General features: G+C 42.8%; 2 protein-coding genes across 8 annotated transcripts in view; both read right to left on the reverse strand.

The window, feature by feature from the left end:
* SRPK1 (SRSF protein kinase 1) overlaps positions 1–18,085 on the reverse strand; it is a 92,571-nt gene extending 74,486 nt beyond the window's left edge. Inside the window, 2 exon segments of the mRNA XM_009204992.4 lie at positions 17,465–17,769; positions 17,771–18,085. Coding sequence (XP_009203256.1) covers positions 17,465–17,769; positions 17,771–18,070 — 605 coding nt within the window. The 5' untranslated portion in view covers positions 18,071–18,085.
* A 21,653-nt stretch (positions 18,086–39,738) lies between these two features.
* Positions 39,739–120,752, reverse strand: SLC26A8 (solute carrier family 26 member 8). 7 transcript variants are annotated; one of them, XM_003897510.4, is made up of 20 exons: positions 120,405–120,752; positions 114,624–114,813; positions 107,097–107,236; positions 94,530–94,646; positions 91,959–92,140; positions 88,756–88,920; positions 87,912–88,061; positions 78,284–78,366; positions 73,533–73,680; positions 72,149–72,262; positions 65,336–65,413; positions 59,087–59,182; positions 57,563–57,669; positions 57,413–57,482; positions 55,982–56,074; positions 55,719–55,850; positions 50,708–51,076; positions 47,860–47,914; positions 47,575–47,759; positions 39,739–40,574 (listed from the first exon to the last, which is right to left on the reverse strand). In XM_003897510.4, exons 2-20 carry the CDS (start codon positions 114,809–114,811, stop codon positions 40,122–40,124), a joined length of 2,925 nt encoding a protein of 974 aa, XP_003897559.3. In that variant the 5' UTR covers positions 114,812–114,813; positions 120,405–120,752; the 3' UTR covers positions 39,739–40,121. The 7 variants fall into 7 exon arrangements, with proteins under 7 accessions (XP_003897559.3, XP_003897560.3, XP_009203261.3 ...); XM_003897511.4 differs by having other exon boundaries at positions 120,296–120,533; XM_009204997.3 differs by lacking the exon at positions 120,405–120,752 and adding an exon at positions 120,206–120,389.
* Positions 120,753–121,896: the final 1,144 nt, after the last annotated feature.

The following is a 121,896-nucleotide window of genomic DNA, read 5'->3' on the forward strand; positions in this document are numbered from 1 at the left end:
CAATTAGCCAGGTGTGGTGGCACGTGCCTGTAATCCCAGCTACTTGGGAGGCTGAGGCACAAGAATCACTTGAACCCGGGAGACAGAGTTTGCAGTGAGCCAAGATTGTGCCACTGCACTCTAGCCTGGGAGACAAGTGAGACTCTGTCTCCAAAAAAAAAAATCACAAGACTACCCACAAAAGGACTGTTAGCCTTGTTCAAAATGCATAGGCCTCTATGACACTCAGATCACAAATTTTAGAATTTGAGTACATTAAAAAAGGTTATCAACATGATTGACTACAAGTACCAAACTTCATACTATTGATGTTTGTTCACCAAACAAGAATTGGTGACAATTCTTACGTGGTAGTTAAAATATATATTAAAATTTCTGAAACTTCTTGATATGCCATCCTAATATACTCATCAATATTATTTAAGGCATTTAAGCCACAGATAAAGTACCCAATAGCAATGAATTACACACCTGAACTTTAAGAACACAAATAAAGGCACTCCATGGTACAAATAAACATGATTTTTATATTATTTTATTATATATTTTTTTGAGTTAGCGTCTCACTCTGTTGCCCAGGTTGGAGTACAGTGGCACAATCATGGCACATTGCAGCTTTGACCTTCCAGGCTCAAGCAATCCCACTTCAGCTTTCCAAATGGCTAGAACTGTAAGCGTGCATCACAACACCCAGCTAATTTTTTTTTTTTTTTTTTCTTAAGACAGGGTCCCACTGAATTGCCCAGGCTGGTCTTGAACTCCTGAGCTCAAGTGATCCTCCCACCTTGGCCTCCCAAAATGGTGAGATTATAGGCACAAGCCACCATGCCAAGCCATGATTTTTATTTATCTAGCTCCTGCCAACTGATTTTTGTGTTTAGTGGAAACATTTTACTACAGTTATCTGAAAATCAAGTGTATTCAAATTATTTTGTGGGCTTCTGGTAACTTTCTGAAGTTATACCTTGTTAAATTAGTTGAAAAACTGGATACTATGGTCTTCACAGTTGATCTTTGTTGGTCTTTTTCAAATTTCCAAAGCTAATCCTCCAAAGAGGCCCTTGGAACCATGGGGCTCTTCCATAACTGTGCTTAATACTATCACTCAGAGAGGGAACTTGCAACAGTAGGCCTATTAATGCCTACCTTTTACCATAAAGACTCTGAGGCAAAGATTACATACTACAGGCTGCAAGCCGAATCCTGCCTATAAACAAAAGTATACAATGGTTTTTAAATAAAGTCATGGGCTGGGTGCCGTGGCTCATGCCTGTAATGCCAGCACTTTGGGAGGCCGAGGCGGGCGGATCACGAGGTCAGCAGTTCGAGACCAGCCTGGCCAACATGGTGAAACCCTGTCTCTACCAAAAATACGAAAATTAGCTGGGCATGGTGGTGGGTGCCTGTAATCCCAGCTATTCAGGAGACTGAGGCAGGAGAACTGCTCGAACCAGGACCCGGGAGGCAGAGATTGCGGTGAACCGAGATCACGCCATTGCACTCCAGCCTAGGCAACAAGAGTGAAGCTCTGTCTCAAAAAAAAAAAAAAAAAAAAAGTAAGTAAAATTAAAAAATAAAAAATAAACAAAGTCATGGGCTGGGTACTGTGGCTCACACCTGTGATTCTAGTAATCTGGGAGGCCAAGGTGGTGAGAGGATCCCTTGAGGCCAGGAGTTCAAGACCAGCGTGGTTAACATAGCAAGACCCCATCTCTCCAAAAAAAAAAAAAGAAAAGAAAAAAAAATTAAAAATTAAGGGGGCCTGGTGGTGTAGTCCTAGCTACTCCGAAGGCTAAGGCAGAAGGAATGCTTGAGCCCAGGAGTTTGAGGTTGCAGTGACCTATGATCACACCACTGTACTCCAGCCTAGGTGACTGAGACCTTATCCCAAATAAAGAATAAAAAACAGACAAAAGCTGTGAACACTAAACAATCTGAAGAATCACATAAAAACAAAGTTCTAGCTTCTCTTGAAAAAGCTGAAGACGTGGTAATAGTGGACTCATCTTCTCACAGGGTAACAGGAGCTGAGAAACCTTTTCTTCTTTAGATATAAAGAAGGAGGCATACTTCACACACTCTAATAAGCACAGAACCATTCTCTTTTGTCTTACTCATAGTATGCTTCATAAGCCATATTCTAAAAAAGCCAACATAATCACAAATTACATACAGTATTTATTTTACGCAATAAGCCTAGATGACCCAAATAATTCTGCAAGACTTGGACTTTTTAAAAAAGTCAAAGATGATGTAAAATGAAAGCAAAATGAAACACATGAATCTGAGAAACTAGGTGGCAGCATAATCCTACAGCAAGGAACTAGTCAATGCAACTACAAAATTTAGTCACTTGATTCTACATCCTCAGTGAACAAAAATTGTTATCTTCCTTAGTAATCATATTGTTGGGGTAGTGCTGGAATTGTAATTCTAAGACTGTTGTGTATACATTGCAGGAAAAAAAAATGAGCAACCATGGTGCTGTTGAGAACTGGGATTTTCAGCGTGGGAGAAAAGAAGAGTGAAATATAAAATCAAAGAAAAATCCTTGGGTCCTATGATTCCATGTTTAAGTATAGCATGAACTCATGATTTTTTTAAAAGAAAAAACACAACTTATTTCCTAGCTCTAGTCACAGAAAAGGCCTAGAAACAATGACTAACTAACTCACTAGTAATAAGCTCCTTAAGCACTCAGATTATGTTCTCCAAATACCATTTCCCACTAAAAGGCTTCTCGGAGAGAGAGCTATTTCCTAGCCAGGGGCAGAAAATGTACAAGATAAGCCTCTAGACATACTGTCATACCAGATTTTAAAAAGTTATCAGACATCTCAGGTTGAGTAAAATGAACTCAGGAGCTATCATGAAAAAAAAACTCCAATTAGCCAAACAGTGGACAAGCAATAAAAATAACCACACGATACAACACATATGAACTTTATTATTTTTTTTTGAGACAGAGTCTCACTCTGTCACCTGGGCTGGAGTTCAGTGACATGATCTTGGTTTACTGCAACCTCCACCTCTCAGGTTCAAGTGATTCTCATGCCTCAGCCCCCTGAGTAGCTGGGATTACAGGTGTGCACCATCATGCCCAGCTGATTTTTGTATTTTTAGTAGAGACGGGGTTAGGCCATGTTGGCCAGGCTGTTGTCAAACTCCTGGCCTCAAACGATCCACTGGTCTCGGCCTCCTAAAGTGCCGAGATTACAAATGTGAGCCATGCATGAATATTAAAAACATTATGCTAAGTAAAAGAAGCCAGTCACTAAAGATCACATATGTTATGACTCAATTTAATGAAATGTCCAGAACAGGAAAATCCATAGGCACAGAAAGTAGATTAGTGGCTGCCTAAGGTTGAAGGTGAGGCAGTGTCAGGAGTCACGGGGGATGACTGCTAATCGGTCCAGGTTTCTTTTGGAGTTGATGAAAACAACCTAAATTTACATTGTAGTGATGTTTGCACAACTCTATGAACATACTAAAAACCACTGAATTGCACAGTTAAAATGAATTTTAATTATACCTCCATAAAACTGTAGGGAAAAAAAATACCCCACTCTAATGGACTGAACCACAAATATGTTCAAATTTCTGAGTTTATTTTCAAATGTTTATTTGTCATTTTGGAGCATGCTAGGGATCTGTCAACTCTCTCTCTGGGTAACCAAAGTTATGAGATAAAGTTTCTCTTTATAGAAGTATTACAATAAATTAAGGAATAGAATATTTTTGAAACCCTAAATAAATTAATGGATCTAAGCAAGGATCAATAGCCACTAACACCAGAAAAGAAGAGACAAGCAGAATTGATGCTTCCTGATGAAAGTTTACACTACCACCAATAGGTAGTTTGCCAAAAAAATTTGCAAGGAAAAGAACCACAGAGAACTCACAGAGTAAAAGACTAGAGACTTTTCAAACAAAGGCAATGGAAAGACTTTGTGGATCCTGATCCAAAGAAAATTAGGAAAATTTGAACACAGATTGAATACTTGACATTAACGACTTGTTTAAAAAAATTTAGGGCGATTATACTACTGTAGCTATGCTTTGAAAAAAATTAAGAGTCTATAATTTATAAAATAATATGATGCCCAGGATTTGCTTTAAGACAAGCTGGAGTGAGGCCAGGTGCAATGGCTCACATCTGTAATCCCAGCACTTTGGGAGGCTGAGGTGGGTGGATCACCTGAGGTGAGGAGTTCGAGACCAGCCTGACCAACATAGTGAAACTCCATATCTACTAAAAACACAAAATTAGCTGAGCGTGGTGGCACATGTCTGTATTCCCAGCTACTTGGGAAGCTGAGGCAGGAGAATCGCTTGAACCTGGGGGGTGGGGGTTGCAGTGAGCCAAGATTGCACCATTGCACTCCAGCCTGCGCAGTAAGAGCAAAACTCTGTCTCAAATAAATAAATAAATAAATAAATAAATAAATAAGTAAGATGGAGTGAACACATGAATAACAAGAAAGAGAAACAGCCTTGATATAGTTTGGCTCTGTGTCCCTATGCAAATCTCAAGTCAAATTGTAATCCTCACATGTCAGCAGAGGGATGAAGTGGGAGGTCAATGGATCATGGAGATGGTTCCCTCATGCTGTTCTCCTGATAGTTAGCGAGTTCTCACAAGAGCTGATGGTTTTAAAGTATGGTACTTCCTCATTCTCGCAGACATTCCCTCCTGCTACCTTGTGAAGAAGGTGCCTGCTTCCCCTTGCCTTCCACCATAATTGTAAGTTTCCTAAGCCCTCCTCACTATGCTTCCTGTTAAGCCTGTGGAACTGTGAGTCAATTAAACCACTTTCCTTTATATACCTTGTCTCAGGTAGTATTCTTTACAGCAGTGTGAAATGGACTAATATATATAGTAAATTGGTATCACAGAGAGTGGGGTACTTCTATAAAGATACTTGAAAATGTGGAAGCGACTTTGGAACTGGGTAGCAGGCAGAGGTTGGAACAGTTTGGAGGGCTCAGAAGAAAACAGAAAGACGTAGGAAAGTTTGGAGCTTCCTAGAGACTTGTTGAATTGTTTTGACCAAAATGCTGATAGTGAGGTGAACAAAGAAGTCCAGGCTGAAGTGGTCTCAGATGGAGAAGAAGAACTTATTGGGAACTGAAGTAAAGGTCACTCATGCTATGCTTTAGCAAAGAGACTGGCAACACTCTGCCCCTGCCCTAGAGATCTGTGGAACTTTGAACTTGACAGAGATGATTTAGGGTATCTGGCAGAAGAAATTTCTAAGCAGCAAAGCATTCAAGACGTGACCTGGGTTATTCTGAAAGCATTCAGCATTCAGTTTTATGTATTCAGAAACAGATCATTTGAAATTGGGACTTAATGTTTAAAAGCTAAGTAGAGAATAAAAGTTTGGGAAATGTGTAGCCTGACAATGGGATGGAAAAGAAAAAACCATTTTCTGGGAAGAAATTCAAGCTGGCTGCTAATTACCAAGAAAATAGAGAAAATGTCGTCAGAGCATGTCAGAAATCTTGGTGACAGCCCCTCTCATCACAGACTCAGAGGCTTAGGAGGAAAAAGCTAAAAGGGGCTAAGGTACAGCTTGGGCCACTGCTTCAGAGGGTTCCAGCCCCAAGCCTTGGCAGCTTCCACAAGGTGTTGGGCCTGAAGGTGCACAGAAGTCAAGAATTGAATCTCTGTCTAGATTGCAGAGAACATATGGAAAGGCCTGGATGCCCAGGCAGAAGTCTGCTGCAGGGTTGAAGCCCTCACGGAGAACCTGTGCTAGGGTCACGCAAAGGGGAAATGTGGAGTTGGGGCCCCCACACAGAGTCCGCACCAGGGCGCTGCCTAGTGGAGCTGTGAGGAGCGGGCCACTGTTCTCCAGACCCCAGAAGGGTAGATCCACCAATAGCTTGCACCATGTACCGGGAAAAGCCACAGGCACTCAATGCCAGTCCATGAAGGAGCTGCCCAAGGCTATGGGATCCCACCCTTGCATCAGCATGCCCTGGATGTGAGACACAGAGTCAAAGGAGATTATTTTGGAGCTTTAAAATTTAATGACTGCCTGGCTGAATTTCAGACTTTAATGGGGTCTGTAGCCCCTTTGTTTTGGACAATTTCTCCCATTTGGAATGGGAACATTTGCCCAGTGCCTGTATCCCCATTGTATCTTGGAAGTAACTAACTTGCTTTTGATTTTATAGGCTTATAGGTGGAAGGGACTTGTCTCAGATGAGACTTTGGACTTGGGACTTTTGAGTTAATGTTGGAATGGGTTAAGACTTTGGGGGATGGTTGGGAAGGCATGATTGTTTTGAAATGTGAGGACAAGAGATCTGGGAGGGGCCAAGAGCGAAATAATATGGTTTGGCTCTGTGTCCCCACCCCAAATCTCTTCTCAAATTGTAATACCCATATGTCAGGGGAGAGACCACGTGGGAGGTGATCAGATCATGGGAGTGGTTCCCCCCATGCTGTTCTCATGACAGTTCTCATGAGACCTGATGGTTTTAAAGTGTGGTACTTCCTTGCACACACTTGTGGTTTTAAAGTGTGGTATTTCCTTGTACTTCTGGTTCTTGTACACACTCCCACCTGCCGACTTGTGAAGAAGATGCCTGCTCACCCTTTGCCTTTCACCATGATTCTAAGTTTCCTGAGGCCTCCCAGCCATGCTTCCTGTTAAGCCTGCAGAACTGTGAGTCAATTAAACCTCTTTCCTTTACCCAGTCTCTGGTAATATTCTTTATAGCAGTGTGAGAACAGACTAATACAAGCCTCACTTTTTTTTTTTTTAGATGGAGTTTCGCTTTTGTTGCTCAGGCTGGAGTGCAATGGCGCAATCTCGGCTCACCGCAACTTCCATCTCCTGGGTTCAAGTGATTCTCCTGCCTCAGCCTCCTGAGTAGCTGGGATTACAGGCATGCATCACCACACCCGGTAATTTTGTATTTTTAGTAGAGACGGGGTTTCACCATGTTGGTCAGGCTGGTCTCAAACTCCTGACCTCAGGTGATCCACCTGCCTCAGCCTCCCAAAATGCTGGGATTACAGAAGTGAGCTGCCACGCCCAGCTTACAAGCCTCATTTCTGAGATGGAGAAAGTTTTAGTGGCCTGAATAGAAGATCAAACCAACCACAACATTCTCTTTAGCCAAAACTCAATCCAGAGCAAGACCCTAACTGTTCAATTTTATGAAGTTTGTGAGAGGTAAGGAAGCTGCAGAAGAAAAATTTGAAGGCAGCAGAGGTTGGTTCATGAAGTTTACAGAAAGAAGCCATCTCCATAACATAAAAGTGCAAGGTAAAGCAGTGAGTGCTGATGAAAAAGCTGCAGCAAGCTACCCAGATGCTAAGATAATTGATGAAGGTGGCTATACTAAACAGAAGATTTTCAGTGTAGACAAAAGAGCCTTTTATTGGAAGATGATGCCATCTAGGACTTTCATAGCTGGAGACAAGTCAATGACTGGCTTCAAAGCTTCAAAGGACAGGCTGACTCTCTTGTTAGCAGCTAATGCACCTAGTGACTTTAAGTTGAGGCCAATACTAATTTACCATTCCAAAAATCTTAGGGCTCTTAAGAATTATGCTAAATCTATGCTAGCTAAAATCTATGCTAAATCTGCCTGTGCTCTATAAATGGAACAAGAGCTAGATGACAGAACATCTGTTTACTGCATGGTTTACTGAATATTTTAAGGCCACTATTGAGACCTTCTGCTTAGAAAAATTGATTCCTTTGAAAATATTACTGCTCTTTCACAATGTACCTAGTCATCCAAGAGCTCTGATGGGGATGTACTAAGAGATTAATATTGTTTCCATGCTTACTGACATAACATCTATTCTGTAGCCCATGGATCAAGGAGTCATTTCATCTTTCAAGACTTATTATTTAAGAAATACATTTGATAAGACAATAGCTACCATAGTGATTCTTCTGATGGGTCTGGGAAAAATCTATTGAAAACCTTCTGGAAAGGATTCATGATTCTACATGCCATTAAGAACAGTCATGGGGAGAGGCAAAAATATCAACATTAACAGGAGTTTGGAAGAAGTTGATTCCAACTCTCATGCATGACTGAAATGTTCAAGACTTCTGTGGAACTACAGATGTGGTAGAAATAGCAAGAGAACTAGAATTAGACACGGATCCTGAAGATATGACTGAATTGCTCCAATCTCATGATAAAACTCGAACAGATGAGGAGCTGCTGCTTATGATGAGAAAGTGGTTACTTAGCCGGGCGTGGTGGCTCACGCCTGTAATCCCAGCACTTTGGGAGGCCAAGGTGGGAGGATGGCTTGAGCCCAGGAGTTCAAGACCAGCATGGGCAACATAGTGAGACCCTGTCTCAAAATAAATAAATAAATAAATAAATTTTTTAAAAAAGAAAAGTAGTTTCTTCTTTTCTTGTTGTTAAGAGATAGGGTCTCGCTATGTTGCCCAGGCTGGCCTTGAACTCCTGGGCTCAAGTGATCCTCCCACCTCGGCCTCCGAAGTAGCTAGGACCACAGGTGCATACCATCACACCCAGCAGAAAGTGGTTTCTTGAGATGGAATCTACTATTGGTAAAGATGCTGTGAACATTGTTGAAATGACAACAAAGGACTTACAATATAACAAACTTAATTGATAAAGCAGTAGCAGAGTTTGAGAGGACTGACTCCAATTTTGGAACAAGTTCCTCTGTGGGTTAAATACTATCAAACATCATCACATACTACAGAAAAAGCTTTGTGAAAGAAAGGGTCAATAGATGCAGCAAACTTCATTGTTTAAGAAGTTGCCACAGCCACTGCAACCTTGAGCAGCCACCAGATCAGTCAGCAGCCATCAATACTGCGGCAAGACCATAGCTGGGTGCAGTGGTTCACACCCTTAATCCCAGCTACTCAGGAGGCTAAGGCAGGAGGATGCTTGAGGCCAAGAGTTCAAGGCCAGTTTGAGGGCAACATAATGAGATTCCATCCCTGGAGGAAAAAAAAAAAAATTAGCTGGGCATGGTGGCATGTGCCTGTAATCCCAGCTACTTGGGAGACTGATGCAGGAGGAACGCATGCACCCAGGAGTTTGAGGCTGCAGTGAGCTATGAGAACACCACTGCACTCCAGCCTGGGCAAGAGTACCAGACCCCATCTCTCTTAAACAAAAATTATTATTGAGGCAAGACTTTATACCAGCAAAAAGATTACGACTCACTGAGGGCTCAAATGATCCTTAACATTTTTTAGCAATAACGTATTTTTAAATTAAGGTCTGTACATTTTTAAAAGACATGACACTACTGCAAAATTAACAGACTACAGTACAGTGCAAACATAACTTTTATATGCATTGGGAAACAAAAAATTTGTGTGACTCGCTTTGAGGTGCTCTGAACTGAACGTGAACCCACAGTATCTCCGAGGTATGCCTGTAATACTTTAGCCAATTTAAAAATATCCCCAAACTAGTAACAGTGATAGAGAGGACTTGGAGAGCATGAGCAAAAGAGTTTACCTAAAGTGGGCCCACAAAAATGTGCCAGTTATTCCACAAGGTCTAAATTGATTTTAGTTGATCATCTTTCTTTCTTTTTTTTTGGAGACGGGGTCTTGTTCTGTCACCTAGGCTGGAGTGCAGTGACATAATCACAGCTCACTGCAGCCTCTACCTCTTGGGTTCAAGAGATCCTCTCACCTCAGTCTCCTGAGTAGCTGGGACTAAAGGCACGTGCCACCACACCCAGCTAACTTTTGTGTTTTTAGAAGACAGGATCTTGCCATGTTGCCCAGGCTAGTATCAAGTTTCTGAGCTCAAGGTCTTGGCCTCCCAAAGTGCTGGGATTACAGGCATGCGCCACCGTACCCAGCCTTCTTCACTTTTAATAAGGGAATTCCTAAGCACCCACAGCCTTATTCACTTTGGCACTTCCACAAGTTGCTGGTTTCAAGTAATGTAAAGGAAAATGGTAATTTGTCAAGCCTGGGACTCACTGTAGTAGACATACTAATGTAAACAAAACTTACTAACCAATGAAACTACAGAGGAAGAAGAGAACAAAATATTTTCTGACAAGAGGAGTTCTAGAAATTCAATTTTGCAAGTACATATTTATATTTAAGGGAATCACACACAATTAAAAATGCAAATTTTAAAAAATACATAACAGTTGACCTTGAGGTGGGAGAATCACTTGAACCTGGGAGGTGGAGGTTGCAGTGAGCCGAGATCACGCCACTCCACTCCAGCCTGGGCGATAGAACAAGACTCCGTCTCAAAAAAAAAAAAAAAAAAAAAGGTAAAAAGCAAAGGAGGCCAGGTGCAGTGGCTCATGCCTGTAATTCCAACACTTTGGGAGGCCAAGGGAGGTGATCACCTGAAATTAGGAGTTTGAGACCAGCCTGGACAACATGGTGAAACTCCGTCTCTACTAAAAGTACAAAAATTAGCCGGGTGTGGTGGCACGCACCTGTAATCCCAGCTACTCAGGAACCTGAGGCAGCAGAATTGCTTGAACCCAGGAGGTGGAGGTTGCAGTGAGCCAAGATCATGCCACTGTACTCTAGTCTGGGTGACAGAGCAAGACTCCGTCCCCAAAAAAAAAAAAAAAAAAGAAAAAGCAGAGGAGAAGACAGATTTGCCACAGTTTTAAAAATCAATTTATGTAAAAAGCACACTATAAGTGACATTTGAAGGACCAATAATAAGCTGAGAAATAAAAGTCTGCCACACAACAAAGGATACTTTTTTTTTTTTTGAGATGGAGTTTCGCTCTTGTCACCCAGGCTGGAGTGCTATGGCATGATCTTGGCTCACTGCAACCTCCGCCTCCCAGGTTCAAGCAATTCTCCTGCCTCAGTCTCCCAAGTAGCTGGAATTACAGGCATGCGCCATCACACCCAGCTAATTTTTTGTATTTTTAGTAGAGACGGGGGTTTCTCCATGTTGGTCAGGCTGGTCTCGAACTCCCGACCTCAGGTGATCCACTTGCCTCAGCCTCCCAAAGTGCTAGGATTACAGGTGTGTGCCACCGCGCCCGGCTAGGATACATTCTTAATAAAGAGCTCTTAAGATCAAGAAAAAGATCAACAATCTAATATTAAAAATGGGCAAAAAAATTCAAAATTATAACAAGGTACTTTATAGATTACCGGATTTGGCAAGATTTTTCAAGTAATATTACCTAGTTCTGGTGGCTTCACAGGAGATACAAGAACACTTCCACTTCTACTGCTTTGCCTAGAGCCGTCCTCTTCCAAGTCTTTGTTCAAATGTCACCTTTTCAACGTGGCCTCCATCACCCTATTTGAAACTGTAACCTTATCTCCACTTCTCAACCCCCACTTATCTTTCTCTTTTCTCTCCACCTATCACCTAATATACTATATAATTTACTTATTTATGTCTATTGTTTATTCTGTCTCCCCTCCCACTATAATAATATAGTAGCCAAGGGGACAGGAATGTTTTTCTTTCACTGCTGAATCCCGAATATGGAAAACAGTGCTTGGGACAGGGTGGGAGTTCAGAAACTATTTGTTTAATGAACAAGAGTTAAACTAGTTAAATTTTTTTTTCTTTTTGAAACGGAATCTTGCTCTGTTGCCCAGGCTAGAGTGCAGTGGTGCGATCTTGGCTCACTACAACCTCCACCTCCCGGGTTCAAGCGATTCTCCTGCCTCAGCCTCATGTGTGGTTGGGATTACAGGCACCTGACAACACACCTGGCTAATTTTTGTATTTTCAGTAGAAGCAGGGTTTCACTATATTGGCCAGGCTGGTCTTGAACTCCTGAACTCATGTGATCCTCCCGCTTCGGCCTCCCAAAGTGCTGGGATTACAGGCTTGAGCCACTGTGCCTGGCCAAATCTGTTAAATCTTGCTGGAGGAAGGCCGGGCAAGGTGGCTCACGCCTGTAATCCCAGCACTTTGGGAGTCCAAGGCGGGCAGATCACGACATCAGGAGATTGAGACCATCTTGGCTAACACGGTGAAACCCCGTCTCTACTAAAAATACAAAAACAAAATTAGCCGGGCATGGTGGCGGGTGCCTGTAGTCCTGGCTACTTAGGAGGCTGAGGCAGGAGAATGGCGTGAACCCAGGAGGGGGAGCTTGCAGTGAGCTGAGATCACGCCACTGCACTCCAGCCTGGGCGACAGAGTGAGACTCCGTCTCAAAAAAAAAAAAAAAAAAAAAATCTTGCTGGAGAAAATTTTGACAATATGAAGTAAAAATATTTTAAATGTATATACCATTCTAAGTATTTATCTTAAGGAAATAATCACTGATGTGAGCAATGATTTGTCCAAAAGATTATTCACTATAGCTGTGAATTGTGAAAAACTGGAAACAGCCCATAGTGGAATATTTAATACATGAAAAATACTCATTATAATGATAACTAGGGAAAAGTATGTCCAGTGATTCCATTTTTTTGAGTATATACAGGCCGGGCACGGTGGCTCATGCCTGTAATCCCAGCACTTTGGGAGATGGAGGTGGGCGGATCATGAGGTCAAGAGATGGAGACCATTCTGGCTAACACGGTGAAATCCTGTCTCTACTAAAAATACAAAAAATTAGTGGGGTGTGGTGGCACACGCCTGTAGTCCCAGTTACTCTGGAAGCTGAGGCAGGAGAATCACTTGAACTCAGGAGGCAGAGATTGCAGTGAGCCGAGATTGTGCCACTGAACTCCAGCCTGGGTGATAGAGCGAGACTCTGTCTCAAAAAAAAAAAAAAAATTATATACATATGTTTAATAAAAATTAAATTATGGTTGGCTGGGCACGGTGGTATACACCTGTAATCCCAGCTACTCGGGAAACTGAGGCAGGAGAATCGCTTGAACCCAGGAGGCAGAGGTTGTAGTGAGCTGAGATCACACCACTGCACTCCAGCCTGGGTGACAAGAGCGAAGACTGCCTCAAATAAATAAATAAATAAATTTAATTATGGCGTATCAACTTAACGGAATACTAGATGAGGTTCTCTTTCTCTCCTGATATGGAACTATTTCTAAGACTCAGTGAAAAAGGTAGACCTAAAAAAAAATAGTAAGGCTGCACTATAAGGAATATAGAACCAATTTCTAAGGTGCACTGCTAAGTGTAAAAAGCATCAAATACCATTTCATTTTTTAAAATTGTTTCAAATTTACTGGCACTACTTCCTACTGAATAAAAATGTTAGATATTTAAGTATTTTCTGTTGCAAATGTTTTTTTTTTTTTTTAATTTGTGGCCAAATTCAAGTAAATTTTCAATATATCTCCCAACTGACTCCACAAATCAGTGTTAGAGCTGAATTAATTTTACTACCAAATGTATACCAAATCCATAATTATTTAACTGCAAATAAAGTGAAAATTACCGTCCAAACTAACTTCCTAATAAAGTAATAAAATCAGTAAGTATGAAATCCATTCTGGAATTACATTCCATAGAAATAACTTCAAAAGCAGACATATAGGTCAGCCACGGTGGCTCACATCTCTAATATCAGCACTATGAGAGGCCAAGGTGGGTCACTCGAGGTCGAGTTTGAGATCAGCCTGGCCAACATGGTGAAACCCTGTCTCTACCCCAAAAAATACAAAAATTAGCTGGGCGTGGTGGCAGGTGCCTGTAATCTCAGCTACTTGGGAGGCTGAGGCAGGATAATCGCTTGAGCCCGGGAGGCAGAGGTTGCAGTGAGCTGAGAATACGCCACTGCACTCCAGCCTGGGTGACAAGAGACCCTGTCTCAAAAAACAAAACAAAACAAAAACAGACATAGACTGTTAAATTATAAAAGCTTATGACAGACAAACAAAGGCTCACAGCTACTGGTATAAACACTGAAAACAAATGTTCAGAGGGAGATAGATGATTGTGCTGTTTCATAGACACAGGACAGTAGGTCATGAAAGGGCACCCAAACCCCCAAGCATCCGGAGGTCTCTCATTCAGAAGCCTCTTTCAACTCAGCTTCTACCTTACCTGTTGTAAGACACACCAAAAGGTCTGTCACTTAGAAACACATGATTGGTAACCAGGGCTTTGGGTATGTCAGACCTGGGTTCAAATCCTAGCTTTGCAATTTTCTAGGAGAGTAATCTGACAAACCTCAATTCTCTTATCTGTAAAGTAAAACGGAGATCATCACCAACTAGTTAATGCTAGTAAATAAAAGCATAGTGTCCGAAAAAGTAAAACTAAGAAGGAATTGTCTAAATAAGAAAATTAAAAATCCCAAAAGTCAAATACTCCAGCACAGTAAAAAGAACCCAAAGGAAATCCACTCCAACAAACACTGAGCTGGAAAGGGACCCTGAATTCCAAGTTTTGGTTCTTCTGTCACCAGCTTCAAGACCCTGGGTTAAAGATCTACAGTACCAGGGGACTGAAAATCCCTTCTGCCTGTGACACAACACGACTATTTAGTCAGACTATTTAGACTACTAAGGATGCTATTTACTGTAAATAAGCCAAAGTATTACTTCCAAAAGTATTACTTCCAAAACTTTCTAAAATTTTCATTTAAATGCTTAGTTTTTATACCTTTAGGTCCTGATCAGTTTTCATTATGACTAAACTGCCAGTCAGTTTTATACATAAGACTGTTTCCTTCTGTAATCCCAGCACTTTGGGAGGCCGAGACGGGCGGATCACGAGGTCAGGAGATCAAGACCATCCTGGCTAACCTGGTGAAACCCCATCTCTACTAAAAAATACAAAAAAAAACTAGCCGGGTGAGGTGGCGGGCGCCTGTAGTCCCAGCTACTTGGGAGGCTGAGGCAGGAGAATGGTGTAAACCCAGGAGGCGGAGCTTGCAGTGAGCTGAGATCCGGCCACTGCACTCCAGCCTGGGCGACAGAGCAAGACTCCGTCTCAAAAAAAAGAGACTGCTTCCTTAACCAACTTGTCTTAAGGTCAGATTGCTAAACAGTAGCAAAATCAGAATTCAACACCACATCTATCTCCAAAGACCAAACTCTATGGCATGCTTCTTCCTCAAATCTTCCTGACTCACCTTCTGCAACTAGCAGCTTGCCTTTGCAAAGTAAATGGAAGTCATCAGGAGTGCAATCAGAAGTCATGGAACAGAGTCAAGTTATCTGAGTTAGTTGAGGCTTGAACTTCTGACACAGTACTCTAACCAACTTAATTAGACATTTCAGCTACTTAAAAGGAGGCTGGGATACCAAAGAAAGAAAGAAAGAAAAACAAAAAGGAAGGAAGAAAGAAAAAGGAAAAAAAAGGGCAGGGTGCAGTGGCTCACGCCTATAATCCCAGCACATTGGGAGGCTAAGGCAGGCAGATTACCTGAGCTCAGGAGTTTGAGACCAGCCTGGGCAACATGGCAAAACCCTATCTCTACAAAAAATACAAAAATTAACCAGGCGTAGTGGCATACGCCTATAGTCTCAGCTACTTGGGGGGCTGAGGCAAGAGAATTGCTTGAATCTAGGAGGTGGAGGTTGCAGTGAGCCGAGATCGCACCACTAAACTGCAGCCTGGGCAACAGAGCGAGAACTTGCCTCAAAAGGAAAAAGAAAAAAAAGACAGGTAAATTTAAAACAAAAAAACGCAAAAACGTATTAATTGGAAACAAAACCAAAAATAAAACACCTCTGAAATTACAAGTAAATGGGGCAGTTCATTCACGCATATTTTCAGGAGTCAAAGTTGTTCAAGATAAAATATTCAGTAAAATGACTGCTACGTTATCTATAATCCACACTTGCAAACAATTAACAACACAAATAACTCTAAGTTATCCATAGTAGTGAATGGGGTAACAGATATACATATATTTGACTTTAGAAATAAAGCATATAGTCTACATAGATAATAGGAAGTAATAGATATCTGGTGCTTAAAGTATATGATCACCTATATACATTTGCCCCTCAAATTATAGCTTGATTTGGGCTAATCTCAAATTAATTTCCAAGTGGTAAGAGAGATCTGGACAAATGGTCTGAGAGACCAGGATTTCTAAAAAATACAGTAATAAAAACCGCAACTTCCTCGTATCAATAGAAAAGAACGTTTTAACACATTCTTATCAATTCCACAAAGAATAACTCAACTAGGCACAGAAAAGTAACATTTCAATTCCTACTGCACACTAGAACCAAGTTAGCACCTTGCTGTTTCTATTAAACAATCTAGGATTAAAAAATGGTTTTGAATAATCCCATATACGGATAATCCAAAGGCAAATAGACACACACAAACTCACCATTTACAAACCTTCGTCACCAAGCACTTACAAAATACATTTCATAAGACAGAATAGAAAATGGAGCAAGAGGTGAGGTCACCTACCACTTTAGTTCTATTGAAAGAGAGAAGTCATTATGTGCTCTCCCCAAACAGTAGGTAGCCTACAAAAACAACACACACCCCTACGCCCCCCTAAATCTGGTATTGTCATTCAGTGGGGTGACCTAGAAAGGCCTTTGAAATGTGTTGTATCAACTCAGAGGGAATTAGACCGCATACAACGCCAAAAAACATCAAATAAATTTAAAAGTATAAAGATAATACATCTAAAATTAAGAACTAGGCATAGAATCTCTCTCTGAGAGATGATTTCCAAGAGCTGATTTCCAAGACCCTTTGCAGTTAAACGTTAGTACATGATGAAAGTTCTTTAGGCTTAGCCTCACTTGCTGAATGAAGCCTGCTACCTGAGTTTCTATTAGGCTGTGACCAACTTTTGAACTTGCCACGATAGCACTAAACTACTGTTATGCATCCCACTGATAAAACTGGACATGTGGCGCTTAATACACCAAACCAGAACCATCAATGTGTGTTAAAGAACTCTCCCGTTACTATTGTGATGCCCACTCCGGAAGATTATCTGCATTTGACTGAGGTTTAGACAGAAGAGAAGCAGTTAACAGATACTGACTGTATACACAGCGGTCTGCCGGCACAGTGCAAAAAAGCCGATGTGCCTTGCAGGTTCAGGAAGTTGACTAACCCAAAGAAAAGCCCCATGCCCTCCTCTACGAAAGGGAGTGTGTGGTTGGTAGAACCCAAAGTAAACACGGAAAAACTCATTCAAGAATTTCCTTAAGGCCTACCGTGCAGACGTTGGAGGCAAGTTAAGACGTTGGGGAGCAGGTAACAGAGAGAGACCAGAGTTCAGAAACAGAACGATAATGATCTACCAGCTCCGGTGGGGGGGTCCAAGCTAGGGGAGTTTGTGCCTCCTCTGTGGAGTTGGGGAGGAAAGGTACCGGGCGGGCTCTGGTCCTCCTCCGACAGCCCTTTCCAGCAGGCCTGGGGCTGCTAAGACCCAGGCCTGGCGTTCAGCAACAGCAGCTCTCTTCCACATGGTTGCTGGAGAGCGACCCTCTGAGCTGCCCCGAGGCCATGTGGCTGCGGCCACAGGGTGCCCAAACCCTGTGCACATTCAAGACGCGAAACCAGAGCAGAGAAGGTGCCGGAGGAAAATCCAAAGAATGGGATGTCGGGGTACAAGACTCACTTCCTTTGGGCTTTGTCCTTCTTGGCCTTGGTCCTTTTCTTTCGGGCCTGGAGCGCAAGCACTGCAGGAGAGAGGGATGGATGAAGGGCGAATGTGGAGGAAAGGAGGTGACCAAGGTGAGGGTGGAGACCCAGCAGGGGCGCCAGGCCCGGCTGCGGGGCCTGTCTCAGGGGCGGCTGCGGTACGAGCGCGGAGGCTCCGGCAAGGCGGCCGGCCGGGGGGCTGGCGGCCCACGGGGCACAGAGCAGCGCCCGGGCGGGATGCGCCGGAGGGGTCTCAGGCCGGGTCAGGGGGCGGGCGGGCGGGCGGAGGTCTGCCTCGCCCGCCAAGGTCCGGGCCCTGGAGTGGCCCCAAGGCGCAAGCCGGCCTGGCAGGGAACAAGGGGCGGCGACGGCCGGCGCCGGAGGACGCCCGGGCTGAGGGGCGCGGACCCGCAGCCCAGAGGCGGGGGGTGTGGGGCGGCGCCACCTCAGTGGAGGGGCGCCGCAAGCCCGGGGACCGAACCGCGGCAGTTAGGCGAAGCTCCGGGCGCTGACCCGGGCCTCGCCCCTGCGGCCGTTGCCCCTCGTGGCGGAGGCCGCTCCACCGCTCACCTTTCCGCTCCATGGTGAGACCGGTAACCGCCAAGCGCCTGCGCACTCGAGTGGCGGTGACTCCAGCTCCCGCCGCGGCCCAAAACCGAGCCCGCGCACACTCCACCCCCAGTCCCGCCCCGCCCCCGCCCCACCGTGCCGCGCGCATGCGCGTCGGGAGAGGAGCCTACCACCTGCTCCCGAGGAGGGGGCGGCAAGGAGAGGGAGGGGACGCTGAGAGGAGGAACGTCGGGGGTGAACGTTGAAGGAGTGTTAGAGATCCAAGCTTGGAAACCTGGCAAGGTTAGTTTTGTTCTATTTGCTTAGAAAAGGCGCAGAGAGCGGCAGGGCTCCCTGCATGCTGCTGAGTCAGAGCTTCAGAGGCAATTGGGATCTGCCTCAGTTTCCTGGCCTGTAAAATGGATTAATCAGGCATGTCCCAGTTTCTCCTTCCCTGAGCTATTGTGAGCCCAGTTGAGATACTATTTAAAGAAAATGGAAAAAAATTACATGTGAGAAAGAAAAGGGAGTGGGAGCAACACAGAAAGACTGGAAGGAAAGAACCTGTGACCCTATTATCACTTGAAAAGTAAAAACTTCAAAAGTGAATTTTCTGTTGAAATTTCAAGTTTAAATGAAAGCTGTAAAGGAAAGAAAGGGAAATGAGAATAAAAACGTTTAATGTTTTCTTATTCTACCACCTTCAATACATGATAAAGTTGTCTTGTTTATAAGATTTTTTTTTTTTTTTTTTTTTTTTTTTACTTTTCTAAGTGCATTATCTCATTTGATGTTTATGGCAACTTAAAGGCAAAATAGTTATTACTTCCATTACACAAAGACACTAAACTTAAGAGGACCTGCCTATATGTTCAGAATCTTGGTGTACGACCCAGTTATTTAATCATCAAGCCCTTATTGTATAGCAGGCTCAGCAAAGTTTTTCTTTGGGCCAGATAGTAAATATTTAGGCTTTGTGGACCATAAGATCTCTTTCTCAGCTACTCAACTCTGCCACTGGAGCTCAAAAGCAGTCATAGAAAATATGGACTTTGTTCCTATAAAGATTTATTTATGGACACTGAAATTTTAGTTTCATATAATTTTCGCATGTCATAAAATGTTCTTCTATTGATTTAAACATGGCCTTTGTTAGGTTTTGAAGGGAAGGTGAGGGTTAAAGAAAGAGGAGTAGTCTTGCTCTGCTACTCAGGTGGAGTACAGTGGCATGATCTCGGCTCACTGCAGCCTGGATATCCAGGGCTCAAGTGATCCTCCCACCTCAGCCTCCCAAGGTGCTGGAATTACAGGTGTGAGCCACTGAGCCAGGCCCTTTTGATCTTTTTTCAACCGTTTTAACTATTCTTATTTCAGATCTTAATTTACCAGCCCCTATTGTAAAGTACCACAGCTGGTCAGAGTGGAAGCTCTGAAGACCTTTGCTCTAAACAAGTAATTGAGAAGGGAAGATGAGAGGGCAATAGTACAGCACAAGTCAAGCATGGGGGCTTTGGCAGGACTTATTGAGCAAAGTAAGTAATTCAGCCCATCCACAGAGGAGGCCGTTTTTGAGCTGGGTCTTAGGAAATACGTAAGATTTCTGTAGGTGGAGAAGGAGATGTCAGGCATTCCTGAATGAGAAAATACATTGAGCAAAAAGGCACAGACATGGACACCTGTAGGTGGGGGCTAGGATTGGGGCTGGTAACAACTGAAGGGATGAAATGGAAGGTGAGGCTGGAAAGGCAGGTTAGCCAAATTTGAAATTTAGATAATTGATATATGTTGCATGGAACCTGAATGATAGCATGTCTGGGTATATTGCAAAAGAAGACAGTACCTGTTGGCCAAGGAAGGATGCAGCCCAGTCTATTCCCTGCTGTAAAGTTGAAAACAAAGGAAGATTAGGACAGACAGGGAAGCCCTGGACTCTGAGGATTGTGTGAGTTCAGGATAACCACATGTGGTTTAGAAAAGACAGGGAGAGAGCAGATGGCTAGGAAAAATCCCAGAATTGGGAAAGTACTGCCCACCCCAAAGTAAACTGTTTGAGTGTAGAGACCCTGCTTAGATTTTCCTTGATGTATACTCAGTGCCTACACAGTGTCAGGCACTTAGTAGGTGCTCAAATATTTGTCTAATAAAAGAATAAATGGGCTGGGTACCGTGGCTCATGCCTGTAATCCCAGCACTTTGGGAGGCTGAAGCGGGCAGATCAAAGGTCAAGAGATTGAGACCATCCTGGCCAACATGGTGAAACCCCATCTCTACTAAAAATACAAAATTAGCTGGCCGTGGTGGCACATGCCTGTAATCCCAGCTACTTGAGAGGCTGAGGCAGGAGAACCGCTTGAACCTGGGAGGCGGAGGTTGCAGTGAACAGAGATTGCACCATTGCACTCCAGCCTGGGCAACAAGAGCGAAACTCCGTCTCAAAAGAGAAAAAAAGAATAAATGATCTGCAGTTTATGAGAAATGTCAGGATGAAAGAGAAAACACTGAGAGGGACAATATTAGAGCTGTATTAAATCTGAATTGGTTATTGCAGACCCATCAAAAAGGAAATATGTTCAGCTTAGCATGAGACAGTCGTACCTATTCTGACTGAGTGACTGTTGCTTCTCTAAGAGCTTACTAACCATCTGTTTGATAACTCATTTTCAGAATTTTTCCAGAGTCAATGTGAAGTTCACTGGACTGAGTTCCCAGAATTGACCATTTATCTTTTTTGTCCATCTGTTTTTCTCTATTCCTCCATCATGTTTTGGCTCTCCACTTTGTCTAAGATCTCTATAATTGTTCATATAAGTAAGTTTGTTCATTTCCCCTATTCTACAACCATCCCCTTTTTGTGCATTTTGCTTTAAATCTAACTTTAAAATCAGTTTTTTCTCCCAAGTTTGCAGAACTTGGCCTATTCTGGACTTTTACCCTTCCAGAATTTATTTATTTATTTTTCTTTGACAGGGTCTCACTCTGTCACCCAGGCAGGAGTGCAGTGGCGAAATCTCAGCTCACTGCAACCCAGGCTCAAGCAATTTTTTCACCTCAGCCTTCCCAGTAGCTGGAACTACTAGAGGCACATGCCACCATATCCACTTGATTTTTGTATTTTTTGTAGAGATGGGGTTTTGCCACGTTACCCAGGCTGGCTTGGAACTCCTGGTCTAAAACAATCTGCTCGCCTTAGGCTCCCCAGAAACTGTTCTTAAAAGTGGTAGCAAAAATAATTCAAAAAAAAACCCAAAAAACAAAAAAACAGTATAGGCCAGGGACGGTGGCTCACGCCTGTAATCCCAACACTTAGGGAGGCAGAGGCGGGAGGATACCTTGAATCCAGGAGTTAGAGACCTGTCTGGGCAATCCAGCAAGACCCCTTTCTGCACAAAAAGGGGGAAAAAAAAAAAGACAAAAAAAGTGGTAGCTATTCATTCTTACATGCATACCCTTCTCCATTGCTGTTTTTTTTCCTGCAAGTCACTTTAAAAGTAGAGGTATTCAGAAACCATAACCCATCATATTTTTGGCTGCTCATGGGTCGTCTCAGAATTTAATTTCTGAAAAGATCCTATCCCTTTTGAGCTAACTTACTTGTTAGGACTGCCCTGGAATCTTCTCTAATGCTTCTTTGACATTTTTGAAGTCTGAACGTCTAAAGTTGAGTTCACATGTTTCTTCATACCCAACATTCTCTGCCTTGATTATCACAAATTATTATGCTTTCTCTAAAGTTTTAATACGACTTAAATCCAAAGCAGCACATCCCGTTATGACGTTCCCGATGTCCTGTGAGATAAAATGGACAACAGGAGAAAGTGAAAATACATGAGATGATTTATTCTTTTTTTTTTTTTGAGACGGAGTCTCGCTCTGCCGCCCAGGCTGGAGTGCAGTGGCCGGATCTCAGCTCACTGCAAGCTCCGCCTCCCAGGTTCACGCCATTCTCCTGCCTCAGCCTCCCAAGTAGTTGGGACTACAGGCGCCCGCCACCGCGCCCGGCTAGCTTTTTGTATTTTTTAGTAGAGACGGGGTTTCACCGTGTTAGCCAGGATGGTCTTGATGTCCTGACCTCGTGATCCGCCCGTCTCGGCCTCCCAAAGTGCTGGGATTACAGGCTTGAGCCACCGCGCCCGGCCGAGATAATTTATTCTGAATGAGTTAAGATTTCCAATAGCTGTCTGCATAATTGGAGAACCCCAACAAAACTTTCTCTCGCCTTTTGGATACGTGGTTTTGTGAATTGTATTGAGAAAATCTATAATTATGTTATAGGCCTGGGTATCAGGAAACAAATGGCACATTTAAAGGCTAATTAAAAAGAATGTAATGAAGGAATAAAGGTGTTAAGGAAGACAAACAAGGGATAGTCAGACATCCAGGGACTAGCAGCAGCTGGAGTTTTTACCATCTCTAGGCCTAAAGGGAGAAAACGAGGGAGATGTTATCATAACCCAGGGAGAGGTTTATTATTACTAGTTTGCCAGGGGCCGGGCACGGTGGCTCACGCCTGTAATCCCAGCACTTTGGAAGGCCAAGGCAGGTGAATCACCTGAGGTCAGGAGTTCCAGACCAGCCTGTCCAACATGATGAAACCCCGTCTCTACTAAAAATACAAAAAAAAATTAACCGGGCGTGGTGGCAGACGCCTGTAATCCCAGCTACTTGGGAGGCTGAGGCAGGAGAATCGCTTGGACCTGGGAGGCAGAGGTTGCAGTGAGCTGAGATTGCTCCACTGCACTCCAGCCTGGGCGACAAAAGCAGAACTCCGTCTGAAAAAAAAAAAAAAGTTTTCCAAGGCTGCCATAACAAAGTACCACAAACTGGGTAGCTTAAACAACAGAAATTTCTTGTCTCACAGGCTTAGAAGTCTGAAATCAAGGTGTTGGCAGGGTTGGTTCGTTCTGAGGGCTGTGAGGGAGAATGTGTTTCAGGCCCTTCTACTTGCCTTTTAGATAACCGTCATCTCCCTCGCCACATGCTCTTCCCTGTGCACCTGTCTCTCATTGTGTTGGGATTTCCCCTTCTTATAAGGACACCAGTCATACTGCATTGGGCCCCATTCTAAAACCTCATTTTAACTTGATTACCTCTGGAAAGACCCTGTCTCCAAGTAAGGACACATTCTGAGGTACTGGAGATTAGGACTCCAACATATCTTTTGTCGGGTGGGGGGCAAAATTCAACCCGTAACAGAGCTGTAGTAAGACAGGCCCGCCTGGCAGCAGCTGTGCCCTTTAATGTACCCTGCAGGGAGAGGGCAGGGAAATAAAGACCCACATCTTCTCAAACAAGTGCCTCACCACTGACAAAACCCAGCTGGAAGTTAAATGGCAAGGAAGCCTGGGTGATGCAGTCCATACAAGCCACCCTCCCCGGGCATAAAGCAGGGTGGAGAAAGGTGGAGAGTGGATCCAGCACGGCCTGTCTGGGCAGTCAGACACCCAAAGCAGCTGGCATTTTCCAAGCAGGTAAGTTTGCCTCTCGGGCACCGTGATCCCTGGAGAACCAATGCCACCTGGAGATGACCCCATTTCTGGCTTCATTCTATAAAAGCTAAAGTTTCACAAAGAAATTGTGCTGGGGTGAAAGATTCGGGGGCATAGGTGGAGAAGATGAAAGAATAAAGACCTTGGCTTGGTGGGGTGGGAATAAAGGCAGTAGTGAGGAGGGGAAGGGGATTCTCTAAGAATGAGGAGGTTAGAGATTGGTGATTCCTGAGCAGATAGGGCCCTTGCTCTGCTCCCTGAAAGTGTTCTGGGTGGGACCAATGTGTTGCAAACTGACCTTAGTTGATCATGTCCAACTCGTAGCTTTTTTTGGTTGGGAGTGATGCCTGCCAGAGAAGCTTGACATGGTGAGGGTTTGCCTCCCTGACAGGCCGATTCCCAGGACATAAAGAAAAATTTCAGACTAGAATCTGCCACATACATGTTTGTTGCACACTCATTAGCAGGCAGGCACAAAACAGGTCCTATAACCTCTCCTGTAAGTTCTTTGAGGTCCCAGCTTTCTGTCCTTTTAGGTGCTCTGGCCACAGCATGTATGAAAGATTTACTCATGGCAGGGACAACAATATCCCAGAGTCAGGACTCTCACCCTCACAGTCGGGATCAGGCAACTAGAGATGGAGTCTCCCTTATGTTTGTGATGCTGTTCCAAACCCGATTCACATCACAGGTGTTATCAGAAATGGGTTTTCACTGGTGAAAAGAGTTGCTTGTTAATTTGTGTAATGGGTTTTAGAAAAGGGCTGTCACTGTAAAAATTTATGGCAGTCAATGACTCTGAATTACTTTGTTACAGTCACTTTCTGACTAGAATATTTACTAACCACTCTTGGAATGGAAATTGCTGATTAAAACACAAGATGCACCTAGGTATGTAAGTAACTGGTGCCTACAAATGCCATCTGTCTTTCCCAAAAGGTTTAATATGCCCAAGTATTTTTTTTAAGAAGTAGATTTATTTCTTTAAATGCCAATTTAAAAAAAAAGCAATCTGAGAGTCTAAGACGAGGGGAATGTAAGAAAGTCTTACCGCACAACCCCTCTATGTGAGTTGCCAAAACAGAAACATGCTAAATCCTATCTAAGGTTCTGGAAGTCTCGGAAGAGCTTTCTTAAATATCCTTACCTAGAATACGCTTTCCTTGCCTTGATTCCAAGGATGATGCCAAAGTATTTTAAGGTAAATTATAACTATGATAAGATTGGGGGCCCCTAGGAGGCTTCCAAGCCAGACAAAGATGCTCTGCTATACTTAGCATGTTCCAGGGGTCATGCAGACTTGGACAATAAAAACAATGAACTTAAGATAAAAAATCTGGCTAGGTATGGTGGCTCATGCCTGTAATCCCAGCACTTTGGAAGGCCGAGGCAGGCAGATCACCTGAGGTCAGGAGTTTGAGACCAGCCTGGCCAACATGGCAAAACCCTGTATCTACTAAAAATACAAAAATTAGCCGGGCATGGTGGCTCATGTCTGTAATCCCAGCTACTTGGGAGGCTAAGGCAGGATAATGGCTTGAACCTGGGAGGCTGAGGTTTCAGGCAGTGGAGATCACGCCACTGCACTCTAGCCTGGGTGACAGAGTGAGACTCCGTCAAGATCAAAAGTCTTTACTGTTTTCTGAGCAGCGTGTAAACCTCCCAGACTCTTATGTGACCCTTGAGAGACAAGCTCTATAAGGACTGTGATTTAACGTCTCCATCGTGGCAGGCTCAGGGTCACACTGAAATCAATTTAGGAAATACATAGAAATGGACAACATGGCTTACACATTTGAGATCTGATTTCTACTGGCTATGCAATGTTAAATCCATTTTTTTGTTTCCTTCTTTCAAATACTTTCCACCATACTTACCCTCATGACAGATATTTACACTTCAGCCCTTAGGCTGTGAGAAGCAAAGAAGAAAAAAAATAGGCCTTGCTCTGTAGGACTTAATGGCTAACTCTTATATAACAATTACTGGCCAGGTGCGATGGCTCATGCCTGTAATCCCAACACGTTGGGAGGCCGAGGTGAGCGAATCACGAGGTCAGGAGTTGGAGACCAGCCTGACCAACATGGTGAAACCCTGTCTCTACTAAAAAGTTAGCCAGGCATGGTGGCGCCCACCTGTAATCCCAGCTATACAGGAGGCTGAGGCAGGAGAATCGCTAGAACCCAGGAGGTGGAGGTTGCAGTGAGCTGAGGTCGTGCCACTGCACTCGAGCCTGGGTGACAGTGAGACTCTGTCTCAAACAACAACGAAAAAATTACTGTTTACTAGACACTGTTGTCCCACAACCCTGAAACCCTACAAGATAGGTACTGTTTTAATCTCTGACAGGAGAAAACTGAGATACAACCAAGATCGTGCAAGGTAATAAGAAGCAAGGTTTTGAATCTGGGAAGTCGGACTCTGGAATTCATACTCTCAGCCACACACTATATTACCTACCCAGTGTAGTGGGGATGGATAGATAGGTAAGTAATTAAATACAGTGTACAATGGTACATGCAGAAACTACCCTGGAAGCACAAGAAAAACCCACTCAGCTCAGGATTTGTGGAGAGGCAAGGAAAGAGGCATTTCTTGGATGAGTGACACCTGGACAGAGTTGGCAAGCAAGAGTAGGTATCAGCTGCACACAAAAGGGAGGAAAAAAAACTCCAGTCAGAGAAAACAGCATGGTATCACAGGTATAAAACGTAAGGGGCCAAGGCACAGTGGCTCACGCCTGTAATCCCAGCATTTTGGGAGGCTGAGGCGGGAGGATTGCTTGAGGTCAGGAGTTCAGGACCAGACTGTGCAACAAACTGAGACCTTGTCTCTACAAAAAAAAAAAAAAAAAATTAAATAGCTGGGCATACTGGCATGCACCTGTGGTCCCAACTACTCGGGAGGCTGAGGTAGGAGGATTGCTTGAGCCCAGGAGGTTGTTGCAGTGAGCTGTAATTGTGCCACTGTACTTCAGCTTGGGCGATAGTGAGACCCTCAAACAAACAAAACAAACAAACAAACAAACAAATATATATAATGCAAGTGGGGAGTGGTGAGAGATAGCTTGCCCACAAATATTTAAATAAAAAAAAGAAGGCCCCTCTTTTTTTGGGCAGGCACTGTGTTTGGTGCTGGGGTAACAAATAGCAGGGACAGCACATCTAAGGAACTTGAACTTTCAAGCATTATGCTCCCTTACCCACTAAAATAATCTTAAAAACTAGCCCTAGGCAAAACACGCAACAAACTAGGAATAGAAAGGAACTTTCTCAACCTGATCAAGGTCATCTATGAAACACCCACAGCTAACATCATATTTAATGATGAAAGGCTGAATGCCCTCCCACTAAGATCAGGAACCAGAGGAGGATGTCCATTCTCACCACTCCTGTTCAGTACTGTGCTGGAGGTTCTAGCCAGAAACAATAGGCAAGAAAATTAAATAAAAGGCATACAGATTGGAAAGGAATTTGAAATTTTAAAATAAAGCTGTTATATCACAGTTTTGAATGCCATCCAATGGAATTTAAATATATATAGCAATTTGTTATGTACCATCATCCATTTATATAGAGATATATATAAAGCAAAAGCACTCTTGGAACTATAAGAAATTGTACATTACTCCTTTTTCTCCTTGAACTTGCCTTTCTATTCCATTTTGTTCTCACAGAAGTTTATTCTCTGGTAATTTTATGCTTGAAAGTCTTTTATCGATCATCCTTTCATACTTCTCTACCACACAAATGTGCATTTAGATAGAAATTTAATTTGTAAGAATATTTCCTCGGACCATAATCCATTAAAAAGTTCCTTACGTATTATTACAAGTATTATTATTGCATGATTAATCAAAGTAACACATAGCATCATTTTTCAATAAATGAAATTTTATTGCAAATGCATTTCAGTGTGATGGTATGTGATTTTTCTCAATGAGTCTTGCATCATTCCTTTTTTTTTTTTTTAAATTAAGAAAACTTACATAAAACAAGTAGATGGAAATGAAAAGGGTTTTGCTATAGCAATAGCATTCAGTTCTTTTGGAACTCTTTCCAAATAATGTGCCAAAAATCACACAACAATCATAGTCCAAACTCATTTTAATGACCCATCAGCTGACAATTCCAGGAGGTCCTTATTCAATTTTGTTGAAAACAAATAATTGGAAGCTACCTAACTTACAAAAAGATGTGTTACTTGGTCATTAAAGTTACTTACTTTTTTAATCCAGACACCAGTATTTCAGTATATTCCTTCGAGTGGACCCCTGGGAGATTTACACACCTGCTGGCAATGCACCTGAGATTCACTGGGGAGGGGGAGAGGCGTTTTTGTTTGTTTGCTTGCTTGCTACTTTTGTCTGCTCCACCACTCCTTGGAATGAAAGCTCCGTAAAGGCTGAGATGTTTGACTTTTGTTCACTACTGTATCTCCAGGACATAGAAAGCTGTTGGATACCCTACCCGTGTGATGCTTGGTGCTTGATGAACGTATGTGGGATGTTATGAAAGAATGTAAAAACTACCTGTTTCTGGCTGTATGCTTTGAGGGGGCGAGGAAAAGAGGCAAAGAGACAGAAGCACCTGGTGCTGCACTGATTTGGGTTTCTCAGTCCAAAGGCACCAAAATGTCACCTTTCTGCAAATCGAAGATGCAGCGTGGAGCAGAGAAAAGGCCTAATCTTTGGAATCCAACCTGGGTTTGAATTCTGACAGTGACATTGAATAACTGTAATTTTGGGGCAAACTCCTGGTCTTAGATTCTTCCCCTGTGTAAAAAGAATAATTGGCCCTCCTTCCAGGAGAGGCAGAGGAGGAAGTGACCATGAAATATGATAATGCCTGTCAGGAATCTGCACATCTCATGCACTCATTAATGTGAGTTGTCCTTCATTCCATCTCTGCCTCTTTCCTCCTTGATGGCACCACCCTTGCCTCTAACCAGCCCAGAAATTTATACCACTGGGCTCATCCTGAACCCTTGCTGCTGCAGATGCTAAGCAGCAGACAAAATGTTAGACTTAGGGGCTTTGGTGGAATCTAGGGCAGTGGGAAAATGTACCCTCATCTCCTCATTTAGAAAATGGGGGTAATAGGCTGGGTGCAGTGGCTCACGCCTGTAATCCAAGCACCTTGGGAGGCGGAGGCACGTGGATCACCTGAGGTTAGGAGTTCGAGACCAGCCTGGCCAACATGGTGAAACCCCATTTCTGCTAAAAATACAAAACTTAGGCCCGGTGCTGTGGCTCACTCCTATAATCCTAGCACTTTGGGAGGTTGAGGTGGATGGATCACCTGAGGTCAGGAGTTCGAGACTAGCCTGGCCAACATAGTGAAACCCCGTCTCCACTAAAAATACAAAAATTAGCCGGGCATGGTGGAGCACGCCTATAATCCCAGCTACTCGGGAGGCTAAGGCAGAAGAATCGCTTGAACCCGGGAGACAGAGGTGGCAGTGAGCCGAGATCGTATCATTGTACTCCTGCCTGGGTGACACAGCAAGACTCCATCTCAAAAAAAAAAAAAGGGGGGGGTAATAACAGCCCTACCTAAGGATTTTCGTGCAGGTTAATGTGTTGACTTTCATGAAGTGCTTTGAACAGAGCTTAACATACAGCCAAGGGTTGATAAATGGGTGGTGTTATTCTATTTTGGCCTGCCTGTAGGCCACTGATAAAAACACACCTGGTTTTTGGAAGAGAAGGGGCAGCCCAGCATAATTGTGGAGTGAGAGAGTAGGAATTTTCTCAGATGCTCTGTCTCCTATGCATCCTTTATAACATGCGTTGAGATCTCACAGAGTCAGATACTACAGGCAGAATGAAAACCAGTGGTCAGGTTTCAGGGGATGTAGCAGGTTAAGGGCACCATGGGTAGCTGTGACCAGAAGAGCCACATGCTTTCCTCAAGCCCCCTATCCACAGGACTTCCCCAATGCCCCCAGCAGAGGGTGAGGTAAAGTCCTGTCCTGCCTCCTCCACATCCTCACAGCCCTCTTCTCTGAAACAACTTGGTCAGTGCACCCAGCATTATAGTCCCTGAGTTACATGCACTCTCCCCCTCAGCCTATGACTTCTTCCAGAGAAGGAACTCATCCTGTAAAACCACAGACAGGCATAAGACTCAGTACAAAGCAAGCGCTCAAATATTCCTTAAGTGAAGAAATCTGGAGATAAATTGCTGATGTCACAGGTTGACCAAGGACAGCCTCCCCTGGGACTGGAGAGGCAGCGTCCTAAAACAATTGGAGAGGGTAAGGGAATGGCCATAGTTTCGGTTGACTCCCCTGGCAGTTTCTCAAGTTTATTAAACCTAAGGAAAGGATGCCAGAAACAAACATGTAGTTCTGGAGCTGCCTAGAGGGCTGTGTCCAGGTATGGGGAGCTGGCCCCACTTCCCAAGTTGTTTATCTTAATTTCCTTGAGAACAAGAAATGCATGTTAGGATGGGTTATTTTTCTTTTAGATTTAACCAAGGCACTCCATGATTTGCTGGATTTTTTCTAAAGTTCTATAACACTGGGAAGGGGGAAAGGGGAATTCCTCCACTATTATGACAAAGTCTATGCTTTACAGTAAAGCAAAAACCCCACAGAGTTTATCTGTAGGCAGCAAAAGTACAGGAGATTCACTTTTCCCCTACTTTTCTGTATCGCAGAAAAATATTTGCTCTTCAGAGAAGTGTATGAGATACAGAAAAGTAGGGGAATAATACTTGCTCTTCAGGGAAATTATAGATGAGAACCACCGTGGCTGGTCACTGTAGTTTTTCTTAATTAATTTTTGAGTTGTACGTATCACATGGTATTGTAATATATTCTGTCCCTCTAGCTTGTTCAAATTATGGAGATCTTGAGGGCAAGGACTATCTTGAATATTTGATCTGAACATGCATGGATGAATAAGAGAATAAATGCATGGGAAGGTACATGAATGAATGAAAAGATTCAGATATATAAAAAGCTGTTTGCTTTTTAGGCCATATTCAGATAGGAGTGAGTGGTAAGCCAAAATTAATTTGTTAAGGCTTTTTTTTTTCTTTGATGATACACACAAACCACTGTTTGGAGCTATCAGTCTGAAGCTGAGAGACCTCAGAACTCAGCAATATGTGTTTCATCCTCAAGCTCATTCATCTCTCAGCAATTTTAGGTCGCCATCTTTTCTCTTTTCTCTTTTCTCTTCTCTTTTCTTTTTTCTTTTCTTTTCTTGATGAAGTCTCGCTCTTCACCCAGGCTGGAGTGCAGTAGTGTGAACTCGGCTCACTGCAACCTCTGCCTCTGGGATTCAAGCGATTCTCCTACTTTAGCCTCCCTAGTAGCTGGGATTACAGGTGTGTACCACCATGCCTGAGTAATTTTTAAAAATTTTTAGTAGAGATGGAGTTTCGCCAAGATGGCCAGGCTGATATCAAACTCCTGGCTTCAAGTGATCCATCCCCTGACGTTGGTCTTCCAAAGTGCTGGGATTATAGGCATGAGCCACTACACCCAGCCCATATATTTTTTCTTTCAGAACTTAAAAGATGTCGTCCTAAGAGTCTTTTGGCTATCATGGGAAAGTTTAGCAATCAGCGTTCTCGCTGTTCTCCCGTAAGTATGGGTCTTCTTTCTCTGGCTTTGTGTGAGATTTACTGTTTGTCTTTGATTTTCAGCAACTTGGCTATTATATGCCTACACTTGGTTTCTATTTATCGTGCTTGTCAGTCTTCTTGAATCTTTGAGCGATCTTTCCTGTTTTGGCAAATTGCCAGTCACTATAGTTTCAGATATTGCTTTCCCTATTCTCTTCTCTGTTTCTGGAACTCCTATAAAATATATATTAGGGGGCTAGGTATGGTGGCTCACACCTGTAATCCCAGCATTTTGGGAGGCTGAGGTGGGCGGATCACAAGGTCAGGTTTGAGACCAGCCTGGCCAACATGGTGAAACTCTGTCTCTACTAAAAATACAAAAATTAGCCAGGCGTGATGGTGCGCACCTGTAGTCCCAGCTGCTTAGGAGGCTGAAGCAGGAGAATCGCTTGAACCTGGGAGGCAGAGGTTGTAGTGAGCTGAGATGGCGCCACTACACTCCAGCCTGGGTGACAGGCTGAGACTTTGTCTCAAAAAAAAAAAAAAAGATATATATAAGGTCATTTGACTTTGTCCTACATGTCTTTTTTCTCTATGTGCTTCATGTAGAATATTTTCTGTTTCCTGTCTGAGTTATCTAATCCTATCTTTTGCTGTGTCCAGTCTGTTAAATTCATCTGATAAGTTTTTATTTTCTAATACTTCACATTTCAGTTCTAGAATGCCTATTTGATTCTTTTTCTATAGGTTACAATTCTCTTTTGAAATTATCTATCTTTTCATTTTGCCCATCTTTTACTCTACTTTAACATACTTATGATCATTATTTTTGAAGTCCTTGATTGCTAATTCTAACACCTGGATCATCTGTGGGACTGCTTCTATTATGTAATTTTTCTTAATTATCATACTTTTCCTGCCTCTTCATGTGTCTTGTGATTGTTTCTAACTATATGCTGGATGTTGTTTAAAAACAAAACTGGGCCAGGCATGGTGGCTCACGCCTGTAATCCCAGCACTCTGGGAGGCTGAGGCGGGCAGATCACAAGGTCAGGAGATCGAGACCATCCTGGCTAACACGGTGAAACCCCATCTCTACTAAAAAATACAAAAAATTAGCCAGGCATGGTGGCAGGTGCCTGTAGTCCCAGCTAATCGGGAGACTTAGGTGGGAGAATGGCGTGAACCTGGGAGGCAGAGCTTGCAGTGAGCCAATATAGCGCCACTGTGCTCCAGCCTGGGCGACAGAGCAAGACTCCGTCTCAAACAAAAAACCAAAACAAAACAAAACCATAAACTGAAGTCAATGTTACTGCCCCCAAGATAGGATATACACTTCTTTTCTATTTGCCTAATAAGGCAAATAAGGTGAGGCAGTTATAATCTTAATTCAATCAGGAATTGAGCTATGCTCTGGCATTAGTTAGACTCAACCTGCTGCTGGTTTTAAATGTTTCAAGGGGAAGACTCTGTGTGTGCTTATGGCCTCTTTCCATAGTGGTACTTTGTCTCCTAAGCATTTTCGGACTGTAGGAAACTTCATTTTGCCTTTGCAGGCCAATCTCTAGTCTCCTGAGTGGCCCTGGCACTCAGCAGATGTCTTGAGTAGAACAGCAGTCAGTGACAGCCATGTGGCTATCAGAAGCTTCACTGTGCTGAAGGAAAGCCTGATCTTTAGCACTTACCCAAACTCAGCAAATAACCCTGATATGGTTTGGCTCTGTGTCCCCACCCAAATCTTATCTTGTAGCTCCCATAATTCCCACGTGTTGTGGGAGGGACCTGGTGGAAGATGATTGAATTAGGGGGATGGGTCTTTCCCGTACTTTTCTTGTGACAGTGAATGGGTCTCATGAGATCTGATGGTTTCAGAAAACGGGAGTTGCCCTGCACAAGCTCTCTCTTTACCTGCTGCCATCCATGTAAGATGTGGCTTGCTCCTCTTTGCCTTCTGTCATAATCTTGAGGCTTCTCTAGCCATGTGGAACTGTGAGTTCTCCATTAAACCTCTTTCCTTTGTAAATTGCCCAGTCTCAGGTATGTCTTTATCAGCAGCGTAAAAGCAGACTAATACAAACCCCTAAGAAAGAAAATGGCCAATAATCTCAACTTCCCTGGGAAGGAATCTTTTCTCTCTTAACTTTTAGTTCTTTTAATCTTCTTTGCTTCTACAGTTCTCCAATATCTTTCAAAATATGATTGTTATAATTCATTCTTTTTTTCACTTTTTTTTTTTTTTTTTTTTTTTAAAGAGACAGGGTCTCACCATGTTGCCCAGGCTGGTCTCGAGTTCCTGAGCTCAAGTGATCCTCCTGCCTAAACCTACCAAAGTGTTGGGATTACATGCATGAGTCATGATGCCCAGCCCATGTTTTTCCTCTTGATATAAAGTGATAAACTGTCACTTCCTACTACATTTTACTCAAAAGTAGAAGTTTTCTTATGTTCTTTCCCAGTTAATTAGTTCACATAGGATTCAAACAAGGTCCATGCATTGCACATAGTTGATGTAACTATTAAGTCTCCTGGTTTATAGGTTCCTCCTCCCTCTTTGTTTTTGTTGTTGTTATGTTTGTTTGTCTTTCCTTTTTTTTTTTTTTTTAATATATGGTCTTTCTATGTTGCCCAGGCTGGTCTCTAACTCCTGGGCTCAAGCGATCCTCCTGTGTCAGCCTCCCAAGTTGCTGGGACTATAGGCACATACCTTCATGCCCAGCTGTTTTTCATCTTAGTTGTTAAAGAAACTGGTTCATTTGTTCTGTTGAATTTTTTGGATTCTACTAATTGGATTCTCCTAGTGTTATTTAACATGTTCCTCTGCTCCTTGTATTTACTTCAATCTACCAGATCTAGAGGATTGATAATATTCAGGTTCATTTTTTTGGCATAATTACTTTATAGGTGGTACTATGTGGAGTCAGCCCTCCATATTCATGAGTTCTACATCTGCAGACTCAACCAAGCAGGTATAAAAAATATCTGGGGGCAGAGTGTGGTAGCTCATGCCTGTAATCCCAGCAGTTTGGGAGGCTGACGTGGGAAGATCACTTGAGGCCAGGAGTTTGAGACTGGCCTGGGCAACATAGCAAGACCCTGTCTTTACAAAAATAATAAAAGAACAGGCCCAGCTGCAAAACTAAAAAATTATTTAAAAAATGGGCCCAGCTAAACCCAACCTAAATTGCAGAATTATTAGCAAAGGCATGATTATTGTTTTAAGCTACTAAATTTTGGGGTGGTTTATTATGCAGCAATAGATTACTAAAACCCATAGTATCTAGGATATGGTGAGCATTCCAATAAATGTTTAATTAAATTGTAAGAGATTAGATGGGTAATTTGACTAGTCAGCCCTCGTGGTCCTTCCAAGCACTGAGATTCTATGGCCCTGAGATCATTAATAACCTTGGATTATGCCGTTACTTTCTCTACCTCTGCTAATGAGTCACATCTGGATGCAATGTAGTTGAGTCCTTGGACTTTGTGACATTTAACACATACAGAGACAGCTACCCGGGGTCACTTTATTTTTTGACAGTCTCTTTCAAACCTACTTTTTCGCAGTACTATGGAATCCACTTAGATATTCACATATGAAAATCATACCTCAACTGCCATTTACTGTAGAACACAAACTGTTTTGAGGGAAAGTAATGGAAGTATTTGTGCTTCCAAGACATTTATACTTTCCAACTTATTCTTTACCCATTTTGCAGCCTTTAGAATTTTTCTCCAGTTTCTTATTAGAGAGAGGAAACCATGATGACCGTGCTGCGAGAAGTGAGCTAACTAATCCAAACTATACCATTTGGTAAAGTTTGAAATGGCTTAGAATTTCAGGTGATCTCCGTGTTGGAAGACTTAGCCTTTGAATTGTTAATCACTTTACCCTTTCTTTAGTGCTGTACTATTTATAATGGGTTAATCAATTTTCCTTATTTGATTACTTTGGGAGGGGCTCGATGCTATGGGTTTATACCAGAGTATTTTTAAAAGACAGAGTATAGTCCAAGCATCTGGTTGGTCTTTCTGAGGTCATGCATCAAAGCCAATATTTAACCATTAATATGGTTTGGCTCTGTGTCCCCATCCAAATCTCATCTTGAACTGTAATCCAAATTGCAGTCGCCACATGGGAGGGACCTGGTGGGAGGTGATTGGATCGTGGAGGCAGTTTCCCCCATGCTGTTCTCGTGATAGTGAGTTTTCACGAGAGCTGATGGTTTTAAAAGTGTTTGGCAGCTCCCCTTTTGCTCTCTCCTGCCACCTTGTGAAGAAGGTGCCTGTTTCCCCTTTGCCTTCCACCATGATTGTAAGTTTCCTGAGGCCTCCCCAGCCATGTGGAACTGTGAGTCAATTAAACCTCCTGATATGGTTTGGCTGTGTTCCCACCAAATCTCAACTTTAATTGTATATCCCAGAATTCCCACGTGTTGTGGGAGGGACCCAGGGGGAGGTAGTTGAATCGTGGGGGCCGGTCTTTCCTGTGCTATTCTTGTGATAGTGAATAAGTCTTACAAGATCTGATGGTTTTATCAGGGGTTACTGCTTTTGCATCCTCCTCATTTTCTATTGCCACCACCATGTAAGAAGTCCCTTTTGCCTCCTCCCATGATTCTGAAGTCTCCCAAGTCGTGTGGAACTGTAAGTTCAGTTAAACCTCTTTTTCTTCCCAGTCTCAGATATGTCTTTACCAGCAGCATGAAAACAGACTAATACAGTAAATTGGTACTAGTAGAGTGGGGTGCTGCTGAAAAGATACCTGAAAATGTTGAAGCGACTTTGGAACTGGGTAACAGGCAGAGGTTGGAACAGTTTGGAGGGCTCAGAAAAAGACAAGAAAATGTGGGAAAATTTGGAACTCCCCAGAGACTTGTTGAATGCTGCCCAACAAATGCTGATAGTGACATGAACAATAAGGTCCAGGCTGAGGTGGTCTCAGATGGCGATGAGGAACTTGTTGGGAACTGGAACAAAGGTGACTCTTGTTACGTTTTAACAAAGAGACTGGTGGCATTTTGCCCCTGCCCTAGAGATTTGTGGAACTTTGTACTTGATAGAGATGATTTAGGGTATCTGGCAGAAGAAATTTCTGAGCAGCAAAGCATTCAAGAGGTGACTTGGATACTGTTTAAGGCATTCAGTTTTATAAAAGAAGCAGAGCATAAAAGTTCAGAAAATTTGCAGCCTGACAGTGTGATAGAAAAGAAAAACCAATTTTCTGGAAAGAAATTCAAGCTGGCAGCAGAAATTTGCATAAGTAGCAAGGAGCCTAATGTTAATCCCCAAGACCATGGGGAAAATGTCTCCAGGCCATGTCAGAGATCTTCACAGCAGCCCCTCCAATCACAAGCCTGGAGACCCAGGGAGAAAATGTGGCTTCATGGGTTGGGCCCAGGTCCCTGTGCTATGCGCAGCCTAGAGACTTGGTGCCCTGTGTCCCAGCTGCCCTGGTCATGGCTGAAAGGGGCCAACATAGAGCTTGGGCTGTGGCTTCAGAGGGTGGAAGCCCCAAGCCTTGGCAGCTTCCACATGGTGTTGAGCCTGTGGGTGCACGGAAGTCAAGAATTGAGGTTTGGGAACCTCTGCCTGGATTTCAGAAGATGTATGGAAATGCCTGGATGCCCAGGCAAAAGATTGCTATAGGGGTGGGGCCCTCATGGAAAATCTCTGCTAGGGCAACGCAGAAGGGAAATGTGGGATTGGAGCCCTCACACAGAGTCCCTACTGGGGCACTGTCTAGTGGAGCTGTGAGAAGAGGGCCACCATCCCCCAGACCCCGGAATGATAGATCCACTGACAGCTTGCACTATGCACCTGGAAAAGCTGCAGACACTCAACACTAGCCCATGAATGCAGCCAGGAGGGAGGCTGTACCCGCCATAGCCACAGGGGTGGGGTTGCCCAAGACCATGGGAACCCACCTCTTGCATAACCTGGATGTGAGACCTGGAGTCAAAGGAAATAATTTTGGAGCTTTGAAATTTGACTGCCCCACTGGATTTTGGGCTTGCATAGGCCCTGTACACCCTTCGTTTTGGCCAATTTCTCCCATTTGGAATGGCTGTATTTACCCAATACCTGTATTCCCATTGTATCTAGGAAGTAACTAACTTGCTTTTGATTTTACAGGCTCATAGCAGGAAGGGACTTGCCTTGTCTCAGATGAGACTTTGGACTGTGGACTTTTGTGTTAATGCTGCAATGAGTTAAGACTTTGGGGGACTGTTGGTAAGCCATGATTTGTTTTGAAACTTGAGGACATGAGATTTAGAGGGGTCAGGGGTGGAATGGTTTGTTGGAGGCTGTGTCCCCATCAAATCTCAACTTTAATTATATCTCCCAGAATTCCCACGTGCTGTGGGAGGGACCCAGGGGGAGGTAATTGAATCGTGGGGGCAGGTCTTTCCCATGCTATTCTCATGATAGTGAATAGTCTCACGAGATCTGATGGTTTTATCAGGGATTTCCGCTTTTGCTTCTTCCTATTTTCTCTTGCCACCACCATGTAAGAAGTGCCTTTCACCTCCTGCCATGATTCTGAGGCCTCCCAAGCCATGTGGAACTGTAAGTTCAATTAAACCTTTTTCTTCCCAGTCTCAGATATGTCTTTATCAGTAGCACGAAAATGGTCTAATATACCTCCTTTCTTTATAAATTACCTAGTCTCAGGTAGTGTCTTTATAACAGTGTGAAAACAGACTAATACAGCCTTGTTGCAGTTGTAGCAGAAAGGACCCAAGTCTAGACTCTACGACTTAATGGCACAAGTGTCAGAAGCCATTGATTCTCTGTTTACAGACTTTACTCTAATGGACACATGGGACTAGAAGGGAACTGGAGTGAGAAGGCAGCAACCTGCAGAAAATGGGCTCTCTGTGCACTTCTTAGTCTCCTGTTATAAATATGAAATGTTTCCTTGGCTTTGGCAGATTTCTGTGCCTGTCCCTGCCATCCTGACAACTTATTCCTAGTTTGACATTTCTAGTTGAGCCCTTGGTATCATAGGCTCCATCTAGTTGTGCCCCAGATGTTCTCATCCATGGCCACCGCTCTTGGGTTCCCATTTGTTCCTGCCCTTCTAGCAATCATTGGAATTTACTTTAAGCCTAACTCCTACTCATCCTTCAGATCTCAAGTCATATGTCATTGCCTTAGGAAGAACTTCCTTGAGACTCAAGACTAGATCAGGTCCTCTTGATACATGCCCCAAGAGTTTCTTGTGTTTCATCTTCACAATTTGTAATTTATTACTTTTCACAACTTGTAATTATTTTTGTCATCTGTTCTATACCCATCCTGTATCTTCAGCACCTGGGACAGTGCTTAGCACAGAGTAGGCCTTCAATAACTGTGTTCAGTAAACATGAAACAATGAAGCTTGTGACTTTGGCCCCTACCTCTTTTTGTATTTACAAGGTCATGTTGCACATTATATCTCAGTTTTATGCGTGTATAAATTAGGATAATATTATTTTACCTACCTCACAGTTCAAGATGCAACGCATGGCCGGGCGCGGTGGCTCAAGCCTGTAATCCCAGCACTTTGGGAGGCCGAGACGGGTGGATCACGAGGTCAGGAGATCGAGACCATCCTGGCTAACACGGTGAAACCCCATCTCTACTAAAAATACAAAAAATTAGCCGGGCGCAGTGGTGGGCGCCTGTAGTCCCAGCTACTCAGGAGGCTGAGGCAGGAGAATGGCGTGAACCCGGGAGGCGGAGCTTGCAGTGAGCTGAGATCTGGCCACTGTACTCCAGCCTGGGCGGCACAGCGAGACTCCGTCTCCCGTCAAAAAAAAAAAAAAAAAAAGATGCAACGCATGTAGCAGATGCTTAACAAAATGCTTCTACAATGGGTGAATGCATATGCTATCTTTATGATAAAAGAAATCTATATTTTAACTAAGATTTATTTCACTTAACAAGATAAATGGAGTACCGAAGCAGGAGGAGTCATGTCTTTTGAGCTGGAAATAAAATTCAGGATTTCATATACCTTTGCCCAGGGGTCTCTATTTTTCTTCTGGTCATACTTTAATACTAGACATATTTTAAATGGGGAAGGGGGAAATTTTTTGAATGGATTTGGACAAAACTAGTAATGATTGACTTTTCCAACTTCTAGGCTGGTTGTGGCTGTCACAGATTTTAACTCCTTGGTGCACCAAGAGTACAGATTCCAAATTGCCTGTATCTTAAAAACTTGTAAGAAAGAAGCAATGGTGAATCTGAATGGTGAATGTGAATCTGAACCCCAGGGAGAGTTCCACAAAGGGAACTCATAAAGGGAATTCCCATCAGTTGGTACAGCTCATTGGCCTTATGAAACCAGTGGCAGGATAAGATCTTGACCTCTGAGAATGACAGCAAAAGTGCTCTCAGTTTAGCAGGACGTTGTACTACAAGTCTCACAGGCTGGCTTGCTTTTGACCCAGATTAACCTACCTGTTTTCCCCATTTCCCCTATCAGCACAGGGAAGATACCTTGCATATAAAATCAAATGCTACTTAATTTTTTTTTCTCTTGTTCATCTCTTCTCCACCATGTCCACTCCCTTCTGGGATCCCTCCCATTTGACATTTCCTTCAGGATACAGAATACAGAGAAGGGAGAAGGTGCAGGAAGGATCCAAATGTTACTAGAGTTATACATTTTATTTGAGCTTCATCTCTTTGGAGAAAGGGGAACAGGGATGAGAGGATTAAGTTAGAGATGGTCTGGCACAAAGCCCGGAGATGTGGGGTGTGTGAAGAAGGAAATTCATGACTAGAATATATGCTGAAGGTGAAATGAGGGGAGCCTGGATAGGGAATTAAGAGATAATTGTTGGCATTTAGTAATGTGATCTGGGAGTGTGATCCCAGTGCAGAACAAGGAAGAAGGCCGGCAGGTGGTAGGAGTCACAGTCAGGAAGGAAGTACTGCTAGTTCATATCCAATCTAGGTCTCTGGACAATTGACCCCTTTTGGATAGAGAGATTTGCCAGGATTATCCGACCCCTTATTTCCAGTTCATCTCCTAGACATCTTCATTGCTGTTGCCCTCCGGTGAGTATGAATCCATAGGATGGCGTCTTCTCTCCACTGACCATGTCCGAGGCTGAGTCTGAGACTGGGTGGAAGCTGTACGCGGATGATACGTAGGCCAGTAATGCCGCTGAGGGAAAGTGTGAGCTCTTGACCTAGATTTGGGGTCAGGCTCCATCTCGGGCTCAGTCTCAGGCTGGGGCTCCATCTCGGTCTCAGTCTCAGTCTCAGCCTTGGACTCCATTTCAGGCTCCAGCTCTGACTCAGGCTCCAGTTCCCGATCCAGGTCTAGGTCCAGACCCAGCCCAGCCTCTTGTTCTGACTCCAGCTCCAAATCCAACTCCGACTCCTCTTCTACAGGCTGTTGGATCTTGGTGAAGCCTGGACTTACATTTTTTTGGCTTCCTAGAAAACTGCTGCTCATTTTATATATTGAGTTGTCATTCTGAAATACAATTAGGTAGGTTAAAATTTCTAATTAAATTTAACTTTCTGCTGAACGCAGTGGCTCATACCTTTAATCCCAGCGCTTTGGGAGGCTGGGGCAGGAGAATCACTTTAGCCCAGGAGTTCAAGGTCAGCCTGGGCAACATAGTGAAACTTCTATCTCTACAAATAATAATAATAATTTTAAAAACTAGCTGGGCATGATGGCACATGCCTGTAGTCCTGGCTACCCAGGAGGCTGAGGCAGGAGGATCGCTTGAGGCCGAGACTGCAGTGAGCTGTGTTTGCATCACTGCACTCCAGCCTGAGCAACAGAGTGAGACTTTGTCACAAAAAACAAACAAACAAAACCCAGACTTTTAATCTTTGAGCAGTCAAGGAATTTCAGAATACAATAGGACTTAAGGTACCAGAACCATGGGTTCCTTGCAGAGTAGAAAATATTTCTTACCTAAGTCTACTTTTCTTTTTATTATTGTTATTAATTTTGACACAGAGTCTTGCTCTGTTGCCCAGACTGGAGTGCAGTGGCATGATCTTGACTCACTGCAAACCTCTACTTCCCGAATTCAAGTGATTCTCTTGCCTCAGCCTCCCAAGTAGTTGGGACTACAGATGTGCACCACCACGACTGGCTAATTTTTGTATTTTTAGTAGAGACAGGGTTTCACCATGTTGGCCAGGCTGGTCTTGAACTCCTGAACTCAAGTGATCTGCCCGCCTCAGCCTCCCAAAATGCTGGGATTACGAGCATGAGCCACTGCACCCAACCTTTATTTATTTTTTATTAAAAATTTTTTAAAAATTTTTCTTTAAAATGCCAATGATATCATCCATAAATCTGCTTTTCATCTTCCTTCTAACCTCTGGTTTCTCAGTTACTCACTATTCTTCAGACTCAATCAATTTCCAACTTAGAATTTCTCTGGCTTTTCTAGCTAGACCGGATTTCACGAGCAACCATTTAAAACAGCAATGGACTTAACAACATTCTGAAACATCTTGTCTTCTTGATCTTACTTGTCTTGCCAACCCCCAGTGCAATCCTTGACAGGGCATATAAGGCTGTGTGTGACCTGGCCTCTTGCCATTCTTCTTTAGCTTTATTCCAGCTGTGGTCCCCGCCCTTTGCTCTCACCATAAAGTTACCCAGAGTTGCCTGACTACTGCTCAGTTTTGTGCATGCCACTCCTTTTGCCTGACTTGTCCTCCTCCATCTTGTCCACATCCACTTAGTCATCACCCCAGATTCAGAGCTAAGATGACCAGGCAAGACCACAGCTTCTTTTGTGTTCCAGCTACACCTCATTCACACTTTCATCATAGTACCAGTAATGTATTGCTTTATTTATTTACAAACCTACTCCTTACTAGACTCTAAGCTTGTGGAATATGACAGGGCCTGGTTCTTGATATCCCCAGTAGCAGACACTGAGCTTGTCACATAGCAGGCACCCACAGGCCTTGCATAAGCCTTGAATCAGCCTGTAGCACCATTCCTCCAAATTAATCACTTCACCTTTCCTGAAACATTTTCTTCTCAACCACCATATGACACCCTTCTGCTTTTCCTCATTCCTTCCTGCTTGCTGCTTCTTGGTCTCTTTACTATCTCCTCTGCTTCTATTGGACTTCTAGGTGTTGGTATGCCCCAGCGCTTGATCATGGGACCTTTCTCTTCTCTATCTATGCTCTCTCCATAGGGACTTTTATTCTGGGCCTATAATTTTTGTTACCATCTGTAGGCTGATGCTGATGATTCTTTGATTATAACCCTTCCCCGATCTGCAGGTTCTTATATTCACTTCCATTCTTGACATCTCCATTTGAATGTTTAATAGGCAACTTTTTTTTTTTTTTGAGTATTGTTCTGTTGCCTAGGCTAGAGTACAGTGGCATGATCTTGGCTCACTGCAACCTCCGCCTCCCAGGTTCAAGTGATTCTCTTGCCTCAGGCTCCCAAGTAGCTGAAATGACAGGTGTGCGCCACCACACCTAACTAATTTTTGTATTTTTAGTCGAGAAGAGGATTCACCATGTTGGCCAGGCTAATCTCGAACTCCTGGCCTCAAGGGATCCACCTGCCTCGCCTCCCAAAGTGCTGGGATTACAGGCATGAGGCCACACCCGGCCCAGGCATTTTGAATTCAATACACATGAAATAGAACTTGCTACTCTCCTAGTCTTCCCTATCTTAAATAGCAGAAAACAATTGACATATTCAATACCAAGTCTTAATATAAGAATGTTAGTACATTAGGAAAATACTTTTTTAAAACATGGTAGATAATGTCCATCTTTTTTTTTTTTTTGACCAGGTCTTACTCTGTCATCCAGGCTGGGGTGCAGTGGCAAAATCAAAGCTCACTGTGACCTTAAACTATTGGGCTCAAGCAATCCTCCTGCCTCAAGCTCCCAAGTAGCTAGGATTACAGGTATGCACCATCATACCTGGCTGATTTTTAATTAAATAATTTTTTTTTCAAGATAGCATCTCACTATGTTGTCCAGGTTGCTCTGAAATTCCTGGCCTCAAGTGATTCTTCTGCCTCAGTCTCCCAAAGTGCTGGCATTACAGGCAAGAGTCACTACGCCTAGCTGATATGTCCATCTTAAACCAGCTATCACCACTAGTCTTTTATTTTTTAACTTTTTTTGAGACAGGGTCTCACTCTGTCATCCAGGCGGAGTGCAGTGGCACGATCTCAGCCCACTGCAACCTCCGCTTCCTGGGTTAAAGTGATTCTCATGCCTTGGCCTCCTGAGTAGCTGGGGTTATAGGCGCGTACCACCACGCCCAGTTAATTTTTTTGTATTTTTAGTAGAGACGGGGTTTTGCCATGTTGGCCAGGCTGGTCTCAAACTCCTGGCCTCAAGTGATCCCGCCTGCTTTGGCCTCTCAAAGTGCTAGGATTGCAGGTGTGAGCCACCACACCTGGCCACCACTAATCTTAATAGACACACAAGAATCCTCATTAAATTCAGGAGTAAGACAAGATTCATCATTATGACTTAAATTGTTCTGAGAGGTTTAGTTAATGCAATAATGTATGATATTGAAATAAGAATTCTAACAACTGGAACATAAGAGATTAGTATTATTTTTAGAAAATATTTTCCTATTTGGAAAACCCAAAGGAATTAACAGTGAAACCTCTTAGGAATAGTAAAATGATTCACAAAGGTAGCCAAATAATTTAATAAAAACCAGTGAGTTTTCTATATGTTAGCAATTGCCAGTTAGAAAATATAATGGAAATGGCCAGGTGTGGTGGCTCACGCCTGTAATCCCAGCACTTTGGGAGGTGGAGGTGGGTGGATTGCTTGAGCCCAAGAGTTCAAGACCAGCCTGGGCAACATGGCAAAATCCCATCTCTGTGAAAAATACAAATATTAGCTGGGCATAGTGGTGTGTCTATACTCCCAAATACTCAGGAGGTTGAGGTTGGAGGATTGCTTGAGCCTGAGAGGCTGAGGCTGTGGTGCACTGTGATCATGCCACTGCACTTCAGCCTGGGTGACAGAGTGACACCCTGTCTCAAAAAAACCAAAAAGTAAAACATATAAAGTATCTAGGATTTTCCTATGTGAAGAAAGTCACAAAACCTTACTATGCGTGAAACATTTAAGAAGACAGTAAATGCAGAGACAGTTTATATTTCTGAATAAGAAGAATGAATACTATAAAGATATAAATTCTCAAGTGATTTTATATTTTTAATACAACTCTAATAATTATTTCAATAAGATTTGTTTTTGTGGGGTGGAGACCTGACAAAAGATTCAAACGTTGGTTTGGAAGAATAAATTGGTGAGAATGACTTAGCAAATTTTGAAATAGAACACTGATGACATAGGACTTCTTAACCAATGTTAAAGTGTATTATACAGCAATAGCAACAAAAACAGTGTGATAGCCAGGCGTGGTGGCTCACACCTGTAATCCCAGGATTTTGGGAGGCTGAGGTGGGCAGATCACCTGAGGTCAGGAGTTTGAGACCAGCCTGGGCAACATGGTGAAACCTTGTCTCTACTAAAAATACAAAAATTAGCCAGGTGTGGTGGTGCACGCCTGTAATCCCAGCTACTCAGGAGGCTGAGGCAGGAGAATCACTTGAACCTGGGAGGTGGAGGTTGCAGTGAGCCGTGATCCATTCTGCATTCCAGTCTGCATTCCAGACTGGGCAACACAGTGAGACTGTCTCAAAAAAAAAAAAAAACAAACCAAAAACAAAACAAAAAACAAAACCAAAAAACACTGTGATACTGAAGCTATACAGAACAATGAAATCCACAACTAAGCTAGAAATACAGTTTAGTTTTCATAAGAATATAATATTTTATGAAAATAACATATCAGTAGGGGAAAGAAGGCTTATTCAATAGATGGTTGGATGGTGCTATGATTTGCATGTGTGACTTCCAAAATCTATGTTGAAACTTAATCCACATTGTGATGGTATTAAGAGGTGAGGCCTTTTGGGAGTGATTAAGTCATAAGGGCTCTGCCCTTATGAATGGATTAGTGCCTTATAAAAGAGTTGGAGGGAGCTAGCATAGGCACTTTTGTCCTTCCATCTTCTGATACATGAGGATGCTGCTGAGAGAAGATGGAACAAGCCCTCAGCAAACACTGAAACTGCCAGGGCCTTGATCTTGGACTTCTCACATTCAGAACTGTGAGAAATAAATATCTATTATGTACAAATTACCCAGTCTCAGATATTTTGTTATAGTAGCACTAATGAACTAAGATAGATGGTACATAGCCCAAAATAATTAGCTATATAGATAAAAAATAAAGATTAAGGCCGGGTGCAGTGGCTTACATCTATAATCCCAGCACTTTGGGAGGCTGAGGCGGGTGGATCACGAGGTCAAGAGTTTGAGACCAGCCTGGCCAACATAGTGAAACCCCGTCTCTACTAAAAATACAAAAATTAGCGGGGTGTGGTGGCAGGCGCCTGTAGTCCCAGCTACCTGGGAGGCTGAGGAGGGAGAATCGCTTGAACCCGGGAGGCAGAGGTTGCAGTGAGCCAAGACCACGCCATTGCACTCCAGCCTGGGTGACAGAGTGAGGCTCTGTCTCAAAAATAAAAAAAAAATGAAGATTACCCTCTAATACCTGTACACTGAAATACAGTCTATTTACATTAAAGAGTATAACATATAAAAAATAAAAACATAAAAATCTAGAAAATATGTCTTATTTACCTTCTAAGTGGGAATGACTTTCTAAATAAAAAGTAAATATAAATAAGAAAAGGAAATATTAATAGATATGACTAAATATGTGAAAACAAATGTTGAATATCATAATTATAAATAAAAAATAGAGAAACTTCCATTTATAATAGAAGCAGATGGCATAATTCAAACCAATTGATTAGTTAATTATTACTAATTATTAGTTACAATACTAATAATTAGTTATTACTAATTAACTACTAACTAGCTGTTTTTTATTAACTACCAGTTAACTAGTTGTGTGTGTTTGTTGTTGTTGTTGTTTTGTTTTGTTCTGTTTTTAGACAGAGTCTCGCTCTGTCACCCAGGCTGGAGTGCAGTGGTGCGATCTCGGCTCACTGCAACCTCTGCCTCCTGGGTTCAAGCGATTCTCCTGACTCAGTCTCCCAAGTAGCTGGGACTACAGGTGCGTGCCACCTCGCCCGGCTAATTTTTTTGTATTTTTAGTAGAGACAGGGTTTCACCATGTTGGCCAGGCTGGTTTTGAACTCCTGACCTCAAGTGATCCGCCTGTCTTGGCCTCCCAAAGTGCTGGGATTACAGGTGCATGCCACCACGCCTGGCTAATTTTTTTGTATTTTTAGTAGAGATGGGGTTCACCATGTTAGCCAGGATGGTCTTGATCTCCTGACCTAGTGATTCGCCCATGTTGGCCTACCAAAGTGCTGGGATTACAGGCGTGAGCCACCATGCCTGGCTCTTGTTTCAGATGTGGTATCTCATTTCATCAACTAGGCTTTGTTTAGTAATTTCTAGTCATTAGATGATATTAGATAATATTTTAGTGCCCATCTGTTTTAATTTCTTTTCTTTTTTTTTTTTGGAAACCTTTAACCTACACAGGTACTGATTTGAAAATGCTGAAGTGGGCCCAGGTCTCAGTATGTTTTTATTTTTTCAGACAGTCTCACTCTGTCGCCCAGGCTGGAGTGCAATGGCACAATCTTGGCTCACTGCAACCTCCGCCTCCCGGGTTCAAGCAATTCTCCTGCCTTAACCTCCCAAACAGCTGGGACTATAGGCGCCTGCTACCGTGCCTGGCTAATTTTTGTAGTTCTAGCAGAGATGGGGTTTCACCTTGTTGGCTAAGATGGTCTTGAACTCCTGACTTCGTGATCCACCCACCTTGGCCTCCCATAGTGCTAGGATTACAGACGTGAGCCGCTGCACCCAGCCAGGTCTCAGTATTAATAAAAGACTGACAATTCAGACTTATATATTATTCTCCTTTGCATTTGATCAGGTTGAGTAAATCTCATATTACAATGTAAAGGTAATAAAGCTGAGGTGTTAGACAAGATTAGAGATCTGAATCTCTGCTAGTTCATTAGTTTAATTATTCATCTCAAGAGTGGGTGGGGTGGGGAGGAATTCTAAAGGTATAGCTAAGGGAGATATTTAAAATATTTAGCAACTGGTAATAGACACTAACCAAGAATGCTGTAGAAGGATCCTTGAGGTCTATGCTGGGTTGGGCAAACCATCTCTTCAGTTAGGGAAATTTCTTGAATGGAACCCCGATGCCATGACAGTGGGGGCACTTGGCTGCTCAGATCCACTGCTATTTACCAAGTGGTAAGGGAGCATTTCCACATCTCAGATTCTGGTACAGCCATACTAAATAGCTTTCCTGGACATTATTCATCTATCTGATCAGGTATCCTGACTCCCAGCCCCCACCCACCCCCACCCATCCCCCCTGCCGACCTCAATCCCTTCCCCCAACCCCATGCTTTGTCTGTTTGTCCGACCTTCTCTGTTTCTGAGTAGGTTTCCCGTATCACTGTCTCAGATTCATCGATGCTTAATTCGGAGGAGTCTATAACCTTCCTTGACAAGGCAAACAGCACGGCGTCGTGAACGCTGAGGAACAGCTGGGTCTTGGTGATGCCAGTGTCAAAGAAATCATTCCTCTCAAATGCCCTGACTATGGAAGCTACAAACCAAACCCAGAACACACACAATGTCAGATACGTGGGGAGCAGAGGGCCCAGGGTGAAAAACAGCCCTCTCATAGGGTGAAGAAGGATACTCACAGTGACACCCTGCAATGAGTATCAAAATGTTGGCATTTCGAAAGGCATTGCATATCTGCAGGAAGAGAGAAAATCAGTATAAGAAGGCTTTGTCTGAGCCGAGATCGTGCCACTGCACTCCATTTTTGAAGTTCACTTCAAAGCAAATCAATATCGACCTTAGTACTTAACACTGAGTAGACACTAACCCTGAGCACTAAGTTAAAGTGTCAAAAGAAAGAAACTCTGCTTCTTTCACTACCAAGAGGAAACGAAGTCGTTCTTGATCATATGGCAAATCACAAAGTCATTTGCCAAAGGGCCACAACAGACTCTAAATGACAAACGCTGGAAAAGGAAAGTCCCTTGAATTAGGAAGAAGTTTAATCTGAGTGGTTGTCTCCAATAAGAATGGATTGATGGGTAAGCCAGGCACGGTGGCTCATGCCTATAATCCCAACACTTTGGGAGGCCAAGACAAGTGGATCATGAGGTTAGGAGTTTGAGACCAGCCTGGCCAATATGGTGAAACCCTGTCTCTACTAAAAATACAAAAATTATCCGAGTGTGGTGGTGCGTGCCTGTAGTCCCAGCTACTCGGGAGACTGAGACAGAAGAATCACTTGAACCCAGGAAGTGGAAATTGCAGTGAGCCGAGATCATGCCACTGCACTCCAGCCTAGGCGACAGAGTGAGATGCCGTCTCAAAAAAAAAAAAAAAAGGAATGGACTGATGGATTTTTCTTAGGTTTCAGTTTTCAATTATAAAGTAAATAGAATGATTTCTTCCAATCTGGTAGTATACACAATTACAAAGGAAATGAAGAAACCTGCATTTTTAGAGTGCAAAAATACACCATGAATCTCTAAAGGCTGAAAGCTAAAGGTGTCTAACATTGTCTCCATGTTGGGGATGAACAGAAAGTCATCAACATGGGCCAGGTGTGGGTGGGTGCTGCCAAGGACCAGAACAGATGGTGCCTCTACAAAAGGAGGAGGAGCAAGGGAGACAATGGCACAACTATACCATGGAACAGAAAGAAAGTGTGACATAAAGTCAGATGCTTAAAGTTTCAATGCTGGACAGGCCACGTATGAGCTGTGAGCCTCAGGCTCTTAGGGGAAAGTATGGCCTGTCTCTCAAGGCAGTTGTGAAAATTACATGAGATCGTGTATATACATGTGCCCAACTCGGTCTGGCACATAGTAGACAGCAACGTGGGTTGAATAAAATCTAAAGTAACAACTACAGCCTAAGACCAGAAGGGGAGAACATAGCCCAGTAGAATAATCTAAGATGGAAAAGCCCAAATAACAAGAGATTATCAAAGTATAATTGAATCAGAAAACGGAGTTGAAAAATAAAAGGATCTCATGCATGGAAAAGCTCTTAATCTCTTCCAAGCCTCTCATTTTGTAGATAAGGAAACCAAGACCCAGTTCAATCTAGTAACTTGCCTCGGGTCAGATGGACAGTGAGTCAAGACAGAGCAAACATACCAGACTGCAATCCAGAGTTCTTTCTGCTATGAAAAGCTTCCTTTTGTCCCAGACCAAAGAGAAGCTGGACTTACTTAAGAGGCAGTCGTATTCCCTTAGGAGTAAGAAAATATGACAAAATAGGATCTGAGGATAAAAGAAGGAAAACCATCCAAAGGCACAAATCTCAAAAGAAGCACTCAAACACCCTTAGTATTCAGGATGTTCAAACCTGTGCCATCACCAAGAGGGAGAGAGAGTGCTGTAAACTGAGATAAGCTGGCTAAAAAAGGAATATTATACTTACGAGGCATTAAACAATGACATCAGTATTGTTAGCTGTGCACCTAAACTGTCTACCATATAGAAGGGAGAGAAAAGAGAACTGTCAGAGAAACCCAAGAGTAGAAAAGAAGTCAGGACCAAGGGCACAGCTTTTGAAGGCAAAATCATCCCTGTCCTTTTCACCTGAAGATGGGTCGGTGTGGAAGGAAGTGGGGAAGACCCTGCAGGTACTGGACAGGCAGCCCCAAGTTTGAGGTGTCATTTCATCCCACCCTCTTCAAACTGGAGTACAACACAGCCCAGTGCCTTTTACAGTGCTGGCTCAGAGCAGCTGAACCGTGGAGAATTCCTGGTGAGCTGCTTTTTTTCTGAAGCATTCAGACCTACACCTTGAAGAGATTTGCAGCTGACTCCCAGGATGTTCTGGGAGTTACTAGGCGTGGCACAGATTGCTGTTTCAATGAAGTTCAGAGCGTCCTGTTTTTCATTTCTTGAGAAATAATAATGTCCTGTGCTTATCAAACCAATCGCAGCTCAGTACATCAGAATTGGTTCATTTTAGGCTGGGCGTGGTGGCTCATGCCTGTAATCCCAGAACTTTGGTAGGCCAAGGCGGGCAGATCACTTGAGGTTAGGAGTTTCAGACCAGCCTGGCCAACGTGGTGAAACCTCGTCTCTACCAAAAATACAAAAATTAGCAGGACGTGGTGACACATGCCTGTAGTTCCAGCTACTCAGGAGGCTGAGGCAGGAGAATCTCTTGAACCTGGGAGGCAGAGGTTGTAGTGAGCCGAGATTGTGCCACTACAGTCCAGCCTGGGCAACAGAGCAAGGCTCTGTCTCAAAAAAAAAAAAAAAAAAAAAAAAAAGGAATTGGTTCATTCTATCTCAAAAACAAAACAAACAAAAAAAAAACAACCAGGAATTGGTTCATTCTATTTTTATTTTGATTGACCTTATACTGCCTTCAGTGTCCAAGATTCTGCTGGCCTTAGCAGTCACATAACAGCTGATCAATGACTAACAGAATTCAATCAGGATCAGGATGGGGTTGGGATGGTAGGAGGGGGATCAGAGCTCCTGCCAAGGCCTCCCCAGTACTTACCTGTCTTAATACGACTAACCCCTGTGAATCCACATAGTGTACCATGGAGAAATCCAGGATGATGGTGTGGACACTGGGCAGTAGAGACGCATCTGAGTAAGGGATGAGCGATCTCCTTCCCCGGCTTTCTGCCACATCAGGCAGTCCTGGTGAGCTGTTTCTTGATGAGTTATTAGGAAGCCAAACTTTCTCCACCTCCTCATATTGTTGCCCTTGATTCTTCTGAGACATGGATGATACCGTGTATGGCACTTGGTCTTCAGATGCAGTTTGGCTTGTGTTCACGCTCTCAAAATGTGAGCAGTGAATCAGGTTAACAGAGGATGCGTCGGGATCCAGTTTATTTTCAAATCGCTCTGTGTAAAGAATCTGGGACGACAGAGTTAAGGGAGGGCTGTGGTAAGACACCAACAAGGGCCGGAAGGACTTGCAACGATGCTATTTCTTGTCTCTGCCAGCTCATGTCCCTCTCTCATGAAACTTCTCCTGAGAGTAGGTACTGTACATTTTTTACTTGGATATCTGTCACTGCAAGCTCACAACTGAAGCCACCGCAGTCATCTTTCCTCATCTTCACCACCCACAACACCCCCCTCCCAACTTCTGATGTTCATCACTGTCCCAGTGAGTCAGACTTAAAACATCTTTGTTTTACCCCTTTACCTCATCCTTGGGTCCTAGTTAGTCTCCAGTGCCTACTAATACTTTGTGTGAAGTATTTTTTCCCCATCAGTCCCTCGTCTCAGCATCCCCTTCCTTTATCAGTGCAACAGTCTCCTTTCAGACTTCCTTAAGAAGACAAAAAGCACTTGAAGCCTGGGTGCGATGGCTCAAGCCTATAATTCTAGCACTTTGGAAGGTCGAAGCAGGTGGATCCCTTGAGCTCAGCAGTTCGAAACCACCCTGGGCAACACGGCAAAAACCTGTCTCTACAAAAAATACAAAAAAAACCAAAAAAACAAAAAACAAAAAAGCTGGGTGTGTTGGTGAGCCTGTAGTCCCACCTACTGGGGAGGCTGAGGTGGGAGGATTGCTTGAGCCTGGGAGGTGAAGGTTGCAGTGAGCCAAGATTGCACCAATGCACACTCCAGCCTGGGTGACAGAGTGAGACCCTGTTGCGCCCTGCCCCCCACCCCCCGCCAAAAAAAAAAAGAAAAAAAAAGAAAGCTGGCACACGCCTATTGTCCCAGGTACTCGGGAGGCTGAGGTGAGAGGATCGCTTGAGCCTGGGAGGTCGAGGCTGCAGTGAGCTGTGACCATACCACTACACTCCAGATTGAGCAACAGAGCAAGACCTTATCTCCAAAAAAAAAAAAAAAAAAAAAAAAAAAAATTACATGAGCAAGGCTGTCTTTACCACTGCATCAATCTCCTAAAGGCCCAGACTGCCTGCTATAGCTTAAGGACGGTACCAAGGACCAGGAACACAATGATGTGCAGGATGAAAATGTAGACTCTGCATTCACAGGAACCAGACTCTACCTGGCAGTATGCACATGTTCATTAAAGGGGTAAGTAAGGCCAGGCATGGTGGCTCACGCCTGTAATCCCAGAACTTTGGGAGGCCGAGGTGGGTGGATCATCTGAGGTCAGGAGTTCGAGACCAGCCTGACCAACATAGCGAAACCCCATCTCTACTAAAAATACAAAATTAGCCGGGCGTGGTGATGCATGCCTGTAATCCCAGCTACTTAGGAGGCTGAGGCAGGAGAATCGCTTAAATCCAGAAGGCAGAGGTCGCAGTGAGCTGAAATTGTGCCATTGCCCTCCAGCTGGGCAACAAGAGTGACACTCCATCTCAAAAAAAAAAAAAAAAAATGCTGGGGGATGGGTGGGTGGCTCACGTCTGTAAGCCAAGCACTGTGGGAGGCCAAGGCAGGCAGATCACCTGAGGTTGGGGGTTCGAGACCAGCCTGACCAACATGGAGAAACCACATCTCTATTAAAAATACAAAATTAGGCTGGGCGCGGTGGCTCAAGCCTGTAATCCCAGCACTTTGGGAGGCCGAAACGGGTGGATCATGAGGTCTGGAGATCGAGACCATTCTGGCTAACATGGTGAAACCCCGTCTCTACTAAAAATACAAAAAACTAGCCGGGTGAGGTGGCGGGCGCCTGTAGTCCCAGCTATTCGGGAGGCTGAGGCAGGAGAATGGCGTGAACCCGGGAGGCGGAGCTTGCAGTGAGCTGAGATCCAGCCACTGCACTCCAGCCTGGGCCACAGAGCGAGACTCCGTCTCAAAAAAAAAAAAAAAAAAAAAAAAAAACCAAAATTAGCCGGGTGGGGGTAGTGAATGCCTGTAATCCCAGCTACTTGGGAGGCTGAGGCAGGAAAATTGCTTGAACCCAGGAAGTGGAGTTTGTGGTGAGCCAAGGTTGCGCTGTCACACTCCAGCCTGGGTAACAAGAGCAAAACTCCGTCTCACAAAAAAATGATAAGTAAGAATATATATGGACAAGAACTATAAGGCACATGGAATAATGAGAAGAATTCCTTTGCTAGAGTGTTGTAATTCTGGGCAATGTTTCTAATTTTTTTTTTTTTAATGTTATTCTAACAATGTTTCTTGTTAAATAAACTTAAAAAATTTAAAGCTAAAAACAATATGAGGTAGTATACATTGTATAGCAGAAAAGAAAAGAAAAGTGGTATGGATAGATGCTAATGCTGCAGTTTGCAGTTCAAAGGAGAGAGCTGTTCCCAAGGTCACTGGGGCCAGGCATTTGGGGAACAGGCCAGGGTTGGTTCAGTGGCAGGGAGATGTGAGCTCCTCTAGGCAGAGGGAATTCTCTGAGAGCCACCTTTTTTTGTTTGTTTGTTTTGTTTTTGAGACGGAGTTTCGCTCTTGTCGCCCAGGCTGGAGTGCAATGGCACAGATTCTGGCTCACTGAACTTCCGCCTCCTGGGTTCAAGCAATTCTCCTGCCTCAGCCTCCCGAGTAGCTGGGATTACAGGCACGGGCCACCACGCCCGGCTAATTTTGTATTTTTAGTAGAGACGGGGTTTCAACATGTTGGCCAGGCTAGTTTCGAACTCCTGACCTCAGGTGATCCGCCTGCCTTGGCCTCCCAAAGTTCTGGGATTATGGGCGTGAGCCACCATGCCCAGCTGTCTGAGATCCTTCTTTTCTCTCCTTCATCTACTCTACATTCTTTTTTTTTTTTTTTTTTTTTTTTTTGAGACGGAGTCTTGCCCTGTCACCCAGGCTGGAGTGCAGTGGCGCAATCTCCGCTCACTATAAGCTCCGCCGCCGCCCGGGTTCACGCCATTCTCCTGCCTCAGCCTCCCGAGTAGCTGGGACTATAGGCGCTCACCACTACACCTGGCTAATTTTTTTGTATTCTTTAGTAGAGACGGGGTTTCACTGTGTTAGCCAGGATGGTCTCGATCTCCTGACCTTGTAATCTGCCCGCCTCGGCCTCCCAAAGTGCTGGGATTACAGGCGTAAGCCACCGTGCCCAGCCTACTCTACGTTCTTATCTTTCTTACAATCCCCTCATGTCTTATCTTCCTGACCTTACTTCCCAGGCTAAGTCTGTTATCCTAAGAGCCCCACATTTATTTCTACCGTGGTGTCTGTCCAAGCCTGTCCATGGACTGGGAATCCTCTTTTTTTTTTCCTACCCAACATCAATCCAAAATTCTCTCATAAATTTCCCAGCATAGTCCGTTGCTACTATAAAGTTTTTCTGGCTTTTGTGCTTATGCCAATCTCCCCTTACTTGAAGTCTTAAGAGCTGTTAGAATCTAGCTGGGCGTGGTGACTCACACCTGTAATCCCAGAACTTTGGGAGGCCAAGGTGGGTGGATCACCTGAGGTCTGGAGCTCAAGACCAGCCTGACCAATATGGTGAAACCCCATCTCTACTAAAAATACAAAATTAGCCAGGCGTGGTGGCACATACCTGTAATCCCAGCTACTCAGGGCTGTTGGAATCTAAACATACAATTTAAAAGACAGCTATGTGATATATTGCATGATTCACTATGCTATTTTGTCAATTTTAAGATATATCACTATTATGGAAGAAAATAAACAAGCCAGGTGTGGTGGCTCACCTCTGTAATCCCAGCACTTTGGGAGGCTGAGGCGGGTGGATCGTCTGAGGTCAGGAGTTTGAGACTAGCCTGGCCAACATGGTGAAACCCCGTCTCAGTAGCTCAGTAGAACTTATGCTCCATTAGAATGTGTGGGAACAAGAGTGGATGCTTAGGGTTTTGCAAGCACCTGCGTGGCAGGTGGAGGCGTTTGTGTGTGTGTGTTGTGGGGGAGGATATAAATCTGTGTGTATAGAGAGAGCCGCCCCTCCAGATCGCGCGCTATAGACTAGGTGATTGCCGAAATACCCAAAAGCTAGAAATGAGCAATCCTGCTCTGAGGGAAGGGACTGCTTATACCAAGTCCAGGTTGGAAATAACGAACACTCTGTAATTCTCATCAGTGAAAATAACCTTCAAATGCTGTAAAATTCCCTTCTGAAATAGCAGCCTGTGCTCATCCTCCCCGCTCCTTTCCCCCTATCTCCCATCATCATTTTCTTGGCCACAGGAAGACATCAGGAGACCCTGGCAGATCCTTGAGAAGTACAGCAACCTTGACCCTGCCCTAGTTGGAATCAGAAAACAATCTTTAAGTCACTTATTTTCAGAAATCTAAAGCTAGGCAGCTAAAAGCCAGGGAAATAGGTGCAACTATTTCAGTCTCAACAGGCAAACTGTATTCTGGTCACTGGTCATCCAGTAGAAGTCAGAACACTTCCCACCTACTTTCATGTGAAAACCTGAACCTCAAGGGGGATCTTTGTGCCTTTTTTTTTTTTTTTTTTCCAGTCAAGCTGCCAAGGTGAGAGGAACTTTCTATCTTAATTTCTGAATTCTCCATGGTCCATCTAAAAGTCAAAATCCCTTAGTGGTTTTGACTTTTTTTTTTTTTTTTTTTTTTAAGAAATGACTACTGTACTTCTTTATAAAGTATGGAGAAAAATACAGGAAAGAAAAGGCATTTCTAACCCTGGGCAGTGGCTCCAGATCATCACAGTTGCAGAAGCACCTGCAAATCTTTTCTCCCTGTAGGCTGGTGTCACTTGAATTAAACAAGCTGAAAATTTCTTCTTCTTTAAGAGGCACCCTTACCATACCAACCTGAAAGACATGAGAGGTTTCATCCAGAGGGAGAATGGTGGAACAGAAGGTGAAAGAGTGGGAGAGGGATGCCAGTGCGGGGGGGGCGGATGGGCAGGTCAAGAAAGAAAGGTGGGCAGGAGGGCAGTTACCTCTTTTAACAGCTTATGCTTTAGGTAGTAAACATTTACAAATGTAATTGAGCTGCAGCACTGGAAGATTTTCACCCCAGGAATGGTGATGATCTGCAAGACAAAATGTGAAGTTGAGGGAAATTTCTCAGTTCTTTTATGGAGCAAGAATAATATATCCTTAGAAGCTCCTAGAGTCTGTATTCTTCTTTTTTATTTTTTATTTTGTTTTTTTGAGACAGAGTCTCACTGTGTCGCCCAGGCTGGAGTGCAATGGCGTGATCTTGGCTCACTGCAACTTCCACCTCTCGGGTTCAAGCAATTCTCCTGCCTCAGCCTCCTGAGTAGCTGGGATTACAGGCACCTGCCGTGACGCCCTGCTAATTTTTGCATTTTTAGTAGAGACGGGGTTTCACCATGTTAGCCACACTGGTCTCAAACGCCTGGCCTCCCAGAGTGCTGGAATTACAGGTATGAGCCAACGCACCCGGCCTGTATTCTTCTTTATTAGAGACAAGAACTAGAAAATTATTTCCTCCCATTTTCACCCTCTGCTTTTCCTGCTGTCTTCTTTCTCCCTCCATTTCCTTACTCCTTTCTTTTTCTTGGCCAAACTCTCCTTAAAGTACATTTACTAATAATCTTTTTTTTTTTTTTTTTAAGACGGAGTCTCGCTCTGTCGCCCAGGCTGGAGTGCAGTGGCGCGATCTCGGCTCACTGCAAGCTCTGCCTCCCGGGTTCACGCCATTCTCCTGCCTCAGCCTCCCGAGTAGCTGGGACTACAGGCAGCCGCCACCGCGCCCGGCTAATTTTTTCTGTTTTTAGTAGAGACGGGGTTTCACCGTGGTCTCGATCTCCTGACCTTGTGATCCGCCCGCCTCGGCCTCCCAAAGTGCTGGGATTACAGGCGTGAGCCACCGCGCCCGGCCACTAATAATCTTTAACTGGCTGCAATACTATAAGAATTTAGCTACTTAAGAGCCCATCTTGGCCGGGCGTGGTGAGTCATGCCTGTAATCCTAGCACTCTGGAAGGCTGAGGCAAGCAGATTGCCTGAGCTCAGGAGTCCAAGACCAGCTTGGGCAACATGGTGAAGCCCCATCTCTACTAAAATACAAAAAATTAGCGGGGTATGATGGGGCATGCCTATAATCCCAGCTACTGGGGATGCTGAGGCAGGAGAATTTCTTGAACCTGGGAGGTGGAGGTTGCAGTGAACCGAGATTGAGCCACTACACTATCCAGCTTGGGTGACAGAGCAAGACTCTGTCTCCAAAAAAAAAACAAAACCAAAGGACCCATCTCTACCAGTGTACATCACATCCCCCTCCTTTGTAAATGTGTATCTGCAGTGCAGGAAACAATGGCAAGGGATTTTGTAGAAAAACTGAGCATGAGGTGGGGCCCACCCTATCCCTTAGGCAGAGAAATAGGACCGATTTGGATTCTTACCTCCCGATAATCATTGACGCTTCTATAAATGTTGGTGTTAGGTATTTGACCCAGGAGAAGAATCTTAGCTCTGAAAGGAAATGCACTTGCCTTTAGGTCAGAGTTGCCTTACCTTGCCTTGTTAACCTCCTATTACCTGAGGCAAAGTACCTGTGTGAACGAACACTGGTGATGAAGAAAGCAGAAACTACTGAGATAATTAGTCCAATGTCCAGTCCCAGGAAAATTGAAGATGAGAATGTCATCATCCAAAGAGCCTTATGGAAAAGGGAATGAGGGAAAAAGGAAGATCATGGAAACAAGTACAACTGAGAAAATGATCAGTCCTGTTTCTCAACTCACCTTTACCCTCTCCCTTACTACACCTGGGCTTTAGAGAAATATTCCATAGCCACATGAACTGGGGCCCTCAAGGATGCCTAGCAATTCTTTTATGCATCCCTGGTCGCCTCTGTCTTCAAATCTCTCTCAAAACTTCAATTTCCTCATGTGCAAAATAGTAATAATGTCTACCTTATAGGCTTTGTTGAGATTAGGAATACCATTTGCAAAACCAACTAGCATACTCACCAAATGGTAGTTGCTGTTTTAAGACCTATAAGGATTGTTGCAAATCTTTACCATCCTTTTCAAGTCCCTACCCCAGCACCTTCTCCATTACTTCATCTACACAGAAGAAAAATAGGCTGAAATTCCCTTAAATATCTACTTTCCTCACCACCTGCCACTTGTCAGTATCTGTACTCAACGTTTCCTTATTCTCTTCCATCCTGTTTGAAGTGTTATGCCTCCTTCTGGAATAGCAACTCTATCTGTGCAGTGTACACATCTCCTGTTAGCTCTCAGGGATCTGGCTCCAAAAGTTACCCCCTTTCATATTTCTCTGCCTCTCCTGGGTCCTCCTGTCATCACAGTCTATCCTCCACCTTTTATTTCTTGCTGTTTCCCCTTTCTGACCTCTGGTTTTGTGCTCCAGAGAGAAGCAGTGTGCTCCAGCAGTTATTCTGCCTGACAAGACACTTCCTTCTCTAATTGGGATTGGAGACTCATATCCTAAAATGTATTTACATTAACTGGATTAAAAATCATTCAAGGCTGGGCGCGGTGGCTCACGCCTGTAATCCCAGAACTTTGGGAGGCCGAGGCGGGCAGATCACAAGGTCCGGAGTTTGAGAACAGCCTGGTCAATATGGTGAAATCCCGTCTCTACTAAAAATACAAAAATTAACCAGGTGTGGTGGCAGGCGCCTGTAGTCCCAGCTACTCAGGAGGCTGAGGCAGGAGAATGGCATGAACCCGGGAGGTGGAGCTTGCAGTGAGCTGAGATTGCGGCACTGCACTCCAGCCTGGGCGACAGAGCGAGACTCCGTCTCAAAACAAAACAAAGCAAGTCATTCAAATATGCAATGAACGACAAATCCTTTTTGCTAGATTTGGACGTAACTGTAGCCACTTAATCCCTTTCATTTAATTTTGCATAGTTGGAATGAGGTCTTCGTGTTTTCTTGCACCAACAACCTTGACTCTCCTTTGTAAAGCAAAACTGGAGTACTAGGCATCAAAGAGCTGTTTGTGTTCTTTAGGTCCATGGCAGATCTCTTTTGTTTATTCTTTCTCCCTCTCTCCAACCTCCCTTCTGCCCTCCCCTTCCTCAACCAGGGCATCTACACTCACACAGTCATATTGGTCCTGCCTCCACAGACTGGGTAGGTTAGAAATGGTTTCAAGGTAGGGAACAACGTTGCTCAGAATAATACCAGCCAGCACAGCCTGAGGGGAAAAGATAAATCCTGGTTCATATTCCCTTTGGGGTGTAAAACTCATAAATCCCCACCATGGAATCACAAAAAGTTAGCCTTGCCACTTTGAGATATTTTGCATTGATATTTTATATGAATACCATGTCTATGTTCCAACTCATTGTCCAATCAAATAAATTTTCTCTTTGTTTCTCTTTTCTCTTCCTTTTTGATACAGGGTCTCGCTCTTGCCCAGGCTGGAGTACAGTGGCGTGCCATCATAGCTCACTGCAGCCTCAAACTCCTGGGCTCAAGACGTCCTCCCCACTCAACTTCCCAAGTAGCTGGGACTACAGGTGCATGCCATCACTCACGGCTAATTTTGTCTCTACATTTTTCTTTGCGCTCCTCCTTAATTTGCCAAAAACACAAGGCAAGTTCAGGCCAAGGTCAAGGCCTGACTGATTCAGCCAGGAAAGCTGACAATGGCCCCTTGTAGATTCAGATAGTTCATTACTCTCATAGACAGTGAGAGGAAGAGTAACTTGAGGAAAGTGAAAATCACCTCCTTAGCATTGAACAGGCCCCGCAGACAAAAACTTCTTATCTGAGCAATATAGAAGGGAGCAAAGACCACCTAATGACCATCCAACAGGCCATCCGGAGGCAAAACTCCTTATCTAGGAATTTAGAAGTAGTCAAATTTCCCTAATATCTAAAATTGGCATGTGATTCCAGGCCTCTTTCAACTTTTGTAAGTAACAAAAATTTCTATACATCTCTGGAATACTGTGCTGAAACTCGTTTTACAACCCTAAGCTCCCGCCTTAAGGTCCACAAATGCTCCTAAGGAAAACCCACCATAGCGCACTCAGTCCTCTTGCTGAGGTGCCTCACTGCATCCTTTTGCAGTGTTCTTCCCTTCTAATAAACTTTCCTTTTTCAAACCTATTTCAAATACTATTGTCAGTAAATTCTTTTTCCTAACCCACAAGTCAACCACTCGCAGGTGCCAGGGCTCTGACATCTCACCAGGCATAGCTAAAGGTTATGGTCATCTATCGCCTTCTGTTTCTGTGTTACTTTTGGTGTGTGGAACAAGACCCATGGGAGCTGGTGCCTTTGGTTACTTGGCCTTGCCTTGTCTGGTTTGCTTGACATATCTGTTACCTACATTATCTAGAAACCATTCTCAGATGGGATGATAAATTAAGAGAACTTACACTCACAGAAACTCTAAAACAATTCCAACTGGGCTTTTCTTCATGTTGAATCATAATATACTGTAATATATTTCAGTATATATTTCACTAATGAAATACCATTTTGTTTATCAAATTAAATGAGCAAATTTAAAATACTAATAGCCAAGTGTGGTGGCTCATGCCTGTAATCCCAGCACTTTGTGAGGCTGAGGCAGGAGGATCACTTGAGCCCAGGAGTTCGAGACCAGCCTGGGTGACATAGTGAGATGTCATCTCTACAAAAAAAAAAAAAAAAAAAAATTAAATTAACCAGGTGTGGTGGCATGCAACTATAGTCCCAGCTACTCGGGAGACTGAGGTGGGAGGATCACTTAAGCCTAGGAGATGGAGGTTGCAGTGAGCTGTGATCGTGCCACTGCACTCCAGCTCAGTGAAGGAGCAAGACTCTATCTCAAAAAAATAAAATAAAAGCATTGATAATACCCTTTATACATGGTTGTTGAGTATAATACGGCAGTGCCCTTTGGGAAAATCACTTGACAATATATCCAGAAATGCTGATATGTTTTCACACAAAATCTTTGTTTTACTTTTAGAAATTGATCCTAAATCTTGGCCAGACACAGTGGCTCATGTCTGTAATCCCAGCACTTTGGGAGTCTGAGGCAGGCGGATCTCTTGAAGCCAGGAGTTCCAGACCAATTTAGCTAATGTGGCAAAAACCTGTCTCTACTACAAATACAAAAATTAGCTGGGCATGGTGGTACATGCCTGTAATCTCAGCTACTCGGGAGGCTGAGGCATGAGAATCACTTGAACCTGGGAGGCGGAGGTTGCAGTGAGCCAAGATCACACCACTGTACTCCAGCCTGGGTGACAGAGACTCTGTCTCCAAAAAAAAATCTTAAATCTAGAAAACTGTAGATGTGCCAGGTGTGGTGGCTCATGCCTGTAATACTAGCACTTTGGGAAGCCAAGGTGGGTGGATAATTTGAGGTCAGGAGTTCGAGACCAGCCTGGCCAACACAGTGAAACCTCGTCTCTACTAAAAATACAAAAATTAGCTGGGCAGTAGTGGCATGTGCCTGTAATCCCAGCTACTGGGGAGGCTGAGGTAGGAGAATTTCTTGACCCTGGGAGGCAGAGGTTGCAGTGAGCCGAGATTGGGCCACTGCTCTCCAGTCTGAGCAAGAGAGTGAGACCCTGTCTCAAAAAAAAAAAAAAAAAAAAAAAAAAGGTAGACATACAAAATTACTCATTGTTATTTATAACAAAAATGTAGACAACTTAATTTTCCAATAATGTCAAATGTTATACAATGAAGTATCATGCTATATATTAAATAAAAATGAATATAAAATTATACAGTTAGGTTACAACTATGCAAAGTGATATCCATTTATAGAAAATAATATTGGTTGGATAGATGCCAAAATGTTAATAGTTGTTTTATTTGTGATTGTGAATGACATTTTTATCTATTTTGCATTTTCCAAAGTTTTGAAAATGAGCATGTTTACTTTTATAATGGAAAGAAAGTTTCCTAAATATGAGGAAATGAAGATTTATGCGCATAAGGATATAAAAATCTTCAGGGCTTCAAAGTAGAATTTAACCTACTTTTAAGAAACATTATTGCTCACACCTGGCTGGGCATAGTGGCTCACGCCTGTAATCCCAGCACTTTGGGAGGCCGAGGCGGGTGGAATCACCTGAGGTCGGGCGTTTGAGACCAGCCTGACCAACATGGAGAAACCCCGTCTCTACTAAAAATACAAAAAAGTTAGCTGGGTGTGATGGCACATGCCTGGAATCCCAGCTACTCGGGAGGCTGAGGCAGGAGAATCGCTTGAACCTGGGAGGCAGAGGTTGCCGTGAGCTGAGATTGCGTCATTGCACTCCGGCCTGGGCAACGAGAGTGAAACTTCAACTCAAAAAGAAAAAAAAAAAAGAAACATTTTTGCTCACACCTGTAATCCCAGCACTTTGGGAGGCTGAAGTGGGTGGATCACCTGAGGTCAGGAGTTCAAGACCAGCCTGGCCAACATGGCGAAACCCCGTCTCTACTAAAAATGCAAAAATTAGCTAGGCGTGGTGGCAGGTGCCTGTAATCCCGGCTACTCCGGAGGCTGAGGTAGGAAAATCACTTGAACCTGGGAGGCAGAGGTTGACGTGAGCTGAGCTGAGATCATGCGACTGCACTCCAGCGTGGGCAACAGAGGGAGACTCCCATCTCAAAAAAAAAAAAAAAAGATTTTCTTGTGGTCATGAAATTCCTGTATTGGTTTAATTTCTTAGCCCTTTCCTAGCTGTCCTCTCCTCTATATTCTCTGCCTGGGAATTAGAACTAATCCTACCATGAGGAATGGCTGAGTCCACGGTTAGTCTGGCTTTCTGAGGGTACCCAGTGACCCGTTAGACACAACAGGTCAGTAGAGGAGGGAAAAGCAAAGATGAAGTTGGCAGAAATTACTTCTTTCCCACCATACCGTCTTTGCCACTATGCTATCTTCTTTCCAGTCAAGAATCTCCAAACTTCCTTCAGTTTGAAGAAATACGGTGGGAAGGAAAAGAAAATCAACCTCGTAGGGTTTTTGAAAGGTTTTTGATGTAAGGCAGGGAGTATGGAGAGGAAACAAATCTTTTCATAAAACAATATGCAACATTTTTATCCGTCTAAATGTTAAGGTGAAACATGCTCATGCTATAAAGATGAGTTAAATTCATACATAATTTCCATTATCCCAGAGATAACCACTGGTATGTTCTGTGTTTTTCTTCCACACAAAATTGGAATAATATTGAATATATTATTTTGTATCATGTTTTTCAAAATTTGTGTTGGTCCTCTTGTAACTAGTTGAGATCCTAGCCTGAATGCTCTACTAATGACTCTTAACAAGGGTTTTGCAACTCTTCACAGTTTTTCAAGAAAGGAAGAAGTCATTTATAGCTTAGTACTCACAGAACCTTATTGTTACAGTAATTCAACTATTCTGTTGATCTTCTTATAATCACAACTGCTCACTCAGAAACATGCTAACTAGGTGCTATAAAAGTAATGTGATGTAACATAGCAGCCAAAAGCAAGGGCTGTTCTGTCCCCAACATGTTTATAATAAAGGAGTCCCAACTTTTATCACTACCCTTCAGTGAACTCTGATCATTTTTGTTTGGAATTTTAAAATTCTGCTTCATTTAGTTGTAAAGAAAAAATATCCACATCCAAAGTAAATTAGTGAGTGGCCCTCCTAAAATAGATTCCAACAGTGATAACAACAAAGGTGCTGTGGAAACTGGAGATGACCTCTACTGGGAATCAGAGGACCGCTTGTGTGTCAATTTGAACTTACTAGTTCCACCCTCCTTGCATAGATTCCATGCCTTGGCTCTAAGGTCCTTGAATCATATGAGCAGAAGGCAGCAGCAGCCTTGTGGGTGCTCTACTGAAACCTGCTATTCACTAGGTGGAAAGGAAGCATTCAGAAGGATGGAGATCACATTTACAACCACCCCAGCTTCAGGGACAGCCACCTCGGTGTGTAACCAAGCTGCTACATCCACAAATAAACCTTCTCTCACCTCCCTTAAGTACTATATAAAAATGGCTAACAAGAACATGAAGAAAACTTAAAAGGAGATGATGGTCACTGAGTATAGACCTACTGTAACTTAAGAACAGAAGGATTATAGCTAGTAATTAACAAACCTGGCATCTCTAACCACAAGTTGCTCAGTTTCACACAAAGGGAAGAAATGACACATTTGTATATAGAGGCATCGTAGCTGAATACCGAGTTAAGGCATAACTTTCAGACCTGCCTTCTAGTGTTGTGAACTAACCAAGAGGCAGTGTGGCAGCAATGGGAAGATTGAGTTCACACAAATGCAGAACAAGGCCTTCTGGAAGCAGTGTAGGAAAACAGATGGCATGAATGCACAGTGAGTTTCCAAGCCCATGTTGGTGTGGCATCTGAAGTCTATTTTGGTCATTTTTCACTGAATCCTTACTTATGAAACTTACTTTGTAGCTTAAGCAATAAAAAGAGGATTTAATTATAATAATAATAACTTATTTATTTATTTACTGAGACAGTCTCACTCGGTCACCCAGGCTGGAGTGCAATGGCATGACCTCAGCTCACTGCAGCCTCCCAGGTTCAAGTGATTCTCCTGCCTCAGCCTCTGGAGTGGCTGGGATTACAGGCATCTGCCACCACACCCAGCTAATTTTTGTATTTTTAGTAGAGACAGGGTTTTGCCATGTTGGCCCGGCTGATCTTGAACTCCTGATCTCAAGTGATCTGCTCAACTTGGCCTCTCAAAGTGCTAGGATTACACCACTCTTGGCCTATAACTAATGCTTTTTTTTTTTTTTTTTTTTTCAGACGGAGTCTCGCTCTGTAGCCCAGGCTCGAGTGCAGTGGTGGGATCTCGGCTCACTGCAATCTCTGCCTCCCAGGTTCAAGAGATTCTCCTGCCTCAGCCCCTCAAGTAGCTGGGATTACAGGCACGCACCACCATGACCAGCTAATTTTTGTATTTTTAGTAGAGATGGGGTTTCTCCATGTTGGCAAGGCGGGTCTTGAACTCCTGACTTCAGGCAATCTGCCCACCTTGGCCTCCCAAAGTGCTGGGATTACAGGTGCCAGCCATGGTGCCCGGCCCTATAACTAATGTTTCTTGAGTGTTTACTATAGGTGCAATACTATTACATCTATCTATCGACACACCATATAGATCTTATACATAAATATATGTGTGTGTGTGTATATATATCACATCATTTAACCCTTAACCCTGTGATGCAGATACTATTATTTTGAATGAAAGGGACTAGAGATAGGCTGGAGCAACCATTGGGGATAATCTGAATGCAATTCTCCTTGGAGATGCCCCCCGCACACGCACACACACACCAACGAGCAATCCAGAGCCCTGGTCATTGTTGACTTAGTTATTTGATCAGTTCTACTTACATTTGGCAGTGCGTAGAAAAAGTGTCCCATCTTCACCATCAGGAGCAGCATCACACCTGCGCCTACCAGAGATGCAAACTGAGGAGACAGAGCCAGTTGGAGAGAAACCATCAGGAATGTATTGGTCCCTGTCTGCAACTGAGGCCTTCTGCTTGGTGAGAAGCATGTCAGTTTTTCTTAAAAGGAGTTGAGTTCAGCCCAAGTGTATTTTTGTGGAACTGACATTTTCAAGTCTTATCAAAGTGCTAAACACATACTAGATACTCAATAAATACTTCCTGAATGAATGGAAAGATGCTCCCTGAGAAGTTCCACATTGTACTGGGCATTTGAATCTTTACTGCCACTGCTCTGTGCTGTGAATAAGAATTCTCCTAAAATCTGATTTGCATCTCCTCCTGAGTTTAACCTCTCCTTGCACAATTTAGAAAAGCCCTAGTTGGCCGGGCGCGGTGGCTCACACCTGTAATCTCAGCACTTTGGGAGGCTGAGGCGGGCAGATCACGAGGTCAGAAGATGGAGACCATCCTGGCCAACATGGTGAAACCCTGTCTCTCCTAAAAATACAAAAATTAGCTGGGCGTGGTGGCTCATGCCTGTAATTCCAGCTACTTGGGAGGCTGAGGGAGAAGAATCACTTGAAGACAGAGATTGCAGTGAGCCACGATCGCACCACTGCACTCCAGCCTGGCGACAGAGCGAGACTCCATCTCGAGAAAAGGAAAGAAAAGCCCTAGTAGCTCCTCAGTGTCAGCTCTAAAATCCCAGCCACCCTACTTCCCATGTAAATACATTTCCCACCCCTCACTCTCCTGTTTGCTGCTTGGGTAACTGCCCATCTAGCAGCTTCAGTGGAGCTTCATCTTCACACAAAGATAATCACTTCCCATTTTCCTGCTTTAGTTTCTCTCTGCTTCAGGGCCATCAAAAGGAAAGAAAGAAAGAAAAAGCTACAAACATGAGTCAAGGCTGTATATAGCAGCTCTGGATCCTATCCCAGTTGGGTTGACTACTCTGGGCTCAGTGTCTCTTGGTAAGCAATGATTCTCACTTGGCAAAATAAAGGTGGAAAACTAAGAAGCATAGTTTCCTTGATAAGCCCAATGCTCTCTGGATAGTCCTGAACTCATTATATCCTCTATTGGTAAATTTCCATTTTGTAAGCCCCTAGTAATAAAAACAACAGAAACCAGTGTCATTTTCCACTGTGATGGGAATAGGGGATGGGGCAAAACTATAACCACAAATCAAAACAAGGGCACAGAAAAGCAAGAACGGAGGGAGTCTCTCAATTCTAATTTACCAAAGAACCACTCAGCAATGATTCTCTGATTTTTCTCTGTATTTTTTACATGGGGGGAAAAACACATCTTCCCACTGGGTTCCCTCTCACTACTCATTGCTCTTTGCCATATAAATGTATTGCTGAAAATAATAGCAATGCAATCAACGTCCTTCTTCTTTCTTTCCCCGTCCCAGCTGACTCACAGCTAAAGTGAGTGGCCTGATATGGAAAGGCTGAATCACATGAGAGTAGTGTAGGAAGGACTCAGGAAAATGGATCACCATAACTGAAACTCAGAAAGCTCTGATGGCAAACATTTCAGACACTGTGGAACTGAGACAGGTCACCCCAAAGCCTCTCCAGCCAGGTGACATGTCAGCCTGTTGCTGGATCTAACTTCTGGCTCTAGCTTCAGTTGGCCTTTGCTGATGCTATAGAAAAAAACTATTTTCATTAGCACAGGAAATCTGTATCAGGCCTTTTCTTTTCTGCCACTTTTTTTTCTGCAAAATTCTTCTGATTATTTTTAAGGAAACAAAGGCAGGCACACAGCACAATAAGTTGTATAAAACTAGGTTAGGCCAGGCGTGGTGGCTCACACCTGTAATCCCAGCACTTTGGAAGGCCAAGCCAGGCAGATTACCTGAGGTCAGGAGTTTGAGACCAGCCTGGCCAACATGGTGAAACACCATCTCTACTAAAAATAAAAAAAAATTAGCTGGGCATAGTGGCAGGTGCCTGTAATCCCAGCTACTTGGGAGGCTGAGGCAGGAGAATTGCTTGTACCCGGTAGGCAGAGGTTGCAGTAAGCCAAGACTGCACCAATGCACTCTAGCCAGGGCAACAAAAGCAAAACTCCATCTCAAAACAACAACAACAACAACAACAACAACAACAACAAAAACCTAGGTCAAAATGAGCACAAACTAGACACCAAATCTCATAAAATTAGCTGCTCAGAGAGGGTTGGAAGCCTGCCAATAATTATGTCTCTCTTGGCTGCACAGTCATCGGAATGGGCTTTGGGATCAGAGGACCATCCTCAGTGGCATTGTGCCTCAGGAAGGTGCTCGATGGCTCTCAGAAGCTCAGCCTCAGTGCCTGAACAGGGTCTGATGACAGCAAGCACTGTCTGCCTGCTTTACATCTCATGCATGCTTTGTTTTTCTGACCAGATTTTCCATCACTTTTCCAGACTTTTTTGAACAAAGACTGACTCTGCCTTCTCTCCTGAGAGTCAAAGCCATGTGAGTCCCCGTAGCCACAGCCACAAGCAACATGCAGACCCTCAGCCATCAATTGCTCTATGTACAGGGGGTTCCATGAAGCAGAATAGCAGATGATGGACACCTGCCCTGGCACTTGGGTCTTGGGGTAGAAGTGATTATTTTTGAACTCTTAAGTGACAGGTACCCATTAGCATCTAATTTAATTCTCACAACGGGCAAGTTTGTCTTATCCCCACTTTCCAGATGAAGACTAGAGCCTCAGAGAGTAAAATTAATTTGCCCAAGGTCACATACGTCTAGGAAGCATGGAGTCAAGTTCAACCTCCCCTGACCATCTGACTCCAAAATCCAGGCTCTCTCCACGGCCCCACTGGCTTCCTCTAAAAAGAACACAACACATTCATTTCTCTCTTTTACAATAACCCATTTTTAAAGCTGTTCTGGGAGCCTGGGCAAGGCAGGTCCTTAGAAAGCAGGGAGCAATGAAAGAAACCTAATACTGGAGAACAGGGGAGCACAGTGGTAAGAACAGGATGAGCAGAAAGATGGACTGCGGGACAGCCCAGCTGGCCACAGGCTTACTAGGGCTCATCACATCCCCTTTGCCATGGGTCAGCCCTGCCAATGCCTCAGGCTGGGGCTGTGGCCAGAAGGACCAGTAGGTTTTGCTGCAACCACTGGAGGGAAATGAGTTCTAGACAGCGATAAATTAAATGAAATCTAGACACATATACACAGTTTGCATCTATGCCAGATAAAAAATAAAAACAAAGTGACCCTTGATGGCAGGTTATTTTTGAGAGGTTCAGAGCCAGCCCCCTGTTTCTCTTTTCTGCAGTCCTAAGGAACTTTGAAGAAATAGGGGCATTCTCAGGCAGAGGGAATCAAAATCCCCCAAGGGTTTGGGGCACAGTGGCTCATGCCTGTAGTCCTAGCACTTTGGGGGGCCGAAGTGAGAAGATCACTTGAGGCCCGGAGTTTGGACAACATAGTGAGACCCTGTCTCTACAAAAAAAAAAAAAAAAAAATTCTTAAGGCCTCCAGAGATAACAGGTGGAGAGAAAACTCCACTCCCATGGAATGAAGAAGATGAATGAGTCTCAGAGGCCTTTTCTGGTCCAGATTTGGAACTCAAGAGTATAGTCTGGGCAGCTGCCATGTGTAGGGCCAGGGGTCAGCAGCATTCTCTGCTTGAGCCAGCGATTTGCAATGGCATGTCAAGGCCTCAGGGAGGGCTTTTCAGCATTCCTAGGGACATGCCTCCCTGTGGAGGGCCACTGCACTGCCTTGAGAGGTGTCACTGGCAGAACTGTGCTGCACAGGTGAACAAGGTGGCAGTGGAAAACAAAATGAGTGCCATAGGCTACCTTCGAGGCAGACCTTCTTTCCAACAGGCTAAAATGCTAAAAGTGGGCTTGCTCAGGGGTTGGAAAGTCAATCGTCCACCAAAACCCTTCCAAAACTTGGCCTTTCTATTCCCAGAATCAATGAGTGCAGTTGGCAAAGCCATTCTTTCTCCAGTCCGCATTACATGCACAAGTAGAATCCTGCCATTAAGACAACTCTGAGGCTGAACTGAAGCCCTTCTTCCTCCTTCCATCTACACATACCCTAAACCCTTTCAGTGCTCCATGAAAGTCCCACTTCTGCCATCATTCTCCTTGCAATATTTATGCCTCTTTTAAAAAATTGTCCTCATTTTGCACTCAATTTTCCTTGCACTGTGCTTTAGTTTTTTCTAGTCGTGCACATCTTGTCTCTCAAATTTACATTATGCTTATATACTGAATAAACAAAGTATGTCAGAAAAAGTTAGTGGAACTAATCTCTAGGGATAGCCATTTCCATTTCTTCTTATAAAGCTCTCCAGTCTTTTTAGAGTCTCTTTGACTCCAGAGTTTTTGCATGCTTGTACAAACACTCTTCTTTTGAACATAGCCCAAATTTCTCTGTCTGTTAAGCAGTAGTGGAAAAGGCCAATGTATCCGGAAGAAGCTCTGTGACAAACAAAACTTAGTCCACATAAAGTGGTACGATGTAGTCTTATTCTAGACCAAACTTGTCCAACCCGAGGCCTGAGGGCCACATGTGGCCCAGGACAGCTTTGGTTGCAGCCCAACACAAATTCGTAAACTTTCTTAAAACATTATAAAGTGTTTTTGCTTTTTTTTTTTTTTTTTTAGCTTATCAGCTATCATTAGAGTTTGTGCATTTTATGTGTGGCCCAAGACAATTCTCCTTCTTCCAATGGGGCTAGGGGAGTCAAAAGATTGGACACCCCTGCTCTATACCCATGCTCTCACCCCTGCCTAATCTTTCTGACTTGTATTAGATTTTACCTTATGCTTCACCACATATTTGCCCACGGACTATGACACTGTCTTTCCATGTGAAAGTTGACTGTTCATTCTGCTGACACGTTCGTTTCTGACCATGGCTACACCTTTTACTATATTTCTGCAGAAGCTTGTCTTTGACCTCTGCCACTGTTTCTCTGGCCTCTGAATGCTGACTCATTCCCTGGGCAACCCCAGTTTCAATTCTGATAGCTCTCTGACATTTTGTCACGCTACAAAGTTGAGATGGGACCCCTCTCAGGTTAGCATGTTGTAATTTTATCTAGTCAGTTCAAAACTCATGAACACTGGGCTGGGCGCGGTGGTTCACGCCTGTAATCCCTGCACTTTGGGAGGCCAAGGCGGGCAGATCACTTGAGTTCAAGAGTTCAAGACCAGCCTGGCCAACATAGTAAAATTCCACCTCTGCTAAAAATGCAAAAATTAGCTGGACGTCATGGCGGATGCCTGTAATCCCAGCTACTTGGGAGGCTGAGGCAGGAAAATCACTTGAGCCTGGGAAGTGGAGGTTGTAGTGAGCCGAGATCGCATCACTGCACTCCAGCCTGGGTGACAGAGCAAGACTATGTCTCAAAACAAAAACAAAACCAAAAACAAAAAACTCATAAACATTAGACTTATAAAATTTCATGCCTGCAGTTAGACACTTTGCCTCTACAGTCTTTTCGACCACCATTTTCTCTATGTTACGCTGAACACCTACCTACAACATTTAGTTTACTGACTCAGAATACCTGCAGAAAATCTGACCTAGATAATTTTCTCTTATACAAAAGTAGAACAATTACATATTCTCTGGGCTCTGCTAGACAAAGACCCGACTTCTTGTCATGAAAGCCCCTTGCCATGCCCTTTTGAGGAAGCCCGGAAAGTTTTTGGTTTGCTGCCAGGGTGTGTAGAGTTGTATTATTGCTTTTCCAGACTAGGTGTGAGAATGCATCTTCCCATAGTGGGGGAAAACATTAGCAGATGATGGTAAGTTTACCAGAAATATTCCTTTTTTTTTTTTTTTCTTTGAGACGGAATCTCATTCTGCCACCCAGGCTGGAGTGCAGTGGCACCATCTCAGCTCATTGCAACCTCTGCCTCCTAGGTTCAGCGATTCTCCTGTGCCAGCCTCCTGGGTAGCTGGAATTATATGCGTGCGCAGCAACACCCAGCTAATTTTTTTTTTTTTTTTTTTTTTTTTTGTATTTCTAGTAGAGACGGGATTTCACCATGTTAACCAGGCTGGTCTCAAACTCCTGACCTCAAGTGATCCGCCCTCTTCAGCCTTCCAAAGTGTTAGTATTACAGGCGTGAGCCACCACACCTGGCCAGTTTACCTAAAATATTCTTATCCTTTAGGTATGTTACATGGAAAGTGGGGTTTTGTTGGCTAATATATGGAAACCTCTCACATATAATATTTCTATAGAAAATGGCTTTCGGCAGGGCACGGTGGCTCACACCTGTAATCCCAGCACTTTGGGAGCCTGAGGCGGGTGGATCACAAGGTCGGGAGATCGAGACCATCCTGGCTAACATGGTGAAACCCCGTCTCTACTAAAAATACAAAAAAAATTAGCCGGGCATGGTGGCGGGTGCCTGTAGTCCCAGCTACTTGGGAGGCTGAGGCAGGAGAATGGCGTGAACCCAGGAGGCGGAGCTTGCAGTGAGCCGAGATCGCGTCACTGCACTCCAGCCTGGGTGACAGAGTGAGACTCTGTCTCAAAAAAAAAAAAAAAGAAGAAACAGAAAATGGCTTTCAAGTTCCACATTGACAAGTAACTTTTAAGACAAGGCAAGCATGGAATCCAAATTCTTCCCAGAGGTCTTTCCCATTAAGTATAACATTAAAACAGCAACAAGATTAAACCCATTTAATTCCCTCCTCTGAATATACATATGAATTGATATGAATATGTTTATGTAGTAGAGATCAAACTGTATTTCAACATACCTGTTGTCTTCCTCCAGATTTATCCTGGATAATAGTCCTAGCAACAGCACCAGTAAACACACAAGATCTGAAAAATGAACTGACGACATTGCAAAGGCCGATGGCTATTAAATCCTGTAAAGAAATGGCAGATGCTTTAGGCCCCCCTCTTTGTTGAAGAATGCTGATTTTATTTTGAGTTGAAGGCATATGGTTTATTTTTTTATATGACGATAGGGTTGTTTGCGTCACTTGAAATAACAGATTGAAGTATTATTAGAAGACTAGGCGAGGTGGCTCACGCCTATAAGCTCAGCACTTTGGGAGGCTGAGGCTGGTGGATCACCTGAGGTTGGGAGTTCGAGACCAGCCTGACCAACATGGAGAAACCCCATCTCTACTAAAAATAGAAAATTTGCCAGGCGTAGTAGTGCATGCCTGCAATCCCAGCTACTCAGGAGGCTGAGGCAGAAGAATCGCTTGAACCTGAGAGGTGGAGGTTGTGGTGAGCCGAGATTGCACTACTGCACTCCAGCCTGGGCAACAAGAGTGAAACTCTGTCTCAAAAAATAAAAATGAAAATAAAAATAAAAATAAATTAGAAAGAACGAAAGGATGGCACATCTGATTTTTCTGATTAAACTGAATCGTCATTTTAGCTAGTCATCACAAGGAAAGTGCTTTTTCAAGGTGAGAAAATGAGACTCTGGCATTTTTATTCTCTTTCAAGTGATGACCAGGACTTAGGATGACAGGGAGAAGCATAATGCTATTCTCCCTGCCTTATGTACTAACCTAAAAGTCAAATTTGGCTGGGTGCAGTGGATCACACCTGTAATCCCAGCACTTTGGGAGGCCGAGGCAGGCAGATCATGAGGTCAGGAGTTCGAGACCAGCCTGGCCAACATGGTGAACCCTCATCTCTACTAAAAATACAAAAATTAGCTGGGCATGGTGGTGAGCGCCTGTAATCCCTGCTACTTGGGTGGCTGAGGCAGGAGAATTGCTTGAACCTGGGAGGTGGAGGTTGCAGTGAGCCAAGATCACGCCATTGCATTCCAGCCTGGGCAACAAGAGCAAAACTCTGTCTCAAAAAAAAAAAAAAAAAAAAAAGGGGGTCATATTGGAATACCCATTGCTTCCATATTTCCCTCTTGAGTTCTAGGGAAAGGGCCAAATTCAGAGTAGTTGAAGATTTTCCCTAAAAGACAAAAACTATTTCTGGGAGGCCAACTGTATGATATTAGCGGCCCTCGCTTTTTTGTTGTTGTTGTTGTTGTTGAGATGGATCAAACCATGGTCCAAGTGGCTCTTCAGTTAAAAAAGACTCCAACCTTCATGTTGGCAGGAGGCTTTGATTAAAGAACAAAGAGTTAAGGATCAGAGAAAGTAATAGTCCTCTCACCTGGTTGGAATTGACACTGTAGTTGTGAAGACTGGCAATCTTCTTGCCCAGAAATATGAGCAGAAAGGAGCTCACCAAAGATAAGGAGATGGCTTGTAAAATTATCTTGGGAAGAACGCTGAAATCTGGTGTTACAGGAAACAGGAAGCTGGAATAGAATAGTGGAATTATTTCTGGATAGGAGGAATCCTTTCTTGGTATCTCCGCCACTCTATTCTAATATTGGGCAGTCCTGATTCTTTTTTTTTTTTTTTAATGACAATAGGGACAAGTGAAGTGATTGAGGCAGCAGCCTGCCAAAACTGCCAGCAAACCAAGCCACGTTATGAAAGCCATTGAGAGAACATGCTGTTATGTCTTGTAGTTCAATGTGTCTGCCAGGTAGCAATGACGATAAACAGAACAGGCAAAACCTTAACGATTCATGAAAAATGGTTTCTTGATACTGTTTGAGACCATACCAATAGGTGAACAATAGGTGGATATTTAAGGAAGACATAATGCCTATTTTATAGAATCTCTTCCAGAAGTTGAATATGAGGCAATACTTTCCAAGTCTTCCTATAATGTCAACATATGGCTGGGTACGGTGGCTCACGCCTGCAATCCCAGCACTTTGGGAGGCCGAGGTGGGTGGACGACTTGAGGTCAGGAGTTCGAGACCAGCCTGACCAACATGGTGAAACCCTGTCTCTACTGAAAATACAAAAAATTAGCCAGGTATGGTGGTGTGCACCTGTAATACCAGCTACTCTGGAGGCTGAGGCACAAGAATCTCTTGCACCCGGGAGGCAGAGGTTGCAATGAGCAGAGATCGCACCACTGCACTCCAGCCTGGGTGATAGAGTGAGACTCAGTCTCAAAAAAAAAAAAAAAAAGTCAATATACTCTGACACCAAAACCAGACACAGACAGCACAAGAAAAACAAAACAAACAAACAAACAAAAAACCTGAAAAACAAAACAAAACTCAGGCCAATATCCTTCATAAACATAAATGCAAAAATTCTTATCATTTTAGCAAGTCAATATGTAAAAGGATAATACACTATGATCAAGTGGGGTTTATTCCAGAATGAAGCATTAGTTTAACAGTCAGAAATCAAGCACAATATTAACAGACTATAGAAGGAAAAAGAAATCTTGATGATTTAGGGGGAGTAGTGTTTTTCCATAGATCCATACTGGCGTAATTCTTTAAGTCAAATCTGTAAGTTGTAAGTTACAGTTGTAAGTTATAAATTATAAACAAGGAATTAAAATAGACAGTAGGGCCAGACGCAGTGGCTCATGCCTGTAATCCTGGCACTGTGGGAGGCTGACCAACATGGTGGTCATTTTTTTTTCTCTAGATTATTATTATTTTTTATTTCTCTAGATTACTTTCTAAGTCAGAAAAAATATCTAAGTTTTTTAGATAAGGTTTGCTATTTGAAATGCTTATTCGTTCTTTTGATTATCTTTAATCATTTCATCAAAGACAAATATGTATGCCTCAACAGTTGATTTCCTTTTGATAAATTATATAAAAATCCAAATTCAATAAAATGAATCATGTAAATACTCTTGGGAAAATTATTTTAAAAGAAATTTTGTGATATATATTTCCACAAAGCAAATAATCCCTTATCTAATTAAAATTCCTTATTAGTTCTTACATTTTAAATTTTATTTTTGAGTAGAAAGAATTAACTTTTAGCACCTCAAAGAGCTAAATGTCATTTTCTTCACCATCCAATTATGTCTTCTTCTTCTTTTCTTCTTCAACTTTTTTTTTTTTTTGTATTGAGACCAGGTCTTGCTGTATCACACAGGCTGGAGTGCAGTGGCGTGATCATGGCTCACTGCAGCCTCAACCTTCCTCAATAAATCCTCCCACCTCAGCCTTCCAAGTAGCTAGGATTTCAGATGCATGCCACCACACCTGGCTAATCTTTTTTTTTTTTTGGAGAAACAGAATCCCACCATGTTGCCCAGGTTGGTCTTGAAATCCTGAGCTCAAGTGATTCGCCTGCCTCAGCCTCCCACAGTGCCGGGATTACAGGCATGAGCCACTGCGTCTGGCCCTACTGTCTATTTTAATTCCTTGTTTATAATTTATAACTTACAAGTTCCTTTGCATTTTCCCAGTAATTAGCTAAGTAGAAGCATAACTGAATGCTTAGAGGTAGTTATTTAAGTTATTATCAAATTCCACCCTTTTGTCTTTTTAAGAAGCTAGGTAAGAATGTGGCTGTCCTAAAGAGGTACACAGTAAATGTAGTTTACTACCCCAATCTATATTAGTAAAGCTTGAATATTTAGTATGATAACAACATTAAATACTGTTTTTCCTTTCTGTTCTCTGTAACATTCAATTCTTGTTAGCAAATGAGGTGCAAAGGGAACACGGACACAGCAGGAGCTAACTTAAATTGTCCAATCTTACTATTCTCTAGCAACCCTGGATAAATACATAATAAAAGAGAAAGCTCAAAGCAACACTTAAAATTCGACTTTTGAAATGCTCACTTGTCCATCTGTACCTTTGAATTTTATGATAAGAGATAAGTGAAACTTGGCTGTGTGGGTTTTTTCATTTTTCTTTTTTACTTTTTGAGATAGTCTCCATCTATTGCTCAGGCTGGATCCTGGCTTGATCCTGGCTTACTGCAACCTCCAACTCCCTGGTTCAAGTGATTTTCTTGCCTTAGCCTCCCAAGTAGCTGTGATTACAGGTACACACCGCTATGCCCAGCTAGTTTTTGTATTTTTAGTAGAGATGGGGTTTCACCATGTTGGCCAGGCTGGTCTCGAACTCCTGACCTCAAGTGATCCACCTGCCTCAGCCTCTCAAAGTGCTGGGATTGCAGGCATGAGTCTCTGTGCCCAGCCTGGCTGTGTGGTTTTGAAGTCATTGATAACAGAAGCATATTGTGTAAGTATAACAGAGTGGTTATAATTATAGACTTTGGAATTAAGAAGAAATATGTTCAAATGGTAGCTCTGCCACGGAGGAGCAATGTGCTAAGTAATTTAAACATGGGAAGCCTTAGTTTCCTTAGCTTAAAAAAGAAGACAATATCTACCTCAAAGCATTACTGTGGGGAGCAAATGAAATAATACAAATATGTAAAGTGTCAATCCCACTGTCGTTCTTGTTATTATTTTCTTTTTCCTGAGGACGGAGACCGTGTCTTGCTTATCTTTGTATTCCCTAGTACCTAGGTGGTGTCTGCACACATTTTTTAATTGACTGGAATTTCAAGTTGATTCAGCCATCATCAGATTTCATTGAGAACTGGGTAGGATATGAGACTAGTTCAAACTGGTTGTGTCAAAATAGCCTACATTTGCCCAGGTGTGGTGACTCATGCCTGTAATCCCAGCACTCTGGGAGGTGGAGGTAGGAGGATCACCTGATCCAGGAGTTCGAGATCAGCCTGGCCAACATGGTAAAACCCTGTCTCTACAAAAAATACAAACATTAGCCAGGCATGGGGGCAGGCACCTGTAATTCCAGCTACTCAGGAGGCTGAGCAGGAGAATCACTTGAATCTGGGAGGCGGAGGTTGCAGTGAGCTGAGATGGTGCCATTGCACTGCAGCCTGGGTGACAGAGCAAGACTGGTCTCAAAAAGAAAAAAAAAAAAAAAGCCTACATTTTGTGATCCTGGAGTTTAGCAAGTAGGCTTCACTCTTTACAGGATTCCTTATTATACAACGTGAGGAAATGGGCAATGCTCTTCAAAAGTCTCCCTGTGAGTCAAGAAACTGCAGTATATTGCCTTTCTTAGCTAATGTGATTCATCTGATTAAGGGTAAAAAAAAAATAATTTCCTAACAGAAGCAAGAGCCGCGCCTCATAGTCACTGGTAAGAATTATAATGTAAATTGATTGTGAGTCCTTAAGAACTCCATATGCCAGGCTATTTGAAGATCACTTTCTACCCAGAGTAAGAAAATAATGTTGCTCAAGGGCACCAGTTCTGGCTGGGCACCGTGGCTCACGCCTGAAATCCCAGCACTATAGGAGGCCGAGGCAGGAGGATTGTTTGAGCCCAGGATTTTGAGACAAACCTAAGCAACATTCAAAATGCTGTCTCTACTAAAAATGCAAAAAATTAGCGGGGCGTGGCAGTGCACGCCTGTGGTCCCAGCTACTCAGAGAGCTGAGGTGGGAGGATCACTGGAGCCTGCGAATTCAAGGCTGCAGTGAGCCGTGATTGCGCCACTGCACTCCAGCCTAGGCAACAGAATGAGACCCGGTGTCAAAAATAAATACATAAATAAAAGTAGGGCATCAATTTAGTCTAAGTTTGTGAAGGCAGAAGGAACGTTCATCTTCTGAACACAGAGCCACAGGAGAGAGGCTAGAAAAACTGAGGCATCTCTTGTCCGCTCCTTGAGAATTAATCAGAGGTATGGTAGTTCAGAAGGCCTATCATGTGCTATTAAAAAAACACATGAGATTCTCTGGTATTCAGTGCATATAACAGTCTTCCTGGATAAGAGGACTAGCTCAACTATAAGAGAGACAGAGAAGACTATAAGAGAGACAGAGAAGACTATAAGCTGACAGACTATAAGCTGACCAGAGAAGACCCAACGAGTTGTCCCTAGCCCTTCTCCTTTCATGAACCTCTGTGTTCTAAAATGAATTTTGCTTTAGCCAGAGACTGCTAGTAGAAAATATCAATCAGGCTGTGTGGTCAGAGGCTAAGAGAGGGTATCAGAAAGAGAAATGCAATCTTGAAGAGTGGAATTACTGACCTATAAGGAATCATGTCAATAAGCGTCTGGCTGGTTTCTGTGGCCATGGTTATCTTGTTTGCAATCACAGTGAAGCCAATAATCTGTAGGGGGTAAAAAAAAAGGGGGGGTGGCATATGATTACCTAAATATAGTGCATCGCTTCCAGTAGCAGAGTTGCCCATAGCCTCTGGCAGGACAGAAAATGAAACAGGCAGCAGTCCCTATGCATGCAAGTCGGAGAGAGAGGCGTGGCTAGTTCAGCGGAGCAAGGCAGGCATTAGAGATCTTTCCTGAAGCTTTTGGTTCTCTAAGCTCCTTTTGGCATTGTAGCCAGAGTGCGAAACAACGTGGTCTGTGACACGTGATGGAAACAAATGGATGCCATGAACTTCTGTAGCCCCACCAACTTTATTTATTTTTTCTTGTTTTAATATTTAATATCTTTGAATCTCAGTGGCTTTCAGTGAGATTGATCCACTTAAATACAGAATGACTTGGAAAATACCTGTCTCTTTGCTCCTCTTTAAATAAAGAGATGTGTATTTCAGAGTGTATCAGGAAGTGGGGAATCTCCCCACCAACTTTAAACATCTAGATTAATATAAACATGTTTTCGGATAATGGCTGTATCAAGTTTTCAGTTTCAAAAGTTTTTAGTTCCAGGTACATTGTAATAATACAGATATGCCTTTCAGGGGCTTGTTGAGGTATATGAAGAGAGAAACATGATTAACCCTTAATAATGTGGAGCAACATTTAATTGCACAAAGAAGAAGTTCTGTAGCAAAGCAAGTACCTGCTTTCCGCCCGCTTTCATTTACTTCTAAAAATGGCAATTCTCCCTTTAGTCCCTGACTTTTAATTAGAGGGAAAAGAGACAACCTAGCAGCTGTTATAGCTTATAAAGACTCTGCATTGATGCGGATTAAACCGGAGACAAGACACCTCCATTCCTAGGTTTTAAAATAGCAGTTATACAGTTGCTTTATCCCATTCTTCCTACTAACACGTACGTCTTTCCCCAGCATCTACTGCAGGAGTTCAACCAGACGCTGAACAGGACAGCAGCTGGCTAACCTGTGATACTGTTATCAGACGAATACCCCTAGGAAGTCTACAGATTAGAATGGAAGGAAGAATCTGGATTACAGCTTGGATCAGAGAAGAAGAGTCTTGGTTTCCATATAGTTAAGAGGCAAGAAGTATGGCATGTATGGCAAGGAACTCTTATTTCCAGTATAAAGGTAATATTTGCTCACAGAGAAAAATGAAGTAAATATGAAACATTGAAAAACAGAAATAACTCATCCAAAGACAACTATTGTTACTTTTTTTGTGTTTGCTATACAGCTTAAATAGACAGAAATTATGAACATATAGTGTGTATAATTTCTTATAGCCAAGGGTCCCTTGAATTACCAGTATAGTCTACCTGGATCTCAGTTGTTGTGTTGAAAATTTTCCTAAATATTGAGTCTGCTCTTTTTTTTTTTTTTTTCGAGACGGAGTTTTGCTCTTGTTGCCCAGGCTGGAATGCAGTAGTGCAATCTCAGCTCACTGCAACCTTTGCCTCCTGGGTTCAAGCGATTCTCATGCCTCAGCTTCCTAAGTAGCTGGGATTACAGGCATGTGCCACAACACCTGGCTAATTTTTTTAGTAGAGATGGGATTTCACCAGGTTGGCCAGGCTGGTCTTGAATTCCTGACCTCAGGTGATCCTCCTACTTTGGGCTCCCAAAGTGCTGAGATTACATGTGTGAGCCATCGCACCCGGCTGAGTCTGCTCTTAAGGACAGATTGCTAGATGTGTGCAGTTTCCTCCAGCACATCTAAACATTAGTAGTTTCTTCGTGGGTGCTGTGAGAGGCATTTTAGACCCTAGACCATGGGTGCCTCCATCCTCCCTGTCTCATTTTCCTCACCGCTAGGGGTAACAGGGAGGTCTTTTTCTAGTTTTAACCTGCATCTCTAATCCCTGCTATGTGGCAGAAACTGTGTCCCCATCACTTGACTTGACATGTGTATAGGTAGTGTATTGCAGGCTTCAATAGCCTGTGAGCACAAAGTAGGTCACAACAAAGGTTAATGCCTAAATTGCAATTATTCTAAGCCTTCACCTATTTTATTGCTGGACCTCTGTTTCCTCCCCTACCTCACCTCGTGGGGCATTGTAATTACTTATAGCATTCTCCAAAGGAATATACCCTCCCTCCCACCCTCCCTCCCTCCCTCTCTTCCTTCCTTCCTTCCTTTTCTTCTTTTCGTTTCTTTTTCTTCTTTTCTCTTTTCTTTTTTCTTCTTCTCCTCCTTCTTCTTTCTTCCTTCTTCTTTTATTTTTTAGACAGAGTCTTGCTTTGCTGACCAGGCTGGAGTGCAGTGGTGCAATCTCAGCTCACTGCAACCTCTGCCTCCTGGGTTCAAGCAATTCTCCTGCCTCAGCCTCCTGAGTAGCTAGGACTACAGGCGTGCGCCACTATGCCCAACTAATTTTTTGTATTTTTAGTAGAGATGGGGGTTTCACCATGTTGGCTAGGCTGTTCTTAAACTCCTGACCTCAAGCAATCCACCCGCCTCCACCTTCCAAAGTGCTGGGATTACAGGCGTGAGCCACTGAGCCTGGCCCCCAGAGCAATATCTTGACTGTGGCTCACAAACCAATCTGTCAGCCATAGACAAACCACAACATTCTTTGCACTCTCACTTCTCTCTTTTCCTTATAACTCTGGTTCATGTTGATTGCTTTCAAGGCTGTGTAAACCAAAAACAAAATTCTAAGGCCCCCAATCATCTGAATGGACCCCACCTCTTAGCCAAGGGAATTCCAAAGTTAACCTGAAAAAACTAGTTCAGGCCATGATTGAAGCAGGGGTCAGACATACCTGATTACATCCCTCCTCCCTTTTGGAATTCAGGAAAAGTCAACCAGCATTAACCTCAAAACAGACCCTTAAGTCTGATAAGAAACATTTACAACCCATTCTCTTTGAAGCCTGCTACTTGCAGGCTGCATCTGCATGACACAACTTTGGTCTCCACAACCCCTTACTGTAACCCAGACATTCATCTCTATTGATAATAACTCTTTCTATCAATTACCAATCAGAAGAATTTTAAATCTGCCTATGATATGGAAGCCCCCACTCCTTCAAGTTGTCCCACCCTTCCAGATCAAACCAGTGTAAATCTTACAGGTATTGATGGATATATTGTGTCTCCCTAATGTGAGCTTGGCTCACTGCAAGCTCTGCCTCTCGAGTTCACGCCATTCTCCTGCGTCAGCTGTACCCTGACCACCTTGGGCACATGTTGTCAGGACCTCCCTCCAGAGGCTGTGTCACAGGGGCTTCCTTAACCTTGGCAAAATCAACTTTCTAAATTGATTGAGACCTGTGTCAGATACATCTGGGTTTACAGGCTGCTTGAAGGAACATCACTATGATCCTTGGTGCTGATGTTGCTTAAGAGAGGGCTGGGCGTGGTGGCTCATGCCTGTAATCCCAGCACTTTGGGAGGCCGAGGTGGGTGGATCACGAGGTCAGGAGATCGAGACCATCCTGGCCAACATGGTGAAACCCCGTCTCTACTAAAAATACAAAAATTAGCCGGGCATGGTGGTGTGTGCTTGTAATCCCAGCTTCTCAGGAGGCTGAGGCAGGAGAATCGCTTGAACCTGGGAGGCAGAGGCTGCAGTGAGCTGAGATTGCGCCACTGCACTCCAGCTTGGGAGACAGAGCAAGACTCTGTCTCAAAAAAAAAAAAAATAATAATGAGGGCTGCTGTCTGTTCATGGGTGCTGTCTGCTGGTGACTACAAAACTGTAGCCTTCTAAGGTGCCAGAGCTGGGCTGGGTTCTATGAAAAGGAGAGGCTGCCTCTGACTACACCCTACAAACTCCATATACACATTGTTCCCTGAGCTCTAGAGCACCATTTGTATCCAGGGTTTTGTTTTTAAGAATTGACAAATAAAAATCATACATATTTGTCATATATAACATGTTGTTTTGAAATATATATATACACATTGTGGCATGGCTGAATCGAGCTATTAACATATGCATTACTTCACATATACATCTTTTTTTTTTTTTTTTTTTGAGACGGAGTTTTGCTCTTGTTGCCCAGGCTGGAGTGCAATGGCACAATCCCGGCTCACTGCAACATTCACCTCCTGGGTTCAAGCGATTCTCCTGCCTCAGTCTCCCAAGTAGCTGGGATTACAGGCATGTGCCATGATGCCCAGCTAATTTTGTATTTTTAGTAGAAACAGGGTTTCTCCATGTTGGTCAGGCTGGTCTTGAACTCCCGACCTCAGGTGATCCACTCACCTCGGCCTCCCAAAGTGCCGAAATTACAGGTGTGAGCTACTGTGCCTACATATCTTTTTTGGTGTGGTGAAAACACTTAAAATCTACTCTCTTGGCAATTTTCAAGAATATGATACATTGTTACTAACTGTAGTTACTCTGTTGTACAACAGATCTCTTGAAATTATTCCTCTTATCAAACTGAAATTTTGTATCCTTTGGCCAACATCTCCCCAAACCACTCTCCTGCAACTCTAGCCCCTGGTAACCACCATTCTACTCTTCACTTCAATGAGTTCAACCTTTTTAGATTCCACATATAAATGAGATCATGCAGTATTTGTCTTTCTGTGCCTGGCTTATTTCACTTAACATGTCCTCTGGGTTCATCCACGTTGTCCCAAATGATAAGATTTCCTTCTTTTTATTTTTTATTTTATTTTAATTTTTTAAAACCAAATACCCAGTCTTTAAGGAGAAGGATTTCCTTTTTTCTAAAGGCTGAATAGTATTCCATTGTATATGTATACCACAATTTTTTAAAAATCATTTCTTGTTACATGTCTGTCAACTAATACCTGTATATACCACATGTATCCATTTATCTGTTGATGAACACTTGGGCTGATTCCATATCTTGGGTGTTTTAAATAGTGCTGCAGCGAACATGAGAGTGCAGGTATCTACTCAACATACTGATTTCATTTCCTTTAGATACATACCCAATAGTGGGATTGCTGGATGTGCCTTCAGGGTTTTGAAAAATCTTTTGAAAAACAAGCCTTTCAGCTTCTGGCCTTTATGAATTAATAGCTTTTCACACGTTCAAAGGGAAAATAATATGCACCTCTACAAGAAGTAGGCAACAGTCATAGGAAAGTTTAGTCTAAAGTCTCAAGACAGTATTTTTCAACCTTAAAGAGGATAGACCTGGATTAGTTAGTGTAAGATGGGTTATGCTGTGGCAACATACAAGTCATGAGATTGTAGCATTTTAACACATCGAAGTTATTTTTTTGCCCACTCAAAGTCCATGGTGCGTTGGTGTCTCTCAGGCAGCTTCTTTGCAAACAATGCCCCGGGGATTTGAGCTAATTTCACCTGGGGATTCCATTTCCTTTTCTTTTCTTTTCTTTTTTTTTTTTTTTGAGACAGAGTCTTGCTCTGTCGCCTAGGCTGGAGTGCAGTGGTGCGATCTTGGCTCACTGCAAGCTCTGCCTCTTGAGTTCACACCATTCTCCTGCATCAGCCTCCCGAGTAGCTGGGACTACAGGTGTCCGCCACCATGCCCAGCTAATTTTTTTGTATTTTTAGTAGAGACCGGGTTTCACCATGTTAGCCAGGATGGTCTTGATCTCCTGACCTCGTGATCTGCCCGTCTCAGCCTCCCAAAGTGCTGGGATTACAGGCGTGAGCCACTGCTCCCAGTCTCCATTTTCTTAACATACTGCTCCTGTCATCATCACAGCAGGGGAGGAAAGAAGAGGGAATTTGCACCTATTCACCTCTTCTTTGGCTGAAGTCACTGGGTCCTCCTAATTGCAAGAGAGACTGGGAGGTGCAGGGGGCATACGATTACTTGGTTAACTTGAAGCATCTTTGCCACAGACCACCTCTTAAAAAAGAAATAATTCTCTTTTTTTTTTTTTTAATTTTTTTTAGATAGAGTCTCGCTCTGTCGCCCAGGCTTGAGTGCAGTGGCATGATCTCGGCTCACTGCGACCTCTGCCTCCCAGGTTAAGTGATTCTCCTATCTCAGCCTCTGGAGTAGCTGGAATTATAGGCACACACCACCATATCCGGCTACTTTTTGTATTTTTAGTAGAGACAAGGTTTCACCATGTTGGCCAGGCTGGTCTTGAACTCCTGACCTCAGCGGGTCGGCCCACCTCGGCCTCCCAAAGTGCTGGGATTATAGGCATGAGCCACCATGCCAGGCCCCGAATTCAGCAATCTTAAAATGAAAAATGCTGACTTAGAAAATCTGAGCTTTATTGATGAAAATATCTTTATCATGGTAAAATGTTAATTATAACTGTAACATATAAATTTTACCAGCAGATTTTAGAAAAGAAACAAGAGGCCAGGTGCGTTGGCTCATGCCTGTAATCCTGGCATTTTGGGACGCTGAGGCGGGCAGCTCACTTGAGGTCAGGAGTTCGAGACCAGTCTGGCCAACATGGTGAAACCCCTATCTCTACTAAAAATATAAAAATCAGCTGGGCATGGTGGTGGGTGCCTGTAATCCCAGCTACTCGGGAGGCTGAGGAAGGAGAATCGCTTGAATCTGGGAGGCGGAGGTTGCAGTGGGCCGAGATCACGCCACTGCACTCCAGCCTGGGTGACAGAGTGAGATTCTGTCTCAAAAAAAAAAAAAAAAGAAAAGAAACAAGAAACATTATTATTAGACAGCGAGCCCTAGCTCTGCTACTTACTAATGACATAGATTAGAAAAAACATTTAACATCTCATTTGCCTCAATTTCTTTGTTACATATATTTATTTTTATGAAGGTATAATTTAGATACAATAAAGTGCAAAGCTTTTAGATATAAAGTTCTTTTTTTTTTTTTTTTTTGAGATGGAGTCTCACTCTGTCGCCCAAGCTGGAGTGCAGTGGCACGATCTCGGCTCACTGCAACCTCTGCCTCCCAGGTTCACGCCATTCTCCTGCCTCAGCCTCCCGAGGAGCTGGGACTACAGGCGTCCACCACCTCGCCCGGCTAAGTTTTTGTATTTTTAGTAGAGATGGGGTTTCACCATGTTGGCCAGGATGGTCTCAATCTCCTGACCTTGTGATCCGCCCACTTCGGCCTCCCAAAGTGCTGGGATTACAGGCCTGAGCCACCGCGCCCAGCCAGTTCTATGTGTTTTGAGGAATTTATATGCCAGGTAACTGCCACCCTAATTAACACCTAATTAACACATGAAACATTTCCATCACCCTGATAAATTAGTTTTCTACCACTTACTATTTAATTTTTCCACGTGGGCAGCCACTAATCTTTTTGTCATGACAGATTAGTTTTTCCTGCTCTAGGAATTCATGTAATGGAATTATACAGTATGTAGCCTTTTGTGTCTTTTTTCTTTCATGCTACATAATGTTTTTGAAATCCATCCATGTTGTACACACAACGTGTGTGTGTTTATCTCCAGTTTGTTCCTTATTGCTGAAAAGTACTCTCTTGTAGGAAATCATTACACACATTACAATATGTTACATTTTGTGTCTAGTATCTCTCTCTACTTTGTAGAGGTGAACAGTCAAAACAATTAGAATTGAAGCATGGAGAATAAAATCAGGATTCCAAAAATGGGATAGAAGCAGAAGCAGTATATTCTAGGATCTTGGCAGTAGCCAAAATGAACTGTTTTGTGGACAACAAAGTCATCTGTAGGGACCTTAACATTGGGGCATAAGGTGAGTTGCAACCAGGGTGCCCAGTGATCTATATAAACTAGGGCTACAAGATAGGCATCATTAGGAGATTTGACTGGTATGTCTGTATTTCTTGGGAAGGACTGGTCTTGACTGTATCCTCAGCTAATTGCTGTTGTTGAGATTGCGTTTGCTGAATAAGCTTGCATTTTGCTTGCTTGAGTTTTGTTCTTTTTTTTTTTTTTTTTTTGAGATGGAGTCTCGCTCTTTCGCCTAGGCCGGAGTGCAGTGGTGCTATCTCAGCTCACTGCAAGCTCCGCCTCCTGGGTTCATGCCATTCTCCTGCCTCAGCCTCCCGACTAACTGGGATTACAGGCACGTGCCACCTCAACTGGCTAATTTTGTATTTTTAGTAGAGACAGGGTTTCTCCATGTTGGTCAGGCTGGTCTCGAACTCCCGACCTCAGGTGATTCGCCTGCCTTGGCCTCCTAAAGTGCTGGGATTACAGGCGTGAGCCACCGCACCCAGCCTCTGCTCTGTGGTTCTTGAGCCAAACCTGTACTGTTGGATACATGTCCATTTTTGAGGCCATTACTTTCTGAAGGCTGGGGTTCGGGTATGGGTTCTTATTGAACAAGATGTTCAGATCTTCCAGTTGTTTCTCCGTGAACGTCGTATGTTTCCTTTGTGAATGCATCTGGTTCTAGCCATAGGAAAGGGCTGTTCATTTCCTCCTTGGTTCTTTGGCCCTTTGTCTGTTATCGTTTAAACATGAGATTGCTTGTGCCTCAATTCTTGGATTTCATTTTATTTTAATTTTTTTAGGAAGGTCCTCTGAGTCTGACATCTTCTAATCTAGATGTGCTCCTATGTTCAAGTCCAGGGATGAGCTGCCTCAATTTCCTTATTGTAGCATAGTGAGAAGGAATGGAGGTTGAATAACAGTATGATTTCAACTACATTAAAATAAAAATAAAACATTTATGTAGAAAAAGATGGAAATTCACCAACATTGAGGCTAGGCCTGTCATATGTTTGTCTGAGAGAAGAAAGGAGTGAATAACTGAAAATATTAAAATATCATTAGTAGTTGACTTTGGACGGTGCAACTATAGGAATTTCTTTTCCTCTACCACTTTTTTAAACTTCCTTATGTTTTTCAAACTTAGAATGAGCCTGTATTTCTTTCACAAGGGGAAAAAAACCTTATCTTTGAAATATTATGAGAATGAGGCAATAGATAAAAGTACTTGGAAATAAGCATTTTGTGAGGCAGATCTATTGTGCTATTGTGACTATAGTTAATAATGTGTACTTGGAATTGCTAAGAGAGTAGATCTTAAATGCTCTCACAACAAAAATAATAACCGCTGCTAGGGGTGCAAGGTGAAAAAAATTAAAAATGATAATTAGGCCAGGCGTGGTGGCTCACACCTGTAATCCCAGCACTTTGGGAGGCCGAGGCGGGTGGATCACCTGAGGTCAGGAGTTTGAGACCGGCCTGGTCAACATGGTGAAACCCTATCTCTACTAAAAAAATACAAAAATTAGCTTGCCATTGTGGCACACACCTGTAATTCCAGCTACTCAGGAGGCTGAGGCAAGAGAATTGCTTGAACCTGGGAGGCAGAGGTTGCAGTGAGCCAAGATTGCACCACTGCACTCCATTCTGGGCAACAGAGCAAGACTCTGTCAAAAAAAAAAAACAAAAAAAACCTTGATTTAACTTTTCATAATGTGTATCTACATCAAAATATCACATCATAAACTATAGATTCAATTTTTATTTGTCAACTATAGTATCAAAATATTTTAGAAAAAGAAAATAAGCATGTTTTCACAAATATAAGCATATATCGAAAACTAAATGTATTCAGCTTTTACACAATTCAACTCAACTTTTTAAAAAATATTAAAATTATGTAAACTATGAATTTGGGAGGTCAAAAACACCTACCAGAAATAATTCCATGGGAAACTCAATGGGATACTGATTGAAAGAAATTCTGATACATTTGTTGATTCGCAGAGCAACAACAACTGTTAGAAATAGTAGAATGCTGGTGGAATTAGCTTTTGGGAGAGCTACACAGTAATTAATTATGTCCTGAAAGAAAATAAAATTATGGAGGCTTAGAAAGGGATATAGTAATTGCCTAAGTCTAGAAATGGACACTGTAGATTAACTAAAAAGAAGTCCCCAAGTAGAGTTTCTGGATACAAAGGTCTCTATGGGCATTACTAGAATAGTGAGGGCAAGCATGGTGGGGGTGACCATTTTTGTAAAAAGAGGGACAGTAATGTTCAATAAGGACAAGGAGAGAATACACTGTATGTTTTAGTATAATGAACAGGCCCTAGAAGTTCTGTTTATAAGCCAATAGTTATTAGTTTTCCCAAATAATATACTGTAGCTTAGCTCCTACCCTATTCTTACATTCAGGAACTACTTAGTATTGTATATCCTTTAGATGTTTTAGGAGACATGTCTGTTATAAGGTAGGTAATGAAAAGAACTGTGATATATACAATATCTTAAAGGTCAAATTTTAATGTATATCATGATAGTTTAAAAGGCTGACTGAAATGGTTAGTCAACTGAAAGCATGGTCTGGCATCTGCAATTAATCAAGACCCTAATTCTCCAATAAAGGAAAATATTTCTAGTACCCTCTTGACTAAGCTGCTATTGGCTGTGTCTCCTTTCAGAATGGGCAGGAGTCTCCCCACTGAGGTCCACCTCTCTTTGGAGGCAAGAGGAGTGGCATTTGTAACTCTGGATAAGAGTTGAAATTACTCACATAGAAGAAGGAGATGGGACCGGCATGGAAACTAATCATAATCCCGAAGATGCAAGTCAGCTGGGACAGCATGATATGCAGTGCCACAGCAGCCAGGTAAGCACTCATTGCAGACTCCGGAAGGTAAGTGGCAATGAAGCCCAAACCCAATACGCCCATTATTAGCTGCAGAGAAGAGAAAACCAGAGTGGGGCAGAATGTCTTCAATCCAGCAATGGCACCAATGGCGCTCTCCAGGAAAAGAAGAGTTTCCAATAGAAAAGTTAAGATAGGCCCCTTTGGTAACTCTTATAACTCTCTTTCCCTAATGAACAGAAGTTGATAACATGGGTCCTTGTATGTTGATCAGAGCCTCCTGACAAGTGCTAGCCCACACTAGTACTTCCTTTCCTCCTTTGTGAGCAGTCAGCTCACTTAAGTTCTTGCCCTGGAATCTACTGCTCTCTAGGTTGACTTGGGGAAAACAGGGACAAGGTGATCAGAACAAACCTTTGCCTATTTATTCATTTATGAGACAGGATCTCACTCTATTGCTCAGGCTGGAGTGCAATCATAGCTCACTGTAACCTCAAACTCCTGGGCACAAGGGATCCTCTGCTTCAGCTTCCCAAGTAGCTGGGACTACAGACGCACACACCACTGAGCTAATTTTTTTTTTTTTTTTTTTTTCGTAGAGGTGGGGAGTCTTGCTATGTTACCTAGGCTGGTGTCGAACTCCTGACCTCAAGTGATTCTCCTGTTTTGGCCTCCCAAAACCCTGGAATTACAGGCATGAAAGCACTGTGCCTGGCCTGCCTTTGCCTTTTTAAACCTCTTTAATTAGAAGCTTTGATAGCCCTTTTCAGGAGATGTTAACATTCCTCTGAGGAATGTAGCTTTTCACAAAGGAGAAGATAATTCCAAAACAGTGGGATCAAGCTCAAACTTCTTGGCCTTTGACTCTTATCTTTACTGAGAATGATTAAATTGAATTTATTTGTTTTCAGGGTTATGCATATCCTGAAGAAAAATAAAAAAGGTATTTTACATGTCAATATACATATATAAAATTTATGTTATAGCCAGGCATGGTGGCTCATGCCTGTAATCCCAGCACTTTGGGAGGCTGAGGCAGGTGGATCACGAGGTCAGGAGATCGAGACCATCCTGGCCAACATGGTGAAACACCGTCTCTACTAAAAATACAAAAATTGGCTGGGCGCGGTGGCATGCGCCTGTAGTCCCAGCTGTTGGGGAGGCTGAGGCAGATGTGAGCCACCATGCCCAGCCCTCTTCCTTTTTTAGATGAAAAAAGCTGAGGCTTGAAGGAGGAGAGAAAGCATGTATGAGGCCGCTTGATAATTAAAAGGCTGCTTGTGTATTTTGTCTTATCCCACAAGATTAAACTTTTTAACCACAGGAAACTATATATTGTTTTTTAAATTTTTGGCCTGTTAAAGTACCAAATTCATTTCTCTGTGCCAACTAAGTATAACTTATTGATGCTTACTATGTGACAGGCTCTAGGCTAAATACTTTGCATGCGTTTTTTTCACTTAATCCTCCTAAGAACCCTGCAAAACAAATATTATTCCTGCTTTACACATGAGGAAACTGAGGCCCACCAAGGTAAAATAATTTACCAAAGTTCACACAGCTCATAGTGTCAGGGCTGGAGTCTGCCCACGTTGATAGCCTGCCTTTGTAGGTACCCAATAAATGTTTACCTAATGAAAGACAGTCCCAGGGGAGATCAGTGAAAATCAACTAGAGAGTGGGTTAGTTGAGAAAAAAGAGAAATAAGCCTGGAAGATGTAACTTGAGTTCAGTGGATGAACTTTTGGTGATAGACTCTCAGAGGAAATTAAAGATAGTGTCAAAATAAGTTTTGAGATTTTAATGAGTCATTCATATTATTGTCCTTTAGCTGTGGTCCTTGTCAATGCAGAAAAAGGACTCCAGATCTGACTCTAAAGCTTACTAACCCAAAGATAGTGTGTGAGCCTGTGAGGCCATTATTATTATTATTACTATTTTGGAGACAGGGTCTCGCTGTGTCACCTAGGCTGGAGTGCAGTGGTATGATCACAGCTTACTGCAGCCTCAACCTCCTGGGCTCAAGTGATCCTCCCACCTCAACCTCCTGAGTAACTAGGACTACAGGCACATGCTACCATGCCCAGCTAGATGAGGCTATTCTTGTTGATAGACTATAAAGCAATTTTTGGCCAGGTACAGTGGCTCATGCCTGTAATCCCAACAGTTTGGGAGGCCGAGGTGGGTGGATCACCTGAGGTCAGGAGTTCAAGACCAGCCTGGCTAACATGGTGAAACCCCTTCTCTACTAAAAATACAAAAATTTGCTGGGTGTGGTGGCATGCACTTATAATCCCAGCTACTTGGGAGGCTGAGGCAGGAGAATCACTTGAACCTGGGAGGTGGAGGTTGCAGTGAGCCACCATTGTCCCATTGCACTCCAGCCTGAGCAACAAGAGCAAAACTCCATCTTAAAAAAAAAAAAAAAAAAAAAAAAAAAGAATATGAAGCAATTTTTTAAAAGGTAAGATCAGGAGTGGAACTCTGGACTAACAGTCCCCAACCCCCCGGGGCCACGGACCGGTACTGGTACTGGTTTGTGGCCTGTTAGGAACCGGGTGCTGCACAGCAGGAGGTGAGCAGCAGGCAAGCAAGCATCACTGCCTGAACTCTCTGCCTTCTGTCAGATTAGCCACAGCATTAGATTCTCAGGGAAGCATGAACCCTATTGTGAACTGCACATGCAAGGGATCTAGGTTGCATGCTCCTTATGAGAACCAAATGCCTGGTCATCTGAGGTGAAGCAGTTTTATCCCAAAACCACCACCCTCCCTGGCCCTGACCTGCCATTTGTGGAAAAATTGTCTTCCAGGAAACTGGTCCCTGGTTGCAAAAAGGTTGGGGACCACTGCTCTGGACCATTGTCCCTTACACCCTTTGTCTTAGAGGAGAAAGGACTGAAGAGAATGTTCAATATCTCATCCTAAATCAGTGGTAGATGATTTCTGAAGAGAGAGAAGTTTATCACTAAGGAGACACCCTATTCACACAGCCTCCGATTTTTCAAAAAATCAATCACTGCAGTTCCAGGTATATCACAATGGATCACAGGAGCAGTATAAGGAAGGGGTCTGTTTATAGCCCCTTTATTCAGTTCCTTTTAAGGGATTTGAAGACTCAGATCCTACCTGAATAATCCCAGTCAGAAAAGTTGTGGTTGCCACCACACTCAAGGATTTATTATAGCCCATAAGGTAGGAGGGGGCAGAAAACTCATCCTTGAGGAACGATCCCATGACCAGGTGACCATTGTTGAATGGGCTGATTTTCAGAACATTGATCAGCAGAGCACTCACCAGGAAGAAGGAACCTATGGAAGAAGATGTTAGGCAGAAGGTGAAGTTTCAAGTCCAGGTAAACTGATATTGACAAAAGCAAGGTATGGTTGAATTCTGGCTTGTCCTTCATCTGAATAACTTTTCTCATTTGAAAGTGGCCATTGAGAAGTAAGAAAGATTGAGAAAGAGAACTGTGGCTCCACATATTGTGACCAACTCATGGAATTTAGATGGTGGTGGTGTAGGTATTTAGTCTCTTTGTATTATGGGCATGTTGAGTGGAATAGAGAAGTTGACTGAAATGGGTGTCGGCTCAGCTACTGTGTCTGCTCTTAGAGAAGGTTAAAAGTGAGATGGCAGTGAAAATACTAGAAAACAAAGCAATCGCCGGGTGTGGTGGCTCACACCTGTAATCCCAGCACTTTGGGAGGCTGAGGCAGGTGGATCACCTGAGGTCAGGAGTTTGAGACCAGCCTGACCAACATGGAGAAACCCCATCTCTACTAAAAATACAAAACGAGCTGGGCGTAGTGGCACATGCCTGTAATCCCAGCTGCTCAGGAGGCTGAGGCAGGAGAATCACTTAAACCTGGGAGGCGGAGATTGCAGTGAGCTGAGATGGCATGATTTGCACTCCAGCCTGGGCGACAAGAGCAAAACTCCATTTCAAAAAAAAAAAAAAAAAAAAAAAGAAAAAGAAAAAAGAAAACGAAGCAATCAGTAACAATAGGAAGAAAAATAATACTGACACTGAGGTAAATTAAACTTATTTCAAACATTATTTTGTTTAGTCCTCATATTGTCATACCACATATGAGAGCAAAGGTACACCTTAACTTTAAATTTACCCAACATAAATACATTTCTAACAACCCTTATTATAAGTATTTGGAAATGATTGTGAGGTTCCTCAGAAACTTGGAAATACAGGAATAAAGTTGTTTTCTTGGTGTTCAAATGTAAAATCAACACATAATGGATTGAATAAAGACATGAACTATTCTTTATTTTTATTATTTTATTTTGAGATGGAGTTTCACTCTTGTTGCCCAGGCTGGAGTGCAATGGCGTGATCTTGGCTCACTGCAACCTCCGCCTCCCGGGTTCAGGCAATTCTCCTGTCTCAGTCTCCCAGGTAGTGGGGATTATAGGCACCTGCCACCACGCCTAGCTAATTTTTTGTATTTTTAGTAGAGACAGAGTTTCACTATGTTAGCTAGGCTGGTCTCAAACTCCTGACCTCGTGATCCGCTTGCCTTGGCCTCCCAAAGTACTGGGATTACAGGCGTGAGCCAACGTGCCCGGCCCAGCTATTCCTAAAAAAGGAAAAGTAGCACTTCACATCTGGAAGGATGAGATGTTAATCAGACTGAACATAAAAACATATATAAAGAATGTGTCGGCTGGGCGCGGTGGCTCACGCCTGTAATCCCAGCACTTTGGGAGGCCAAGGCGGGGGGATCACCAGGTCAGGAAACCAAGACCATCCTGGCTAACATGGTGAAATCCCATCTCTACTAAAAATACAAAAAATTAACCGGGCGTGGTGGCGGGCGCCTGTAGTCCCAGCTACTCGGGAGGCTGAGGCAGGAGAATGGCGTAAACCCGGGAGGCGGAGGTTGTAGTGAGCCAAGATGGCGCCACTGCACTCCAGCCTGGGCGACAGAGCGAGACTCCGTCTCAAAAAAAAAAAAAAAAAAAAAAGAATGTGTCATTCAGAATGGTAAATGTTGGTGGATTGGTCAGTTCAGTGGAGAAATCTAGGAAAAGGCACATCACTGAGTAAATACTAGCAATAACCTTCTAAACTTATGGGGGAATTTTGTGATTTGATTTCTATGCAGGCTCACCTAGGTGAAGTAAATGTGCTGATTCTATGACCTTTAATTAGTCTGGCCTCTGTAATAAGTTATTTCTAATTATAAATTAGTAGATGGACTTTTGACTCAGGGAAGGGGAGTACTTATCCTAGGGATGTCAGTGTTTTGATTACTGTGGTAACATTTTCTCATTGTAAATTAGTAAGCTGGCTTGCTGTATTACAAGTCAGCCCATGGAGTTTGGTTAATATGGGTCAGATGAAAGAAATATCTGCTCTGGGAGTATTCACATAATCATTTCTGAATCTTCTGGGTTGAGGGAAGTCAGATGCCAATGTGTGGTGATTTCTCAAGGAAAGTACCTCTACCTTTAATTTCTTTGGGAAACAACTTGCTGGCCTGTTTTCTGGTGGTGACAATAATGATACACTAGAAGTATTTATTTCTACAATCTGAACACTAACTGTATGGATAGAATGTCCACCTCCTGCTTCCTTTCTTTCTATCTTAAAGATAGTTTTATGTTGGGTTCCTTAGCAATAAATATATGATCAGGATGGAAACTTCATCCACCGCATGTGTATTTCAGTGCTGAACTCACCAATGGACATTTGATGACATGATCCAAAAATTACATAAATTACTGAAGAACAGAAAGCTGCATAAGCGATGTTGAGAGGAGGAATCAGTTGCCTTGCCAGCAAACTAAGTGTCAGGCCTGAAAAACAAGATAATTTAAGAAAAAGCAGCTTGGCTTTAAAAGTCACCTTAAATAAAAGCTGTAAAGAATATTTAAAATAAAAATCATCCATGTGTATAGCTGACTGAGTGTGGTAACAGTATTTCTGAACATATAGTACTTCATTAGTACTTTTTATTATCTGCTTTGATTCCTAGCTTCTCTTCCTATTTTGCCATATGCTTTTTACACTTCAATCCAATATCATAGGCTGAAACATCGTTCACTGCAAGGTCTTAATACTAAACTTGTGACGCAAATACCACAGCAATAAGATCCCTAATTCCAACAGCTCAAAAGCAGCCCCATCCTTATTCCTAGCTAAGCACAAGCAGGCCCTGGGAATTCTCCAGGGCTGAAGAGAAAACTGGAGAGCAAGGCAAGAATCACACTTCACTGACTTGAAGTTGGTATGTGTTGGTTCTCTTCCACAGGCCAGTCACTCCAGCCTCTTCCTTCAGCTCCTTCTCTAATACTTTCTTTTCTAAGAAGCACCATGAGAATTTGGAAATTTTGAAGCAAATGGACTAACAGGCATAGTGTCATCCTTTTGATGTTTCAAGCCCCTATTTCCTTCCCTAAGAGTCTGTCCTCAATTTACATCATACCAATATACTCATCTAAATTCAATGATGAATTTAGTGAGGTGGTTTATTGTCTTAGATAAGCAAGACTCCTTTTTATAAGACATTTCAAACATATACAAAAATAGAGTTTAATGAATTCCATACATCCATCATCCACTTCAATGGTCAACGCATAACCAATCTATGCTCCTACTCCTCTCTCACCCTATATTACTTTGAGGCAAATCCAAGGCATTTGATTATTTAATCTGTAGATATTTTGGTATGTGTCTCTAAATGATAATACTCTTGTAATTTTAGTACAATATCATCGTTATCCACTCAGTGTTCAAATTTCCCTGATTATCTTACAAATGATTGTTGTTGTAGAGGGTCTCTAAGATGATGTACAATGGTCAATTGGTATTCTTGCCCTTATATAATTTCCTCCCCATTAAGTGTGGAATAGACTTACTAATTTGTTTCTAAGGAGTAGACTATAACAAAAATGACAGGATGTCACTTCTGAGGTTAGGTTGCAAGAAGACTTTTGGTTTCCATCTTGGTTGCTCTCTCATTCACTACCTGCCAGAGGTGGCTTCAAAGGTTTGTAATCTATGCAGTCAAGACAGAGTCCTAGGCTTAGAAGGACTTTGCACTTGGTTTAATGCTTTGCTGTCACTGTCTTGAAATTCTGAATAATTTCTGAACTAAGGGCCCTGTGTTTTTATTTTGTATTGGGCCCAACACATATAGTTGGTCCTGCCAGCCGCCATGCTGTGAATATGGAGAAGCCAGAATGGGGAGGAACTCAGGCCTGCCAACAGCCATATGAGTGAGCCTGGAAGCAGATCCTCCAGCCTCAGTAGAACCTTGAGATAACTGCAATCTCACAAGAGACCTTGAACCAGAGGTATGGTGAGTTTTGGGGTGATCTTTAAAAAATTATTTGCTGTTACATGTTGTGCTTTGTTTCACAATCTGTGTGTCTAAATCAGGACCCAAATATGGTGCTTACATTGGTTGATATGTCTCTTAAGTCTCTTGTAATCTATAGGATTTCTTCACCACATTTTTGTCCCCTAGGCAAGGCTCTATTGATTGCAAGAAACAGAAAATCTACTCAAATTAGCTTAAACAAAATAGGACATTTATTAAAAGGGGGCAAAGGGCAGTTAGACCTCATCAGAGACAGGGACCAAACTAAAAAGCCATCAGAATCCAAGGCTGCTACCTTCGCATTCTCTTTGTCTCCAGGGTTCACGGTATCCTGTCTTTGTTTCCAGTTTGGGACTATTATGAACAATATTGCTATGAATATTCTTGTGCATGTCTCCTGGTACACAGATTTACAAGTTACTCAAGAATATATAGCTTGAATTTCAACTTCTGGGGCATTTATTAAATAATGCCAAACTGTTTTCCAAATGGTTGTGCAATTTATACTACCACCAGTAATGTATGACAGTTCCCATTATCCACATCTATGCTAGCACATGATGCGCCAGATTTTTAATTTTAGTGTGCATGGTGATAATTCATTTCAATTTCATTTTCTGCTTTATTTATTACTAATAATGTTGAGCACCCTTATCTAGTTATTTTTATGGATTTATAGGAGTATGTATATTACAAATAAATCCTCTGTTGTATATTGTTTTGCAAGTATCTCCCATTCTGTGATTTGCTTTTCAATCTTTTTTTTTTTTTTTTTTTTTGATATGGCATCTTGCTCTGTCTCCCAGGCTGGAGTACAGTGGTGATTGATCTTGGCTTGCTGCAACCTCCACCTCCTTGTTTGAGTGATTCTCCCACCTCAGCCTCCTGAGTAGCTGGGACTATAGGCGCGCGCCACCACACCCGGCTAATTTTTGTATTTTTAGTAGAGATGGGGCTTCGCCATGTTGGCCAGGCTGGTCTCAAACTCCTTACCTCAAATGATTCACCCACCTCAGCCTCCCAAAGTGCTGGGATTACAGGCATGAACCACCGTGCCTAGCTGCTCTTCAAACTTCACAGTGGCTTTGAATAGATAGAATTCTTAAATTGTACTTACTTCAGATTGATCAGTCTTTTCCCTTGGGCTTTTCCTTTTGCTTTTGGTGTCTTATTTAAGAAACCTTTTTCTACCTCAGGATCATAAAGATATTCTCTTATGTTATTCCAAAATGTCCTTTTTGCTTTAACTTTTACATTTAGGTCTTTAATTAACCAGGAATAGATTTTTGTGTATGGTGTAAGGTAAAGGCCTGAAATGTTTTTTTCTGTATAGAGACCCAAGTGTTTTACATCATTTGTCACTAAAGGCCTGTCTCTGTAGTGACATATCTGATACACAGTGTGTGTGATTCATATATGTGTGACTCTTTTTCCTGTTTCATTGGCTTAATTGTTTATCTTTGCAATATTGTACTGTCTTAATTGCTCTAATTACTTTAGTAATAGTTTTGGTAATTAATTTAGTAATCTCCATTTTTATTGTGAAATATAACATGCATGTAGAAAATGCATTAAAATAGATTAATAGATGTCAAGCTTACTTAATATTTATAAAACAAACACCCACGTAACTACCACCCAGGTCTGATTACAACACCACCTCTCCCCACAGAAGGATTCATTATTTTGGCATTTATGATAACAATTTCTTTGCTTTTCTTTATCAGTAGTGTACATATCCCTATATAATATAGTTTAATTTGCTCCCATTTTGAACTTTATATTAAAGAGTTATACTGAACACAATTTTATTTCTGCTTTTTTTTTTGAGACAGAGTCTCGGTCTTTTGCCCAGGCTAGAGTGCAGTGGTGTAATCACAGCTCCCTACAGCTTCAACCTCCCAGCCTCAGGGAATCCTCCCACCTCAGTCTCTCAAGTAGCTGGGACTATAGGTATGCACCACCATGCCCAACCAAATTTTTTGTATTTTTCATAGAGACAGGGTGTCGCTATGTTGCCAGGCTGGTCTTGAACTCCTGGGCTCAAGCAGTCCACCTGCCTCAGTCTGCCAAAGTGCTAGGATTATAGGCATGAGCCACTGCACGTAAGCATAATTGATTTTTATATGCTGATTTAGTATCCAGCAATATTCATAAAATCTTATTATTTTCTTTGTTTTTCTTTTATTTTTTATGCCTTCTTAAAATCTTTTTTTGCTTTTAAAAAATCATATTAATTTTCTTTATACTGTTTTGAATTCTTTGCATAAAAAATCATCTGTGAATAATGAAGCTTTATTCCTTTATAATTCTTATACTTTGTGTTTCTTTTTCTTGCTTTAATATACTGTGTATGCACTCCATCATAATTTTGAATAGCCCCTATTTACTTTTTTTTTTTTTTGTGGACAGTGTCTTGCTCTGTCACCCAGGCTGGAGTGCAGTGCTATGACCTTGGCTCACTGCAGCCTCAACCTCCCAGACTCAAGTGATCCTTCCACTTCAGCCTCCCAAAGTAGCTGGGACTACATGCGCTTGCACCACCACACCTAGTTAAATTTTTTTTTTTTAAATGTGTTTATTTATTTTAGTAGAGATGGGGTTTCACCATGTTGCCCAGGCTGGTCTTGAACTCCTGAGCTCAAGAGATCTGCCTGCCTTGGCCTCCCAAAGTGCTGGGATTACAGGCATGACCCACCATGCCTGGCCCCCATTTACTCTTGAAAAGCAACGTGTAGCATGAAGAGAAAATCTTTTGAAATTTATGGTTTTAAATAACTAACCAATGCTGGGAAGGTAAGAGAATTACTAGGTTAGCAATCTGAGAATTAAGTTATCTAGCCTCATTTAAACTTAGGCCATAGTGAAACAGAGGGAATTAAAATTTCCAAACTTCCCAACACCTTAAAATTTTCAAAAATTTTAAACTAATTTTAGAATTACAGAAAAGTTACAAAAATAATGCAGTTTCCATATATCCCTTCCACAGTTTCTCCTAAAGTTAACATTTCATATAGTCATAGTATATTGATCAGAACTAGGAAATTAACATTAGAAATTAAAAACTTTATTTGAATCTCATCAGTATTTTCACTAATGTCTTTCATTTTGTTCTAGGATTCTATCCAGAGTCTCACATTTCATTTAGTTGTTATTTCCCCTTATTCCTGCAATCTATAAAAGTTCCTTAATTTTTACCTGTCTTTCATGATTTTGACACTTTAAAAGAGTATTAATAGATCAGTTATTTTGTCAAATACTCCTCAATTTTGGTTTGTCTTATATTTCCTCATGATTGTACTAAGGTTATACACTTTCGGCAAGAATACTACAGAAATGATGTTGTATTTTTCTTATTACATCATATCACAGGATTCATAATATTCATATATTTTACTACTGGTGATGCTCACATTGATCACTTAGTTAAGCTATTTTCTCCTAAGTCTTCTATTGTAAAGTAGTGGGGTAGTTAATAAATATCTCGAGGGAGATACTTTGAAAATATGCAAATACTGTTTCTTAGTTTTGCAAACTTTCACCCACTAGTTTTAGCATCCACTGGGTAGATCTTATGTACAATTATTACTGTAGTATTTTCATAAAGGTGATTTTGTATTTTCTTCTTTAATTCTACATTTGTACATTGGAATTCTACTGTGAGGAAGATCCAGCACCTTTTTAATAAGGTCTTCATCATATAGTATTTTTGTTTCATTTGAATAAAATTATTGTCATTAGGTATTCAAATGTAAGTACAATTTTTGAATTATTCATACTGCAAATTATCTTATTCACATCAATTAAACTAATATTCAATCCGTTAATCAAGTATTAAGAGCTGGTTGGTAGCCAGGCGTGGTGTGGCTCATGCCTGTAATCCCAGCACTTTGGGAGGCCGAGGCGGGCAGATCACAAGGTCAGGAGATCAAGGCCATCCTGGAGAACATGGTGAAACCCCATCTCTACTAAAAATACAAAAAAATTAGCCGGGCATGGTGGCGGGTGCCTGTAGTCCCAGCTTCTAGGGAGGCTGAGGCAGGAGAATGGTGTGAACCCGGGAGGCAGTGGAGCTTGCAGTGAGTGGAGATCGTGCCACTGCACTCCAGCCTGGGCGACAGAGCAAGACTCCGTCTCAAAAAAAAAAAAAAAAAAAGCTGGGTGGGTTTATTTTTTTTCCTTTCTCTTATATCTTTTTTTTTTTTTTTTTTTTTTTTCTGATGGAGTCTCACTCTGTTGCCCAGGCTGGAATACAGTGGTGTGATCTCAGTTTACTGCAGCATCTGCCTCCCAGGTTTAAGCAATTCTCCTGGCTTAGCCTCCCGAGTAGCTGGGATTACAGGCACATACTACTACACCTGGCTACTTTTTGTATTTTTAGTAGAGACAGGGTTTTGCCATATTGGCCAGGCTGGTCTCAAACTCCTGACCTCAAGTGATTCACCTTCCTCAGCCTCCCAAAGTGCTGGGATTACAGGTGTGAGCTACCATAACTAGCTATGTAATCATTTTTATTCAACAAATATCTTTTGAATACCTACTATGTGCTAGGTGTTGTGGTGGATGCTAGATATTACTCTTATGTCATTCTTATTTTGATACAAGATTATACTGATGGCTTGCTAATTTAGCAATGGGATATCCTCCAACTTTGGTCTTTATTTAAATATAAGTAGAAACTGATAGGGGGCTCATAGTTAAAGCATCAGTTCCAAGAGTTAGCTGTCTCATTGCAGCACCATAGGAAACGCTAGAAATTTTTTTCATAGAAGTAAAGTGACTATATTAATACAAATGGGCCATTTTGGTTGTAGCTGTCACATGAAAATTTCTTTTTGCAGGAATGCAACTAGTACATATGGTAACTTAGTGTGAATATTCTCTTATTCTGAGAATGCAAGGCTGGTTCAATATTCAAAAAAATCAGTTAATGTAACCTGCCATATTAAACATCTAAAGAGAAAAACCACATGGTCATATCAATAGATTTTTTAAAAAAGCATTTCACAAAATACAACATTCATTTATGATAAATTTCTCAGCAAACTGGAGTAGATGAAAACTTCCCTAACCTAATAAAGGGCATCAACAAAAATCCTACAGCTAACATCATACTTAGTGGTAAAAGACTGAGTGCTGGCCGGGCGCGGTGGCTTAAGCCTGTAATCCCAGCACTTTGGGAGGCCGAGACGGGCGGATCACGAGGTCAGGAGATCGAGACTATCCTGGCTAACATGGTGAAACCCTGTCTCTACTAAAAAATACAAAAAAAAAACTAGCCGGGCGAGGTGGTGGGCGCCTGTAGTCCCAGCTACTCGGGAGGCTGAGGCAGGAGAATGGCGTGAACCCGGGAGGCGGAGCTTGCAGTGAGCCAAGATCGCGCCACTGCACTCCAGCCTGGGCAACAGAGCGAGACTCCATCTCAAAAAAAAAAAAAAAAAAAGAAAAAAGACTGAATACTTTCCCCCTGTGTTCAGGAACAAGGGAAGAATGTCTATTCTCACCATCCTTATTCAACATAGTATGGGAAGTCTTAGCCAGTACAACAAGCAATAAAAAGTTATAAAGGCCATTCATATTAAAAAGAAATAAACATAACTGTCCCTATTAACAGAGGACATGATTGTCAATGTAGTTAATTCCAGGGAATCTACAAAAAATTCTTAGAACTAATAAAGGAGTTTCAGGATACAAGAAAAACACACGAATATCAATTGTATTTTTATATGCAAACAATGAATAACTGGAGACTGAACCATCATTTAAACCCCCAAAATGAAATTCTTTGGCACAAATCTAACAAAACTGTAGGATCTGTATGCTGAAAGCTACAAAAGGCTGATGAAAGAAATCAAGGGACCTAAACAAATGGAGAGACACCATAATCGTGGATTGGAAGACAACATAATAAAGATGCCAGTTCTCCCTGAAATAATCTGTAGATTTAATGGAATAGCTATCAAAATCTAAACAAAAACCTTTTTTGGTAAATTTAGATAAGCTGATTATAAAATGAATATGGAAGAATAGTTAAAACAATTTTGGAAAAAAAATAGCTGGAGGAAGCATATCACCCAAACTTAAAACTCACTGTCAAGACATGGTATTGGTAAACGGATAGACACATAGATCAATAGAACAGAGTGAAGAGAATTTAGAAGGAGACTCGCACAAAAGATGCCTATTTGATCTCTAACAAAGATGCAAAAACAATTCACTGGAGGATATTCTTTAAAAATGGTGTTGAGGCCGGGCATGATGGCTCATGCCTGTAATCCTAGCATTTTAGTAGGCCAAGGCAGGAGGATGCTTGAGGCCAGGAGTTCCAGACTGCAGTGAGCTATGTTCACACCACTGCACTCCTGCCTGGGTGACAGAGCAAAATCCTGTCTCTAAAAACAAAACAAAAGCTCAAAAATTAACCACAAGAAAAAAATAAAACCTCAATGGAAAAATAGGCCAAGTACTTGAACAGACCCTTCAAAGAAGATATGAGGATAGCAAGTTAGGCACATGAAAAGATGTTCAACCTCATTAAGCATTAGGGAAATGCAAATTAAAACAATGATGCGATACCACTACATACTTCTTAGAATGGCTAAAATAAAAGGTACTAAAAATGAGACTATCAAAATCAAAACCTTTTGCTCTGGAAGACTGTTAAAGTATGAAAATGCAGGCTCCAGACTGGGAGAAAATATTTGCAAAACCTGAAATATTTTGCAAAAACAAAATAACTAGTATCCAGGATCTACAAAAAATGCTCAGATCTCAATAGTAAAAACAGAATTTAACTAGAACATGGGCAAAAGACGTGAAGAGCCATTTTATGAAAATAACAGATGGAAATTAGCATATGAAAAGATGTTAAATATCACTAGCCATTAAGAGAATGCAAACTAAAACCACAATGAGATATCACTACATGACTATCAGAATAGCTAAAATAAAAAATAGTGACAACATCAAATGTTGGTGAGAGTACAGAGCAACTGGATCACTCATAGATTGCTAGTGGGAATGTAATATGTTAAGCCACTTTGGAAAACAGGTTGGTGAAAAAAGGCAACAGGCAACTCCTATATACTCCAGCAACTACACTCCTAAGCATTTATCCCAGATAAATGAAGACTTAACATTTATTTTAAAAACCTGCACATGAGGCCAGGCACTGTGGCTCATGCCTGTAATCCCAGCACTTTGGGAGGCCAAGGCGGGTGGTTACTTAAGGTCAGGAGTTTATGACCAGCCTGGCCAACATGGTGAAACCCTGTCTCTACTAAAATACAAAAATTAACTGGGCGTGGTGGTGTGCACCTGTAATCCCAGCTACTCAGGAGGCTGAGGCAGGAGAATTGCTTGAACCCAGGAGGCAGAGGTTATAGTGAGCCGATTGTGCCACTGCACTCCAGCCTGGGTGACAGAGCGAGACTGCCTCTCAAAAACAACCACCACCACCACCACCACCAAACAAAAACACCTGCACATGAATGTTCATATCATCTATATGTGTAATACTAAAACCTGGAAGCAATCCAGATATCCTTCAGTGGGTAAGTGTTTAACTATACCACGGACTATTACTCAAAAATAAAAAGTTATGGCCAGGTGCAGTGGCCCATGCCTGTAATCCCAGCACTTTGGAAGGCCAAGGTGGGCGGATTACAAAAATTAGTCAGGCATGGTGGCGGGCGCCTGTAGTCCCAGCTACTCGGGAGGCTGAGGCAGAAGAATGATGTGAACCTGGGAGGTGGAGCTTACAGTGAGCCAAGATAGCACCACTGCACTACAGCCTGGGTGACAGAGTGAGACTCCATCTCAAAAATAAATAAATAAATAAATTAATTAATTTTAAAAAGTTATAAACAATTGATATATACAATAATCTGGATGAATCTCCACAGAATTATGAGTGAAAAAAATCCATTACCAAAGGGTTATATGCTGTATGATTCCCTTTAGATAACTTTCTTGCATTGTTAAAATTGTAGAAGTGAAGAACATAATGATTGCTAGGGATTAAGAGGAGATAAGGACAGGAGGCAGGTAGTGGTGGCTGTAAAAAGACAACTTGGCCGGGCGTGGTGGCTCACGTCTGTAATCCCAGCACTTTGGGAGGCCGAGGCAGGCGGATCACAAGGTCAGGAGATTGAGACCATCGTGGCCAACACGGTGAAACCCCATCTCTACTAAAAAAAATTAAAAAAAAAAATTTAGTTGGGCTTGGTGACGGGTGCCTGTAGTCCCAGCTACTTGGGAGGCTAAGGCTGGAGAATGGCGTGAACCAGGGAGGCGGAGCTTGCAGTGAGCCAAGATCGCGCCACTGCACTCTAGCCTGGGCGACAGAGGGAGACTGTCTCAAAAAAGCAAAACAAAACAAAACAAAACAAAACAAAAACAAAAGCAAAAGACAACTTGAGGGATCTTTGTGGTGGTTAAAGTGTTCTCTATCTTGACTGAAACAATGCTGATATCCTGGTTGTGAGACTGTACCATAGTTTTGCAAGATATTACCATTTGGGGAAACTGAGTAAAAGGTACATGGGTTCTACCTGTTGTTGCTTACAAACGCATGTGAATCTATAATTATCTCAAAATAGAAAGTTTAATTTTAAAAATATTGACAATATCAAGTGCTCATGAGGATGTGGAGGAAATGAAATTCTTATGCTTTGCTGGTGGGGATGTAAAATAGTAGCAAAAACCACTCTGGAAAACAGTTTGGTGGTTTCTTATAAAGTTAAACATACACGTACCTTGTGACCAGCAATCCAGCTCCAGCTTAGTAAAATAAAAACTATGTTCACACAAAACCTGTGCATGAATGTTCATAGCAACTTCATTTGTGAGAGACCAAAACTGGAAACACAATCTCTATCCACAAGTGAATGGATTAACAAAAAGCTGTGATATATCCGTATAGTAGAATATTACTAAGCAATAAAAATTAACTATTGATACACACAACAATTTGCATGAATCTCAAAGGCATAATGCATAATGAAAGAAGCCAGCCTTTGAAATTTACATACTGTATGATTCCATTTATATGATGTGCTCAAAAAGACAGAATTATGGTGCTAAAGAACAGATCAATGGTTGCTAAGGGTTATAGATCGGCAGGGGGATGTGACTTTAAAAGCATGGCATGAGAGTTCTGGAGGTGATGGAACTGCTCTGCATCAATTGTGGTGGTGGTTATACAAATCTATATCTGTGTTTGTTTTTTTTGTTTTTTGTTTTTTGTTTTTGAGATGGAGTCTCGCTCTGTTACCCAGGCTGGAGTGCAGTGGCACCATCTTGGCTCACTGCAACCTCCACCTCCTGGATTCAAGCAATTATCCTGCCTCAGCCTCCCAAGTAGCTGGGATTACAGGTGCACACCACCATGCCCAGCTAATTTTTGTATTTTTAGTAGAGATGGGGTTTTGCTATGTTGCCTAGGCTGGTCTCAAACTCATGATCTCAATCAATCTGCCTGCCCAGGCCTCCCAAAGTGCTGGGATTACAGGCATAAGCCACCAGTCCCAGCCATGTGTGTTAAAATCAATCTGAGTATACACCAAAAGGGAAAAAAAGCCAATTTTATTATTTGATAATTTAGAAACAAATAAGTAAGTAAAGATTTAAAAAGTCATCTGTTTTCCCCAGTTAACAGTGCTGTACTAGAGTCGGATTTCAGCCACAACTTGTTTATGTTCTTGACCTCTTTTGTGCTATCCACAGCCTGCCTGATCACAAGCTTCAACCCTGCCTGCTGGGCCTCAGTAAAATAAAGAAGTGGAGGTGTTTAAAGACTATCTGGGGAACTATAAACTACTGTGAGTAAAGGATTTATAAAACCCATTCTATTTTTTGAGGATGAATTTGATCTTGGGTTAACTTTCTAGCTCTGTTTCCCTGGAAACCTTATAATGGTAGAATGGCAACTGTGTTACCAGGCAGAATTGCTTATGGTAAAAACGAGCCCAAATAGTATATTCCATCTGGACCAAGAGGACTGTGATTGAAAGATATATCCAGTTGGAAGCCCTACCTTTGGGATTCTCTGAGCATAGTGACTCTTACAACTGGACTTGTCCCTTGTGGGACTCTGGAAGCAATATTTATGGAACTGTTACAAGAGTTGTTGATTCCTATTCGGGAAACGAGTTTGTAAAGCCCAGATAAGCTCCCACACCTGTCTGTGTGATCTTGTTGTCTTGCATCTGAACTGCTACTTGGAAGACCAAAGAGTGGGCACTGGATTGCTTGTCACTTGCTGGAGAGATGCTGGCATGCTATGTTTCCTGTCCTTTACCTTTTTCTTCTTTTTTGAGACAGGGTCTTGCTTTGTTGCCCAGGCTGGAGTGCAGTGGTGTGATCACTGCTCACTACAGCCTCGACCTCCTGGGCTCTGGTGATCCTCCCACCTCAGCCTCCAGAGTAACTAAGACTGCAAGCACAAGTCACCAGACCCCGCTAATTTTTGTATTTTTTTGTAGAGACAGAGTTTCACCATGTTAGCCAGGCTGGTCTGGAACTCCTGAGCTCAAGCAATCTGCCTGCCTTGGCCTCCCAAAGTGCTGGGATTACAGGCATGAGCCACTATGCCCAGCCTATCCTTCCCCTTTCTAGGTAAAACCAATGCCAAGTGAGATGTATTATAGTCATGAGTATGAAATAACTAGTTAAGGAAAAAAATAACAAAGAGTGGATGTTACAAGTACTCTGGAAAGCATTCAGGGGTCTAAACTAAACCAAGTCTTTTGGAACCACCCTGGAGACATTAGAAATCTGGCAGATAAGGGAACAAATGGTAATGCTGTGAATAAAATTCAATATTTTTTTTCTATTCATCTAGCACAAGTAATTGTTTACCCTGGGCATGTGGACAAGGTCTGATACATTGTCTTTGGATGAACAGGCTTCATATCTTCCTTACCTTGGGGAACTTGCACAAGGCCAACACTTATACCAGCAAGTAAGTCTCCAAGAAGCCAATCTTTTAATCGATACATACACATCCATTCTAGGAAGGGAAAGATTGTAAGCATGCATCGTAGGAACCTGTGCCATGAGCAGCTGTGTGAGAGAAGAGCAGAGACTTGGTTAGTTTCTCCAAAGAAAATGCCCGCATAGCCAATAAAAGGCATTTGGCCCACATAGCCAAGAAAAAGCAGAGTCTTGTCAGCACTACGGACAGTTTGACATATTGGACCAGATAATTCTTTGTTGTGGGGCTGTCCTGTGCATTGCAGGATGTTTAGCAGCATCCCTCATCTCTACACATTTGATATCAGTAGAACTCCCTCCTTCAGCTGTGACAGCTAACAACAACGTCTCCAGACATCGCCACATGTTCCCTGGGAGACTAAATCACCTTAGCTTCAGAACCAAGTGCTATGTATATGTCAAGAACTAAGCCATACACATCCAGCATGTAATCAGTTCTGTGTTTTCATAGGATGTTTGGGAAGAATTAAACCTACCAATTTTCCAGTAGAAAAATGGACTGCTGCTGTTTTCTCTTGATAAGGACAGTGTTTTGAGGTGTGACATTGATAGGCGGAAGGGCAGTTAACACATTCATGTCATTCCCAATTAGGAGAGTCCCCAAGTGCGAGGCAGGTGCACAAAGTGTGTTCTTTCTAATTATGACCCTCTGTGGAGGAGAGGAGAGCATGGCACTAAAATTTTTACCAAACATTTACTCTGGCCTTGACCTGTGCCACGTAGAAATTAGTAGAAAATACAGAATATGAAGTCCTGTGCTTAAGGACTTAGTTATGTAAAGAAACAACTTTATAAAATAAGACTTTATTATCCTTTAGCCCAGTAGATCTCAACTAGATGCAGTTTTGTTCCCCTGTGTACATGTGGCAATGTCCAGAGACTTTTTTTTTTTTGAGATAGAGTCTTGCTCTGTCGCCCAGGCTGGAGTGCAGTGGCACAATCTTGGCTCACTGCAGCCTCTGCCTCCCGGGTTCAAGCAATTCTCCTACCTCAGCCTCCTGAGTAGCTGGGATTACAGGCATGTGCTACCATGCCTGGCTAATTTTTGTATTTCAGTAGAAGTGGGGTTTCACCATGTTGGCCAGGCTGGTCTTAAACTCCGGACCTCAGGTGATCTGCCCGCCTCGGCCTCCCAAAGTGCTAAGATTACAGGCATAAGCCACTGTGCCTGGCCCAGAGACATTTTTGACTCTTGCAATTGGCAAGTGGGTAGAGGCTAAACATCACAGAATGCACAGACCAATTCTCCAAAAGAAAGAATTTTCTGGTCCAAAATGTCAATGATCCTGAGATTGAGAAAACCTGCTTTAACTTTCAGATCATCTAAAATGACAGAATCATCATTAATCAACCAGGAAAACCAATTTGGTTTTAAATTGCTTTTTGTTATTTAGATCTTAGCATGGGTTGAAAGCAAAAAGTATGAAGATTTTTTGTGTGTAAACTGAGCTAGATAATTGGGATTTGACTACAACAACAAATATAACTTTAACGTAGTCAGGGCTGAAGTGCGTGCTCAGACAAGTAATTTTACATATGTTTTACTCTCACAACTGTGGGCATTACTATTGCTAAGGTAATTAATGCCAAATAAATATGACTTTACCAAGGTCACAGGAATGAGCAGAGATGGGGCTAGAAACAAGGCCCTTGATTTTAGCTCAGTGTTCTAGCCACTCTCCTGCCTCCAAATTTCCTGTTGGCAGCTGTGAAATGCTGCTTGACAGCCATGAGCAAGACCATTGGTTTGGAAGGAACATCACATTGCTGTTCTTAAGAGAGTCCCTGGGTGTGTGGCAGGTGTACAAAGTATGCTCTTTCTAATTATGAGCCTCTGTGGAGGAGAGTAGAGCATGACACTGGAACAGTTTGTTCCTTCACCTCGTTCAGTCTCCCTTCCTCTCTGTGTGTCACTTAGGGAAAGACCAGCCAGCCACCCAAGGCAAAGTCATCAAAGCTCTTCCCCATGGTGAAAAATACAATGGACATGGAGTGATGAGGCTTTAAGAGTGACAGGAACTAAGGAGGGAATTAGAGGAATGGAAGTTGAAGCTGATGGGGAAACAGTATTAGCATTTAGACATGAATCTGGATTTCAGTTAAGACATCTTAAAAGTGAGAAATAGAAGAATCAAAATGAAAGCACAGAGGAGATTTTGATAAGAGGGGGGATTTGCAGTTGTTAAAGAGGAAGAAAATGAGGAAAGATATTAAGAGGTTTTCTGCAGAAAGAAAGAGATGGGGTTAAAATATTATTTTATTTACATTAAAAAACTCACTTATGGTCAGGCGCGGTGGCTCATGCCTGTAATCCCAGCACTTTGGGAGGCTGAGGTGGGCGGATCACAAGGTCAGGAGTTTGAGACCAGCCTGGCCAATATGGTGAAACCCCATCTCTACTAAAAATACAAAAATTAGCCAGGTTTGTAGTCCCAGCTGCTTGGGAGCCTGAGGCAGAAGAATCACTTGAACCTGGGAGGTGGAGGTTGCAGTGAGCTGAGATAGTGCCACTGCACTCCAGCATGGATGACACGGTAATACTCCATCTCAAAAAAAAAAAAAAGAAAAAAAAGAAGAAAAAAAAACCTCATTTATCTAGTGCTATTTCCTAGTTGCTTTACAAATACTCTTTAAAACCTCATAATCACTTTATAAGGCAGGTACTATTATCATGTTGATCTTACAGAAAAGGAAACTGAGGCACAGCAGGGTTGAATAGCTTACCTAAGGTCACACAGCTGAGAAGCAGCAGGACTAGTATTCAAAATCAGGCAGACTGGCTTCAGAATTGTGCTTTTTTTTTTTTTTTTTTTTTTTTTTTTGAGATGGAGTCTCACTCTGTAGCCCAGGCTGGAGTGCAGTGGCGCAATCTCAGCTCACTGAAACCTCTGCATTCTGGTCTCAATTCTCCTGCCTCAGCCTCCCGAGTAGCTGGGATTACAGGCACACGCCACCATGCTCAGCTAAGTTTTGTATTTTTAATAGAGATGGGGTTTCACCATGTTGGCCAGGCTGGTCTTGAACTCCTGACCTCGTGATCTGCCAGCCTCAGCCTCCCAAAGTGCTGGGATTACAAGCATGAGCCACTGTGCCCAGCTAGAACTGTGCTCTTAACTACTGTGCTGTGCTACCTTTCTGGTCAAAATTCAGAAGTGGAGAGAAACGTATGTTTTAGAAGTAGGGAGTAACAGTTGCTAGAAAGCTTATGGGAGGCAGAATGGGTCAGATTTAAGTGTCTGGATGGCAAGTCTAAGAAAGGTAGAAAGGAGTTAGGTTGAAATTTCACTGGGAATAATTTTTTATAATGAGGGTAAAGTTAGGGGAAAAGACCATCATTTTATAGAGACAAAGCCAATGTTGCCCCCAAATACCCTCTTTGGCACATGTCCCCGGATCCATCATGGAGCAGAGGAAGTGAGAGGACTAGAGAGGGATATCCAAGAGCACAACTTACAAAAGGCAGGATGTGGACAAAGGAAAATGTTTCAAGGAAGGGACAGTCTGCATCAGGGCTGTGTAGGGACCTTCCACAATTGTCACCAACATGCCAACATACCAACATGTGCCAATTGTGGGTGATAAACCAGGGGACAAGAAGGACTAGTAAATGTGACGACAACTTGAGTAATGACGATTGCTATAATGATGTAGGTCATGAAGGATTCTTTTTTTTTTTTCTTTTTGAGATAAGTCTCACTCTGTTGCCAGGCTGGAGTACAGTGGCATGATCTCAGCTCACTGCAGCCTCTGCCTCCCAGGTTCAAGTGGTTCTCCTGCCTCAGCCTCTCGAGTAGTTGGGACTACAGGCGCATGCCACCAAGCCCAGATAATTTTTGTATTTTTAGTAGAGACGGGGTTTCACCATGTTGGCCAGGATGGTCTCAAACTCCTGACCTCAGTGATCCACCCGCCTCGGCCTCCCAAAGTGCTGGGATTACAGGTGTGAGCCACTGCACCCGGCCTGGATTCTTAACCTGAGGTTTGTGGACCCCCAAGGGATCTGTAGATAGTATTTGGGGATATATGTGAAGTTACGTAGGAGAACTTATATCTTTACTTCACTAACCTCTTTAGCATTTCCTTCAATTATGAATGTTGGCAACAAACCACAATAGTATCAGCAGAACTTGACTTTGTCACCAGTAGAAATCACAAACATTTCTATATACATTACAATTGCTAAGGAGATTTGAAATATTAGTTACATTCATCACTACTTTGAAATTATGGTAGTTATTAGACCTATATTGCCGGGCGCGGTGGCTCAAGCCTGTAATCCCAGCACTTTGGGAGGCCGAGACAGGCGGATCACGAGGTCAGGAGATCGAGACCATCCTGGCTAACACGGTGAAACCCCATCTCTACTAAAAAATGCAAAAAATTAGCCGGGCGAGGTGGCAGGCGCCTGTAGTCCCAGCTACTCGGGAGGCTGAGGCAGGAGAATGGCGTAAACCCGGGAGGCAGAGCTTGCAGTGAGCTGAGATCCGGCCACTGCACTCCAGCCTGGGCGACAGAGCGAGACTCCGTCTCAAAAAAAAAAAAAAAAAAAAAAAAAAAAGACCTATATTATTAAATAACAGAATTTTGGTATTTTTGATATTTAGATAACTGTATTTCAATGTAACTGGTTTTCCTTATAATCCTGCTTATTTTATGCACTAAAAAATTATTTGGCCAAGACCATTTACTAGGTGAAGACAATCTCTTTAACAAATTGTCCTGGGAAAATGGAATATCTACATGTAAAAGAATAAAGCTGGACCTTTACCTTACACTATATACAAACATTACTTCAAAAAGGACCAAAGACCTAAATTTAAAAGCTAAAACTATAAAATTCACAGAAGGAAACATAGATGAAAATATGCACCATCTTGGCCCAGAGCAGTGGCTCACGCCTGTAATCCCAGCACTTTGGGAGGCCGAGGCAGGCAGATCATGTGAGGTCAGGAGTTCGAGACCAGCCTGGCCAATTTGATGAAATCCCATCTCTACTAAAAATACAAAAATTAGCCGGGCATGGTGGCGTGCACCTGTAGTCCCAGATACTCGGGAGGTGAGGCAGGAGAATTGCTTGAACTTGGGAGGTGGAGGTTGCAGTGAGTGGAGATTGCGCCACTGCAAAAAAAAAAAAAAAAAAAGAAAAGAAAAGAAAAGAAACAAAGAAAAGAAAATATGCATAATCTTGAATGATCTTGAATTTGATAATAGTTTCTTAAATATGGCACAAGAAGTCCAGGCAACAAAAGAAAATACAGAAAAATTGGATTTCATCAAAATTAAAAACTTTTCTACATCAGACAGGTGTGGTAGTTCACACCTGTAATCCCAGCACATTGGGAGGCTAAAGCGGGCAGATCACCTGAGGTCAGGAGTTTAAAACCAGCCTGGCCAACTTGGGGAAACCCCATCTCTATTAAAAATACAAAAATTACCTGGGCGTGGTGGCATGTGCCTGTAGTCCCCACTACTCGGGAGGCTGAGGCAGGAGAATCGCTCAAACCCGGGAGGCACAGGTTTCAGTGAGCGGAGACTGTGCCATTGCACTCCAGCCTGGGCAACAAGAGTGAAACACCGTCTCAACAAAACAAAACAAAACACCAAAAAACTTTTCTACATCAAAGGACACTATCAACAGAGTGAAACCTACAGAATGGGAGAAAATATTTACAAATTATGTAAGATTTACAAACATATATCTGATAGAAGTTTAATATCCAGAATATATGAAGAACTCCTATAACTCAACAACAAAAAGACAACCTAATTTTACAAAGGACAAAGGAAATGAATAGACATTTCTCCAAAGAAGATAAATAATTCACCAATAAACACACCAAAAGATACTCATCATCTTTAGTCATCAGGAAAATGCAAAACAAAAGCAAAAACAGAAAACCACGATGAGATATCATTTCATACCTAATAAGTTGGCTATAATTAAAAAAATGGAAAATAACAAATGTTGGAGAGGACATGGAGAAATTGTACGTTGCCAATGAAAATGTAAAGTGGTGCAGCTACTGTGGAAAACAGTTTGGCCGTTCCTTAAAAAGTTAAATTTACCACAGATTTATGATGTGATTCAACAATTCTAGTCCTAGTTATATCCCTAAACAGATTCAAACAGATCTTCTGTGCCAATGTTCATGGCAGCATTATTTACAGTAGCCTAACGGTGGTAGAAACAACTCAGATGTCCATTAATGAATGGATAAACAAAATGTGGTATATAAATACAAGAGAATATTATTCAGCCATAAAATGAAATGAACTTCTAATACATGCTACAATAGGGATGAACCTTGAAAACATTACGCTAAGTGAAAGAAGTCAGACACAAAAAGACAAACATATTGTATGATTCTACTTAAATGAAATAGCTAGAATAGGCAAATTTGTAGAGACAGAAAGCAGAAGAGAGGTTACTTGGGCTGAGGGGAGGGGAAATGGGGAATTATTGCTTAACAGAATTTCTGTTTGAGGTGATGAAAAAGTTTTGGAAATAGATAGCGGTGGTGGTTGCACAACATTGCTAATGTCAATCATGCCACTGAATTGTATATTTAAAAATGGTTAAAATAGCCAATTTTATGTGAGACGTATTTCATTGCAATAAAAAACATTTTAAAAATTATTCTGAAAGAGGTTGATTAGCTTTATCAGACTGCTAGGAGGTTCAAAGCACAAAAACAGGCTAAGAGCCCCTGTACTGCAGGACCTAGCCAGTCACAGTGGGTATCAGAGGTGGTGGTGGTAGACTCTACCTTGATGACCATGAGTACCACCATGTGGGCACTGCTGGATATGAGACTAGAAGAATCTCATTCCCCTACCATTCATCAGTCCACCATGGCTATCTTATTTATTTATTTATTTTGAGACGGAGTCTTGCTCTGTTGCCCAGGCTGGAGTGCAGTGGCACAATCTCAGCTCACTGCAACCTCCGCCTCCCAGGTTCAAGCAATTCTCATGCCTCAGCCTCTTGAGCAGCTGGAATTACAGGCATGTGCCACCACACCCAGCTAATTTTTGTTTTTTTTAGTAGAGACGGGGTTTCACCATGTTGCCCAGGTTGGTCTAAACTCCTGGACTCAAGTGATCTGCCTGCCTTGGCCTCCTGAAGTGCTGGGATTACAGGTGTGAGCCACTGTGTCTTGCTGGCTATCTTATTTTTGGTCAGGAGTCTGGTAGTCGTGGTTGATTGAACAATGGAATTATGAAATATCCTCCTTAGATACTGTAGGGACACCCAAGATCTTTATGCCCAGGAAGTTTACAATCAAAAAGGTACTACAAGACAAACCACAAAAATGACTGAAGAAAAATTACACAATCAACTACAGGATTCTGATTACAGGAACTCAAACAAGAAAGAGAAGTGGACACCAAAGGAGTCAGGTTAGGTTTCAGTCCTGCCCCGCTCGGTGGCGGCTGAATGATCAGACACACGCACCGGCACTGGACGCGGTGTGTGAAGGTGGTGATGTTGATGTTCATGTTCCCGGATGAGGAGGCCTTCCTTTTGTGTTCCTGTTGAAAGGTCTCCTCATTGTATACTTCACGTTTAACATCATATGGGAATGAGCTTTGCCTGGACTTAGAGCTGAAGCCAGAGATGGCGCTCCTCTCTAGTTGTGCCATTCCTGGATGAATGGGAAGAGATCAAATAAAAAAGCATTTTCAGTAATCCAGATCCTCAGCGTATTTTTGAGGAAATAAAATTCCTATATAATAATGTTTTACACTTTCATAGCATCTTTCAGTTGTACAAAACTCTTTCTCAATGTTGTATAATTTTATGTGTATTCTTTTCATTTTTCAAATGGAGACAACAAAACCCAGAAGTTTAAACAGTCTTTGCTATTTGATACTTATTAGAGCCAGGACTAGAACCCAGGTGTCCTGGTGGGAGGCCTAGTTTTCTTTATATTCAATTGCGTTGATATGTTGTAGGAAAATGATCAAGAGATAGACAGTATTAATCAACAATTTTCACTGAAAATGCTCACTATCCAGCATATATGAAGAAGTCCATATGAAGGGTTAAGTGCTCAATACAAGTCTTCTAACTCCTTCTCTAAAATAGCAGCCATCATTACCCCTTTACCTTTCACTTTTCTTCACAGCACTTGCCAGCACCTGATTCATTATTTGTCTGTTTGTCCACTGTCTGTTTCCCCCACAAAATGTAAGGCCAGGGGCTGGGCGCAGTGGTTCACATCTGTAATCCCAGCACTTTGGGAGGCCGAGATGGGTGGATCACGAGGTCAGGAGATTGAGACCATCCTGGCTAACAAGGTGAAACCCCATCTCTACTAAAAATACAAAAAATTATCTGGGCATGGTGGTGGGCGCCTGTAGTCCCAGCTACTCAGGAGGCTGAGGCAGGAGAATGGCGTGAACCAGGGAGGCGGAGCTTGCAGTGAGCTGAGATCCGGCCACTGCACTCCAGCCTGGGCAACAGAGCCAGATTCTGTCTCAAAAAAAAAAAGTAAGACCAGGAGGCAGGACTGTGACTATTCACAGCAGCAGCCCCAGGACCCAAAATAATGGTTTTCACTTAGCAACTTAGCAGGCCCTTAACAAATATTTCTTGAATGACTGCCAAGTATACAGTTAGTGGCCTCACGGTGTAGCAGAAAAAGCTACGGAAGTTTGAGACTAGACTGGGCAACATGGTGAAACTCTGTCTCTACTAAAAATAGAAACAAAATTAGCTGGGCATGATGGCATGGGCATGTAGTACTAGCTGCTCAGGAGGCTGAGGTGGGAGGATCACCTGAGCCCAGCAGGTGGAGGTTGCAGTGAGCCAGAATCGCACCACTGTACTCCAGCCTGGGTGTCAGAGCAAGACCCTGTCTCAAAAAGAAAAAAAAAAAAAATCGGCCGGGTGCGGTGGCTCACACCTGTGATCCTAGCACTTTGGGAGGCCAAGGCAGGTGGATCATGAGGTCAGCAGATTGAGACCATCCTGGCTAACATGGCGAAACCCCATCTCTACTAAAAATACAAAAAAAAAAAAAAAAAAAAATTAATCGCGCATGGTGGCGGGTGCCTGTAGTCCCTGCTACTCGGGAGGCTGAGGCAGGAGAATGACATGAACCCGGGAGGTGGAGCTTGCGGTTAGCCAAGATCACACCACTGCACTCCAGCCTGGGCGACAGAGCAAGACTCTGTCTCAAAAAAAAAAAAAAAAAAAACCAAAAAGAAAAAGAAAATATATCTATATTATCCTGCTTTTTAAAAAGATTGAAAAGATAGAGTAAATGAGGATGGATAGGGATCCATCTCTGGGAGAAAGTATAACCATTCTTAATAATCTATGTTTTTGAACAATAAGAAAAACATAAACTCTAAAATTCTTCCACATAAATGTAGAAAAGCATATGTATAAACCACATACCTATAAAATATATTGGTAAACCCTCAAATTATATAGATTACGCAATTATATAGATGATGGGTGATGCCACACATAAGTTTAATGTGTCAGCAACTTTGTTTTCCTTCAGAACAATCATCATCATCGTCATCATCACCAACATTTATTGGGCATTTATCCTATGCCATGCATTGCACTAGATTTTTTCACAAGTTATGTCATTAAATTTCCACAATAATACCAGTACTACTATTTCTTTCATTTTACAGGTGTAAAACTAAGATTTTAGAAAACGTCAGTAATTGGGCCATAGTTATATATTGTATTTTTACCCTCAAAGCATTGCGTAGAAGTAGTATGCTGTATAACAACCATGAACTAAAGATCACAAATTCACTAAACCATTGAGGTGACTGGGGAATACATAAGAGGATGGGAGAGGTATTTTACAATATGTCACTTAAGATAATTAGTGCTTCATGTCTCTCAGAAAAAGAAAAAACGGTAGAACTGTGTATTAAAATGTAAGGAATTCCGCCCCCCACCCCGCCTTTCTTTCCCCACACATAGGAATACAGACCCAATCTTCCTTACTTTCCCCATATAATTGTCCAGTGTACTTCCATGAGTAGTCTCTTTGTTCCCAGTAACCTAAACAAGCCTAATTAGTCTGCTAATGACAAAACTGATATCCTGGGTCACATCGAGAGTCTAGAACCCAACATTTTGTTCTGAAAGTGAAATTAAAGCAGGATTGGTATAAAATAGGCAAAATATGACCGTCAAGGAGTGGTGGGAACGGTGGGGCTGGCAAAGGCAGCAGAAGCTGCTTAGCTCCAGCCATTCTTGCCATTGGTCAATGTGGGGCCCAGAATAGCTTAGATCTGATCTTTTCCAGGAGAAGCCATAATGCCAGATTTTTATGTGGAATCTTCTGACTTTTAAATGTTGTCAATTACTTTACATATGTTTACATATACATCTACATATGTATGTATATGTATATTTTTTATTTTTTATTTTTTTGGAGATGGAGTCCAGCTCTGTCACCAAGGCTGGAGTGCAGTGGTGCAATCTTAGCTCACTGCAACCTCCACCTCCCAGGTTCAAGCAATTCTCCTGCCTCAGCCTCCCAAGTAGCTGGGATTACAGGCGTGCGTCACCACACCCGGCTAATTTTTGTATATTTGGTAGAGACGGGGTTTCGCCATGTTGGCCAGTATGGTCCTGAACTCCCTATCTTAGGTGATCCTCCCGCCTTGGCCTCCCAAAGTGCTGGGTTTACAGGCGTGAGCCACCGCGCCAGGCCTATTTAAAGTCTTTCAGCAGAAGTAGTAATACGCACAGAGATGCACTTTGGGAAGATGAAATGTGCCAGTGTTGTGTTCTAGAGCTGAGCTGTCCAGTATGGTAGCCACTGGTGACATGTGCCTATTTAAACTTAAAATAAAAAATTCAGATCCTCAATTATACTAGCTAGATTTCAAGGGCTCAACAGCCATATGGCTAGTGGTTACCTTACTAAACAGTGCAGATATAAAACATTTCCATCATCACAAAAAGTTGTTGGACAGTGGAGATAGGAGAGACTGAGGCAAAACAGCCAATTGGAGACCATTAATATTATGATAATCTAGGAGAGGTTATCAAGTCATAAACTCCTACAACCACAGTGAGGATGGCCAGGAGGAGCAGGTGGAAAGTTGTCTTTAAGGAACTCCAACAAATGTCTGGCTAACAGCAGCAAGGGTAAACACATGGTTTCCTTATTATTGTTTTTTAAGTAATTTTCTTTGGAATTTCTCCAGCTCCATTATGTCTTTCTTGATTGATTTCATGTACTAGCAGGACCCTTCCCAAGAAGATGCAATGACCAGAAACTCCTACTGTTGAGTAGGCCCCACTTAGCAAGACCTACTGAATCAGAAACTCTGGGGCCATCAGTCTGTTTTAAGAAGCTGTCCAGACTGCTGGGCCCCCAGAGTTTCTGATTCGGTAGGTCTTGCTAGGTAGAAAAAAAAGCAAAGAAGCTGTCCAGGTGATTCTGATAAAAATTAAAGTATGAGTACCACTATAAATATAGTGGATTATCTTTCATGAGCCTTTCAGTGCTAAGTTTGGGGGCCCTGTTAAAATACAAGCACTTTTGGCCTAGCTCTTTCACCCTCCATAGTACCCTTATCTATCTATCTATCTATCCATCCATCCATCCATCCATCCATCCATCCATCCATCCATCCATCTAATTATTTACATTATCTGTGTTCAGAGTGTTTTAAAAGTAAAAAATAGGCCAGGCATGGCTCACTGGCTCATGCCTGTAATCCCAGTACTTTGGAAGGCCGAGGCGGTTGGATCAACTGAGGTCAGAAGTTTGAGACCAGCCTGGCCAACATGGCGAAACCCCCTCTCTACTAAAAATACAAAAATTAGCTGGGTGTGGTGGTGTGCCTGTAGTCCTGGCCACTCAGGAGGCTGAGGCAGAGAATTGCTTGAACCCGGGAGGCAGAGGTTGCAGTGAGCCAAGATGGAACCACTGCATTCCAGCCTGGGAGACAGAGCAAGACTCTGTCTCAAAAAAAAAAAAAGTCAGGAATAAAAAGTTTAAATACAATCCAATTTTATGGCTATTGACCCAAATGATATGAAATCTTGAAAGCTAGTTTAGTTCCAGGAATATCTTCCCCCTGAACTTTCTTATGTTTTCTATAATCATGTAAAGGCTAAATTCACTTCCAAAATTTCAAAATAAGCATTTGTAATTCCATCAGAAACAACCCTAAGCGTGTTACTACCTAGGTTTTTATGGAGAATGTATTGGGAATACAGAAAAAGTATAAGCAAAGAGCCTGGCCTTTAGATCCTTTAGTCACTTTGAATAGCGGCTAGGGATGACTAATAAGATGACAGTCCTTAAGTGGATGACCATTGGACACATAGGACAACCACCTTCCGTGCAATGTGGAGACTGTAACACGGTGTGTTGGAGAGATGCTCATTATTGGGGTGGGGGTGCTGGAGAAGGCTTCACAGGGGCCCCTGACACATCAATAGCATTTGACATGAAAAGAAAGGGGCAAGGAGGTGGGGGTGGGGATTCAGTCACAGGGAATAAAATGAACAAAAGCAGTGAGGTCTGAAAGGAGGAGGAAGGCCGGGCGCGGTGGCTCAAGCCTGTAATCCCAGCACTTTGGGAGGCCGAGACGGGCGGATCACGAGGTCAGGAGATCGAGACCATCCTGGCTAACACGGTGAAACCCCGTCTCTACTAAAAAATACAAAAAACTAGCCGGGCGAGGTGGCAGGCGCCTGTAGTCCCAGCTACTCGGGAGGCTGAGGCAGGAGAATGGCGGGAACCCGGGAGGCGGAGCTTGCAGTGAGCTGAGATCCGGCCACAGCACTCCAGCCTGGGCGACAGAGCAAGACTCCGTCTCAAAAAAAAAAAAAAAAAAAAGAAAGGAGGAGGAACGGCCGGCCGGGAAGTCAGGCCTCGGGAGGAAATGGATGGGATAGGCGGTGGGGTGCAGGTAGCACATCAGTTCTGGGGCTTTTGACAATATAGACAGGAGAATTTGAAAGGATGCAGCTTGCAAAACGCACACACTGTCTCTTGTCATTGCCATCCACACGGCCTTTGAAAGTAGAGACAATACCTGAGAGATAAGCTCCCAGGGACGACTGTCATTCATTCATTCCACAGATACTGACTGAGCGCCTGCGGCGTGCCTGGCTCTGCGGCATACCTGGGTACCTGCCGGTGACAGACGCAGCCCCCGCGATGGGACCCGCTGTGGCCTCGCCGCTCACCGCCTGCAGCCCCCGGCGCCCGGGCGTCTCCCGGCAGCGGCTCACCTGGCTCCTTGGCGGGGGCGGGAGTGCGAGCGCTGGGATCCCACACGGCTCCCGCCTGTCTGGCGGCGCTGCGGACGCGGATACCGGCGGTTCCCTAGCCGTTGTGGCCTAGCCCGCGGACGTTCCGGGCGGGCAGAAGATGAGAGTGGGGGAGGGGACGAGGAAGGGGAGCATGAACAGCTGGGCTAGGGAGCCGGGAAAGGGGTACCTAGGTCGCCCTCCTCATACCTGAGTCGTGGGAGCCCCTTGGTACTTGGTAAACCTGGGTACCGAAGCTCCTACTCTCTCTGAGGTTTTACTATTCTTGATCGAGGGCCAATTTGGTGCCAGTCCTCGTGCCCTGAACATACAGCAATGCACATGTGTACTGCACAGACGGTAATTCACTATCGTCTCCGGAAGACTTAGCCTTCCTCAGGTCAGAAGCGGTAAAAGGAAATGGAGGCTAGGAGGGTTACCCAGGTCTCCAACCATAGGCTTTCTGCCCCACAGGCCTGGCTCTCCCCACTGGATGACACCTTCCTGCCCAGATCGTCGGCTCTGGATGCAGACATGCCGTCTGCACTCACTCCCTTTACCCTCCTCCCACCCTATCCCTGTCCCTATCACTGTCTCTCACTCCACCTTGTATCCCTGCTTGGCCCAGTTACAGTTTTACACTTGTTTGTTTGATGACTGTGTTGATGTCTACCTTATTATGCACTTTGTGTATTCCTTTTTGTAAATAATCTTAGCCCTATGAGGGCAGGGATTTTTATCCCTTTCATTAACTGTTTTATTATGAGTGCCTACAACATTGTGGTGGACATAGGAAGTGTTCAATGAATTTGTGTTGAATGATTGCCCTCCCATTGACTGTAAGCTCCACGCAGACAGCAACTGTAGTTTTTAATCACTTTTTAACTACAAGTGCTTGGCACCTAGTAGGCATTTAATACACATTGGTTGAATGAGTGTATGAATATACTGCTTACTTTATCTTTATCCTTCCATTCACCCTCACCTCATTATCCCAATTTGTAGGATAAAAATGTGCATTTCTGAGGATTCCTACTTCCAAGCTTCCTCCTCACCCCTTGTAACCATTCCCTCATTCCCTCGATCCCCCCAACCCCATCCCTCATTTCTTCACAACCATGTTTTTGCTCTTACTTCCCCTTCACCCTCCATTACTTCTTAGAAAGCTTCCTAGCCTCCCTAGTTTGGAACATTCTCAAGCATCATGTTTTTGTAGATAAGAGAATTCCAGCTAAGCTACATTGGATCCAAAACAGCTTTCCATGAATCACCCATGACTCTGTTTTTTGGTTTTATATTGCTTTCCTTGAGGAGGACTGATAATCCTGTACCACTTCTTAAATTGAAATCATGGTCATTGTTCACAATTTTTTCAACAAATACTTATGGGACATGTTTTATGTTATAGACATTGTGCTAGATATTGGGACAAGATAGGCAAAGTCTGAGCCCTCCAAGGTGTGTATGACAGAAA

Source organism: Papio anubis, chromosome 6, assembly GCF_008728515.1.
Source record: "Papio anubis isolate 15944 chromosome 6, Panubis1.0, whole genome shotgun sequence".
NCBI classification, from domain to species: domain Eukaryota; kingdom Metazoa; phylum Chordata; class Mammalia; order Primates; family Cercopithecidae; genus Papio; species Papio anubis.

Coding starts and splice junctions, on each gene's coding strand:
- SLC26A8 (XM_003897510.4), bottom strand. CDS start 114,811: ATGGCACAACTAGAGAGGAGCGCCATCTCTGGCTTCAGCTCTAAGTCC. Junction 72,263..73,532: donor ACAGTGTCAATTCCAACCAG/GTGAGAGGACTA, acceptor ATTTCTTTACAG/GATTTAATAGCCATCGGCCT. Junction 55,851..55,981: donor AGCATAAGCTGTTAAAAGAG/GTAACTGCCCTC, acceptor CATGTCTTTCAG/GTTGGTATGGTAAGGGTGCC.